Consider the following 118,689-nt stretch of genomic DNA (forward strand, 5'->3'; position numbering starts at 1 on the left):
CCTCGTGAGAGCTGTTTTTTTAAAAACTTTATATTGCATTTTTAAATTTGAACATGCATTTTCATTGCACAACACAAATTATTTATTTCACATTGTAATACCAGGTGTAAATGGCATTTTCTAGCGACGTGCATCAGCCCCGATCAGGCAGCTGTAGTTTAACTATGAGCTATGACCGTGCACATGTGCAAAAATCCCAAACCAAGACGTGTGATTGTAACTCCTCTCTGCAGCAGCAGCAGCTCAACGCCACCGTCGCCTTGCGCCACCAGTGAACACGCCGCCCGTCCATCCACCCCGCTATCCCTCGGCCTTAACTCCTCTCAGCCTCAGGCTCCTCATCCGGGACGTCCAGCTGCTGAGCCAGAGCAACACGACTGTTTGTTTCTCCCTTTACATTTCAGACAAACATTGCAAAAGCCAGATCTGTGGCATTTCTTCTTCTTTTTTTTTTTTTCTTTTTTTTAAAGAAACAAACAAAAATCAAAACGCATGCATAGAGTAATTCTGGGCTCCATGACTTTTTTTTTTTTTTTTTTTTTTTTAAACAATAACTTGTTTTCTATCATTTTTACGGTGCCTAAGTTATGACGATGCAATTTTTCCGAATGTTTTTACTTTTGAAAAGAAGTGGCTTGTAAAAAAAAAACAAACAAAAAAAACAAAAAACTTTGTAGATTTGTGTTTTGTATTTTCTTCCCTTTGGTATCTGTAGCTTGTATAGTGTGCTAGGCATTTTCCATTATTAAACCATTTATTCCTTACAAGTCTTTGTCTTTTATTTGTTCATTAATTAATTTATTTTTGGATCGAAGTAAAGCTGCCTTAACAAAAAGAGGAAGAACACGCAGTTTCTGTTTTCGTCTTGTGCATATGTGTGTATTTGTGGCCTATATACCGTACTATAACACTATTAAGATTTCTGACCTCCAAAAAAAAAAAAATTCCACTACGCAAAAAAGTTAACGGAGCTGGATTCATGTATGTATTGGTTTATTTTTAGCAGTTTTCATCAAAAGAGATGCGTCGAGCGTCTTTCTCAAGAGTTTAGAGGAACTTCTGTAAAAGGAGGATGGCAGTGTGGTAGGCGTGTGGTTTCACAGCTTCAAAACGGACAGAGAGCCTTCGACTTCCTGTTCGCTGCTGCTCACAGAGCTTGCCTCGGGGGGTTGGTTTTTGTTTTTTTTAGTTGTTGTTTTTTTTTTTTGACACTTCGCTGACAGACGAGCAAACAAGGCGAGATCAAACCCATCCGGTAAGATTTAGACAATTGCCATTTCTCTGAAGTCCAGTGGTGGGATTTGTTTTTAAGATGAATGCAGGTGAGTTGCGGGTTGGATGGGTGGGTGTTTGATTGAGGGGGAAGTGTTAACATTTCTGTTTTTCCGTAGTCAAAGGTTGATCTCGTGTGTTTCGTTTGTTCACAAGCCGGTGGAGACATGAACATATGCTACATCCTAGACGGGATTCTCATCCTGTACGGCATCGTACTCACCGTCCTCTACTGCAGACTGAGGGTAAGACCAACAGGACACGACAACACTGTGATGTTAAATGGATTTACTGCATGTTACTCTATATTTTGGCTTGAAAACAACATAGAAACTGTTCACGCAGCTTAAAAACATACAGAGAACCTAATCTCTCTCTTTCTCTCTCTCTCTCTCTCTACATATATATATATATGCGTATACAGATAAGGATAAGTTTTACTTCCAAACTGCCACCTGCCAGTTTTAGTTGATAGATTTTCACATCCTCTTAAACATTTCATCCCTTTTTAGCTCTTTTAAAGTGTCATTCACTCCGTAAATATTCCATGTGTCTAAACTACGTGATTTATGTTGACAGATGACCTCCAGCAAATCTTCCAGTCGCTCTGAGGTAACAATTAAACTTGCACACGCTGTTAATCTTTATAATCGTGGAGAAAATCCAAGAATTTAACTTTATTTTTTTTATTAATATATGTACAAACTTTGGCTTCTTAACTTTGGCTGAGCTCCACGTTGTCATTTCCCGTAAGCTCGAGCTGACCACCAACCCACATTATTTATACACTGTACACAGTCACAGTTTCCACTGGCCTTTCTTCACGACAAGACAATTGTGTCAGATCCCACTTCCTGCTAATTGTTGCTGTGCCTGCACACGGGCTTCTCAATAATTTCTAAACCTTAGAGGGAAATAAGAGGGCACCCAGATGTCATCAGAGGAGGGTGTAATTGTTTCACATGGCGTTTCATTAAGAGGTGACGGTGGCTGCCGTTGGAGTCCTCCTAATAATCTCTTTTTTTTCCACCTCAACAGAAGCAAGCGGCCGAGGGAGGAATCTATGCGGTGAGGCTTCTCGTTCTAATGCTAACTAAAAAGACATTTAAAATGGCACATGGGGGGAAAAGTGACACCTTACCACACAGCAGATGGCAAAGAATGTGGTTTGGTTCTTATTAAACTCATCTAGCTGGCTGTCACAAGAAAAAACAAAACAAAACAAAAAAAAATCACACTTGAGACCTAGAACAGGAAACCATCTCAGCATCGTTTTGTTTCTTAAAAGCGGATTTTGACGTTTCACACCAGCTGTTGTCACATCTCTGTGTCCTGCAGGGTCTGACCGCGCGCAGCAACGACACCTACGAGACCCTCAAAATGGATAAAAAGCCCATCATCTGATAGGACGGGAGCCGCCGCGGGGAGGACGGCGAACACAGAAAAGCACGCCGCTGTACCTACTGAAGCTTTATACTGTAAATTACACTGTGCTGTCTTAGAGCCCCGTGCACGCCGTCTCTTTGTATTCACCGTTTATTTGTAAGAACTGCTTCGTCCGTTCTATAACTCTGTGTCGCCGCGTAGATAAAATGCTGTAAATTAACTTAACACTCTGCTAATAAAGGCCGTCGGTGAGACTTCAGCATGCAGACTCTTCTGTGTTTCACACTTTAGTCTGGTTAGTGAGAAAACAGAAGTGCGGTCTTTTGTTTCTGTTCTTGGCTTCCCCTTTTTTTAAATCCTGAACCTTAAATTAAGAACCAGACCCTAAACAATAGAGCAAATGAGTCTACTTAGTGTAGGTGGACTGGGAAAGGTATGTGGGCTACTGCGCAACAGTCTTATGAAGGAGAGGTTGAAGATGTGAGGGGTTTGACAGCAGCTCTGAGAGTCCGTGAGTTCTGGATTTGACGATTCTTGTGTTTCTCTTTCCATAAGGCAGCGTGGTCAACAGTCTATATCCAAGGAGGGTGGTTGTGATCCTTTTAAATGTGACCGGCTTTCTTTTGGAGCCGGTCAGTGTAGATGTCTCTGAGGGTAGGGGGGTGTAGTGGTGAGGTGGTGGTCTGCAGGTTCTTCCTGTTCTCCTCTGTGCAGCTGCTGAACCACACAATGCAGCATTAGCTTATTTTGATCTTCTGTAATCGTTTGTTCTGTGAAGGGTCATTGGGCGACGTCTCCAGTCTATCTCAGGGCTAGCCCAGAGAGACAGAGAGACACACTCACATCTACGGCCAATTTACCTAACCCGCATGTCTTTGGACGGTGGGAAGAAGTACCTGGAGACAACCAACGCAGATACAGGGAGATCATGGAAAGTCCACACAGAAAGGCCTCAGTTGGCCGGTGGATTCAAACCCAGAACCTTCTTGCTGTGAAGCATCAATGCTAACTTCTAGGACATTTAAAATCAAAGCTATTCTATGCCCATTTGAAAGAAACAACTGCTTTATTTATTGTCAGTATTGTGTATTGCACTTTAATATCGTGTAGGCTCTGAAACTATCCTATAAATGCGGTAATTATCGTATATCTGACAACACTGGGCTGGATAAGAAAAAAAAAAAAGAAACTCCCCGTCGGGGAATCGAACCCCGGTCTTCCGCGTGACAGGCGGAGATACTGTCCACTATACTAACGAGGAGAGATGAAGACCGTGAACGCATCACATGTCTGACTGTTTTCACATTGATTTTCACTTTTGTTTTTGTTTTTCGACTTTAAAACTAGAGGGTAATCACTTTATTCAGCTTACAATAAATGATCACTTCATATTTGATTGTGTTGATCCAAGTCAGGCAGTGATTTTAAGGATTTTTAAACTACCCCATGGGCCCCAGGCATCCAAAAACACTATTTCAAAACGGTTCAAGCCAATTTTGTTGCGTTTTACAAACATGGGATTTTAGAAATGTTCCTGAAATTTGAGTCTCATTCATTTTTGGAGGAAATTCTAGTTCAACCATTTCCAAGCAAAGAGAAGTAATGTGGCTCATATATTTAAATATTTTAAAAATACATTTGTGAACTGACCTTTTGTTCTCAAAGTTTGAGGTAAAATAATAATAATAATAATAAGAAGAAAAAACAATTAAAAATTGATATTTGACAGTTATATCTCCACAAATCTGAAAATAAACACAACCAGTGAGCAGAGGTTTGTAATTGCATCAGAGGGCAACCACATCCCTTTCACAGTAAAAACTCTGCGTCTCAACCGCCTGTTTACGCAGAAACATAACTGGAAATGTGTTCAAAACAGATTCCAGTACACAGCACGCTCTGGCTGTGTACTGTTAGCCCTCAGGCCCTTCAGCTAACTCACCTGGGAGTCACCTGGGAACTGTTGCAACATACCTGTCTTATCTTGACTAACAAAAGAAGCTGTTGAAAGTTGCATTTAGGAGACTCCTCATTCATGTTTTTGGGGTTTATAACACAAGCGGTTCCCACAGCTTTCCTGTAATGTCACTTTGGGAGAGGTGACTGTCTCCTCCCAGCAAGGAAACGTGTGATTTATTTATTTTTTATCTATTTACAGTGTATGCGCGTGTGTGTTTGGTACCAGGATGAAGCTGTCTGTTGCTGTTTGGGGTTTTATAGCTGTAGGCCGTCAGGTCAACAGATGAGACAACAGGAAACATTTCTGTGACAAAAAAAAAGAAACCCATTAGAATAACGTCGATTGAAATCAAGTTGCGTTCAATTCCTCCTGGTAAATTGAACATCATGAATATGAGAATTGCAGCAGAAATTTAAAGCTATAGCTGAAATTGCAGAAGGACCTTTTTAGAGGGAAAGCTATAAAGCTATATACCTTTAGGTTGACTTCACTGACTTTTCTTGCTTGAAGACGCACACAACTCAGAAAGCATGACCTCTGTATGCAGTATATTCACATATTTATACGTACATATCACACGTATACAGCATAGTTTTATATATTTAAGTCAATCACTATTTAATACGCATGCAGTTGTGAAATAAATAAAGATTTGTGTCACTTTTAAGCTTTTTTTTAAAAGGGTTTGATATTGTTAAAGAGATTGGCTGTTGAGTGTAAATGCCATAAAGTTTAGGTGACTGATTAACAGATTCTTATGTGAGCCGAGGAGAAAGCTGCAGCGTTGAAGGGAGACTCTGATTATCGTATCAAGTAAAGGCCGAATATCTTTGGAGTTCAGGTTCCCCAATGCTTTTCTTTGGCCTATTGATATTATTACAAGCCGGATACTTTAGGGCTGGACCAAACAACACATTTGGGGACTGCTCTAAGAAACTGTGATAGACATTTTTCACAAATTTCTATAGTTTAGACAAATAAATGAGATTATTTCCATCCCTAAACATGTTTTGATTTAAATTCAAACTACCTTACTGATCCCAGGGAGGGTAAAACACATCCAGTAAGTTACATGTCAACATCACAGGTTGCAGGCAGCCTACAGAGGTCATTAATAGACAGCAAGTTTAAAAAATAATAACAAAACCCACAATTGCTGGACACACACAGCTAAGTGTATTTTTATTTCATTTTCCGACGCAATATCGTTTAATCGTGCTCAATTCCCACACGTTTCTGCTTCACCTGAACGCAGCATCCAGAGATATGGGCGTGGTCGCTCCTTTAAGTGGGCGGGGCAGGTTCTAGACAGGTGTAGCTAACCTGTAGTTCAGGCGCCTCCTCTCAGAGTGCGTGATAAGCGCTGTTTGAACACACTTTGCTGTTTTTTTGTTCTACCATGAATCAGCTCAGTTGTAACTCACAGCGTCTCCGTTTATGTGTTTACCTTCACACGGGAGGAAGTCAGCGCAGCCTTTCACTCAATTAATCGACTTCTAGTGTTATAAATAATCACTTGTGAGCTGGGGAGGATTCAGGATTCAAGAACAAGCACCTGTTGCGCCTTCTTTACCTGCTGCGGACGTTTTTGCGTTGACTGCTGCGATCAGAACCTCGCATCGATGATGATGAAAGCTTGACATATTCAAGAGTGTTTTAAGAGGAGAGGACAAACCTGGTTTTTGAAACTTTTATTTCTGGACTAGACATGGATTCAACAGGGCTGAGGGCAGAAGTTCTGGCACTGCTTGTCCTAATTGGTGAGTTTTCAGTTACAATCATTTGCACAACAACTAGCACTGTGTGAGTGTTTGATACAAAAGCCAGTCTGTAAGGTGCTTTTAGGATCCTGTCATTCTCTTTTTGGGGACTTTAATTTGATTCATGGTCAAGAGAGAAACACCTCCAGCTTTGTGGCTCCATAAGGTATTCCACTGTGGATTTAGAGGTGCGTTCAGGATCATTATCTTTGAAGCCCGAGCTTATCTAAACACTTTGAGGTGTGTGCTTTCACACTTTGCACGTATTTAATTGAACCCATTCTTCCTCCTACTAGATAAAAATTTCCCAAGCACCTGGCTGCAACCCAAGACCAAATCATGACCGATCAACCTCTGTTCTGCACCATTTTTTTCCCCCCCTTAAGCAAACTTCATCGCTGCCAAAAGTTATTTTTTAAGCTCTTCTGTCCACACGCTGTATGCAAACGTCTGGCACAGAGATTTGCGGTGAGGACGCATGAGAGGTTCTCTTCAGGAGGCTGTCTCGCCACTTCATCCAAGTGGACTGAACTGAAGAAGCAGCTCGGATGCGTGGTGGAGCGAGCGCCTTTAAAAAACAGAAGTCCATTGTTTCAGCTTTGTTTTAGATAAACCACGACCTGGATGACTCAGGCTCTTCTTCTCTTCTCCTTCTTCTTCTTCTTCTACTGTACGATTGAACAGATCACCACTGCAGAGTCTGCTAAATCTTTTCCTGAAGGTCTCTTCAGATCCAAACTTGGATTTTGCTTTTGCCTTTCTTGCAACTCAAAAACTTTCCTAGACCTCAGCCGCCACCATACATCTTACCTGCAATTACTTAATCAGCGACTACCTGAAAACCTCCTCACAGGCTCCTCCTGCTTTTTGGACACTAGACGTTTTAGCCCAGGTTTCACTGCTTAGAGGAGACAATGACATGATGACTGATGGGGACAGAGTCTGTAGAGTCTTTATAAAGCTTTGAAATCTGCATCACTGGCTATGAACGGGACGTCGGCCTAACGCGATAATCCAGGTCTTGTGTAAAGTTATTAAAGAGCTTTTGTGGAACATTTGCAGGATTTGATGATCCTTTCCACAAAAATTTCCCCAAACGAATAGGCTAATCTTGGTTAGAATGCTTTACGTTCGACTTTAAGCCCGACGGAGATCAGTTTATCGTCGACTTACTGAACCGCTCACAGTTTAGTTTGACTAAATTTACCTTTGACCTTTGCACAGTGATGGATTTCAATGGTTTGTCCACAGGGACTGCAGATGTGTGAAAGTAGCCCCCTGCACAGGACACATCATCCAATTTTGTCATTATTCTGGAGGGTGTGTTTAAATAAACGACGCTTTTTAAGGTGGCGTTGAAGAAAATCTAAATGCTTAAGCTTTCCCCTGTTAGGCCTCAACCAGAAAGACGTATTTTTTCAGATTTTCTTCTGACGTTGGCTGTTTTCTGTCAGACTTAAAGGATAATTATGTGCCCCAATAGCTCCCTTGGTTGAACCATGAACTGAGGCTGTTGTCCAGGTTTGATTCCAGCCTGCACCTTCAGGATAAATAAATAAATATAGATAGATAGATAGATAGGTAATCTATCAAATAAAGGCACAGAAATGCAAAAAAGGGGAATAGTTTCACCTCTTCTGCTGTCTAAAAGTCTCAAGGCAGAACAGAAGGAAGACATTTCAGGTTGAACTGGTGACATCTTTCAAACACACTCAATCTGTGACAAGCTGTTGCAAGTAGACATAGTTTTATCAGGGATTACAAGCCAAAAAAAAAACTGTTTGGGACAGTTGTGTGTATATTTCTTTCGGGGAGGGCCCCTCATGTATCAACACCCTCTTCGTAGAGAAATGGTTTCCCTAGTTTGGTGTTGAGGGACTCAACTGGCCCGCACTGACCTCGGCTCATTCGAACACATTCGGTGACGAAGCTGGAAGCTCTTATCACCCGACGCCAGGAATCTCGCTAAGCGTCTGAATGCGATCAAATCCCCCGCAGGCTTTTGCGAAATCTGGCGTAAAAGCCCCAAAAGCAGAAGGAAAGGGAGACTTTAGCAAGACATACAGGGGTGTGGGTTTAGCTGTCCACATACTTTTGCACTCCTGTTGTGCATAGGCCCCTGCAGGCGTGGAGACAGATGCGGCAGAACAGAATGTGGCCCGGTCACATATTTTTTTTTATTAACCTGTAGTCGGTGTGATTCAGAAGTCTTGGCCCGGCCTTGCGTCTTCCTGTTTTTATGACTAATTCTGGCGTCTGCTTTTCTTTCCTCATTGAGCTGCGATTAAAGTCCACAACAAATCTGGAAGCGTGCTTCAATTAAAAGGACAGATGGACACGCTGGACTATTATTCTGTCCGCACAGCCGCAGGGCGATAAAGTTCCTGTCATCCAGAGTGAACAGGAAAAGCTTGTACAGCAGCCTTTTGACGCTCGAGTGTTTGTCTAAAGAGAGAGTGTGTGTTTAACTCTTTCTTTCTGTCTGCTTGGTGTTTGTCGCTCTCGACTCTTGCTCTCACCTCTGTCTTCGTTTCCACTTGCCCTTCCTCTAAATTTACTTTTACCCAGACTCTACCCTCGTCTCTCGCTTCCTCCGTCTGCCTTTCACTTGGCTCAACCACACTGAAGCCCTTTGTTGCTCTAATTTAATCGCCCCGTGTGAATAGCCTCGCTCGGCCTCCTTTCTGTGTCACCCTTTTGTCGCCGCGTCCTTGCCCCGGCGCACGATTTGTGGGAGTCCCGTATCGGCCCTCTTTGCAATCATTGATCAAGCTCGTGAATCAGTAACCGCACAAGAAGAAAAAAACTTGTTCACCCCAGAAATCAAAGGGCAAATGTTTGGCTTTTCCTGTTTGAGTTGTTGATGCGCCGCTCTCTCACGCCCATTTCTGTTTGTGTGTCCCACGATTAGACTTTAAACCGGGTGTGATAAGAGTCTCTGTCACAGATACAGAGCCTTTCAGAAGCTTTCAGAGTCAAACACATCCCTCATATGAGTCTGCACAATCAGCGGCGGCCATTTTTTTGTAATTGTGCTCATAAAAATATTGAGTTGCAATAAAGATTAGTCTATTAAATGTCTATTTTCTTGCCGCAAAGGGGCTAATATTCAGTAAAGTTCAACTCCTTTACACTTAAAGTACAGAGTTCATTCATTAAATCCATATCTTGCATCTCATAAAGAAAACAAATATCAGATTGCGGAGATTTATTCTTCCATAAAACAAAACAAGAAATCGATTGAAGATACAGATTCAATCAAGCGTGAAACTTAGCGATGCAGACGGATGACGAAACAGTATTTAGAGCATGTAACTATGTCACAATGACACCACAATGCACAAATGTTCCTAAAAGTAACCGGCCTCGTAAATGGCTTGTTTGTTTCTGCTGACGAAGACAATAGAATCACTGATATCAAATAAGCAAGAAGCAACCTTTCAGCCGCTGTATCACCGTCTGGTCACAAACAGTTTGAAGAAAGTCTTAACGCGCATAAAGGCGCCATTGTTCACGCTTTAGGCGCCCTCGCCTGTCGCCAACGTGAGGAGCCCGTATTTAAACCTGCCCTTCCTTTCTTTTATGAGGCCTGCACGCTTTCTCTGCGTCGGCACGGCAGCAGGCGAGCAGGTCTGCTTGAACGTCTGGTTCAAGTTTGAAACGCTGCACATCTGTACGCACAAGGTGAACGCTGAGGTGTGCTTTGCTCGAGGGCGCTTCATGCCGAGGGGGAAAGCGCTGCTCATTCACTTTACCCAGGCGCATATTTCGTCCTATCACTCCTAGGATGTTTGTCTAGATACAAATGTGTACCTCCTTCCTGATGTATTGTACACTGATCAGCCACAACATTATGACCACCTTCCAGGTCTCCCTTGTGCCTCCAAAACAGTTGTGACTCATCAGAGAATGGACATGGGCCTTCTGAGGGTGTCCTGTGGTGTCTGGCGTTTGGGTCCTATGGGTTGAGGGGAGGGGCCTCTGTGGATCATCCCACAGATCAGTTTGGGATCTAGCGAATTTGGAGGCCAGGTCAACACCTTGTGTGTGCTTTTCTAAAGCGTTGTTCCTAAAGTGTTTTTGTGTGTGTGCCTGTGTCAGGCTGCATCCTGCTGGGGATGGCTGCTGCCATCAAGGAGTGTCATTGCTATGGGGTGGGGGTGCCTGGTCTGGTCTAGGTGGGTGGTACATGTCTAAGTAACAAATCCACACCAATGAATGCCAGGTCCAAACGTTTCCCAGCAGAACACTGAATTGTCACAAGATGGTCAATGTTATTCACTTCTCCTGTCAGTGGTCGTAATGTTGTGGCTGATCGGTGTATATCATAGTTCGACATTCATTCATTCATTTTCTATACCCGGTTATTCCTGTTAAGGGTCGCGGGGGTCTGCTGGAACCTATCCCAGCTGTCATTGAGAGGCAGGGGTACACCCTGGACAGGTCGCCAGTCCATCGCAGGGCTAACACAGAGACAGACAACCTGACACCTACGGCCAATTTAGAATCACCAATTAACCTAATTGGATGGTGGGAGGAAGCCGGAGTACCCGGAGAGAACCCACGCAGACACAGGGAGAACATGCAAACTCCACACAGAAAGGCCAGCCAGCCCATGGATTCGAACCGGTGACCTTCTTGCTGTGAGGCATCAGTGCTAACCACCTCGCCACTGTGCCGCCCCATAGTTCGACAACTAACTTTTTTTTTTAACATTTTTAATTTCATTCATTCATCTTCGCGGGGTCTGCTGGAGCCTATCCCAAATGTCATTGGGTGAGAGGCAGGGTACACCCTGGACAGGACAGACAACCATTCACACTCACACCTACGGCCAATTTAGAATCACCTATGAACCTAATGAGCATGTCTTTGGACGGTGGTAGGAGAGAATCTGAATTTACTGTAATTTAAACTGAGAAAAGTAGCAAATCTTTACATTTGAGAAGCTGAAAAAGCTAAACTTTTGTTACTGTTGCTACCAAGGCTAGCATCGTGACACCAGGTTCTCTGAGGGTTTGTCTGACATCTTGGTCGAGACTGAAATACCTCCACACCTATAGGGATTATACTGCTATAAACAGCTGACTGACTTTTGCACTATACATGGCAAATACCACGCAACAAAGCTTTATCTCAAGATTGTTCTGCTCATCTGGCCAGCAGCCAAATAAATCCTAAAACCTCTCAAATTCACATGCTTTTACTTGGTGGTTATTCCTACTATAAATCTTTCTCCAATAGATGCTTCCTCTCTCCTTGATGATGAAACCCTCTCTCCTCTCTCTTTTCCTCTCCCCTCTTCAGCGGCGTCGGTGCAGGGTAACTTCGTGGAGCCTCTCGAGCCCTCCACCGAGCTCCGCTCCCGCACGGAGATCCAGACCAGGCTCCCCTGCCACTACCAGCCGGAGAAGGGCGAGTCGTTGGTGCAGGTCACCTGGCACAAGGAGCTCCCGGACGGCAGCAAGGACCAGATCATCACGGCCCACTTCACGGATGGCCACACAGGTACAACAGAGAGGGTGTTCTTAGGAAGACAAACTGGTTTGTGGAGAATAAACACTTAACTGGAAGGAGGAAATATTCGTAATCAGCTCCATCTGCTAAGCGTTACAGACAAGTGTTTGGTTTTTATTGCAGTCTCTGAACACGGCAGATTAGACGAAGCTATTTTTATTTGTTTCTTGTTTATTGTGCAGTGAGGAAGGATGGCTTCCTGTACAAAACCCGTAAGCCTAGATTGCAGTTGAAGTTCATAAAAGCATAATTAAGAACGTGCAGTAATTACATACAAGGCGATCAAACTGCTTGTTTGCTGGTGTGCTTGTCTGCAGCAGATAGTGAGTGATTTACTCTGCAGCGGGATTTAAAATGAGATCACGGCAGGAGTCTGTGGTTTTGTAGCAGGATAATTTGTCTACAGGGTGCGGCCTAGACGTCGCTGAGTATTGTCTTGCCATTTATTTTCCTTTCTCAGAGTGAGTTTGACTGAATTTGAGCCTCATAAAGACTTTTTTTTTTTTTGGTTTCGTTTTGTCAGAGTTTGGACGTTACTCTGGCCGGATGAAGTTCGAGAGCAGCAACCCCACGCAGAACTCCGCCCTGCTCATCCTCAGCACGGAGGAGTCGGACGAGGGCAAGTACACCTGCCACATCACCACCTTCCCCAGTGGAAACTTTGAGAGACGGATCGCTCTCACCGTCTGGGGTAAGAGTTTTTTTTGGTCTCCCACACTTCCGTAAACCCATCACAGCTGCTGGAGTGATGTCAAAACCATAGAAAAGCAGAACAGGGGGATTCAGAAGGTTTACCACGAACTGCATGTGAAAAACACAAGTGTTAAATGACACCAAAAACTCACCAAATACCTGAACACGTTGCCCGTGCCACAAATAGCTCCTCTTCTGTGGTGAATGCGGGTTGGTGATGCAGAACTTTGATAAAAGCTCACCTGTCAAAACTTTGGAAACCTGGTCCGGTGCCCAGCCGAGCTGCAGATGGTGTTATATAACAGAAGATAAACGGGTGTGAATCAGAGGATTTGATTCAGTGCCCGATAAGTTGTTCGTATCACGTATTTGCGTCGAGGAACTTTGCGCTTTCTCTCCTCTAACACTTCGAGCGCTCCTCGGGAAGAGTGACAGATGGAGGCTGCAGACACTGGGCGAGTAAAGTGCAAATACGCTGTGAGAAAATGTGCATTAGAGACGATATCGAGCAACTTTACGTGCAGGCCAAGTATGTGAAGAATTCCCAGGTGTGTGGAAAAAGAAAACTTCTTCCTTTGCTTTCTTTATCTCAAAATCTCACGTATTTCCTGTGGGTTTTTTCCCCATTGTTTGAAAAGCTCTTGCTGTGGAACTACAGTATGAACCCAGTGGTTAGAGAGGCAGCTTTGGTTCACTGGTTTGATCCTCTCTAAGTCCACGGGTGGACACGGTTTGACAAATCAACAGCTCATTGTGCAGCTTGCATGGCGGCCCACTGCTCCCAGTGTGCTCCTCGTCAATAAAGCTGGTTTGATTTAAAATAGTCAGATACTTCATGAAATAAAAGCACAGACAAATCTGCACCAAGCTGAAACGTGAAGACGCCGTCTCTGAAACCCTAACCCTGAAACTCTTCTTTGGACTTGCTCCTTTTACCGCTTCCTGATGGGATCACACTGGGACAGCTGTGGCAGCCGTGGGATCCTCCCTGGAGTAAATCCTGGGGTGATGCTATCGCTTCTGAACAGCTTTCTGGTTTTGGTTGCCAATCGGCGTCGTTGTCGTTGTAGTCACACGTCTCAACACGCCACAGATCAGAAGAACCAGCAGGAATTATTGTACATGCGCCACTAAGCTGCAAACCTCTAGCACTGAGTTCACCTTTAAACGTTCAGAAATGAAATGCTGGCTTGCATGTGTAGCGATCCGTACAGGAGGATAATTATTAATAACTGTAAACTCCCCAGACTGGGCCATGTAGGTTTGTAATAAATCACTGAAATATGAAGAAGCTGTTTCTACTTAAAATCACATTTAGTCTTTACTGAAAGTTCTGGGAACTTCCGCCTCGTCTTTTAAAGGGGAATTACCGTTTTTTTTTACAACCTGGACCTTATTTCTGGCATAAAATACGATCGTTTACTCACCCATATAACTTTGGTGTCATTTGGAGTCGTTCGGACGATATTTAGATCCGCATATATTCATATAGTGGGAGTGACTGGGGCACCGAAACGCAGCCTCTAAATAACGCATTATCTGCCGCGAAACACGAAATTCATTTCACCAATATTTTGTTATGATACGCTAGTGCTATTCCCCGTTGAGCCCGGAGTTTCACTGCAGATAATGTGTTATTTAGAGGCTGCGTTTCGGTGCCCCATTCACTCCCACTATATGGATATACGCGGATCTAAATATCGTCCGAACGACTCCAAATGACACCAAAGTTATATGGGTGAGTAAACGATCATATTTTATGCCAGAAATAAGGTCCAGGTTGTAAAAAAAGTAGTAGTAGTTCCCCTTTAAGAAGCGCTGGCTGCAAATAAAATGTAATTTTAGTGGTTGAATGCGACCGAACTCGCAGGTTTTCTCTGGATTGGAGTGGCAGGGTTGTTAGGAGGTGCCTTCAATAGATTTATTAGTTTTATTATGTATATTAGAGTAGTATCCTCAAACGTGAAGGGAACATCTACACGTCATCTGCAACAAAGGGGTTCCTTCCACACAAAGAAGAGTAAACTCACTCATACCAGAGAGAGAGAGATCTCTTGTGTGCACTTCTCGTTTGGTCAGTCCAGATTTCTTTTCTGGAACCATTCTTCAAATCTGAGTTTCTGTCCTGATAGAAACCAACATCGCCACGCCGTGTTGTCAGGTTTTTTCTGTTTACAAAGTAGGTTTTGTCTGTACCCTTTGCTTTGTCCCTTTAATCCAAAATATTTGTTGTTGCTAATGCTAACCACGTGTTTAGTTAGTTGTTCGTAGTCCAAACAGCGGCGAAAAGGTTTGTCATGTCTCGGGTATGAATCACATTCATGTCGAACCAGTTGCAGACGGATAATGACAAAGAGATGTGTGAAAATACAACAGGTGACTTTTGCCAACATTGTTTTGTAAGACGGTGCTCTTGCACAACGAAGATGAACTTGATTAACTGTTTACTTAGAAATGCACGACATCCGTGTCCCGTTCTCGTGGAGTGCTGACACAAAATGAAAATGGCTTCACGGATCTAATTACACCTTAGTCACTTGACAGTCATGACAGATTTTGCATTGTCTCCACATTTATACATTTATAAATTTATCCAAATCGTCTCAAGACTCATTGCAGAACCCAGAGCCTGATTTTTGGTTTTATCCGGATGGGAACAGGAATATCTGGATCAAAATCATGGCAACATTTTACTAAACCCAAAAATGTCACTTTGCTGTTGGCAATAGATGATAAATGATCATAAATCATTTTTCATGTGGATTTCTAATGTGCTCTTTCTGTCCTACTTGGTTTAAAAAACCTTAAATGGTAGTCAGTTAGAAGAAAAGTGAAGTGATAAATCGTGGTCTGGGAACTTGGCGACAGATTTTGTGGCCCTAACACTAACCTAACGTATTCTTCCCTAACCTAACCCTGACCCTTCACCTAACCACCCATCCCCCTAGGGGGGTATGGGATCAGTCCCCTCTCCTTAACCCTTAACCCCTAACCCTGACCCTCCCCCAACCCTAGACCTAACCCCCTAACCCAGATCCTAACCCCTAACCCTGAGAGCCAAAGGTATTTCCCGATGAAGTTGGAGTGGGTACACTGGATGGCTTTTGTTGGTTGACCCTTCTTGAGGGTCCCTAAATTAAATATATAAAAATGTATTTTGATTATTTCATGTGAAGGAAGGAGGAGCATCTCACACTGTCTGGTTTTAATTTATAAAAGAGATAACCTGCGCCTGTGCACTTAGTAACTTTCTCTTAACGAGTAAGATTACTGCCTTGTCCCCTAACCTAACCCTTTACCTAACCCTTTCCAGGTAATGGCCCCAATTCTCTCCTGTGAAAACCATGATCCCAATAGTTCATGTTGTATGTGTGGGTTTGTAAAGTCCAGTTTTGGCACCATTTGTCTAAAACCAAGAATGTAAACCAGCTGGAGGAGACTAGAAGAGACATTGATGAGCTGTAGCTAAAAAAAAAAAAAAGACTCAAACAAACACGTGAGACCAATAAGACATTTGAATACAAAACTCTCCTTCTTCTTCCTCTCCGTTTTAGTTTTACCCATCTCCATCCTGGACCCGGTCGTCCTCACGGAGGGCCAGCCGTTTGGCGTGGCCGCCTCCTGCCGGGCCGTGGGTCGCCCGATCCCCACCGTCTCCTGGGACACCGAGCTGCCGGGCAAGTCCCAGGACCGCACCAGCGAGGCCGGCGCCGTGTCCAGCCACTACTCTCTCCACCCGCTGCGCAGCATGAACGGGAAAAAGCTGGACTGCCTGGTGTCCCATCCCCTCCTGGAGCAGCCCCTCCGGCTCTCCCACCGCCTGGAGGTGCAGTGTGAGTACCCAATCAGAGAATCGGAGCAGCAGTGGCGTTTTATGGATAAGTTAATATTTTATTGAAAGTGGAGGTGGTGTAACCGGTAGTAATGATTTCTGGTTGAGTGAAACGTAACTATCCACCAACAAAGAAGCATGTGTCCTGATACCAAACTACATACTAAAGTCTATGTGTGCTGTTTTATAGTTGGTATATAAGAAATCAATATAGTCATTCATTCATCTTCTGTAGCTGCTTGTCCTCTGGAGGGTCATGGGGCGGGGGCTGTAGCCTATCCCAGCTGTCATAGGGCAAGAGGCGGGGGTACACCCTGGACTCACGCTCACACCTACGGCCAATAAACCTAACAAGCATGTCTTTGGATGGTGGGAGGAAGCTGGAGTACCCGGAGAGAACCCACAGGGAGAACATGCAAACTCCACACAGAAAGGCCCCAATCGGCCGATGGATTCGAACCCAGAACCTTCTTGCCGTGAGGCATCAGTGCTAACCACCACACCTTAGACATTTTGTGCTAATAAAAAAAAAACAACACTTAGCAGATGGTGTGAACTGTCATCGCTCAGAAGCTCTGTAATTATGTCGTCAATAAAACTAGAAGAAAGAGAAAGTGAAATGTTTTTTGAAAGACTAAGTGCCTCCATGAGCTGTGTCGCCACCATCCACTTTGTTTTAATGTTGTTTTTTTTTTCCCTCTGTGTCAGCAACAGCTGTTGACAGAGGCGTGTTTTTTTTTTGTCTTGTTTTGTTTTTGTTTTGAGTTGTCCGTTTGGCCGAAGACGCCTCGAGTGAATTTCTTCAAATTTGTCACCTGGGCTCATTAGAGTTTAGCGGTCAGAGGTCACCTGACCTGTACGTTTTTTTTGATTAGTAGTAATTAGCATGCTAACACAGACGTCAAAGGTGACATTGTAATGTGTTGTCCAGACTTATCATCTGAGTCTAGACAGACATGGACGTGACTCTAGTTTGCATCAGTGTTAAGCTCCGTTGTTTTCATCAAATAAATCTTTTTATAGAGCAAACTGTTTGCATACGTACTGGTATCCAAGATAATTTACCAGTAGCTATGCAAACCCTTCACAGAAATAGTAAATCATGTAGGACCGGGGACGCAGCTTGTTTTCTGCGTCTTAATTTAAAGTATAGTTCCCTGACATAATAACTTATATAACTTAATTAGTTTTTACATCAGATGCTGCAGCAGTTCTGGTCAACCCCCAAAAACATATAATAAAAGAAAATCACACCTGTCATTTTAATTAATTAACGTTCCGTTTCCTCCCACATCTCATCTAAATGTTCAACACTCAATTCCCGTGACCATTTTATTTAGCCGGGGCAGTTTTCTACTGTCGTAGTATATAAATAGAAGAGAGGCGCAATTAATAACAATGACGATCAATCTGTTATTTTTATTTAATTTTTTTATTTCTTCTCTTAGGTGTGAGAATGTGATTTTGTTCAGCTGGTGTTTAAATCCACAGCTTTGAACACCAACACCTCCACCATTGTTAACGGCGGTGGCCGCACCCAAGTTTTTACTGCGAAGGTGTCAAAATGTCGCCAGTAAAGCTGAAAGGGAACGTTCAGGTCAAAAGACGAGAGCATACCAGGGACAAAAATGTTTTAGACAGTCATGGACCAGATAATCTAGATGTAGTTTGGGCTTAAATTACCAAACCCAGATAACTTCATTGTATACTACTATATATACTACTATTTTTGTCATTAGTATTAAATAGATTCGGGCGGCACAGTGGCGTGGGGGTTAGCACTAATGCCTCAAAGCAAGAAGGTTCCGGGTTCTAATCCAGGCCGACTGGGGAGTGGAGTTTGCATGTTCTCCCTGTGTCTCTCCAGGTACTCCAGCTTCCTCCCACCGTCCAAAGACATGCTCCTTGGGTTCATTGTTGATTCTAAATTGGTTCTGAGTGTGAATGGTTGTCTGTCTCTCTGTGTTAGCCCTGAGATAGACTGGAGACCTGTCCAGGGTGTACCCCAACTCTCGCCCAATGACAGCTGGGATAGGCTCCAGCCGCCCCGTGACCCTTCACAGGAACAAGCGGTTACAGAAGATGAATGAATGAATGAATTCACGCACCTCTCTGTTTTTTGGCAGCGCAATGTTGAGCAACGGTCAAACTGCGGCTGTTTTTTGTTTTATATTCTTAGCAGCTCCGCTCTGTTGCCTTAACACGTGCACCAACGGTTACAATTAGCCAACCGGTTTAAATCATGCACGTTGTTTTATAGTTGGTATGGGATTCAAAACCTCCTTAATTGGTTTGTACTATAACAAGAACAGGTGTTTTCTTAAGTTACGCCTTGGGTTTTTGGACAATTACCATCAACCCTCTATGAGGCGAGGAACCATATTTGGTGACTTGAGGCCACATTTTAAATGGCATCCTGTTGCCTCTCAGTGAGGTTGAGAATCATGTGGTTTTCATCCAGCCAATCAGAGAAGATCAAGGAAACATTCCCAGGTAAATGTGGTCTGCAAGGTTCCACCTCTGCATGAACGCTGATCATAACTGCTTTATTAGGTACCATAGAAGAAGGAGTGTCCTAATGTTGCCTAATGTGACAATGTGGATGTTGACAAGTGCCTGAATCAGCACTTATGCACGAAAATGAAAAATGTAGAAGTCTTCTTGTGCCCTACAATAACACTCTAGGGTTGAACTGCAGACTTCTCCAGTATTCCACTGAACGCCCCATAAAGAGTTAATACTCAACCCAAAACGTTGGCCCAAAAAATCTGCCCTCCGAGCTGTCTGTCTCCGAAAATAAATGGCCACGGCAGTAAACACGGGACGACATTTGCAGGTCACGTCCCACGCTAGCAAAAGTTTATGACTAATGCTCTGCCCTTGACTAGTGTCCCAAAGTTCACCTCTGTCTGCGCTGCACAATCGGCCTTTGTCTCACGCAGAGGACGCTTCACGGGCTGCTGCTGAACGGTGTGAACTCGTGGCTTGTAACCTGACGTGTGCACGTAACTTTTGATTTCGCTTTGAAAACTTCGGGGGAGGACGAGTGTGTGAATCAGATATGTCCTGGTAACAGATACTGACGCAGTGCTTTTTTTTTTTTTTTTTTTTTTTAAGCAGAAGAAGAAGAGATTGACATAAGGCGATAGCTCTGATATTCAAACTCTGCCAGCAACATGCAAAACCTGTAACTCAGAGATCCCATGTGACTGTAAATGTGTCGCTGGCATAATATACTGCACGGATACTGCCAAATCAAGTTGCTATTAGATTGCTTTTAAGTAATTAATATGCATTTTCTAAACCACAGTTGTCCGATAATTCATTTGGCAGCCTGTTAATGTTAAATTTGGTGCATGGTAACATGCTTAGGACTTCCCTTGACACTTCATAGCCGAGTAAACTTGATATTTGAATGAATTAAGGCAGTTTAAATGTGCATCTCAGCTGATAAACTCCTCTCTTTTCTCCACCATTCAGTGCATGCTTGTAATACTCTGTGCTGCTGCATGCTTAAATCTGCTGTTTCTGTGTCAGACCCCCCAGATGCCACCATCTCCACGCCTTCAGGAAAATGGCACGTGGGTCTGGAGAAAGCCGAGCTGGTGTGCGAGGTCGGAGGATACCCCAAACCTCAAAACGTCACGTGGACATGGTACGGCTATCACCCTCCCTGCTGCTCATCTACACTTCAACCTGCTCCCAGTCATTCAGCCACCTTGTAGTACACCACTGCACGACTTGAATTGCTCTTTACACGACGCAGGAATGTGACTCAAAACAGAGATAAGCCACCTGCGAGCAACAAAGAAGCGTGTTTTTAGAAGCGTGTAAAAATGGGGCGTCTTTCTCTGCCTTATTCTCCCGGCTTGAATGAAAGCTGCGGTGTCGCGTTGCGAAATTTGAAGTTGGAAAAACTTCAGGGAGAGGGGAAAGGGGGGGGGGGGGGACGTTTTCACACGAGGGAGAGAGGGAGGGAGGGAGGGAGCGAGCAGCGCGAGGAAGAGCAGGAGACGCACGCTAAGCGCTTAATCACAGTGCCGCGCTTTAAATATCAGTCTAATGCCTGGTAAAACACAGGGTCTGCGCTTTAATTAGAGACGCAGCACCAGCCATTACGGCCCCGACTGTATACACAATGCTGCGCAGTGCTGAGTGGAAGGTATCTGAGCCATGAGGTAATCTCAAAATATTAAAATGACTCCGGGTCGAACGGATGTTTCAGTGCATCCAGACCCAGAGACGTCTGATTATTATTATTTTTGATTTTTTTTTTTAGATGAGGGTTGAGAAGATCCATGTGGCACCTTCAAATCTCACATGTTAAAAAAAAAAAAAATGAAAAACTGGAAGCAGCCTCTGCATTAAAGCTAATAACAAACCTTATATTATTACAGTTTTGTGCAGGACTGCGCAGACAGGCCTCCATAAAACCACAACGTCTCCACTTTATTCATTGGTTTTCCATTTATTTCCATTCTTTTTATTATTATTTTGACATTTTTAGACTTAATGTCTTATTATTGTCGTCCTACTTCCTGCCCCGCTATGCTAAGCTGCTGGTTGCAGCTTCATGTGAATGCACACAGACACGGGTGATATCAATCTTTGTAAACCTCTCAGCAGGAAGACAAATGGTGTGTTTCCCAGAACTATACCTGGAAAATCTTCCACTTTACGACGAGGATATATTTCTAAATCGATGCACATCTTATGTAGATAAATCTGAACAGAGCAGCCCTACAAGGAGACATGCTCCTCCTCTTATCCCCACAGCTTTTGACCCACAAATGTGATCTTATTGGGATATTAACCCCAGATATGTGTCCAGTAGATGTGTTGTTTGGCGGGGAGTCAAGTGCAAGACGTAATGCAATCACACATTTATTAATTTGCGACCTTAACTTTTGCCATACAAGCTGTTTCCCCTTGTCTGCAGACTTTACGCTAAGCTACGCCAACCGGCTTCGTGTTTATGGCCAGGTTTGATAGTGGTAACAGTCTTGTAAATTAATTCGGAGCAAGAAAGAAAATGAATTAGGGTTATTATAACTCGTTAAAGGGTAAAGTTGCGCCATTCACTCCAAGACAGTAAGCTCTCCACCTCAGCAGTGAGTCTACAGGGCAGATAAGAATCGTTTTTTGGCTGCTGGAGGTTTATTACACGCCTTATCTGTATCATTTTCACCCATCTCCTCTGTGTCAGATGCAATCTCCACCTGTGGCTCGACTATAAAAGGCCGGTCAGACAAGCTGTAGGCGGGGTTCGGAGACGGGAAACGTGAGCCGGGTCTAGTTTTGGGGGGGGGGTAAAGCTTTGGTTAAATAGCTGCTGCTGCTGCTGCGGCACAGTGAAACCAGGGGCAACATGACCCCTCTCAGCGGACCTGATCAGAAACCGGCTCTCCATTATGTGGCCTGCGCCGTCTTTAGCTGCACAGCGTGGGACTCGGTTACGGGCCTTAAACCTGCTATTTGTTTGCTCTATTCAGATCAATGGGCACAGGCCGTAAACCCAGCGGGTTTTGGTTCAGGTGCATGCAAACTGGTGGTTACACACTGTGGTGAACCTGATCCCCGGGTGCGTTCATTAAGCCGGATCGCTTCCCTCGTTGCAAACCAGTCACTTAAAAACAGAGCTCATTAGATTCATTTGTGGCTTTTGCAGCTTTGGATGAACACCTTAAGCTGGAATGCAGATTTGCACCTTTAATTATTTTTTTTTTTTTTTACCAAAAATGAGTCATGCAAGCGATGAGTCATGGGTTTCTGTGTGTTTAACCTCTGAGTGACGTCTTCAAAACAGGACTTTTCTTTTTTTGATTCCTCTGCAGGAGAGGAGGAGCTCTACCTGACGGGGTGTCTGCGGTCAAAGAGAAGCTGACTTTTGCACGTGCCGTCCGCTTGAATGACAGCGGGGTCTATGAGTGTTTGGTCAAGAACAATGTGGGGAAAGGAAAAGCGGAGTATGTCTTGTCGATTGGAGGTGAGTTCAAGGCACCTTAGCTTTGTTAGGAATCTGCCGCCCCCTTGTGACTCAAAGAGGAGACTGTAACGCAACCGAGCTGTGGTGTGAATGTGTTTTTATGAGAGGGATTCAACGAATACGATCTGTCTTCCAGAGAGTTCTGATCGCCAACACGACGACGTTGCTGACAACAAGCAGCTGATCATCATCTGCGCCTCAGCCGGAGCTTTGGTCCTGCTCCTCGTCGTCGTCGTCCTGCTGGTCAACCGCCACCATCGACACAGGAACAAAAAGCTCGAGATGGAGCTCTCAGTAAAAACGTGAGCTGAGCCGTCGGTTTTATTAAAAGCTCCCGGCGGCTGTGGCTTGAGCTGGATTGTGAACACGCATGACATAATTTCTGAAAGTTTCCAGACACGCCATTGTTCCCTAAATCCTCATAATGTGCCGTCTTTATTTATTCTGTGTTTTTTTTTTTTCCCCCAGGGAGGAAATTAACAGCCTTTCCAGACAAGCCTCCTTTAGAAGATTCAACTCTCTCAGCACAGACCTCAGAGTGCAGGTACAAACACAGACAGACAGACACACACGCAACAATAACCTGCAAGCATGAGAGACGTCGACACGCCCGGCCCCGGTCAGGTGGAGCCCGCCGGTGATTACAGGGCTGCCGTGGAGTCAAAAAAAATAATATGCAGCGTTCACACAGACGTGTCGTTAATAGCTCACTCTGTGGGTGATACGTTTTTATTTATCTGTTGTGCTCATCTTCAATTATTTTCCTTTTGCTTTCTCTGTTCCTCCCAGGGCGAAGATTACGCCCTGAACAGAGTAGACAGCCGAATGAAACACAGCCTCGTGTCTCTGGTGAGTTTCTCGCTGAAAAATTTCAGAAGAGTTCAGTCTGAAGAGTGCTCTGACTCTAGCAAGCCTAGACACGGATCAGGCATAACATTATGACCACTGAAAGGAGAAGTGAATAATATTGACCATCTTGTGACGATTCAATGTTCTGCTGGGAAACTTTTGGACCTGGCATTCATTCATGTGGATGTTACTTAGACATGTAGCACCCACCTAGACCAGACCAGGCACCCCCACCCCATAGCAATGACATTCCTTGATGGCAGCAGCCATCCCAGCAGGATGTAGCCTGACACAGACACACACACAAAAAGACTTTAGGAACAACTAAAAAAAACATGAAGAACAGCACAAAGTGTTGACCTGGCCTCCAAATTCACCAGATCCCAAACTGATCAAGTATCTGTGGGATGATCCACAGAGGCCCCTCTCCTCAAAGGCCCAGACACCACAGGACACCTTCAGAAGGCCCACATCCATTCTCTGATGAGTTACAACTGTTTTGGAGGCACAAGGGAGACCTACACTATATTAGGAAGGTGGTCATAATGTTATGACTGATGATCGGTGTATTTGATTCAGGTTAGCAAGCACTTAGATGGACAAAAGGACAAAGCGATTGTTTAGCCAAACCTAAAAACAAATCCATGCAGAGAGAAAGTGCAACTAAACGCTAAAGAAAAGTTTAAAAAGTGTTGAGTTCAGCCTCAACTAAACTAAACTATGAAGTTGCATTTATGTAAGTGTTTGTGTTTGAGGAGGTTGAACAAAAAACATAGGGCAGCTTAAGGGTTGTGACACAGTTTTCTGACGCCTTAGTGATTCAAAAAAGATAAATATTCGATCATTAAAATAATAATAATAGTTATTGCAACCAGTATCAAATTTAATGGCTCAGAAGAAAGATAAATAAATCCCATGACATTTTTATTTTTGTGAGTGGACACATTAGTCCCTTTAAAATAACAACGACATTTTTCAGGTTAATATCAAAACCCAAACTAAACAGAATTACTTCATGCTACATTCCATGAAGTTGTTGATAGAAAGAAAGGGATCAGTCGGTAACCAGCGGCTAACGTGAGCGCCACCTATCCATCCCGCCTGCAGGGTCGTCCCATCTACAAGGGCAGCCACTCCACTCTGGGTGGGATGTGGGGGCCGCAAGGTGGGGTGGAGCTGGACGAGCTGGGGCGTCCCGTGGTCTGGACGGAGGGCAGGGAGAGCCTGAGGAGAGCCGAGCTGGAGGGAGAGCAGGAGGAGCGCAGGAAGAGGGTCGAGTCGTTCGTGAAGAGCAGCAACATGTCGCTGGTATGTGTCACCGTCTGAGGGATTATCGGCTGAAACGGGTTCAGGTTCTTTTTTTTTGTGACTCGTCCTCGGGGTGTTTTCACTGCCGAGTTTGATTTGTCACCGGCTGTCAAGGAGACGGATAAAGGCAGTACAAACAAAAGACAACTGGATAGACAAACATAGTGACAATTATTTTTTGATCTAATTTTTAATAGTAAAATAAAATAGTTTTTGGGGCTCATATATAAAAGATCCTAGGAGGTTTGTCCTATATTTGGACACTGATACACTTTTCGTTAACTTAGCTATTTAATTACACTGATCTGCCGTAACATTATGACCACCTTCCTAATATCGTGTAGGTCTCCAAAACAGTTGTGACTCATCAGAGAATGGACATGGGCCTTCTGAGGGTGTCCTGTGGTGTCTGGCAACAGGATGTTGTTAGTGGGGGGGCCTTTGAGGGGAGGGTCCTCTGTGGATCATCCCATAGATACTTGATCAGTTCAGGATCTAGTGAATTTGGAGGCCAGGTCAACACCTTGTGCTGTTCTTCATGTTTTTTTTAGTTGTTCGTAAAAAAGTTTTTGAGTCTGCACCCTGCTGGGGATGGCTGCTGCCATCAAGGAGTGTCATTGCTATGGGGTGGGGGTGTCTGGTCTGGTCTAGGTGGGTGCTACATGTCTAAGTAACATCCACATGAATGAATGCCAGGTCCAAAAGTTTCCCGGCAGAACACTGAATTGTCACAAGATGGCCAATGTTATTCACTTCTCCTTTCAGTGGTCATAATGTTGTGGCTGATCAGTCTAAGTTATATGTAGTTTTCTAACAAATACTTAAAATGCAGATCTTTAATTTGCATTTATTCACATCCAAACTGGAGGGAGGGTGTAGGAATCATCCTATAAAGAGTTTCGGACATGATTGACCAATAGAAAAAGATGTTTTATCAGGGGTGAAATATTTGTTCATCAATTAAAAGGTTGTTTCTAAATGAGGTATTATCATCTGCCAAACCCCTAGTGTGGTCAAATGAGCTCTCAATGAACAACAAATAAACATCTATCTATGAGAAGAACGCTCTCTGGGAGGTAGAGACATCACCATCCATGTCATAATATTCCTAAAGCAGAGAGCAAATACAGAGGGTTCAACCCATTCATTAACCTCACCAACACAAAAGGCCAGATTAGACCTAGATTAGATTAGACCAGACCAGTTCTGGGACAGCATTCTTTAGGCAGACGAAACTCAGATCACCCTGGACCAGAATGACGGGAAGAAAACGCGTATCGAGAAAGGCCTCATCAAACGGCTCATGACCCGAATCATAAAACAACATCTAGAAAATGTCCTGTTTGGTTGCAAAATCTTGATACTAGAGATTATGTACAAAGGTGAGGGATGTAAAACTTCCGTCTTGAACGCTTGTGGAGCTCAGTTTCTATCACAGGTCAAATGAGGTCTTTTTTTATTGTTATAGGAGGAGAAACAGTAGTGTGTTCTTTATGCTGTTTCTACCAGGACTCAGGTCTTCCTTCATCTCTGGTTCCCCTGAAGGCCCAGCAGGAGGACGGCACCGGACCCCGAGAGCCAGACCTCAGGGAGGGGGCCCCCCCGTGCGAAGTGGACTGGGCCCCGGGTCAGTCCGAAACAGACGGACTCCAAGACGACGAAGACAGCGGCTCGTACCAGATCTCCGAAGCACTCAACAATCACTTTTACTACAGTAACGGGGTCCTCCGGCCCAGGCCACACTCCAACGCCATCCTGCTCAGCCCCAGGGGGCAGGTGATCTAGACCACGGCCTTCGAGGTCACCTTAGTCTTTTGTAATTGGTTTGTTTTGAACACGTTGTGTAGGTAACCGTCCTCCGAAATCTTGATAATGTTTTGCCTCGTATTTGTAAGATTTTGCCTCTTTATAATAATCTAATAGCTGGACCGTTTTTAATTTTATTTTTTTTTATTTTGAGGACGTTTTATGCCTTCTTGCCGACAGTAGTTTGAGAGTAGAAGAATGTCCTGCAACCAGGCAGGAACCAGAGACCCTGTGGTTCACGACAAGGCCACCACGTCACTGAAGAGCCACACATGGAAGATTTAAATGACAGAAAGTTGTTGCCTTTCATTAAAGATGTAAGGACTGTTTACTCTATTGGGTGCCAAAGCCAAACGTGCATCCCTTCGCTCCTGGTGATTTACAACCGATTGCACTGTCTCAACACAAAACGTCCCTCTCTGTCGTTTACATCGAGAAGAAAAAAAAAAAAAAAAAAAGAAGAAGAACAAGGACAAAAATAATTCTTGCAGCTCGGACGCACACGTGGATGAGAAGATAGTATATTTGTGTATACTATATATATAGAGAGAGAACTATAGAGCTGCTGTATGTTTATTATTGTGTCGCCAACGGCTACCAAAAGGTCAAAAAAAAAAAAAGGCTCTCGGGCGCGGCCCACGGGTTGAAAAGCACCCAACGTGGTTCCGCGACCAGGTTTACGTCATTAACCTTCGTGAGTGGACGAACTGTAAATACCTTCTGTATAAAAGCACTGTGGGGTGATGTTATTATTATTATTTTTTTTTTTTTCTATGAAACTGAAGAAGTGTAAATGTTAAAAGTGTTTATTCAAAAAAAAGTAAAGCATGTGGAAAGTTGGAAACAGTCGTCGTTCTTTATTGTAACCCGGGACAATGAAGCTCGTAGGGGAGGATGAATGGTTTTCTCTTGACCTCTGACCATCAACACACACTTTATCCCTCTAACAACTGAAATAACTGAAACTGTGACTTCACTCCATGACGGGGTGATATGTTCAGATGACCTCTGTGTTAAAAAGGAATAGTTTGGTGTTTTGGGAAGCGGGTCGATTTGCTTTCTGGTCGAGGGTTAGATGAGAAACTCAACCGCTGCCGTGTCTGGATGCTAATTATGAAGCTACAAAGCTTATTATAAATACATTTTAGAATGTATTTAGGGTTTTTACTTGGGTTTTACATTCTGGACAATTGCTTGGCCTGATCCAGCCAAGAAACAGCCCAACGCGTGACACTTATATTAAACCGGCTTGTCGTTTTAACCGTTTTTCTACAGATTAAACAAGCTAGGCGTAACTCAATAGCACGCTTGAGGGCAGATTTTCTTTTGAAGTCGAGTCTGTATGCTAAGCTAAACGAGACTTGTACCCATGTTCTCGTCTCACCGTGCAAGAAACAACATTTCCCAAACTTTCAAACTATTCCTTTGAGATTCTGCTCTTCTCTCAGCGTAACCAGGTTCAGATGTCAGGCGGAGGCGGAGGCGTGAAACCTTTGTAAGAACTTTGGGCCCCGGTGGCTTTGGAGGACGTCGCTCGAGATTATTAACGTCTGAAAGCTCTTAACTTTGCTGACCCGCGCACATCCGAGGCTGATGCAGCGATGCGAGACGCGTCGGTGTATCATTACCTCCCCCCCCCCCAAAACACGACCTCCTACAATCATCTCACAGTTTACATTACTGAGATGTCAACCACAGCTGTGCGTTTTGTCGCGCACGCAGTATGACGGGAGACGCAAATCTGTTAAAAAGTGCTCCTCTTTCTATTAGGAAAAAGATTTTTTAGATGCAGATCTTTGCTGCAACAGTTGCTCGGTTTTCAGATTAACTGAAAGTTAATTATGGCTGAGAAAATTGAGATGGATAGGGTGGGGTGGCTTTCCAGTCTTTTCAGATCCTCACATGAAATCACTCAAATGTTAAAGACAAACATGTCCTTATGTGTAACCTGAAAAATAAAATCATTCATACATTTTCCATTGGCTGTACGTCCCTAAATGTTTTAGCTCTTTTTTAAAAAAAAGTATCTCAGTTCTTAGAAACCAAGCTACGTCAACGTTATAGGTAATTAAAAAAAAGAGTGCACGGTAAAATCAGTTAGCTACATGGTTCTTCAGTTATATCAAAGTACAAAAAGAATCTGTTAGTTCGTCTAGACGTAAATGCTACGGGGCACGAGGGTCGGCGGGACTAAACTGCGTTCTGGGCAACCGCTTCTTTGTGAGTTCGTTGATGGGTGCGGAGGTTACTCCTCTGAGAAAAGCACTTGCCGCACGTGTCGCACGTGTACGGCTTCTCCCCCGTGTGAATCCGCTGGTGAATCTCCAGGTGGCTGATGCGGTCGAAGCTTTTGCCGCAGAACGGGCAGATGTACCACTTCTCCTTGATGCGCCGGCTCGCTATAGTCTTGTGCAGCTCCGGGTCGTTCAGAAGGAAGAACCTGCTGTCGGGGTTAAAGGCCGATATGTTTTTAGTCTGCTGCTGTTTCTCTGAAAGGAACCTAATGGACATGCCTCTCTCCGGGTGAGTTAATGCTTCGATAGGTTGACTTGGCTGAGAGTGGCCGAAAGTCAAAGGAGTCCTTGATTTACTCGACGCGCCTTGCCCCGTCCCGTCGTCCCTCAGAAACCTGTCCGAATACGCCACCTCTGCTGAATTATCAAAAATATCCAAGGCGTTTTGAATGAGCAGGATATCTCCGGAGTCCAGATTTTGCGACAGCTGCTTTGGCTCGAGGAAGCAGTCGGAGTCGTGCGTGGCGTCGCCGTCTCCCACGGACGCAGACAACCACTGCTGGGCCTCCTGCTCTTGCTCCACGACCTCGGCCGCCTGGTCCATCTCGTGGCGAGCCGCCCCGTCGGGATCCGGGTCGTCGATCTGCTCCACGATCTGCACGTCGTCGTCGTCGTCTTCCAGCTTGACTATCAAGTCCTCGTCTTCCATGTCCTCGCTCTCGCAGCGGTCGGACTTGAGCTGCTCGCCCTGTTTGTCCTCTGTCGGGGCGGGCGGTGGCGATCGGTGGTTGGCCGAGGCGTCCGTCCTGTCCCTGGCGCTCTGATCCGGAGCCGGCGTCTGGACTGGATCTGCTGCAGGCCCTGAAATGAGAATAAAAGGAGTTTTTAATTTTTAAACGTCTGTAATTTACCACTGCAGCTACGCAACTGGATGTTACACCTGCTATAATGGTTAAATGACAGGGAACACTATTTGCATTTGAGTTAAGAGTCAAACATTTAAAGATTATTATAGATTATTTAAATGAACACACAATAAAGCTGTTCTAAGCGGACAAAACGTGCCTCAGCTTCTTCTATAAGGGCATTTTATGTATATTATAATTTCACATCTGCTCATACAGCCGACCCTGACTTGTGGACGGCTACATGAGATAAAGTTTTAATAATAAACACAGATTACAGACCATTTATTCGAATGTATACACAGATTAGACTTTCAAATTCAGCTCCAGTGATAAATTAATAGATTATTTTGCTAGTTGAATGATCAATTTAGTCATTTAGTAAAATATAAGGGGGGAAAAATGCCATTTCTACCCTTTAATATATATTTTATTGTAGGTTTTAAGCATTTCTATCTATGACGCGTGCAACAGACTAAATATTTCTGAGTTTATGACAGTCTTAATGAAGCAAAACATCAAGATAATCTCCAGATTAATCAACACATTCAGCTATTAAATCAACAGCTGAATGTATTAGTTAAAACATTCAACGCCTCCTGTTGACATCTAAAGGCAGAGGCTGCAATTTAAAGGGACAATAAACATGCAAATTACAATAACATCAATTAAAAAGCACTTTAAAGTGAGTTATAAACAAACTGATGAGTATAAGTGTCTCGTGGACCATAAATAAATGTTACACAGGTCATCCATTGTTCCTCCAGGGGTTGTTCTTACCATCACCTGCGGGCGGCAGCATCTTATTCTGCTGCTCTCTCTTGGAAAAACATGAGGACTTATTCGGGGACTGAGACAGGACCGTCAACCGCTCGCTCTCCATCGACATCAACTTTCTGTTCAGCGCCTCGATCTCGCCCTCCCTGCGGCGGAGCTCCACCTGGACGAGGGCGAAGCCGTCCTCCCACAGTTTGCTGATTTCCACCACGGCCGCCTGAGTTAGCATCTCCATGATCGAGGTTAACTTGCTCTGGAAAGCCACCGCGTTGGCCATGTTGCCCTCCCACCCCCGCCACGGGTCAGCTCCTGCGTCTCTGTCTCTGTCTCCCGTGTCTGTGGCGACGTGGCAGGCGTTGAGCGGACTTTGGACGCGGGGACGGGTCTCACAACGGCCGCGATTTCGCCGCCCGAAGTTTACATTACAGTAGCCGTTTGAGAGGTGAAAAACATGGAAGTGTAATGCAATAGTAACCGGAAACGGCGGTGGTCACGTGACGGGGGTGTACGGCAATGCGGATAGGACAAAACTTGTCGGTAAAACTCGAAATTCATAAAATGGCAGTTAGTTTATGGTCATTTTTATTAAAAGCAGCTTTCATTTTTAATCTTATATATATTATAAATACATAAAAACATATATTATCCGTATCCTATTATTTTATTTTATGTTATTTTATTTTATTTTATTTTATTTTATTTTATTTTATTTTATTTTATTTTATTTTATGTAAAGTGGCAGTTAGTTTATGGTCATTTTTTTTAAAAGCAGCTTTCATTTTTAATCTTATATATATTATAAATACATAAAAACATATATTATCCGTATCCTATTATTTTATTTTATGTTATGTTATGTTATGTTATGTTATGTTATGTTATTTTATTTTATTTTATTTTATTTTATTTTATGTATATAAAATGGCACTTAATTTATGGTCATTTTTATTAAAAGCAGCTTTCATTTTTAATATTATATATATTCACTTATTCACTTATCTTATGATCTTGTTAATATTGTGTATACTTATTTTATTTTTATTGTTGATTTTAGCTTTTGTTATATTTATGTATGGTTGAATGCCTGTACATTGCTGCTGCAACAGAGAAATTTCCCAGTTTGGGATTAATAAAGAAACTATCTATCTATCTATCTATCTATCTATTGTCAATACATAAAAACATATATTATCCGTATCCTATTATTTTATGTTATGTTATGTTATGTTATGTTATGTTATGTTATGTTATGTTATTTGTGCATACTGTGTCCAACATCACCAAAACAAATTCCTCGTAATAAAGTATTTTCTGATTCTGATTAACTTGTGTGTACATTATGTATTCCAGTAAATGCAGCTTTTCAAAAATTTGCACAATTAATGTGATTTTGTAGTTGCATGCAATTGTATGCAAATATACTGCAAACTCTGCTCTTTTTGGTCTGCCCTCCAAATGTCTCCATAAACTTTAACTGGTCCTGCACCTGAAGTCCCTCCATGGACCCCGTCACCGCACTTCTCAAGCAGCTCCACTGCCTTCCAATAAAATCCCGTACTGAATGCAACATCCTGCTACCTTCAATAATGCCCCTCGCAACCGAGCTCCGTCATATCTGTCTCTCAGATCCTCATCGTCTTCTCATCTTAGCTAACAAATTTAAGGAAGATAAAAAGTAACCAGCAACAGTTTTAATAATGATTTACAACCTCTATAATTAATGTGAATATGTCTTTGACACATGTTATGGTAAAGTGATTATATTTGTGTTTTGGATCATTGATGAACATTTTCTTTAATATTGTTTTCTCACATGTGTTGTACAAATAATTTATTCATCAAGAAACTAGTCACACAATAACCTGATGACTGTAAAAAAAAATAGTCTCGTGAATCAATGTCATTTGAGCACTGACGATGACTAAAAATACACAAGTGAAATTGGCTGGGCCTCACCCAGTTATGCTGATATTTGACATGCCATGCTCAACACTCAGATCCTCTTTGTTTTCTTGATAGCACACTCACACATGGAAGGAGTGGCGGAGATATGTTTTCAGGCTATACCCCGATTCAAAACACCTATTCAAACTTGGCCGTGCTGTAAATAAACAGTGACCTTTCCCCACAAAGTTATCACAAAACCAAACTGAGGTGTGACATGTTCAATCAAACCTGTAACAGGTGTTTTAGCAGAATCTGCAGCACTGCCTACTTTTGTCCACTAGATGGTACTGTATTTCCACACGAGTGCAAACAAACTGGGTTTATTGAAAAATGTCTCATTGCATTTAAATAATTCCCAAAGAGAACAATTTGTTAAAGTCACCCCAGTAAAATAAGTAAATAAATAAAAAGGAACAAACTTTCAGACTGTTAACTGTCAAAGAGCTTAATTATGACACAATTAAAAAAAACACAATAGATTTATACTCTGGTGACTCACTGTAGCATGTAAAAATAGACTATTTTGCAGAACAAAAATTATGCTTTCTGAACTAATAAAAGATATAGCCGGATGTCGAAAGCTATGACTAATTGTCTGATTATTGAAAATTGCCTTCAGTGTTTGCTTCAGTTTTTTATTTATTTGGTTTAGATGCTGTTTTCATATATTTTTAGACTGCACACGTAAAATAAAATAATAATAAAATAAAATAATAAACTTTTGCTGGCCAGTATGGATAATATCTCTATTAATGTTTATATTTTTTTTAGTACGGCTAAACGTCTTTAATTTTAATTTAATTTTAATTCACAGCAAAGTAATGATTAAAATGTTGTTTTAAATGTGAACTTTATTTTGTTAAATTTCACAAAAAAAAAAACAGTTGGCCATAACGGCTGACACGCGCACTCGCACAAATGCGCATGCTCATTGGTGGATTAACATGTCAATCAAACGTGGGCGGGGCCAGTGGGGGAGTTACTTGGATGCGAGGGGAGAGACGACGGAGCTGTCAAACGGCAACAATCGTCTGAAATATTACCCCGGGCGGTGCAAAAAAATATATAAAAAACAGCGCACTTTGCTCTTTTGTGAAAACAGGAGCGACAGGAGCGGAGTATGAGTGCGGTATGAGGATTCGGCTTCTGGGAATTCGGACTTTTTTTAGTCGTCGCGACGTGAAACTTCTTGTTTTGTGTACGGTCCCAGGCTAATGTCTGTTAGCTCTCCCAGCTCGGCTCAAGTTTGTTGACAAACTAGCCCGTCCGAGCTAGCCCTCGCTGTCGGCTTTGCTGCCTCGGCGCTGGCTCGTCCCCTTTTTTTCAAGAAATGCTACGCGTTAGCGGCATGGAACTAACCGCGGACTGCTATTGTAAACACCTCCGCGGAACACTCACAGGTGAGCCCGTTAAACTTTCATCTGGAGGAAATGCTAGCACTGTTGCTTCTTCTGTGGTTTGTTTACATTCTCTCCGCAGCGTCCAGAGCTCATTCTCAACAAATGAGGCATGCGGATCCAGCTGTTGTGTTTTTTTTTTTTTTATCTATCTCTAATTTATGTGACTTGTTATATCGGGCTCTTTTGGCACCGTGCTTTACTATCTGTGGCATGCAGGTAATGGCGTGTTTCTTCTACGGTGCTGCCCCACGGACTTTTTCATTACTCTCTAAACCATCGAAGAATGACAGGTATGCGCCGGCTCACATATCGTGGCAGGTCGCCACACAGTAGATTGAGATTAGATCAGAGGCTGATACTCATTTTGTGTTGAACGTGACCTTGTTTTGAACCTTGACAATGCTCCTTTAGTGATCTGGGCTCCAAAGCTTACAAAAGAAAAGCATACCACATTACTAAACTGCTAAAAAATAGTTTATCTTGTTCATTGCCATTACTTGTCACTACAGATAAGCGGTGAGCTTTTAATATATGATTAAAAATACTGAGAAAGGGTTTGTGTTGTGTTCCTTCCTTGATGATTCACGATGTCCAGAACATGCACACATGAGTAAATGATTGCCTCTTGGACGACATTCACATACGCCCATCTAATACCTCCAGCTCTTCAGAGAGCACTCAAACCCTTGCTCCAGCCTGTCATTATAACATCACTTAGGTTTTGATTCATTGCTGACGTTTTCTATTAGTCTGTAATCCACAGGGGCGCAGCTGGATAGTGTTCAGGTCCCCGAACTACGTTTAAAACATCTGGCCTGAGGGCTTCTTTGGGGATGCCCCATCTGTTTTGGAGGAGTAGCAGCAGCAGCAGGCCACATTTTACAGACCAAAAAAAATTCCACCCTTTTCCATGCGTAGACCCTTTAGTGTGGTGTTTTAAGTGCATGTTCCTTGGATGTGTAGGCAACAGGGTATAGTTTGGAAACAAATATAGTAATGCACGCTGGTGGCAAACGTTGTAGAGGGTTATCAGACTGCTGAAAATAACAGGTCTGTGTTGTACGCTCACATTTTTGTTTTAAAGTTGCGCCAGTCTGCTGTGGTTGTCAGGGTTGTTTCGACGCTTTGTACATATAATGGATGATTCTGCATCATGTGTGTTTTTATGGTCACGTATGTTCTGTCCAGAAACAACAGACTGAAAAACAGCTTCTACTGTTCAAGCTGTTAAATCCCTCACACCTTCATCCTCTCTTTCATACTGTCGTGCAACAGCCCCCCCATACCTATTCAAGAATCATTAATTATTATTATTATTATTTCTCATTCTGTTATTTTTGCATTACTGTTTTACAACGCTGCTATCAATGTCACTTTAATTCACCACCACTGTTAACTAATTACATTCATCTGTGCGCTACTGTGTGCTTTTACCTGTATGTATTGTAGATTATCTTGTGTGTTGCTGCTATAGCTTTTATTTAATTGCTGCCGACCCAGGGAGCTGCTAAACTGTATTTAATTGTTTTTTTTACGAGACAATGGCTTTAAAAACTTCTTTTTCTTATTCTTTTTCAAGTTCACATCACAAGTAGGTGTGGAAATTCACTGTCGTTGTCAGCATCTTCCTTTACGCTTGAAAAAAAACATGGTTTTTAACCACTTAAAGTATCTTAGGCCACTGATCTGGTTTTGGTCGGTCAGTAAGCGTCCCTATTTGTTTTTTTATGCTGCCTCCTGCACACTTGGCACTAGTCAGACCCCTGCTGGGAACTTTTCAGGCAACTTTGCATCTTAAATTTGCGGCTGAGCCCGTCCACCGGTGAGGGAAATCGCGAAAACGGAGTGAAGAAAGCGAGCAAACGCGTCTGATGTCCAGAAGGAACGTTCCAGTGACAAATATTTTACACAGCAACATGAAAGCCTAGCGTAAAGAAACTGAAGACCCAGATTATCAACGTGATTCTGGGGAAGCCTGCTCTGTTTGTAGTAGATCCATTGTCCTGGCTGTTCTGGTTTCCTTTCTACGATGACGAATACAAACTTCTGCCACCTCCTGGTATGGCGGAGTTATTTCCTCTCAAACACATACAAAATCTGCTGTTTTGGGCTACTTTGTTGTTGCTGACTGGAGTTTTTGTGATGTGCTCAAGTGCAGCTTTTTTCACACAGACTCAGGCGGCAGAGGGCTACCACATGTTTGGTGTTGGTCTGATGTGTTGGCCTTCAGGCTTTTTTAGTATCATTTGCATGAGCGAGGTGTTAGTAAGTATGGGAAGTTTGTGTTCAGCTTGCTTTGAGCACCGAGGTCAGTATCAATGCAGAAGTTGTTCTCTCATGCTGGCTGGCTGTTATGAATCAAGGGTGAATTTATATCTTACTTGCTGACCTGTTGTCGCCTACTCCGATACTACACTGGTGAAATGTGTGTCTCTGCTCTTGCTCTTGCTCCTGAATGGAAACCCTGCCAAAACTCGACAGAAAAAACCTCAGGCCTGGCACTTGTGGCTTTGTTTTTTTTTTGTTTTTTTGGCACGGGTGCTTTTATTTTGGCCGTGCCGTTTGAACGAGGCAGAAAATGAGGTGTCATTGAGGGGGAAAAAAAAGGAAAGCGAAGGATGAGAAGCCTTTTAAGGATGTGGCTCAGACAGAATGATCTCATAAAGTCGTCCAGTAGGTTGTGGCAGTAGCTCTCTCCGCGTCTAGTGTCACTGCTGTTTTTAGGATGTGATATTACGAGACCTCGTCAAAGGCTCAGGAGTCTGAAAGACCTATTTCATGCATTAATTTTAAATGTGCACCTGCCTTAACCTTCGCCGCTGCTCCTCCCAGTTCACAGGGAACGTTTCGGCTGAGCAATTTACATTCTGCCCTGTGCATACACACACACACACACATTGTACATTTATGATAACAACTGGCAAATACGACTGCACTGAATCACCACTGCTTTGTGTGTGGACAGAAAGTAAGAGAGCACACACACTGAAGAATATAGGGTCGTGTGGACTTTTACTACGATATGCTCTGCTTTCCCTGGAAACAAGCACCTGGATGAATACTTTAACCCTGAGCTGTAATTAGTGTTTGTTTGAATTCTGCTATTACATCTGGGAAGCAGCTGCAATTGAATTTCCACGGTAGTTCAACTCTGTTTGCGCAGCTCAAGTGGAAATGCTTGTCACAGTTTTATATAGCTCTAGGTGAGCCACAGTCCAAACCTCACAGATGTCAAATTTACATACCTTGATAACACCTTGAATGATTAATTAATTATCAAAACAGAATCTTCAGTTAATTTGCTTATCAGCTAATATAAACGATTGTTAACCACTGAATTATTCAAACTTCTTGTTCGTCATTAATCGACAGACGTCACGTTGCGGAAATGTTTGGCCTTATTGCCCCCAACAAATCTTCCTTCAGTGTTGTTTATTATTTAATACGTAATGCACTCATACATGTTCAGAAGTGGTTCTTCTGTTTAACTCATCGGGAAATGAGTAAAAAGGCAAACTCGGTAATCTAAGTTGACGGTTAAAAATACACCGTCAACATCACAGAGCGACCTGTAATTAGGGATCAGTAGTGACGGTTGCCTAGTTACCCCAAGCGACCAGACTTGACCACTGTAAATCCTTTTTGTGTTTGTTTGCGTTGTTGCCTTTCGTCATCAACCGCTGTTTTCCGTGTTTGTAGATTCTTCTGTTTGCAAGTGGGTGGTTTCAAATGGATTTACTCAGCTGGGAAAAAAAAAACAATATTTATGGAGTTGTGAAATATTGACAAAAGTGTTCTAGTGTATTTGTGTAGAAGTCCTAGTAATCTCCTGGTATATGTAGTTTTACGCTATAAACTTATGTCACGATGTAGTTTTCTGAGGGTTAATAGATGAGTCATTGTTTCGGTTGTGCTTACTACATGCTTTTCAGCTGGACACGAGGATTTTAAGAGCTTTTTAAGAGCTCTGCGTGAGGTCGTTATTCGGCACTCGGCTCTGCGCTTAATCAAAGGCCGGCTTTATCGATCGTTCGACGGCCCAAGACTTATCTGAGGAGTAATTAGAAAAACAAACAAACTGCAGTTAATGCGTTCGTTTTCCCCAAATCTCTTCAAAAAGAAACTAAACTGATGTTTTGATTTACTTATGATTTACTCAAGACTTTGGCAGAAGGACTGTTTTGGAAGAAACATTTATAGCCACACTTGACATGTTTTATCAGCCCGAAGAAATCTCCTTCTGATTTCAAGTATTTTCTTTTTTTAAAGATATGAAAGCCACATTGTTTACAAGTATAAAAAGACCTTTTTTTTTTGCCACAGACTTCCTTTCCTGTTCCCCCTTTTGTACCCTGCTGACTTTGTTTTGGATGGCAGAAAGGTTCAGGACCTGAGCTATTCCTTGGCTAATCTCCCATAATTGGACAATCGGCCCCTATTACGGCCATTACATCTGAGCCTGTTGAGCAATAGTGGCTTGTCTCATCAATCCCAGCCTACAGTAGCTATTAAATACCTTTTCGAGAAAGAATAACACGGCACTATATTCCCATGTGTAGGTCCGTGTGGAAGAACAATGGCGCCCGCTTTGACTTAACCCATCATCATCATGTAAACTCAACAAAAGCCCCGGTAACTAATTCTCTGTTTGCTTTTTTCCAGGTCTCCATGAACTCACCATACCACTGTCAATCATGTGAAGACCTTCTCATCTTGACGGACTCCCCACTTACACGCAGTCAGGACCTGGATTAGTGGGAAGCCTCTTGAATGCAGCCAGGGTTCGTTACCGGGGACGCCCTAAACAAACAACGTTTAAAAACTGAAGTCTTATGCGTTTGACGTACTTTCTCCCGCAACACAAACGGAGTAGATACTGTGCTGCCGCGAAACCCTCGGCGCCGTTAAAACAATCTAGTCCTCTTGTCATGTGGGTACGTTACAGAAAAAGGCCCATATTACCCTCACTGGTATCACCGCTTCTCACATCACCATGGACCGGAATAAACGCAACTCCATCGCTGGGTTCCCCACGCGACCTGAACGCCTCAGCGAGGACAAAGATGGTGGCGGAGGGGTAGGAGTCGGCGAGACTGGGATGGGCCCGACTTCGCAGGTCAGTCACGTATACACATAAGTACACAGTCTTACACCGAGCCATAACATTATGACCACCTTCCTAATATTGTGTAGGTCTCCCTTGTGCCTCCAAAACAGTTGTAACTCATCAGAGAATGGACATGGTCCTTCTGAGGGTGTCCTGTTCTGTGGATCGTTCAAGTATTAAAGTATTAAGTAGTATCCAAGTATTAATCAATTCATTTTTTTAAAATGTCAAACCAGTATAGGGCTCTGATCAGGATTAAGTTATGATTTGTGGTCCAGGATATATAATATATGTGTCTTTGGCTTTTCCATTCAAAATACAACGTTAATAAACAAATTATATTTTACTTATACCCAGTAAATGGCTGATTGTATGTACTCACATTCTGAGTAGGGCTTTAATCTGTTGGTAAGCACTGAGAAAATCATTTTATACTAGTCCAGATCAGTATTTTTTTATTCTTCCAGTCTAGTCCTTGTCTTATCTCGTGTGTCTCTAATCTCTTTACAGCCCCCACAATTATGTCGTAGACGTTGTGCTACAGCATGCGCATCAGATAAAAACTTCCATCTGGCCATATTTTCACCAGTCTTATCCTGTCTTCTCCAGGTGGGCAGGGTGTGGCCGTCGTCCTACAGAGCCCTCATCAGTGCCTTCTCCTGTCTCACACGCCTTGATGACTTCAGCTGCGAGTGGATTGGCTCTGGGTTCTTCTCTGATGTCTTCAAGGTGGGTGGAGATCAGATGTGGCTGCTGTTCTTTGCTGCGGTATTTTCTGATATGCTCTTCGTGCTTCGCTCCGTTATCCGTCAAGGGTGGTTTTTAATATGTAAGACAATGTCTCGGATGCTGAGTGGCCCTGTGGATTGATTTCTTTCCCCTCGTCCATGATGATTAGTAATGTTGATTAGTCCTGGATTGAAAGAATCGATCATCATTTAAAACATCCGATTTTCATATGACTACTCTCATGAGACTGTGCAACAGGATTAGTCACTATTTGAGAAAGATCCAAAACATGACAGAAGCTAAAAGGACCGCCAGGCCTGAGAGCTGATACGTGGCAGCATTTTGGGAGAAGAGCTGTATAAAAGCAAAACCACATGGCAGTATGTACTAACTAGAGATAAGATATTACAGAAGTGCCACAAATGTCAGAAACCAGTGGCAACATTCATCCTGTGAACCTTGCTTTCACATCAAAACAAAATCGTTTGGAAACTGAAATATCTCCACATGAATCAATATGGGATTTAATGGAATCAAATCAGGACCTTGTGATACTCAGTCGCTAGTGTTGGTGTCCTTTGGTGCAAAAGTTTAGAGTGTCACAGAAAGAAAAGGGAACTTGTCGTACAGTGATCGTCCATTTTATTTGATCATGTCATGTTGATCTGGTTACTGGGTCAAAGACTGATTGTGGGCTGTCTTCGCTTACTAGTATTGCTGAGACATTTTTAGGTCAAGTTAGACTGCCGTGCCTTCAAAGACATCATTTAAATGCAGGGTTGTTAACCCCCTCCACCTCCACCTCCACCTCCAGGCATGTGAATGGAAGTCACACAAGCATGTTCGGCGTTATTAAGTTGATCTTTTTGCTTAAAGCCTCATCAGGAGAAAAAATGTAGTTTTACTGATGTCTTTTTATCCATTTTATTATCAAGACAGTGGAAAACCTTGGCACAACTGAGTTTAGATAAGCCGTGTGGAAGGACTGATATTCTAGGAAAGGATAGAGCTGTACATCTGTGGAATCAATATTTTTGGCCGAACAGCATTTGCATTTGTTGTTTTGGTCTGACCTCCGTGAAAGAACAGACGGTTCTTCTCTGGGCATTCCCTGAGAGCGTTGGCACGTTACTTGCAAGTGCGCGTTCGTGCAAGACTTAAGTTCTTATTTTAAAAAGTGTTAACACGCTGAATCAAGTTGAGAAGTACGGAGGGAAGAGTTGTGACCTGTTATACACGTCTGATTAAGCATTAATAATCAGGCTTAATTTCAGTTCACATTATTCAAGTCATCTATTTTTATTACAGTTTAGAGAGCTTCTATGTCAAAGCTGGTGTTGTGCAACAGTACATATGTGTAGCAGGAGCTCTGTAATAGATTGCTAAAGTGGATTGACACCTGGTTTTCATTGTGTCTTGGGGGTGAGTGATTGATGACACTGTTGAGGGTGTGTGACAGCGACTGAGTGATGTGCGTGTGGTTTAAGGATCGCCCAAGCTGGTCTGAAAGATTGGTTTTGGAGGACATAATGACCTATTTAGATTTAGAATATGATTAGCTATATTACGCCTATACTGGCTCCTTTGTTTATTGCAACCCATTGTGATGGTCTGGACGTGTCAGCTGTCAGAAACAACCCATTGTGAGCTATGTAAATACAACTGGATCATATTCAACATACGGCGCTGCAAATGAGTAATGGAGCGGCACAAATAAACAGTAGCTAACAGTTTCAATTAATTCATTTTAAATAAATTTATAGCCGTTATTATAGACACAGAGAGAAACGTTGGTCACTACGGCCTCTATGCTGCAGTTAGAAATGCAGTGTTTTGTTGGTGCTGGAGCTGAAGAGAAGATGAGAAATCCTTTCCTAATATAACTAGTGTATGTAATGCCAAAACATTAGGTACAGTTCTGCGCTAAAACCTCCTTCATGACTGTTATAAGGCTCAGTTCATGTTGAAACTGTGTGAGAAAGGTGTTGATTCAGCTGGGCGATCGTTTCGGAGGATGTAGTTTGTGGTGCACACTAATTAGAAACATGTACAACACAATATTATTCAATAGTGCTACAAACCACTAGCCTGGTCGTTACCATCCTACGTTCATCCGACTTCGGTCTGGCACGGAGTCTGGCCCGATTGCACTTCCGCGGTTCGCGTGTAACCGCGCCAATCAGCGAACAGTTGAGTGATGACGCGGAACTCGCACTGCCGAGTTGCTTGTTAGTCCAGCGGAGCTTGTAGTTCAACAGCATAGCAACAACGGCGACGGAGGAAGAGACGCCAGAAGCCATCCGCGAAGTTGTCTCAACTCTCGAGAGCATCACGGAATTAAAACCAGAACAAGAGGCTTGTCTTGTCAGTTTTACAAATGGCACGGACGTCGTAGCTCTCCTTCCAACTGGCTTTGGGAAAAGTTTGATTTATTTAACTGGAAGCGGAAGTGGTAAGCGTAAGAGCCTGAACTCCGGCGCACAATATACGTCATTACCAAACGTTGCTGATTGGTTAAGGGAACTCCAATGATTTTAAACCTCAAAATAAGCATCTGCCCATTACGGAGACAGATTCCTATTACATTGGGCCAGACTAACGTTGCCAGACCGAAATCAAATTTCGGGCGGAAACGTAGGATGGTAACGACCTGGCTAACAAACCACAGCCTCCAAAATGCAAATGCTCTCTCTGTTATTTTAAACAAGCGGTGAATACCAAAATACCTTTCATGAAGCCAAGATTTAATGCAGGACTGTTGTATTAGAATGCGTTTTTTTTTCTACTAGCGTACCTAATAAACTGGCAAGTGAGTGTATACACGCAATGAAAAGGGAAACAATTGATTATTTGGACATTTACCTCCTGTCTTGGTTTTCATTTGGGCTCAGACAGATTGTAAACGTCCACTCTCCAACTGTGATGCTAATACCCAGTCATTTAATGAAGGAGCCACCTCAGTCTCATGGGGAATTCCTGTCAATGCTGTTTTTCCCTTTGTGAGAAAAGAATGTGCAGGTAAAGAAAGAGAAGGGGGGGCCGGGTGACGATGTACAGAGAGATGGGGAACGAAAAAGTGGTAAAATTAATGGTCGTGGAAGAGGAGGAGGAGGAAGAGGAGGGAAAGCTTCTGATGGCGGAGTGGTGTGGTGGGAATTCTCTTGAAGGGGATGAAAAATAGGGGTTGAGAGGAGGTTTTATGTGTTTACTTCAGTACAAAGGGAAGCATGGACACAGGGCTGCGGAGGAGATGAAGGCGTTTTGGAGAAGAGGCTGATTTAGAGATCAGTTGGCGCTTGGGTTGAGGGGGGAGGAGGAGGAGGCGAAAATGGGGTAAGGCTTTGGAGTAGAAATACACTGCGGTTATGTTTTCCATCGGAGAGGAGAGCAACGCAAGAGAAGAGAGAGGTGAAAGGTGGGGGAGACACACACACCGGGATGAGATGGGAGATAAAGATACGACTACTACTGTAGGGGTCGATTGGGATTGGGCACGACGGGTTTGTTTGAGGCCGCACCGTTGAGGAGAAAGAGGGGGGATAAATGCAGATGGGGGGATGTGAAGAGTGAGGAATGGGGGGTCGGAGGAGGATAGGCGGATGTGGGGGAGGAGGCCTCCAGAGGAGTGGCCATCTGTTGTTGCTGCTGTCCTGCGGTGGAGACTGTCGGCTCTTATAGCCAGGCCCCCTCCTTTGAACTTGGAACAGAGAGATTTTTGTTTCTGAATGTGTGAGAGCGAGAGAGGAGTAGATGCAGACTCCACAAGCTATATATCGCGTTTCTATATGTGCTGTAGATAATTTTGTGCCTCATACAGATGTCTCCATATATGAAACTATAGTATAATTGTGCATATAATGTATATATAAAGGTGTATATTTCACCGACTTCCATATGTAATCCATATTGACTTTGTCCCAGCTGTCAGTTCCCCTTCCTTTGTTACAAAATGACATGAAACGGCCCTCTTTCCTAGTGAACATGACAGACAGTCTGTTTGGTATTGTACTCTAATGTTGATATAAGTTTTCAGGATTTTATCTCGCCTGAACTTGCTGTCTCTTCCGGTAGAGCTGTTTTTGTCGGTGCTATTTTTTATCATACGTGTTATCCACAAGCAAGCATCTCAGTAGCATCACTGAAACCTTTCATTTCGTTTCATTCAACGTCTGGTGTGGTTTAAAATGGTCACGGTGTTGATCGTCAGTAGCACAAATAAGAGCCTAGTTCTGTTTGGCTTTTAACACCGATTAGCCACAACGTTATCGACAGGAGAAGTAAATAACATTCACCGTCTCGTGACAAATTCAGTGTTCTGCTGGGAAACTTTCGGACCTGGCATTCGTGTGGCCACCCACCTAGACCAGACCAGACCAGGCACCCCCCGTCATCATATAGCAGTGACAGTCCTTGATGGAAGCAGGAACAACTTTAGGAACAACTCAAAAAAACATGAAGAACAGCACAAGGTGTTGACCTGGCCTCCAAATTCACTAGATCCCAAACTGATCAAGTATCTGTGGGATGATCCACAGAGGAGGACCCTCCCCTCAATCCGCAGGACTCAAAGGCCCCCCCACTAACAGCATTCTGTTGCTAGACACCACTAGCCTGGTCGTTACCATCCTACGTACTTCCACCCAAAATTTGATTTCTGGCACGTTAGTCTGGCCCAATGTAACAGGAATCTGTCTCCGTAATGGGCGGATGCTTATTTTGAGGTTTAAAATCATTGGAGTTCCCTTAACCAATCAGCAACGTTTGGTAATGACGTATATTGTGCGCCGGAGTTCAGGCTCTTACGCTCACCACTTCCGCTTCCAGTTAAATAAATCAAACTTTTCCCAAAGCCAGTTGGAAGGAGAGCTACGACGTCCTTGCCATTTATAAAATTGACAAGACAAGCCTCTTGTTCTGGTTTTAATTCCGTGATGCTCTCGAGAGTTGAGACAACTTCGCGGATGGCTTCTAGCGTCTCTTCCTCCGTCGCCATTGTTGCTATGCTGTTGAACTACAAGCTCCGCTGGACTACAAGCAACTCGGCAGTGCGAGTTCCGCGTCATCACTCAACTGTTCGCTGATTGGCGCGGTTACACGCGAACCGCGGAAGTGCGATTTGGCCAGACTCCGTGCGAGACCGAAATCTAATTTTGGGCGGAAACGTAGGATGGTGACGACCAGGCTAAGACACCACAGGACACTCTCAGAAGGACCATGTCCATTCTCAGATGAGTCACAACCGTTTTGGAGGGACACTTACATAATATTAGGAAGGTGGTCATAATCTTATGCCTCATCTCTGCACGTATGACATAGCTGAAAGACTTCCTGTAGCTAACTGGAGTTCATGATGATATGGCGTCTTTATTTCTGAAGATCAACTGAGCATTATAATCTGTGTGTCGTTCTAAATTTGTCCCTGCAGTCAGGAAATGAGTTAGCAGGTGTAGGTAGCTCGATGCTAAATGTGTCTGCAGCAGCTCGGTTATTCGTCGTGTTGCCTCCTGTGGTTTTCAGGTTGATATTTCCTATTTGCATGCGTGCATGAGCGTATTCAAGAGAACTCTTATTCTTGGTAATTACTGTAGCTCGCTGCGCTGTGGCCTCTCTGACAGCAGCGGTGTGGAGACCTATGGTCACTCTATTATTCTAACTACCGTGAGATTATCGAGGCAGTGAATAAGACATGCAGCGCGCACCTCCTGTCTTTGATGGTAACAAAAAAAAAAGTCATTTGTATTTGCCTCATTAGAGAGATTAAATGTGCTTAGTGCTGCTTTAGAGGGGTTTTCACCTTCTGAAAGGGACACAGATATATTTGGAATAGTGTCAGCCTAACTTTAATCCAAAATAAGACGTGTTAATTTTAAATTAACCCCTGAATACAAAGCTGCTTCGTGGTCAGAATAAAATGGTATCCAGTAGCATCATTACACAGAGACAGGAGGGTCAACAAATATAATAAAAGTGAGGTACAATGCATAAAAATGATATATATACGGTAATAAATGTATAATAATATGTAAATTAAACACGTCTGTTTGAACTTTGTGTGTATTGATACAGTTTCTTTGTACAGAGAACTGGAATTTGCTGTAACCAAGCAATGGTAACCAAGAAGTAGAATAAGAAGAAGTAATAAACAAGATTACTTATCGTATATTATGTGCGTATTGTTTTAAGCTTCACCAGGAAGCATTTCAGAGCTGTCATAATGTTCTGACCTGCAGCCAACTCTAATGGGATACATTGATTGATAGATGGATGGATGGGATGGTGATACTATAAATATCTACCAGAGAGATGGAAACTAAAATCCCAATGCACTCGGACGCAGAATTGATCGTGTGCTGAATTGACAGTCGATTTTCGCCGTGGCTGGTCAGCCGTCACTGACTGACCTCATTTCACTTCTCTTTTATGTGCTGCCGACATTTTTCTGCTTCCTCTGTTTTTCTTGCTGCACAAGTCAGAGAAGTTATAATAACAGAAGATGTTTGTTCCTTAATAACCCAAGAAAATGCTTACGCTTCGGAGTGAAGTTAATGTAGTCCAGAAGATATCGAGCTCGAGGAAGCGTTTGTTTGTTCTCCACTGTGTTTCCAACTTTAAACACACGTCCGTTGAACTGTTTTACAGGTGCGTCACCGAGCCTCGGACCAGGTCATGGCTCTGAAGATGAACAAGCTCAGCAGCAACAGAGCGAACATGTTGAGAGAGGTCCAACTAATGAACCGGCTCTGTCATCCAAACATACTCAGGTTGGTGACTCAAAAACGCACTTATACAGTCAGACTTATGTAATGTGTTCATTTAATCTAAATGTTTGCTGTTCAGGGAAATGTCACTGGAAACCACCTTGAAAACCAAATTACAAAACGAATCAAGCAGAATAACGTGATTATTCCCCCTCCTTTGTTGTCCTAGGCGATTATTGCATTATGACGTAACGTCAGCTAATTTCTGAAAACTGTTAATCCCTGGTGTAAGAGACTGGTGACTAATAGAGATTTTAACATTTAAGATCTGACGTCACCTAAATGTAATTTCCACAAATGTCTCACAAGAGTAATTTCCACTAATTTAAATATTCTTTCTCTTGTACCGTCTGCCTCCCCCCTTTCACTCCCTCTTCTCTCTCTCTCTCTCTCTCTTGCTCATGAGTTTTGTGGTTGTGACCTGTTTCCTTTGGGGTTGTCTAGAAACTGTGTCAAACACAGAGCCTATTAACAATGGATTTTCTAAACTGTCAGCTCCTGTTAGAGTTGTACCACATGCCCGGAAGGCGAAAAGCGACGAGGACCCCTTTTTGTCGGAAGGGAAAATCCAAAGGCTATGAGCAATTATGTAAAAAAAAAAAAAAAGACAAGCTGGACAAGTGTTGGTGGGACAAAATAAGCAAAGCACGATACGATGTAAGCCCAGGACAGGACACTATATTTATGTCTGTGTTGGGTTTTCTATAAATGAGCTAAACAGTCACAATAACCCACCCACCCCCTGCACGGTGACCTGACAGGACTGAGGAGCAGCTTCAGTGACAGACTGCTTCACCCTCGATGTGTGAAGGAAAGATACAGAAGGTCTTTCCTTCCTGCTGCTGTTAGGCTCCACAACGAGCACTCCTAATATGTGCAATATATCTATTATTATGTATCTATTATTATATCTTTTCTGCATGCTGTTGCAAACTGCAATTTCCCCATTGTGGGACGAATAAAGGTTTTTCTCATCATATCTTAAAGTGGAGGCGGAGCTAAATGTAGTATAAATTCCCCAAAGCACAGGAAGTTGAAGCTGTCAAAGCCTAAATTTTTTTTATAATGACATCTAGATCGATCTAGAATCAAGAAACTGAAGATGAATTGACGATCAGCATGATTCAGGATAGGCCAGCTCTCTTGTGCGCCCGTGTTCGAGTGCAACTTTTTAGCCCTGGAGGATTGTTGAGAGAAACCAGATGAGAAAGTTTTGAAAGTTTTGACTGTTACGTAACCTCTTGCTTCTAACATTAGATACCACAATAGTAGGGTTTGAACTTATAATCACATAACAGGGAAATGGACGCGGCCATCTGGCATCTAATTGATAGACAAGAACAGCGCGCAGAGCCAATCAGACCATATATAGAATTGTTGTTCTTCTTTAAAAAAAAAAATGCACAGGAGATCAGGAGCCGGCGTAACTGTGACAAGTGATGGATGAAAATGTATTTTATTATTGGGTTTGAGGTCTATGTGTAGACACAGTTATTATCAGGAGGAAGGGTAAACTTGGTACAGGAAGACTGGGTTATTTCCAGAGCAGAAGGTACTGTATTTTTTGGCAAAGGGCTGCGTCCTGCCCCGTATTTTAATGAAGCACCAAACACTATAAAAACGGACACTATGAAATCAGTCTGAACTTGCACGGCTCCCAGAATCACCCTCGAGTTTGTCTTTTTGAAGAAAACCTGCATCAAACTTTAACTTTAACTCCTCCAGTGATTCTTTTGACTCTGAAGATACACCAGATACCAGCAGACTCCAGGAACCTAGATCACGTGTTGAAGTAAAGAGGTGCAGGCTATTACCTGGCCCAGCTCTGCGCCTCACATTTTTCTTCGACAAGATCTGAGGCGACGTCGCATTTCACCTCCGTCGCTTGAGTTGGTTTGGTTCATCTGAGCCTTTAGCTTTAAACCCAGTCCAGACAGTGTTGTCCATGATGTCTGTTGATATCAGCGACATTCAAAATGCAAAGTGTATGGAAAGTCTCTCAATTCTTGTTGGGAACCGCTGTATAAAACTAGTAGGCCTCTTTAAAAGCAGGCAGATCTAGACTACAATGCTGCACACAAGCTGAGCTAACTTCCTTATTATCCTAAATAAACCTCGATTTAGCCGCCACTTACAAATTATAAATGTCCTGTTGAATAATTTTGCCAAAGCTCCTCACTTTGCAGTTCATTTATTAAAGTTCTTACTGCTTTTTACAACAGGATAATCAAACGTCGGCGCGCGAAATAAAACTTTAAAGCCATGAAAATTCAAATCCGTGCCGTTTAAATTAGATCGACTGCGATCACTCAGAATAGGCTCCTTGTTATTTTGTCGTAAACACATTCTGATGTGAGCGAGCTTCTGGGTGGGAGAGCGTGTGTTTATGAACATGCACATACATGCATATATGTCCCGTGCGTAGACCCACACACACACACGCACATACACACATTTCCACACATCTTTTACAATGCCATCTTTGTTGAGCATGCCTAGTAGTGGATTGTGTGTTTCTGTGTGTTAACCAGCAGACACTGAGGGGGTCATTGTTTGCCAAAGACCCACAAAGTTGACCTTTTTCATTGCCTCCAGAATTATGAGGCTCTCAGAGCAGCTTGTGAACAAAGTTGGTTCATATGGTGCTCCGCAAACACACATCGTTTCTCTTGGAGTTGGAGGAGCGCATGGGTCGAAGATATTACCCAAACTCTCTGGCTCAACGACGAGACGTAAAACGTTTTTCACCTTTACTTAAAAACTGGTCCTTGCCTGAGGGTTTTGTTTCGCAATATTGCATCCAGTTCGTGGAACATTTTGTCTGTGGTTATTAGGAGAAATTGATAGGGAAGGCAGAGGGAGAAATGGGAGGAATGCAGGTGAAGCAACTGAGCTGTTATTATCCTCCCGTTAACAGACAGTCTCACGGTGTAATCACCTGTCTGGTCTTGCTCGCTGGAATTTTAATCTGTCCCTTAACTATTCTCCCTGCTTTCTCTCTTTACTTAGCAGAAAAATAGCAGAAAAAGTGTTTTGTTTTGATATTTTAACATCGTCTTATTGTCGTTATAAAGGACACGACATGTGTTTGAAAGAGGAAAACCTGAAAAGCTGTATGTGTTGGGTTTTCTCTCCATGTTTCAGCCTCAGTCATCTAATGAATTCAAATCAGATGTCCTCCTCTCTGAGTTTAAATATTGGCATTGCAAGTATTCATCAATACAGAAACTTCTTTGTTTTCATAGGTTCAAGGGAGTGTGCGTTCACGAAGGCCAGCTTCACGCCTTGACGGAGGTAAGAAACACAAACAAACACACAAACACACCATTATACACTCGCGCTTCTGCACAAACTAATGACACGTCGGATCAAAGTGTCTCTGCTGATGAAAGGCGTCTCGTGCGTCCATGTGAGCGTATTTTTGCTGCTATTTTCAGCAGGTGAACATCACGTCACCCGAGAGCACCAAACAGCAGCAGCGCACAAGCCTGTAATTGTGGGAAAACCAAAAGAACTGCATGTCCTTTAGTACGCACAACACTTGGCTGTGTGCTCGTGATTAGGAGAGAGCGAGTGGAGAATTTGATACAGGCAGCTAATAAAAAAAAATGTTAGGACATACACCATTACGGATACGGTGAGCAAGCCCTATATTTAACCTGTGTGTGTGTGAGAAGAGAGACTAAGATGGACAAAGTTAGGGAGATATAACGTAGTAGCTATGATAATCATTTATTAGTCAGAGGAAAATGCTTGATAAGCTGTTGATTCATTAATCTATTTAATAAAAACTGCGAATTGTACAGAAGGTCAGGCCTAACTTGCTTGATCTGAAAAGGTACATTTAGCCTTAAAAACCTAATTTCATTTTGAATTAAGCAGTCCTAAGTATTGGATTATACAAATGGAAATCTTACTTAAATAAAGGAAAATGAGCCCGCTTAAGGGTGTGAGCTTTGCTTTGAGTTTGTCGAAATTAGATGAACACACGTTACATAAATGACGCACATAGAGGGTGATTGAAACTAGAGCCAGTCAGCGACCTCTCAACCCCTGGACACGGCTCTCCGTTAGTTTCATCGGGTCGGCTCGTAACTGGATGACTGACTCCCCCCGGCTCTCTGCCTCGTTTTACCCACAGTTCCCACTGTTTTATGAATGAAACAGCATGTGTGGGAAACGTAAAAGCGTGGATAACCCATCAGCATCAAAAGAGAAAGGAAGTAAGACTGTATCTGTAGAGCTGCCTTAACTGATTAATGGTTTCTTTATGTTTTTGTACGCTATGTACGGGGCTCAGCTTTTTTTTTTAGGATACAAGAACAAAAGTTTGGGAACCGCTGCTTCAAGCTACCAGTTTTGGATGCTGGATATTTTTCATTTTTTCCCACACCCAAAAGATAACCCAGTTATAAATAGAGAAATGATCTTACAAATCCTAATGCTGCTTAATGCACTAATTCAAGGATGAAAACAGGACTTGTATTCACATATTATCTGCACAAAAACATTTAAACCTTTGAATTAAGATGCATCTCTGTGGTATGAGTCCCTTTTAAATTCACATGCAGGTTAATGTACTGTATATATGGTTCATCCCACTCTAAATAAAGCACACACTCTTAAAGATGCTCCAAGTCTCAAACATATGGTCTCTGTTACACTGTGCTTGTTTGTTGCCTTGACGAAGACACACCCCAGCATCTTAATAAACCACATTTACACTCACACACACACACCTGGTCTTATACTGTCGTTGCAAAGTGAATCAGCACATTTTAAAAACAACATCTATCAGTATACATACAGTACATACACACTGTGGTGGGTCTTGTTTTCCTGCGGCAGCGTAAACAGATCCTGTTGTGTCGTGTTAGGAGCAAACTGAATGCCCTGGCCCTGCTTTCAGGCTCACGGTGTTTCGTTACTTGACCCCCACTATGAGGTCACGCTCGGAGGAAGCGGAGAATGAAGTTACGGCGTGCCCCCCCCCCCCCACAACCTAGAAACTCACTGACTCGCGCTCGGACACGATTACGTCCACGGCGCTGGAAAAGTGATGAGTTATTATGTGCTGTAGGTAAACAGTAAACTGAACCTGTAACTTTTTGGAAGTGATGTTGGGGATAAGAACAGCTGACGTCAACGAGAGTTTTAATGTCAGATTCTGCGGTGCCTGCTTACACCGATCAGCCACAACATTAAAACCACTGTTCTGCTGGGAAACCTTTGGACCTGGCATTGGTGTGGATGTTACTTAGACATGTAGCACCCACCTAGACCAGACCAGGCACCCCCACCCCATAGCAATGACACTCCTTGATGGCAGCAGCCATCCCCAGCAGGATGCAGCCTGACGCAGACACACACACAAAAACACTTTAGGAACAACCCAATGAAACGTGAAGAACAGCTCAAGGTGTTGACCTGGCCTCAAAATTGTTTACTAAATTGGCAAAGGTACATTCCCGTACTTTAATATACGATGAAACATGTTAATATCCATCTTTAATAGTCAATTTACGTGTTTACATGAGAATCATCCTTTGGAAACTCTGGTAGATGTAGAACAATGTGGAGCACGAAGCCTGGGCATCAATTTAATGCACCTTATAGGAAATGCTACTTCAATCATAATCTGAGCAAATGGTAAGTCATGACCCATGGCATCATTATACCGCCGTTTGAAGCTGCTCCCAGAGGAAAACAAGGACTCTTTGTTTGAGTCTTTCCGTGGTCCTTAACCCGAAACACAGGCAGCGCAGCAGAGCGTTTCCCTCAACAAGTTGTGACCAGACGTATGTTTCTTATTTCCTCAGCTCTCCACATTACACACGGTCATGTTGAGGTACTTATGCAGCCCGAACATGTTGAGTGATTACTGTGGTGTATCAGTAACTCCACAAATAGGATAATGCAAATTCCAGGGAAAAAAAAAATACCATGTCCGAATAAGAGGCTTTTCTCGAATAGGACTTTACTTATTTTTAATTGACACAGCAGGTGCACTCTTCTGCAAAACCATGCGATTTGCATTTTGGACCAGGCGGGTTTTTGTGCTCGCTGATCGTAACTAGATGAGATGATAAAGAGGAGAACTTGGATTAGTCTGAGTTTTAATTGTCTCCAGTGGAGTTTTCTCCTGTCGTATTTGTGTCTCACCCCCTAAACCCCCAACCGGGCAGACAACAGATGTTGAACTCTGTGGCTACTGAGGAATTTGCTGGACAAATACTGTAATCCTCTCATGTCTTGAATTGGCGAGGGTATATATGTGTGTGTGTGTGTGTGTGTGAGGGAACATTTTAGGGTAAAAGACTGCAGGAAGCTCGCTATTTAGAGTGCAGGCATTTGAATGTCATACACTTAGACTGAGGCTGTTGGCATTTAACGACAATACGACTTTGTTCCACTGTCAATCACTGCGTAAAATAAACATTCGTCGGTAGGTGTGGGGATTATTAATGTGGATCGGGATGCTTTAACACATGATGTAGTACATACACTGATCAGGCATAACATTATGACCATCTTTCAAATATTGTGTAGGTCTCCCTTGTGCCTCCAAAACAGTTGTAATGACAACATCTTGCATGGAAACAAAGTCTTTGTCAGACTATAACATACAAAAATAAAACTTTTAATTGGGCGGCACAGTGACGAGGTGGTTAGCACTGATGCCTCACAGCGAGAAGGTCCCGAGTTTGAATCCATGGGCCGACTGGGCCTTTCTGTGTGGCGTTTGCATGTTCTCCCCGTGTCTGCATGGGTTCTCTCCAGGTACTCCGGCTTCCTCCCACCATCCAAAGACACGCTCCTTAGGTTAACTGATTCTAAATTGGCCGTAGGTGTGAATGTGAGTGTGAATGGTTGTCTGTCTCTCTGTGTTAGCCCTGTGATAGACTGGCGACCTGTCCAGGGTGTACCCCGCCTCTCGCCCCAATGACAGCTGGGATAGGCTCCAGCAGACCCTGTGACCCTTAACAGGAATAAGTGGTTACAGAAAATGGATGAATGAATGAACTTTTAATTGTAGTGTTTAGCTTTCACTTCCTGCCCTAATTCTTGATTAAGAAATTAATGTGCAGATATCACAAATAATTTTGGGTTGGAGGTCCAATTTCTTGCTATGTTACTCTCTGCTGCTTAAACAATTGAAAATCATGTCATCTTCATCCAGCTAGGAGTTTTTCTGCAAAGTTAGATAGTGAAGGTTTTTGTAAGCAACGTAGAAACTTGACATGCCACCTCCTTAATCTTATATCCAGTGTCTGCAGAAATATTGATTAATGACCAATAACTATGCTCTTCAAAGAAGTAAAAAATAATAAAACATGTTCGCCGGCAAAAGAGAAATTATCCTTTTCAAATGGACATTTGTGTTTAAAGGCATCATTCTATATGTGACATGTTCACATTGACTCAAACTTGTTATCCACAGCAGGTTTTGCATTTTATAGCTCCTCACTGTCTTGAATGGTACCAAACAAAAAAAGTCTTCTGTGAGTTCTGCAAGTGATTGAAAACAACAAATCCTGTTACCATCTTTTCATGTCGGCGTAATCCGCTGGAAGCTGAACCCTCACACACTTACCATGCAATTCTCCAGAGAGATTGTGTGACTATGGTTTTAGTTGGAAAAACCAATGCAGCTGAGGGGAAATCATGTTTGTTTATTGTGGCGAGGCAGCTCTGGGTTTTACATCGTAATAACAGGTGAAGATTAGTTGAAAATTGGTATTAATCCGACCCCAATCCCACGTTATTAAAGTGCGTGAAGACCGTCAAGACTGCCTCCTTTCATTATCAGCCCCCTTTGTTCCAATCCCTTTCCTGTCAGTCGCACCATTAACCACAGCTAAACCCGACCATCCCTTTATCCCAATCTCTAGTTAACTACGGTTGTTCGTGATATGTGACATGGGATTAGTGTGTCGCATGTGTTTGCATGCAAGCAACCAAGGTCAAGCATGTTCTTGTGGATCAAAGCTGACACAGTGAAGAGTCCCGGACACTTTTAAAACCCACTGAGCTGGTTTGCCCTCTTGGCTGCCCCGCTCTCTTCAGCCTGCACGACGGCCAAGCGGTACACATTCATGTATCAGGAAACTAGCAGCTCTGTCGGGCAGCTGAACAGGCTGCAGGCCAGAATTTGTGCAGCCAGTTGGTCGATACATGAGCTAACCCACCAGGCAGGCAGGCAGGCAGGCAGGCGGGCCGTCTGTAGTCGAAGCGAGCAAACTAATCAGTAATCCAGCTCGTCAGATAAGCATTTGGTTTGAGTTAGCCAGTATCTCTATGTAGCTTCAACATCTCTGTATATTTTAATGTCACACTGTTGTTAAGTGATACATACACCAGATGATTAATGAATTCTAAAGCCAGCTATTCAGCCTGTTGTTTTTCTGTAGCCGGTAATGAGGGTGTTATGTTGCCATGATTGGAGTATCCCCACTAACTGAGTCTGATCTAACGTTACTGAACGTCATCTGATCTCTTTGGCTCCCTATCGCAGTGACTTACGCAGCCAAACAGGAACATTATGCTTTTCAGAGCACATACAGAGAACATTAAATGTTTGACAAATACGTCCTCTGCGAATTTGAGTAATCCATATTGCATAGGGTCTGTCTAATTATGTTTAAATGTGTATTTAGCACCTTATGCATTTGGAATTAAAACATTTATTTAACAAGCACTCTTTTCTTTAAGATTCATGTGATTCTTTTTTCTTGCACGTCAATCTGGTGTAAGGTGTTCAGAAGGCATTAACCTGTGTCTGTGTTTTCTTTTTCTGCAGTACATCAACGGTGGAAACCTGGAGCAGCTTCTAGACAGCAACAAACACTTGAGCTGGCCCACCAGGGTGAAGCTGGCCAGTGAGATCGCCAGCGGTCTGGCGTACTTGCACTCCAAAGGCATATTCCACCGGGACCTCACCTCCAAGGTTAGCAAGAGAGGCTAATTGGCCATTAGGAGGAGAGAGAGAGAGAGAGAGAGAGAGAGAGAGAAAAAAACAACAACACGCTGCTATAAGTAGATCTGTTCAGGTCTGCTTTTGGCACCAGCAAAACATCAACACAGACAGCTCATCATTTTGTTTGGACATCCTCAGAATGGAAAAACGAAGTAATTTGTTTTTAGACTCGCGTATCTTTAAGTATGTTTATTATAAGTTGTTTGTGTAGAGAAGCGGTAGAGCGTGTGATTCATACGAGCGCAGAAAATACTGCTACGACTTTTGCTATCTTTGTCTAGTAGTTTATATTAAAACACTGCGCTTTTTATTGCTAACCTCTCTGTAAAGGAACACTGTCGCTGTCAGATGTGACATTTTGTAACCAGCAGCTTCTAGTTTTCCAACTTGACCGGGAGCCATGTTGGCACCGTGAGGGAACAGGGACAGGACTGCAGCTCCCTGCTGTAAAATCCACATTTATGTCCATTCGTCTGCAGAAGACTAAACAAGCTCACAGAGAAATTTAAATAAAGCGATCGACTTCGACTGGAAGAGATGCGAAGTAAACTCGCTTTTTTTTAGACTGACTCCGAGGGTCAACTGATAGCCTTGCTTGTCATATTTCCTCAAAGTTTATTCACTTGTGACTCCTACCTCCGTCTGGACAGTCAATAAACACAGCATATATATGTTGTATCCAGCATTTTACAGAGTAACGTGTCGGTATACCGACAGTTCAGGAACAGCGAGAGAGTAGTTGTGCGCTGCATTCATGTATCATGTTAGACTGACATGTATAAATAAACTGTGAGCACGCTGAACATAACATTCAGATCACTCGAGTAGCTGTGACACTGTTATGTTACACAGGGCTGTGCACGCATTGACAGCGGTGCACGTCCTGTTTTTGTGATATTAATGAGGTTTATAGCTAATGGAAGAGGAAGAGTCCAAACGTGTGAAGCATAATCTAACGTACAGTTCTCTACTAGTGAATTATAGTTCGGAGATCTAGTTAGGAAGCTTTGACTGATATTGGTAAGCCACAAAAGTCAAAAGTCCCTTTTTAGGCCCTTTAGCGTTGCAACGTCCTCAAAGCAAACTTCTGTTTTCTGTGTTCACAGAACTGCCTGATCAAGTGTGATGACAACGGCTACTCAGCAGTGGTGGGAGACTTTGGCCTGGCGGAAAAGATCCCCACCAATCTGTAAGGAGTCTTCACGGAGCACTGCTCTGCAGAAAAACACTCACGACTTTATCACTTGAACATTTCCGTTCCTCTTGCAGCATTACACTTCAAATTAACACTGCATCTAATGTGTGTTGTAATAACTGGTGGCAGCGTTGAAATCACTGATAATTATCACCCGACACTAACTTGAAAGATCTTTGTTGCCTCTTTTTGCTCAGTTTTTAGTTGCACATTTACAGACGAGAGTCAAGTTATGTTATTTTTATCCCCTAAAAACCAAAGATGAGAGTTGTCTGCTTGATGTGCAAATAGCAAGTTTTCTATTAATATTTTGGCATAAAAATAATAATTGTAGCTTATGTTCATGTTTTATCTGCCCCCTAGTGGCCAAAAATAAATTACTGCAACTTTAAAGCTTAATCGAATTTCATCAGTAAAACATATTGGCCCCTTTTAATGCAGTAAAACACAATTACTTGAGGATATAATGAACCAGAAAGAAAATCTGTAAGGTCACAAGATTCCTTTTCTTGCAGTGATCATATTCTTGTTTTCTTCACTTCACTTAACCACAGTGTTTTTGTACCATTCTGGTTTTGCTGTTAACAGCAAACTTGCTTAAAAGTATTCCTCCTCCTCCTCCTCCTCCTCTTCCTCCTCATTCCAGACACAGGGTTATTTATTAACACGTAGTGTGTGGGTCAGGCTCTAACATTAACAGCCGCCTCTACAGTCCACATTCTCCGCTTTAGTGTTTTGATAACGGGAGGATATTATCAGCGCAGGGTTTTCCTTTTTTTAAAATTCTACGCTAGCATAAACAATGAGCGGGCTTGTTTTGTTTTTTTTCCTCATCTAAAATCTCTTGAGTTGATAAAAAATAGAAAGAAAAAAAAGCAGCCACTCCTATCATTATTTTTTACGGAGCGAGAAAGTGCCGTTTGCCAGGAAATCTGGTCCAGACCTTGCCAAATTTAAATCTAAATGGAGAGAAAGATACTCAACAGAAAGGATTAGAGAGTTAAGATTAATTATATACACCATTAGAACTCTTTTAAAAGCTGATTTAATCACAAAAGCACTTCTATTTATACACGCAGCATGAAAACTAGAGCAGTCCAGTTAGTTTTCTCTAGTCTAGCAGGTTGTTCATAACGTCACAAAGCAAAAGAAAATGGCTTTTTTTTTTTTTTAGTGAAAGCCAACAAAGACCTCTTAGCTAGCAGGCAATAGAAAATCTAACCTTGAGGTTTTACTGAACGGGGTCAGGTCAGGCTTTTTTTTTTTTCCTGCCGGTGCACTGGGTCAGAGGAGGATTACCTCCAACTGACATATTACCAGCTTGTCATATTTCCTTCATTTAAACGCACTGAGTAAAAATATATTTGCACAAATGAAACAGAAAGACAAGTCTCTGTCTGGAACGGGACTTCTTGATTGCATGTTGCTTACAACCACTCTGTCTGTATGTTGCGTTTAGTGCCGAAGTAGAGAAGCTTTCAGTGGTCGGTTCTCCTTTCTGGATGGCTCCGGAGGTGCTGAGAGACGAATCCTACAATGAAAAGGTAATAGCTGTAACCTCTGGTCTTTATGGCAAGTTGTGCTATTATTTAAGTGGATCGAGTGGAAAAGGGAAACTTAAATTAGTCTGTAGATTAGTTTTAAACCAAGACAAGAGGGTTAAGGTTGGGAACTTTAGAACTATTGCCAATGAAGGACCAGCTGACACAAACGTTCTGTGTCTGCATGAAATTAAATAACTCTTCGTCCCAGCAGGGGGCAGTAGTCTGTATTTGTAATTCAAACAATGAAAACTGAAAGATGCTAAAAGACTAGCCTGCGAACCGTCGTGCAGAGCCGGCCTCTCTTGAATCATACAGATCAGTTTGGTCTACGGTTCATTCATTCTAGATCACAGGTGTCAAACATACGGCCTGCGGGCCAAAAGCGGCCCGCTACAGGGTCTAATCTGGCTCACAGTGTGAATTTGCAAAGTTACATAGAAGACTGCAGTTTTTCAATGAAAATAACTGTTAGCCCTAAGTTGTCCACTGTTTTAGTAAGAGAAGTGGACAGAACACAACACAGACACCCAGGACTAAACAACAGACAGCAAAGTGCCCAAACTTCACTTATTTTACTTAAGAAATTTCCTTTTTTAAAGGCTAGTTTATCAACTGTAAACATTCTCCGAATTTACTTGTTCTTTTTCGCACTAAAACAAATGGAAAACATCAGGAGCTGTCGTTACTTACAGGTTATTATCTTACTGGTCCGGCCCGCTTGAGATCAAATTGGGACTGTATGTGGCCCTCGAACTAAAATGAGTTTGACGCCCCTGTTCTAGATGATCGTGCTGTTGTGAAGATATTTGTGTGTTTGACTGTTCAGATGAGATCAAATGTGAAATGACAAAAGCCTTCTGTGTGTGCGCCTTAAAGTTTTGTTTATTTATGTTCCCGTACACTGGTTTGCTAAGCGAAACGATCAGATTGAATCGGCCGAAAAGCCGCCGACAAGGGACCGACTAGTGGCAGTGGGACAGGACAGTCCTCCCTTGGGAAGAGCTTATAAAGAGAGATTCATCATTCATCTTTTGCATCTATTAGTAATTAGATTATTAGAGATTTGGCATTATATGAAAGGTAACAGAATGTGAAGGAGTCCACTAACAAATAATTTATCTGCGTGCTTGTTTTTCGTTTGTTTTCTCAGGCCGACGTGTTCTCCTACGGGATAATCCTGTGTGAAATCATCGCGAGGATCCAGGCCGACCCCGATTTCCTTCCTCGCACAGAGGTGACTCCTCGTCTCCCTCTCACCTCCGTTTCCACTCTCGCCCTCCTCCTCCTCCTCGTAATATCCAACTCTCGTGTTTGAAGTGTACACACGGCCTGATCCTGTTGATATTTCATAATTCTCTCCCCTGTGTTTACACTGTGAAATGTCCGTGACTCACACTGAGCTGGAAAGGAATGTTATAATATTTCTCAACCCGGTCTGGCAAAAAATAGATCTGAACATTAAATATTTACCGTATCACTTTATCTACTGTACTCTCAGAGCGCTCAGAGCGTAAGGCAAATATTTATCGATTCGTGTGCGAATTAATGGCTCGTATATCCTACGCGCAAACTTAACAAAGTGAACCAATTAAGTTTTATTTGCAGCCGTTTCTGCACCTTGCAGAATCCTTAATATGAAATGGCTCTCACGCTGTCCTGTTAGGAAGGATCATCATTTGAATCCCAGTGTGGATTGTGCCTTTAAGCCAGGCTTAGAAGTGAATCCAAGTTCCCAAATAAAGTTTCTGGTTATTAGTCCATGAGCAGAGGAGAACTTGGCAGTCAGCAGGACCATGTCACAGAGATTAGTTTGACACGAGGCCGGCTTTGGCAGACGATTTACAGTATGTCAAACATCTGATAAAGCTTTGTCGGCCTCCATCTTCATCCCCAACTGTTAGGATACAGATTTCCTGTTTATGTTTCACGTATCAAGTATCAGTTCTCTTTGTCTCTCCGCCTCGTCCTCCCGAGCAGAACTTCGGCCTCGACTATCACACCTTCCAGCACATGGTTGGAGACTGTCCGCCGGACTTCCTCCAGGTGGCCTTCAACTGCTGCAATGTGAGTCCGGCACCCTGTTGTCCAATCAGTCTATCAATGCAGATTTATTTATTTTTACACATAATAAACTGTGAAAACTCTAGACCCACAGAAGTTTCATGTATGTTCTTGGGAGTTTCTTCAGTTTTATTCTTAATTTCTTAAGTAACTTTTATTCCCTTTGTTCAGCGATAAATGAGCAATCAGATTAGATGAATAATCAGATTTGGCTTACTGTCCGGGGGGTGCTCTATTCTCTGAAAGCTGGATCAGTTACTTGTCAGATTCAGCTTTTCTCAGCACACGTTCATTTGTTTTTAATAACGAAAATGGATCAAACCAAATAAATTATGCCCTTGAGATGAGATTTTGCCATTTTCGTTTTGCTCACATCATCACAGGACTGGAAATCTGACTTTTCTTCCCCCCTCTTACATTAATTACAACCGCAGAAGAAGAGGGTATTAAAGATTTTGGAGCACCCCGCTGATTGATCCCATATTGTCTCCTTCCATCCCTTCTCATCCCTGTCTGTCGTCTCCCTTTTATCATCCTCGTCTCTGTTATCTCTCTCCGAAAATCTTATTTTAATGTCTCTCTCTGGACTTCCTTGCCAGCTGCGTGGCCTCATCTTTAAGCTGCACTTTTGTCCTCGATCACTAGATTAAATGTGATTTTAACTTCTTTCTTTTTATTTTTCCTCTCATTTTCCTTTTCCATTAAAGAGCCTCTGTTTCATCAGTTCATCACAGTTCGAGGATAAAAGTAGCCTCAGTTGAAGTTGCTTATGTTTTCTAATATAAACCCACATTTTTTCTTAAGTGTCTTTGTTTTATTCCCCCACTGATCATACTTTTGTACCGCTGTTTGCCAAGAAACTCAACATTTCCAAAGTATGCTACCAATAAAGGTTATAAAGCAAACCTTTTCCACATTTCCATTCATCTTAAACATGTAAACTACAATAAAAAGACTATAAAACAAGCTATAATATATACAGTATAAGTAAACAGCCAGTTAATAAAGTCATATTTCTCTTGTTTAAATGTCACATGTAGCTCGTTTTTAAATGGGAACAGAGCTTGTTGGTTAATAATCTAATGTGACATCCTGCTCTGTGTGTCTCTCCATCCCTCCCAGATGGATCCTAAGCTCCGTCCATCCTTCCCGGACATCGTGAGGCACCTGGAGGAGATTCTCGCCCGCCTTAAAGTCGAGGAGATGGAGCACGAGTGCGTCCCGCTCGGCGGTGACAACGACAAGAAAACCATAAGCAAAGGTAGCAGCACTGCACCCTCACTGGAAGCGTCTAAAGGTTTACAGTCAATAAAAGTCACATCCCTTTGTTTACAAGAAGATGCTTGTAAATTCCTGGGAGGGCACGTGGTAGGAGGGGTAGCTGTAATCCACGCGAGGCACCAGAAATGGATTTTATGACCTCCCACACCCCCCGTTTACCTCTACGCGCAGACTCCGCTTGACCTCTTTTATTCTCAGCCGGTAGTCAATATTTTACTCGTCATCTAGTCGGTGTCAGGCCTAATGGAAACATCTCACCTCTCCTAACACTCACGTCACTTCCTTTTTTTTATATCACACCATGCTTTGTCCACTCAGTTGCAAGGCTTCTGCTTACGCTGTCCTCACACAGACATGCAACCAGGTTTACTCAGACCACGTGAGCAGAATCCCTTCTCTTACTAAAATATCTCTTTTTTCCCAAGTTATTCAAGGGACTTTTTTTTTTTTTAGCAAAGCAAATTTGAATATGTTGTTAACATTTATCCCTCGGGTGTCTGACCCCGAATCCTGCGTTTGCTGCTAAAATAACGTGAAGAGGAAAATTGGTCTGGGATCAACGTTCCTATTTTGAGACACTCGATCCATGCAGGCCCGGGTTTCACTTCTAATTTGGTCCAGCGCGGAGCCGCCTGCCTGTCTGACCATCGTGGAGTCGGGGAGGCAGTAATGTGTTTGCTCAGAAAAACCAAACAGCTCCATCTCCCTCATAACACACGCACAGGACGTCACAGGATGCAGCTGTAGTTTTTTTTTCCCCTTAACAATTGACAAATGCAGTTTCTGTTTTGGTTGTAAACTTTGACTAAGCTAAACCGTCTGAGCCCGTCGACGTAAGAATCATCTCCCCCCCCTCCTCTATCGCCCTCTCTCCCCTGATAACATCAGCATTTCCTGAGACCAGGATCACCCTCATAGTAGGAAATATTTCTGTTGCATAACAAGAATTTCTTTTCCAAAGTGGCTTTTTTTTTTGGCCCTCATGAGTAAAATGAGTAATGCCTTGAGATATGTACCGGAAAAAACAAAATGCGGGGTCGCTCGGAACAACTGTGAGATTTGAGAGGAGCATAAAATAACTTGTTTGCTTGGTTAGTTTTGTTTGATGCATCTGCTGCTTGGAAATATATAGATTTTTTTGTGAATGCTTATTTTTTTAAGCATTTATAATTGATTATTTTGTTTGTAGACCATGTGCACTATTGCTTTGCAGTCCTGAACGTTCAAAGGTCTTATTATACATTTTTATTTTAAGTATTTTTCCTGCTGCCATGAATTAAACGTGATGTTTTTCAACCCGTAGAAAAGTCATATAGTTCCTGAGAAAGCAGCTGAGTTTGAAGCAGGCTGTGTCGCCACCTAGTGGTTAAATTAAAATCCTGCTTAACCTTCAGCTTGACTTAAAACATAAATATGAATAAATATGAGTTGTAAACTTCATGTAAGGTCTCGTTTTGTTCCTTAAAGGTGAGAAGATCCAGGGCTTCAAGCGTTTAAATCCCCTCGGTTTCCAGAACGACAAAATCCCCCCCAAGTCGCCCCGACCCAGACGAAACATCTGGCTCAGCCGCAGCCAGTCGGACATCTTCTCCTGCAAGCCGGGGAGAAAAGTCAACGTCCAGGACCCATACTACGACCCCCCCACCGCCCAGAGAGCCTCCAAAGCCCGCAAGATCAACCCCTTCACGGCTCGAGAGGACCTGTGCGGGGGCAAGATCAAGTTTTTCGACGTGCCCAGCAAGTCCGTCTTCTCGCTGGTGTTCGACCTGCACTCGCCTCCGGGGAGCGCGTTCAGCAACCAGCCGCCTGCTGGTCCGGGACCCCTGCAGGAGGCTTATTACTGGCAGCAGCTGCCGGGAAGGCAGTGTCACTCCTTACCCGTGTCCCCACAACTGCCCCGCTCTGAGATCTTCCAACTCGCCGCCGCCGCCGTCAACTCCAACAACAACGGCTCAGTCACCTGTAACTCCAGTCAGCTGTCCACGACTCTTCCAGGTGAGCTCAGTGAATGTTTGGAAAGGATGAGCTTTACATTTCTCTTTACACCTTTAGAGAATGTAGCTTCTGGTTACGTCCCAAATGGGGAGACGGTGTGAGTTCACATTCTGCAGGTGCAGGATTTTTTATCTTCTGGTTATTTCCCTTTTTATTCCTCTCAGCTACCAACTCCCGGTTTGACGCCGGCCTGATGGGAAACGACGCCCGACAGAAGGCCCTCCTGGGCGGCTGGGCGAAGAAATACGTTGTGGTCGAGATCCCGCCTTACTGCAGGCAGAGAGGAGGGGAGGACGGCGCAGAGGCCGAGGGGACGAAGGAGGGAAACATGGAGGATGACTTTGGGGAGGGCTGGTCTCCGATGGTCCCCAGCAGCGACAGAGACAGCGGAGAGGGGATGGACTGCTCCAGCAGCCTGGAGACAGAGGAGGGGCTAGAAAGGCTGGCAGACACGTGCCCAATGTAGACCTCCGTCAAACAAAGCCACAGGGAGGTGGAGGTAAAAATGTAGTTTTGGACTGGAGAGGAGAGAGGAGGAGGACTCTGACTCCTCGATGTCAGGACACGGAGGCGAATAGTTTTAACAAGAAGATCAATAGACTGGACACATTTCAAAGGTAGTGGAAAAAGAAAAAAGCACTTGATTTTTTTTTTTTTTAAAGAATCTTTCAAGTGAATGTATCACACGTCGAATAAATAGAGCACACGTGATTTAGTTTTTTAAAAAGCTACCATCCAGGTGTCTCCAGATAGCACAAAAAAAAGCTTCGGTCAAGACAGTGGACACTGCAGAGAGATTATTTTTCTGAAAAAAGGTTGTTTATATTTAATAATGTGAGATGTAGATTATTTTTCCTCTTTTTTTTTTTTGCATCTTGTCTGTGATGAGCGGTGTTGAAGATCCCTTGTGTTGATGTGTGTGTTTGGGTGTGTGTGTGTGTGTTTTAAAAAAGAAAAATCTAAAATGTGTTTTGATACGTCCGTGTTCTTTGTGAGACAAATCCTTATACTAAATCAAAAAAATGATAATAATAATAATCCTCACACATTAGTGATTAACCAGACTGATATTCAGATGAGAACCGTACGAGGTCTCATTAATCTCAAGTATCCTAGCAACCTCAAACTACTCCAGTGAATTCACCTGCAGCGTTAGTGAAGAGGAGTTTGTGCAGTTCATTTAAAAAAAAAAAAAAACAGGACCTGGATGTTTTTAAAAGTATCTCACTAGTGCTTTTAACATCTTCTGTCCCACTACTTTACAAGTACACATAGAGACAAACGTCTAAAGGCCACTTTAGACGTCAACTCTCATGTTTCTTCATGTTTCAGAACAACTTTTCCAAATCAGTTCCCTCTAATGACACGGAAAGGGGATAAAACTGTAGAGAGACCAAATAACATTTTCCCTTTTACATATAAAAAGTCAAATTCATTTACACATTCTCTAGTCTCCAGGTCCTTGCTCTGGTCCGGTATTATCAATAGTCTATGGTGGCTGATGTTAACTGTATAGAAACTAGGGGCCTTATTGTTAATGTTTAATTATACGTAAACTAGAGAAAGATGCTGCAATGGTGTCTTGAACCAGTGTTATAAAAACAAAGTGAATACTACGTACAGATTTTTGCGTAACAGCCGTTGTAGCACGTTGGTGCTGAGATAATTTCAGTCGGTCCAGTTGTCAAGCATTCGCTCTAAGTTGCCCCGCCAGATTTAACTGAAGCTTAAATATACACCAATCAGCCACAACATTAAAACCACCGACAGGAGAAGCGAATAACATTGACCATCTTGTGACAATTCAGTGTTCTGCTGGGAAACTTTTGGACCTTAGACATGTAGCACCCATCTAGACCAGACCAGGCACCCCCACCCCATAGCAACGACACTCCTTGATGGCAGCAGACATCCCAGAAACTGATCAAGTATCTGTGGGATGATCCACAGAGGCCCCTTTCCCTCAAAGGCCCCCCCACTAATAACTGTGTTACCAGACACCACAGGACACCCTCAGAAGGCCCATGTCCATTCTCTGATGAGTCACAACTGTTTTGGAGGCACAAGGGAGACCTACACAATATTAGGAAGGTGGTCATAATGTTATGCCTGATTGGTGTATATCCTCTTCTATTATAAGACAACTCTTCAGTTGCCTGAAATTAAATTATTGCAGTTATCTTTAGTTTTAGAAAGTCTTAACGTGACACGGTTTGGTTCAGTCTTTGCATCGTTCATTCAGGACGCCTGGCGTTGACGTTTCTGCTCTGAGACGATTAGACTCGTTCATTTCCACCAATTATCAGTATTTAAAATGTAACTGGAGTAGGTTTATGTGATAAAATTCAAACGACTTTAAACACCTCCGCGTGTTGTAGCTGCTAACATTTGGTTGCGTTGTATATCTCGAAAGTCTCGCGACGTTTCGCGCGCAACACTCCCGAGACAGATTTAGTGCAAGAATTCGTTTCGTTCGTCGTCGTTCGTCGATAACTTCAAGCGTTTATCAGAAACAGTTCTGATGTGTTCGTACAAACGGAATTAAATTAAGACTCGTGTTGGTGAACATCGGCCACGTTTGCCTCGGCGCCAGCACTTCCTCTCTACGTGGCTTTTGTTACATTCTGCCGATCACTTCAATAGGAACTAAAATGTGTTTGTAAGGTGATATATGTGTACATACATACATACATGCATACATACAGTCCTCTCTTATCACTACTTTTCTATGCAACTTTTATCACAATTTTACAGGAATCTAATTTGATATTTATGACAAACATTTAATGTCTTACCTTTGTATATATGTGTAAAACAAAAACCTTGTGTTGTTTTTTCTGATTGAATAACAAAGCTTCCCCAGATTTTCTTGGTGTTTCTCTCTTTTTATTTATTTTTTTCCTCATCACCTGAACCTCAGATTTAGCAGCTTCAAACTTTAGAAAGTCGTATTTATTTTAAGATAAGAGTGACTTTTGCTTTCAGATTTGATTTTAAAGTCACGGGAAGGAAGTAAATGGAAATAATAAGGAGGGCTTCTATGGGTCAGTTATAAATAAATTGAGTATATCTCAGCAACTACAGGATTTATTTGTACATTTTTTTGGTGTCATACACTGTCTGGCCAAAAAAAAAAAGTCGCCACACTCTAATATTTCACTGGACCGCCTTTAGCTTTGATTACAGCACTCACTCACTGTGGCGTAGATTTATTTCCATCCAGTGTTGCGTTAACTTTTCACCAAGATCTTGTATTGATGATGGGAGAGTCTGACCACTGCACAAAGCCTTCTCCAGCACATCCCAAAGATTCTCAATAAGGTCTGGACTCTGTGGTGGCCAATCCATGTGTGAAAATGATGTCTCATGCTCCCTGAACCACTCTTTCACAATCTGAGCCCCATGAATCCTGACATTGTCATCTTGGAATATGATCCATTGATGGAATAACCTGGTCATTCAGTATATTCAGGTAGTCAGCTGACCTCATTCTTTGGGCAACATAATGTTGCTGAACCTAGACCTGAGCAACTGCAGCAACCCCAGATCATAGCACTGCCCCCACAGGCTTGTACAGTAGACACTAGGCATGATGGGTACATCACTTCATCTGCCTCTCTTCTTACCCTGATGCCATGGTTCCCCACTATCCTTCCAGTTTTTAATAATACGTTGGACAGTTCTTAACCCAGTTTTAGTAGTTTCTTCAATCTCCTTAGATGTTTTCTGCCAATGATCTGACCCTTCTCAAACAGACTAACATCTTTCCCACGACCACAGGATGTGTCTTTCAACATGGTTGTTTAAGAAACGAGAAGCTACTCGTTGCATCAGTTGGGGTTAAATAACTTGTTGTCACCCGTGCAGTAATTACCCAATAGGAGGCTCGTACCTATTTGCTTAGTTAAATCCAGGTGGTGACTTTTTTTTATTTTTAGCCAGGCAGTGTTTCTTCTGATTTTAATGCAGATGTGTGAGAATCAGTACATTCTGGGTTAGAGGAAAAGGAAGAAAAAAAGCAACAAGGCATAAATTTCAGATTTAATTTCTGCCTTACAAAACTGTAAACTTTTAGAGCCTAAAAACCTCTAGGAAACTATATCACCGTTACCTGCACCAAGACTGAAGCTAATGAAGTGAAGCATCAGCTAAATATTGTGAGCATTTAGCCTTAAATTAGGCTTCTGCAGGATCCTCTGTAGTCGTATTTTCTCATCCCAAAGGTCTGTGCGGTTCAGGCTCTGCAGAAACTTACACAGACGTTAGCATTAAATGACACAAACTCAACAAACAAAGGGACGAATGTTTTCGTGGCTGCGTTTGTTTCCTTTCCCAGCAGGTTGCCTTGTGCCGTCCTCCTTCCCTGATCACGTGACCGTATGTTTGGTAAGTCCTGACATATTCATTCATCTTCTATACCCGTTTAGTCCTGTTAAGGGTCACGGGGGTCTGCTGGAGCCTATCCCAGCTGTCATCGGGCGAGAGGCGGGGGTACACCCTGGACAGGTCTCCAGTCCATCGCAGGGCAGTCCTGACATATTTTTTACTGATTTAAACTTTTTGTCACGACAATAAAACATTTTAAAAGTGTAACTGCGAAAACATTTTTCACATAAGCTGAGAAGCCCGCAGCGAACTGAGCGGGAATCCGTGGAGTTAATCAGAGATAGAAGTCAAACGTGGCACAAACTAGCTTATCTAACACTTTTTTTCATAAATAAATAAAAGTATTTTATCAAAAATATCGCCTAGCTCTATATAAAGAATGTAACGGACTATATAAAACACTTAGTGCACTGTCTTCTGATGGGACTTGAGGCTGGAGCGCTGGGTGAAGCACTTCCCGCACACCGAGCACTCGAAGGGTTTCTCCCCGCTGTGCACCACGGCGTGCCTGATGAGGTTGCACTGCTTGGTGAAGCTCCGGCCGCACTGCATGCAGCTGAACGGCTTCTCGCCCGTGTGGCTCCTCAGGTGCTCCTTGAGCTGGCTGAACCTCACGAAGCCTTTGCTGCAGTACGTGCAGCTGAACCTCTTCTCGCCGAGGCCCGGCCTCCAGGGCGTCCTCATCCTCCTCGCCAGGCCGAAGCCGCGGTTCGGATCCTCGCCGGGGCTCCTCGTGCGGGGCGCCGCATCTCTGCGCTGATGCTGCGGCTGCTGAGGAGTCGAGCTCGAGTCCGTGGGGTTGATCCGAGCTAAAGCGCCGTGCCCTTCGTCTGGTTGCGGCCTCTTGGAGCCAAAGGTCCTGGCTCGCCTTTTCGCCCTCGCCGCGCTCACCGCCACAGATTTGCCCAGCGGGTGACCTCTGGACACCACATCCTCTACATGTAATCCGGTCTGAGGCGCAAACACGGTGGCAATGTGCTCAAACTGCTGCCCAGCGTACGGGACGCTCAGATCGCCGGCGTCGTCTCCGCACAGACTGGTCGACCACAGCTGGTCCTCGGTCACAGACGTGCGGGGTGAATCAGGCGGAGCTGCGTTCTCATCGGGCTCTTCCTCTTTCTCACGTTTCACTGTGAGTCGCGTCTCGTTTTGGTCTTTGTTTACTTCCTCGTCTGGGAAAGCGTCGAAGCCGTCTGCCGGAGAAACCAGAGAGTCGGAGTCGGCTGGGTTCTCATCCGCAAAGCCGTCAATCTGGGCCGGCTGTGAGGCTTTGAAACACGACAGCTGCTCCGCTCCAGAGACTAAAGGAAGCACAGGAAGTCTACTTCAGTTTGGAGTCTGATCAGACTCTTGGCAAATTAAACACCTTCGTCCTTTTACATGACCAGAAATCAAGGCACAAAACATTTATTCATTTCAATAGATGGATGATTTAGGTTTTCGGTCTTTGAATGTCAGCTGTACTTAAATGTTAGGTTAAACACTCCTTTACATTCAGGGCCTGTTCAGACTTTGCATTAAGATCCGATGTGGGTGATCCAATCTCGTAAAAGACAGATGTGAACACCACCAGGACGTATTAAGTATTTGAGGGATCTGATCTCTGACCACATTTGGAGATGATCTGGGTCACATTTATCCACAAAATTCCTTCAAAGGTCATGACACATGCACATAAACCGGGCTGTTCTCGTCTCTGGAGCAGCGGTAGAGATCCATTAGAGACAGACTGCACCCTACACATCGTGAAATTGGGATCAGATCTAGCCATCTGGCTGGAGACGCATCTTAACGCCAGGTGCGAACACACGCACCTAAAGCTGGTCACTTGTGATCGGGTCGCCCAGATCGGATCTTAATGCAAACGTCTACACGTGTTTGAAAGGTCGTAAGTTGTGTCAAGGTGAAGTAAACCTCCTGCACGCTGCGTTTGATTCACTCATGCAAATGGAGAAAACCGACTTCTAAAATGTACGTGTGTGTGTGGGTGTGTTTGCACTCACTCAGCTTGTCCTCCGGGTCGACCCTCCACCTGTCCTCGTCTGCACACTCCACCTTGACCTGCACGTCTTCAGCTTCGTTCTCAGGTTCCACGTCTGTGCACTGCAACGACCGGTAAGACGGTAAAGTCCAACAAGTACACACACAAGCCTGACTATAGATGTGGTAATTAATATGGAAATAAATCTACAGAAAGGTTCAAATGTGGTTTATACTACAGTTATATACTGAAGCTTTTATACTTTTGAACGTCAGCCATAACATTATGATCAGCTGCCTAATATGATGTAGTTCCCCCCTTTTGCCTCCAAAACAGCACTGACTCGTCGAGCTATGGCCTCCGCTAGACCTCTGAAGGTGTGCTGCGGTATCAGGCACCAAGACGTTGCGAGTCCTGCGAGTTGCGAGGTGATGCCTCCATGGATCGGACTTGTTTGCCCAGATGCTCGACCGGACCGAGACTGAGATTGAGCCATGTCAACACCTTGGACTTGTTTTTGTGTTGTTGGATCATTTTTACTTTAAGGAGCATTATCCTGCTGAAAGAATCACCTTGTGCAGTTTTCCTGCTTCTAATGTCAACTTTCAGGACAAAATGCTGCCTAACATGTCCCACCCACTGACACACGCACAGCCAACGAGATGTCATTGGTCATAATGTTATGCCAGATGAGTGCATACTGTCGATTAACATTTAATTCTACTGTCTGCACATCGACGTCAATTTTAAACTGAATTTATTTGGGTTTTGGGCTGATGGTTGAACATAAAAAGCCCTTTGCAGACATAAAGTTAGTCGATGACGTCTCTTCTGCAGAGAGTGTTGTTGTTAAAGTCACACTGCAGCAAAAGTAATAAAGAAATAAGATTAGCAGTCATGCAGGTCATGGAAATCCAAAAATCAAAGGCAGCTGGGCTTGTTTAGGATATTTTACCACTCGTCCATTGTATGTTTTGAGTGTGCATCAGCCCGGATGTTCCTAATAAAAGCCTAAACTCCTAGAAAACTACTTCAGATGCCTTTGTTTTAGTTTTATGGGTGTTATTTATTCTTCATACCTGCTGGGATTGACTGTGAGTCTCTGCCTCCACCTGCGTGTCCCACCCTGAGCTCTGACGGTTCAAAACCACTTTGACTAAAGGAGAACATCTCTCCACACCTGGAGCGTTTAACCCTGAGGAGGAACACAGGAGACATTTAAACACAGATAACTTGAACCCAGGGAGTGAAATGCCTCACCCCTTCTCCCCACCTTTCCTCCTGGCTCTCATCCTGCTCCTCCTCAGCTCTGCCTCCATCACCTCGCACTTCCTCTTCAGCAGCTCGATGTCCCGCCGGCTCCGGCTCACCTCCAGCCGCAGCACCGCGCAGCTGTCATCCACTCGCCGGTTTATCTCCGTCACAGCTGCCTTGGCCAGGACCTCCATGACGGACAGCAGCTGGCTCTGGAAGCTGCAGTTCTCCATCTTGGACCGGTTTCGGCTCCTTTTTTTTTGTAAATTATGAAAACAAATAAATGTTTTCTACTGTAGGCGCCTCTGTGTGATTTGTGTCTCAGTTTCTGATTAAATGTATTCAAATATGGTCAGAGAATCGCGTTCGCCCCGGTCGCAGACTGGGAAGTGTGCTGATATAGCTACTGCTTCCGCGGACGCAGACAGAGGGAGAGGCTCGTTTGTTTTTAACACCCGTGGAGTTCGTAGGGACGGATTCGCTCCAAGTCTGTTAATAATAACAAAATTTAACGTGATTCCTTTTTTAAAAAGGAAATTAAACAAAATGTAACGCGAGTGGACGTTTATTCAATCTTTAAGGGTTATTTCGCGTTATTTCCGCCCCTATGGGAAGCACTGACAAACGAAACGAGGTCACCATAGCAACACCGCTTTCAAGCAGCTGGGGAGTGACGTTACGCCATTACCGTAAACATCAGAATACATGCGCACTGTGACCCCAGCTGCCGTTAATCAGGTGACTACATTTAAAAAATAAAATAAAAATTTAATAAGTTTAGCTGCATTTACAAATCTTAGTACCGTGTTTTTTAATTTAATTCAGATAACTTTCTTATGATGGCATATTTTTATAACTATGCATTCGTATTCTACCATATTAGCGTCGACTAACGTGTCGTAAAAGATGAGCACCTGGATCTGCTTCTAATTACATTATAATGTGTTATTAGCCACCTATTAGCTGATAATACACAGTTTATAAACTCTAAACAAGGGGACTAAACAGTAAACATGAAAATAATCGATTACATTCCAAGTTGTGTCGTTATTTTTGTCATTAGCAATCACTTGAAATAGTTTTCAGTTTAAAAAACAACAAAACAAACAGGTGTGGTGGTTAGCACTGATGCCTCACAGCAAGAAGGTTCCAGGTTCGAATCCAGAAGTCCAACTGGGGCCTTTCTGGAGTTTGCATGTTCTCCCTGTGTCTGTGTGGGTTCTCTCCAGGTACTCCAGCTTCCTCCCACCGTCCAAAGACATGCTGGTTAGGTTCATTGGTGAATTAAAACCTAAATTGGCCATAGGTTTGAGTGTCAATGGTTGTCTGTCTCTCTGTGTTTGCCCTGCGATAGACTGGAGACCTGTCCAGGGTGTTTCCCCCGCCTCTTGTCCACTGAAAGCTGGGATAGGCTTCAGCCACCCCGGGACCCTTCACAGGACAAGCGGTAACAGAAGATGAATGAATGGAAACCTGGGTCCTGGTATTTATGTGGCTGTTGTTCCTCAGCTAAGCAACACATAGGCTACCCTTGTGAAGAACTGATGCATCAAACAAGACCACCTTTTTTCCACTGATCTGTGGTCCAGTTCTGATACCCACGTGTCCATTGTAGAAACTCTCTAAAGTGGACAGGGTCAGCATGGACACCCTGACTGGTCTGCGGCTACACAGCCCCATTAAAAAACTAACTGTGATCCACTGTATGTTCTGTTTCCTTTCTATCAGAACCAGCAAGGCCTCAGTGAGCCTTGGCCGCCTATGACCTTGTGGCCACTTCACCTACCTCTTTTACTTCCTGGGTCCACTTTTGATAGATACTGATCACCACAGTCTGTGAACAGGTCAGTCCCTCAACTCCTTCCACTTGTCCATTTTTTTTTTTTATTTGCTTTCAACATCAACTTTGAGGACGTCACGTTCACTTCCTGCCACATATATCCTACACACGTGACAATGAGATAATCAGAGTCATTGACTTGACCGATGATTATTATTTAATTTTACGATTAAACACTCGGTCATGATGTCATGGCCGGTCGGTGCGTGTGAACATCATTACTATCAGAAGCCATTTTCAGATTAGATAAGATCAGATGAGATAAGATAAGATACGTAAGCGTCACAGCAGAACAAGTTGAAAATTCAGGAAGTTAAGCAACCGAAGCCCACACATGCAAATAATCAGATGAAAGTAAACAGCGAGCAGAGAATCACCTTTTACTGCAATGCAATGCATTTTAACTCCAGTATGAGCTCAGAAACTCTTTTTATAGCATATAAAACACTGTCATTATCACACATTATCACACTACTGTACACGTAGGATGTTCACGGCTCATAATAATAAACAATACGTGGTGATAATAAGCCTTTTTTGTCTTTCTTAGCAGTGGACCCACTTTGTGAAACTCTCCACGGTGCAGTCATGGCCTCTGTGGTACTTGTGTTGCTTGCTGTCTCTTCCCGTGATTGTGGTGTGGCACTTGTGTGTGTCACTTTTGCACTTGTCTTTGGTGGTATGTGCTCAAGTTTCTGTATGAGGAGTCTTAAATATGCTTTGTGGCATTGGCGAGCGCTCATGCCGACACTTTGTGGAAACTGTTTTCGTGACACCGTGCCTTGGTGGCACTTCGGCTCGCAGCGTAACTCTGATGTGAAATACTGAAAAGGAAGCAGGGGCCGGATCACTTTTGTCCTGTAGGCACGTACAGCTACTACTTCTTCCTATTAGATGAGTAAATCACGTAGAGCCGAGGCTGCACGGAGGCAAACAGAGCACATAAAGGGAAATAGATGAACTGTACAGATACAATGAACTGATTTCCCTAGTCAGTCAGCAGAGGCGGAGAAACGCAAGGGCCCGCATACAGAGAGAAAGCGCAAGAGAAGGAGAGACACTCAGGAAGTTAACAGGGGAAGTTTAGTGGTTTCTTGCGTCATCGTTTTATGCTGCTACTTGTGTGCCGATGCAGAGTGAAGGTAGGAACACTGTTTTTTTCCCCCAACTTGTTTGTTACCTAAAGTTTCTAAACTCTTTCCTAAAAGTGGACGGATAGGAAGGGGATGGTGGACAAAGGGAGCGAGAGGTGACAGGTGTCAGGGAGATGCAGAGGGTCGGGGAGGCGGTTTTGAACGTCTGTCTGTGTTCGAGCTTTAACGGTGCTCGACTTCCGCTGCAGTGAGAACGGGGCCGCGATGGCCGTGACATGTGGGCAGGGAAAAGCAGACAGGGCCCGTAATTGACCCAAGTCACGGGGGCCGGAGCCGAGGCCGGACGGCGAGGTGGGCCCGCCGGCTCGGGGAAACGTTATAGTGTGACTGGAGAGAAACATACATAAGCACTGAATAGGAGAAGTTCGGAGTCAAGGGTGTGGCCTTTCATTCGAAAAAGAAATTGAGTGCATCGAGGGGGGGGGAAGTGGAGAGCCACATATGCACGTTGAGGATTGAGTGCAATTTGTTTGATTTTAGGGGAGATTGTTGTCTGCAACTTGAAGCTGCTGTTCGCACAAAGAAACCTTTGTTATTTCTGCTTTTGCAGGGCGGAAGGTAAACCAAAGTATGTCCTAACACTGCAGCTTTTACATATCAGCTCCAATGCAGCGCAGCTTACAGAGGAAACAACCTGCACCCAACAACATGCACTGAAGCAGAGGAAGCAGAATCATCATCATCAATAGCAGCAGCAGCAGTGGCAGCAGCAGTGGCAGGGTCAAATCTGTGAAATGTGCAGCGCCTCCACAAAGTCAGTGGCACATTAACCCGAGTTGGATCAACACATCCAGCGGAGACAGTCAGCGAGCCGGACTGTCACAAGCAGAGCAGCACAGGACCCGGTCTGAATGTGAGGTGGAAACAGGAAGACATGCGAAGGAATCGAAGAAAAGGAGCGAACAAAGAGAAGGTGTTTGGATGTGATCTGCTGGAGCACCTGACCGCTACCTCTCAGGAAAGTAAGTGAAACGAAATACGCCCGACTTTGATTTTGGGCTTCCTTCCACCTGCAGACATGACAGCACGCTCTAGACGCCGGCCTGCAGAGGAAATGAATTGTTGTCTATGGGGGCATCTAACCTCAGCAGAGAACTCATTTATATTTCTTTAGAAATTGCTTAATCTCTCAGTTTGCAGTGATGCTTCTCAGACAGATATGAAATCAGGAAAAGGTCCATTTTAAAGCTCCATTTTCAGTTACTTCTATACTAACAGTCAAACCACACAGGTCATGTTATAACGTGACCCTCATGAGACTGTACAGTTATTTGATTAGCTTCAGAGGGTCCATGTGCCGTAGTTTATCAAGCAATCGTAATCGTATTGACGTAACAGCTAAATGTTAACAGGGTGCGAGGGTCTGGTAAGGTGGCAGGGCTAGGGTAGAGGACAGAAGGGTAAGTAACGAGTGCAGGAGAGAGAAGATGAGAATGGAGGACGAGGAAACGTGAGGTGAAATGGGGGAGGAAGACATGTCCCCCCCCAACAATGACTATGCCAACAGGCTGACCATAAGCAAGTAGATAGCAAATAGCATCGTATTTTCTAATTAGCACAAAGTACAGCTGAGGATGATGGGAATGGGATTATATTTGTTTCTGGTTAAGTTTCAGTATCAAATCAACTTAAATTTTGAGCTGGTCATGAAAAATGGACATCACCGGAGTCAGATTGATCAAATTCATCCCGTAACATGAATTTGTGTTTAAATCCATCCCATAGTTGTTGAGATGTTTCTTGTTCTTTTACTTTAAAATGCATCTTACTTATTTTTTTATATATATTTTGTATTACTTTCATTCTATTGTATTTGCTCTGTTAACTAGCAACTGTCACTTTATGGGAGCAACAGCAACAAAACAATTTCCTTGAGGGATTAATAAAGTATTCTGATTCTGATTAACTTAATCCAACAATTGGACCTTAATGTTAGCACCTGTCTATAAGAATCATGATAGTCGTTGCAAATCTTCACGGTAATCCGCCAAAGTGTTGATATTTACATAAGTATTCCCCCGTTCTGCCTATATATATTAAATCTGCAAAATGCATTAAACAGTTTATTCCTTGTTGAATGTCAAAATGACAAAAATCTGCACAAAAAAAAACAGAGAAATACCTTCATGCTGTTATTTGTTTGCTCTTTTTTATTCTACACGAACACTGTAACCTCTTGAGCGCAAATGATCCTGCACAAGTTTAATGAAAATAATAAAAATAATAAAAATAAGTCCTCCGATGGACTGGCGACCTGTCCAGGGTGTACCCCCGCCTCTCGCCCGATGAAAGCTGGGATAGGCTCCAGCAGACCCCCGCGACCCTTAACAGGAATAAGCGGGTACAGAAGATGAATGAATGAATGAATGAATAAAAATAAGTTTGTTTGGGATCATTTATAACACAATATGACCCAGAAAGACAAACTCTATAACAACCAAATAAGTAATTTGATGTTAAATTAAGGTTGTTGCATATTATCATTATTATTATACTCATCCCACAGTTCCTCCGGTGTTGCGAATCTGCAGTGAGTTTGTTGAGCATAATGGGATCGTGGATGGAATCTACAGGTTGTCCGGAGTCTCATCCAACATCCAGAAGCTGAGGTGAGTCGTTTGAATCCGCGAATGTCCAATGTGCTCCTCGACAAAGTTTCATTCCGGTTTGTGCGCTATGTTTATGTAAATCTGAACTGAACCCGTGTTTGCTTGCCTGAAACCAGGGGTGAGTTTGAGAGCGACGGCGCTCCGGACCTGAACAAGGATGTGTACCTGCAGGACATCCACTGCGTCAGCTCTCTGTGCAAGGCTTATTTCAGAGAGCTGCCCAACCCTCTGCTCACATACCAGCTGTATGACAAGTTTGCTGTGAGTCAGACATGTTTCACACGTTTCCTTCCTCTTGCATCTGCAAGATCACAGATCACATCCTAGTAGCTCCAGATCTCACATTGAACCCAGGCAGTGCATATAAGACGGCTCACTTTTTTTTTTTTTGAAAACATGAAAAGATAAACATGATATAATGTCGTAGCTTAAACTGAAGTAAGGAAAGCAGTGATGACATGTGTGTTCTTACAGGAGGCTGTGGCCATCCAGCTGGAGGAGGAGAGGCTGGTAAAGATTGCAGATGTGCTGAAAGAACTGCCAGCGCCACATTTCAGGTACAGTCTGCTTCTGTTCCTACATAAAAAGTAGGTGTGTTTAGTTCAGTGAAGACATTTACAGTCGTTATTACACAATCCAGTGTCTGCCCTGATACGTTATCTCCAGCATTTTACAACAAAATTAATCAGTTTTGAGCCATTTGAAGAGTTCATGCTCTTACAAAGACTGCCAGGGTTCCTCTTTGTTAATGAGGTTATGTTATTATACACTGATCAGCCACATCATTATGACCACTGACAGGAGAAGTAAATAACATTGACCATCTTGTGACAATTCAGTGATCTGTTGGGAAACTTTTGGACCTGGCATTCATTGGTGTGGATGTTACTTAGACATGTAGCAACCACCTAGACCAGACCAGCCATCCCCAGCATGATGCAGCCTGACACAGACATACACACACACACACACAAACGCATTAGGAACAACTAAAAAAAAAAAAAAAAATCATGATGCAGAAGGACAAGGTGTTGACCTGGCCTCCAAATTCACTAGATCCCAAACTGATCGAGTATCTGTGGGATGATCCACAGAGGCCCCTCCCCTCAACCCATAGGACCCAAAGGCCCCCAACTAAAAACATTCTGTTGCCAGACACCGCAGGACACCCTCAGAAGGCCCATGTCCATTCTCTGATGAGTCACAACTGTTTTGGAGGCACAAGGGAGACCTACACAATATTAGGAAGGTGGTCCTAATGTTATGCCTGATCGGTGTAAATTTGATGAAAACCAAGAGTTCCCCCAACATTTATCGCGAGGAAACATTGTTCATGACTTCGGTTCCTACCCATCCTCATACCACGATAGCGGGCTTGGAGCACTGGGTGAACGCTGACAACATTTTCTTGTCAAGAAGTGGTGACGCATCTGGGGTGGGAAATATACAAGGGTTACCAAGACAACCCGAGCCTATAGGTAGCTGGATGTGTAATAAAAAAGTTAGTAATTTTAAATTTGATGACATGTTTTTTTTTTTCTGCAGGACTCTGGAGTACCTGATGCGTCATCTCGTCAGAATGGCCTCATATTCCTCAGAAACCAACATGCACGCCAGGAACCTGGCCATCGTCTGGGCCCCCAATCTGCTCCGGTGAGCTAATATCAGTGATACAGTTTTTATATGTGCGCTTGTCCTTTGAGCAAGACACTGAAGCTTTACCAGCTTTGACTCTGCAGGAAATTTTTTTATATGAAATGTTCAGAGATATAGACAACCATTAAGCTCATTCATCCGTCCTTTCATTTATTCACTCATCCATTCTTCCTTCCTCTTTTTTTAACATGCATCACATTTTGTCCCTAAAAATAAACCAATCAATCAATCATTGTGTGCTTTAAGGTCGAAGGACATCGAGGCGTCTGGATTCAACGGTACAGCGGCCTTCATGGAGGTCAGGGTCCAGTCCATCGTGGTAGAGTTCATCCTCACACACGTCCCTCAGCTGTTTCCCGAACCAGGTCAGAACACACCGAGTCTTAACCCTCAAACAGCCTTGTAAAGACAAATGTCCTCACTCTGATGGTGCAAAGTGAGGAGATTTTGGCCGGTCCTCACTTCTTTACTAAAATGTCCTCACTTTTTTACAAAAATGTCCTCACTTCTTTACAAAAATGTCCTCACTTTGCACAAATGTCCTCACTCTGATGGTGCGAAGTGAGGAGATTTTGGCCGGTCCTCACTTCTTTACAAAAATGTCCTCACTTTGCAAAAATGTCCTCACTTTGATGGTGTGAAGAGAGGACATATTGGCCGGTCCTCACTTCTTTACAAAAATGTCCTCACTTTGCAAAAATGTCCTCACTTTGATGGTGCGAAGTGAGGACATATTGGCCGGTCCTCACTTCTTTACAAAAATGTCCTCACTTTGCACAAATGTCCGCACTCTGATGGTGCGAAGTGAGGACATTTTGGCCGGTCCTCACTTCTTTACAAAAATGTCCTCACTTTGCATAAATGTCCTCACTTTGATGGCCCTCAGAAAGATAGCTGTACAAGAGCACACACAAACACACACCTGCCTCATCTCTTTCTCCTGCTTTAATCAGGTGTATCAAATGAGAGAAGGAAGTCCCTCCCCTCCCCGACGGCGATGTGCGCTCCAGACGAAGGTTTTTTCAAGTCCGTTCCAATGCAGTCCGTCGCCAACTTCGGGAACATCAGCCCAGGGGACGGTCCTCTTGCAATAAGACCCTACCACGCTATCATTGAAGGCACAGACAAGTGAGTAGACCGTCCGTTTGACATGGTATCTGTATTTTAGAAAACAGGTTTTGGATATAACCCATGTCTCTGTTAATCTCTCCCTCACTTCAGGAGGAAAGGATCTCTCAAAGGCAGGAAGTGGATGTCCATCTTTAACATCGGAGTACGGTTCCAGGACACAAAGAGAAGGCACAAACACTCAACTAAAGGTATAGTCATGGAAATTAGTTGTGGTATTTGGTCCTACTCAGGTCACCTTCTCCTTTTCCATCAAAAATATTTGCCTCATCACTTTTCTGTCATTATTAATGTCGTCACATTTCATAAAATAACATATTTACTGTATAACTGATGCAAGAAGAAAGATTATTCATTTTCTTCTGTCCGAGTAGGGAGCTGATGTTCTGTCACAACCTGATGACTTGGAAATGAAACTAAATCAATCAAAATCGAACATTTCATTGAAAGTCAAATTGTTACATTCTGTTTTATGCAGTTTTAAAAATGTCTGCATGATCAGCTTTCACAGATTCACAGATTCTTCTTTTTGTTTTTATTCCAGAGAAGGAAAAAGTTTCTTTGAGACCAGCGAGGAGCATGGACTCCCTCAGCAACCCATATCCACATGAAGGTGCATCTTCTCAAACATTTCTCAACATATTTCATGAATTAAATGAAGATTATAAAGGCTGCAGACTTAAATAAAATCTAATTCACCCTATTTACTCTACTTAAAAATGAACGAACGGCTGAATGAATAATGTTCAGTGTTGGCGTTTGGAGAAATCTGCTTGTGAAACTTGTTAAATTACATTTTTGTGAAGCTAAAATCAATGACCTATCTTCTGTAGTTTTCATTGAGTCTTTTCTGTAAGTGTAGTTCTAGGAAAACTCAGGAAAACCGAATGTCTCTGGGACAGAAATATTAAAATCAGCGCATGCTTTAATTTGGATGGAACACTTTTTTTGTCCCTGCACTCATTTTTCTGTCACGTTTCAGTTGCCAGGCGCCACGGCCAGCGCCCTCCTTCCACCAACATGTCTGCCGCCGTCACCCCCTCCCCTCAACCTAGCTCGGACGCCGCACCATCGACCGGTGGCAGCAGTGAATATGCTGTGACCTACCGCAGGGGAACAGGCTTAGTGAGCGGGGGGACTCAGGGCACCTACACAGCTCTTGACCCAGAAGGTTTAGGGGTAGCGGGCAATGAAACTGTCCAGTCCAGATCCCCAGGACTCACCACCAAAGTGGGCCGAAGAGCAGCCATGCACATCACGGGGCCCACCTTGGTTACTGTGCCACTACACATCACCTCTAACCTGGCGTTCGGCGTGCTACAAGGGGGCGGAGGCGACAGGGTCATCCACCGGGGCAGAGACAAGGATGCAGGGGACAGGGTGGAAAGTAAAGAGGGAGGAGAGAAGCCTGCGAAGAGGGAAAAAAGAGGAATGGAATGGAAGGTGGAAGAAGACAAAAAGGCTGACGAGGAGGAGAAACGTCACAGAGAGAAGAACAGGGAAGGGGTCGTGGACGTGGAGGTGAATACGGTGGCAGTGTTAGGTGTTGGTGAGGAAGAAGGGGGAGGAGCTGGGGATGAGGAGAGAAGAGATTGTAGAAAGAAGCAGGAGGAGGTGACAGGAGGTCAGAGTGTGTCCAGAGAGCAACGAGACAAAAGCGTCAGTGCAGATGAAGAAACTGAAGAACGTGCTGCAGATGGCAACCAAGATGTTGACAGTGTATACATGGGTAAGTATGTTTACATGTATTTTTTTTAACTATGATCGCCTTGAGTGTGCTTGCCAAGCCTGCAGCTGATTATTAATGATTATTTTGAGCCGCAAGCTGATTGGATAGACCCATTTTTGGTCCAAGCACAAACCACTTGTTGGTCCTCTGGTAGTCACACTGCTCCATAGCAATCATTTTTATATATAAAAATACAAGAATTTCATGTGGCAGCCTCATAGACTGTATAAAGAAGCCAAAAGTGAAGCCAAAGCAAGTAGAGCTCCCCCTGGTGGCTGGCTGCAGTATAGGTCATAAGATCCACCTCCTCCATGTTAGTGGATGGGACTTGGGCCGAACTAAAACACAAAAATACACGTCAAGTAACATTTCTTCAAGGATGGTTTCTGTCATTGTAGGTAGTTAATATAATGTTGATGCATGTTCAAGAGTCAATCTTTTGGATAAGTTTAGTTTTAGTTAGTTATTTGACGCTATAGAATCAGGATGTGGCATAATGGTGACTACCAGTTGCCATGCCAACCACTCCATAAAGCAGTCCTGCGGGACCGTGGGAGTTGTAGAAATTTTCTTAAAAATAAATACCGTGTATTATCCAACATTTTCTTGCAACTGGTGGAGGTAGAGCAGAGCGGCAAGGCAGCTCTTTGTCTATATTTATAGTTTTATATACAGTCTATGGTCAGCCTACAATGAAATATGGTTGAATCTGGTGGAATATAGTAACAAATGTCATACTTTTCTTCAAAATTAAATGCTGACATTACAGAATACATAGTTTCATACTGTAACGGCAGTGAGATTAAAAAAAATAAGTTTTAATGGAAGTCAATGGGGCATTTTTTGCCACAAAGGTGTCCAGAGGAAGTATCTGTTACTACATAAAAATACCAACGAGGTAAAATCAGTCTTGTTGTTAATCTTTGACAAATCAAGACTGTAATCATTACAGAAGCCACATTCCTCTACTCTTTTTTATTTGGAAAATAATTATTTTTTTTGAGTATTTTTTTCTTTATTATAACAACTAATAATTTTAAATATTTTAGATAATTAAACTTCCATTGACAGGGTTAAAATCCAGGAAATTATTAAATGTTTGGTCATTTTGAACAAGATTTTTAAGAGAAAAATGTTAAATATGTGATGTGTGAAAAATGCACACGATTTATTACGTTTTAATAGCAGATTTATTTATTTTTTTTGTCTCAAAGGTATCCAGAGGGTAGTGAATTTTTGAGGAGGGCACAAGGGTTAATAACTTTGGTGCCTTAACAAACACTGAATGACTTGCCAATGACTTTAACACTCACATTTTATGTCTCGACAACTACGATGAATTTTAACAATGAAGCTTTGAGTTTTCGTCTGGTTACGGCACATCAGAATTTCCCTTTGACGAATACTTTTGGATTCAAGTAACAATTACTGAATAGTAATTTGTTAATAGTAAAATAACATCAACCCAACTCTTCTTTCTAGCTCTTATTTTTCAGTCTTCACACATGCATTTATTTTGAACATGAGCAACACTATTTGTACAATTACTGCCTCTCACTTCCCTCTGTGACAGCAGGCGCTTTGCCACATTTCATCATTTTCTTCTCCAGATCTAGTTGTAGGAAAAGCATTGTTTTTCAAGACTTCACCTCACAGAGCCACCAGCAATGCAGTAGATGTTCTTAAAGAATGACTCAAACTATTAATAGTCTATTGTGTGACAAACTACTTAGACATTCATTTCGCACGATCACAGTGAGGACATTTGTGCAAAGTGACAACATATTTTTGTGAAGAAGTGAGGATCAGCCAAAATGTCCTCACTTGGCACCATTAGAGTGAGGACATTTGTCTTTACAAGTCATCCAGTGATTCAATAATCACTGGATACGAATGCAAATACCTCAATATTCTAAACTTTCTCCAGTTGTTAATCCTTTCAAAGCCATTCTTTTTATTTTCCCCTTTCTTTTCACTTATTTTCTGCAGCGTTCTTGCATCGTGGGCTCATTCTGTTGCATGTTCAGTGCTTTAAATGAACACCACTCACATCAGCTCATCTCTAAACTCGCGGCTTATAATTCGTTCACAGATATGAAAGGGACAGATGATCCTCAGCCTGCGGAGACTGAGCATATCGAGGACGACGTGTTGGAAACCTTTGACATCCTCAACTCAACAGAGGTGGAGAATGTGGAGGAGGAACACGAGCTGTCTGGCTACGTTCAAGATAACTTTGAATTCCTGGACCAAATGGACTGCAGCGCCATGGACCACATGGACTGCAGTGTACCCTATCAGGTGTGTGTTTGAGATGAGGTTTGAAGAAGTGGGGATAAGAGGTAGTAGGTTTGCAAAAAGAGAACAGCCACTTCTTGTTTGAATTTTCAGAGAAACACTTGAGGGATTTATTCGGAAGCTCCTTTTCACTTCCCGTCTCTTTACCTTCCAGGTGAACGAGTTCTCCGTTGAGCCTCCTTGTCACTCAGACGAGGAGTACGAAATCATGGAGCAGTCTCAGTCTTCCCATCATCCCGGGGAGTTCCAGGCACACTCTCTGCCACGTTCTGAAACACGCAGCCAGAGTCAGAGCGAGTTAAAGCCACACCGACCGCTCAGCAGCGACTCAAACCGACACACTAAATCCCTCAGCTTGCCTTACATGACCTCACCTATCCTCGTGCCGGAGGAGATGTCTTCTGAAGAGGAGGACACGGGGGACGAGTGTGAAGAGCACGTATACAGCAGCGAGGAAGACGAGAGCATGTTTGTTAAAAGCCTTCCGCCGGATTTCTTTCTGAGCGGTCTGCACGGGTTCGAAACGGACACTGACACGCAAGACACTCCCACTCCCGACAGAGCTCCCGTGATGATTCGCTTCCAGAGCTCAGCGGAAAGAGAAGGCCGGGATCTGAACCCTGAAACTACCGCGTGTGAAGAAACAACCGATGAAGTGAAGGACAAAGAAGATAGGGATGGACTCGAAGAAAGTGAGAGAACAAGGAAGGAGGAGGATGTTCAGCAGCTGGAAAACGATATGGAAAGGTGAGAACTGATTCTTAATGGTGATTTTATAGCATTGCCTCAGTTGTCAAGCGAGTGAATTTCTGTCTGAGGCTGTAGCTGCAATGGAATACATATTTAAAGGTGCTTTGACCCTTAGCATTTAGGATTTTTCAGTTCTTTGTTTAAGTATTACAGTCTGAAGCGTTACTGTTTTAGTTCAGCTTTCTCACCCACTCTCATGTGTGCAGAGACAGATGATGTCAGTGAACGTAGTAAAAGAAAAGAAAAAAAGAAAGTCAGATAATTCTCACAGGCGCCGACTGGAGGCTAAACCACAACTAAAAGGGGAGAGAATATTATTTTATCAGGTGGCCAAATTAATCATAACCTCTGTGTTACCCTGTTTGATTTAGTCCAGGTTTAAAAGTAAGATTACGCAACATTTTTTTAAAAAAAATGCAAATTTAAAGATAGTCCACTTCATAAGAAATTCAACACATCTGCACTGGTTTCAGTACAAATATATTGTCCTGCTACGCTCGGCTTGTTCTTGTGTGAGCAGATAAACTGTAAGTTTCATACTATAAACAAATTAATTGTTCAATTGTAACGTTACTTGCAGAGCTTATTCTCGCTTTAAGGCAATTTTAGAGTGCTGTGGGACCTAAACACAAGGACCTACGCACGTAGCCTATGCCGGTGCGAGCCATTTATACTTGTGCGCTCGTCAGTCTGTCTCGCTCTGCAACAACACCACCCAGACACTGCGTAGTTGCATTTCAGGGGAGGTGCACGTCAGCTACGGTGATAGACTCTGTGTAGGTGTCTGTGTTAACACCTTAGCCTCTGCGTCAACTTAACGCAGAAGCGTAAACTGCAGGTTAAAGTTCATTTCATGCGCCCTCTAGTGGAAATGTCAAAACGTACAACTTTACAGCTTAAAACTTGTCATTAGAACAGAAAATGAAAATACATTCTCTGTATTATCTTCCCCAGTTGATTATCTACATTAACATAATTATTTCTGATTCTGATTTTACAAGTCTCCTGAAATGTTAAGTCTAAACAAGTGACTAAGGTATTATCTGGTTACATTTCCAGAACAGAAATCTGAGCCTTTGTTTATCTATTTTTTTCCAGAAAAGTGTTTTTCACACCTTTTTTCCATGATAGATAGATAGATAGATACACACAAAGTATTAAATCGGGAAGATTTGGTGTATTCAAGTGCTTCTAAAATAAAGATTTCATTCTAAAAATATGAGGAAAAACATTTAATTTTGAGAAAAGGAAATTTGAAGATATGCATTGTCATATTTTGCTCTTTTTGGTAAAACATTTAACTGACCGATATCACTAGATGCTTACTATCATTAAAACAACTACTTGAAATTTTAGTTTTAAATATGATAATTCTGTATTATTTAATAAGCATGAATCTGCAAAGGTTTCAACAACCCAACCAAAAGAAGAGTGAAAGCAGAATGAAGTGAAGAGTCCTGTTTAATTCTCACACTTACACAAGAAAAGACTATGTTGTATGTTAAATTTGTCTTCATGCCATCTAACGCTTTCAAATTTGTCATTTGTCCGCAGCAAAGCAACAGAAGAACCCATGAAAGACGCTCATGAAAGTGAAAACGCTCTCACTTCAGACGTATCCACTTTCTGCTGCGCGGAGCTTCCAGCTCTGAGCCTCGAGAACGACGAAGAATCAAACACTGTGGAGGAGACAGAGCTCGCACAGGAGGAGGAGGACGAAGGATTTCTTCAGTGTGATGGTCCACCTCCTCATGAAGCCTTTCCATTAGAGGACTCTTCTGTAATGTCGACAGAACATCCTAGAAGCTGTGGGGAGACAATAGAGCATGACGGCGGGGTGGTGGAAGAGGACGGCAAAACACCCCGAGAGGAAGAGGACTTGTGCCAACAAGTTGTTCCGGAAATTAAAGAAAGCGACGACAGCGTCAAGGAGGATGAGAGCGCAAGTGGTCCTGAAAACATCTGGGATGAATTCGAAGAACTCATATGTGAAATGATAGAGGACAAGGAGCAGTCTGAGAGGGAAGGTGATGCAGGGCGGGCAGATGCGATGAAGGATGGAGAAAAGGAAGAAGCACGGATAGCAGAGGTTTCCGCAGAGAAGGAAGTCGATATCAAGGCTGAAGCTAGAATAGAGGGAGAGGAGGAAACGTCGCAGGGAAACGAAGGAGAGTTTAGACACCCAGAGGTGAAACAAGAGTTTGAGGAAGATGAGGACTTAGAAAAAGCAGCTCAAGAGAAACATGCTTTCGGTGAAGAAGCACAACACCGTGACAGAGGAGAAGTGAAACAGCCAGAAAAAGAGAACAACAGAAAGGAGAGCGTTGACGAGCCATGCAGGACACCGGCAAGCGCAGATAAACAACCAAAGGAGGTCAGGCATGATGCGAAGGAATTGAAAGAGAGCAGGGAGCCTGAGAAAAGTGATATCAGCTTAGGAAGTGTTGACAGGAAGCTGGTCGTCTCCAAACATCCGAAGGTTTACCAAGTGAAAGCGGTGCCGGTCGTGCCCCCGAAGCCGCAGCACTGCAAGATAACCGCCCTGACCCTCCGGCACCAGCAGCAGCAACGAGAGAGGAGAGACGCCGAGGCGGGAAGAGACGCCGACGCGGGAAGAGACAACGCGGCGAAAGTCCCGGCAGAGCAGGACAGGGCGGAACAGGCGAGGGACGGAGACGACGAGAGCCACGAGAGGAAGCCGACGCTCAGGGGAGGAGAGAGGGAGAGGAGGAGGGACGGGGCCGAAGGCGCCTCGAGCAGAAACAGCCCCCTCAGCATGTGCTTCGATGAGGCCGTCGCCATAGCAACCATGAGGCGAGAAAAAGAGAGAATACGAGAGGGAGAGGGCGAGGCAGAGGGACTGGGGAAGTGAAGTGCAGGGGAAGGAGGTTTGTCTGTACAGTATACTGATCTGAAGTCATCTTTCTGTACAAACTATTTTTCTACATGTAGCATAAAAGGCTATATTTTCTTAAATTGATTGAGGAGTTTATTTCAATACAAATTGTAACAACAGTATTCCCAGTAAATAATGCAAGTGAACATAATGTTGCGCACAGACTTCATGTGCTGTTAGGAAACTCATAGTTTTTATTTTAGGTATTTTTTGGGGAAGAATGTTCTTTTTTCCCTTTATAAGACAGAAAACTGTAGAGAAATGACAGGAATGTAAAGGAAAGTTGTAGTTAATATGCAACTTGGGTTGACTTAGTCTGGGGATATTCATCTGCGTGATCTGCATCTTAAATCCCCAGCATGACAGGATACCTCGGAAGTTAGTAGATGAAAAAAAAAATAAATAAAAAAAAAAATGCAATTATGCTGCCTGATGGTCATTAAATAAAACTGAAACTGATAGTGAACAGTGAGGTGGAAGTGCTGCTCCAATATCTTGGATGAACTGCCTTTTTAAATATGTTTATTTAAACTTACGCAGCTTCCATCGCTGAGGTCTGCAAAATAAAATCCATTTCGGTCCGTAAAGTAGCAAGATTAGCCTTAAATATGGAGCTCCACCACACCCACTGTTTGCACTAGCCATGTTATTATAGAAGATTTTTTAACTTTACGATGTATGTATCTTTTAAAGTGTAATAGGTGAAAAATATGTGAATAAACATATGTTGTCTTGATGGTGTCTATTATTGTTATTATTATTATTATTACTTGTTTTTCACTCAACTTACGTCTTTATGTTCATTTATTTAAAGTTTACTGGAACAAGTCACACACAAAGCCTAAAGTAATGCAATAAGGCTAAAACACTCCTTCATTATTAAAACTGAATCCGTACGTGTATTAATAAATACATAAAACTTAATATTCCAGTGAAAATAATAATAAAATAAAAGAATATTCACGGATTCTTTGTATTGCTCTGTCTTTATAGATATTTTCTAGTTAAATAAAACCTAAAGCACGATTATTAGGGGTTTTACGGTCGCAGCCCTTACGTCACATCCGCCTTTTATTTTTCCCGGAAGTAAACCAAAACAAAACACCTGTGAAGGTGCTTCCCTTCCATGCAGGACCACCAGCTGTCTGGTAAAGGGTGGGACATTAGCTTTTATTTTTATTTTATTTATTTATTTTACTCGGCGGGATGTCTTTCCCCTCCTCTTTCGGCGCGCAGGTCGCAGCCATCTTGGACGTGTTAGCGAAAGCCGCGGTGGCAGAGATTACGAAGCTGGTGGAGGACGGGGGTGTTGTCCTGCGCCTGGAGATGCGTCGGAGGGAGAGTGAGATTCAGGAGCTCAGGAGGAGTTTGAAGCTGACGGAGGCTGAACTGTGCAAAGCTCGGGAAGCTGCGACGGGCCGAACCACAGAGGAGCAAACAGGTAAGCAACGTCTGGCTGTGGACAGAGCTGTCAATGCGAGCTTCAGTTAAAAAATCTGAAATTGAGAGTTGGCCTACTTTTACACAATGTTTCGTGCGTAAAATAATATAATTAACACCCAGATCAACTTATTATTGAATTCTGTTAAATTCGGCTTAGTTCTGCACTGTTCATTTTTACATGCAAACCCATTAGAGCTGCTTTTCTCATTTATCAGATACTAAATAACTGACTGCCACACTGAGGTTAAAATAATAATAATAATAAAAAATGTTCTAAAACACAACAATTTTATTATTAAAGGGGACCTGTTATGATCATTTTCAGGTCTAAATTTTTACTCAGGGGCTCAACTAGAACAGTATTATGTGATTGACATTTAATAAAAATCCTTATTTCTCTGACCCAGAATATGAGAGGGGATTGCACAATTATCCACAGCAACCAAGATTACAGCAGGATGACTCCACGTGATAAATAATATGTATCTGCTTATTTTGTGACATAGTCATGGGTGTATGTATGCTGACGTACATGAAAAGCTTGTTAAAGTACGTAAGAAAACTGTTTTACAAATACCTTTCGCAATAAATGAATCAATTTCTTAGTAAAGCGTTTAAAAAAAATAGGAACAATGGCTTGGTTTGGCAGAACAAAAGGAAACAGCTGTACACTTGGCTGGTGCATAAGACAAAGAAAGGCTGCAAATAAACCAAGAAAACTGGAACTAGGCAACGTCTGGGAAATAATTGGCAGTTAATTTTCAACATATCAACTGATTTTGAGTAAAATTGTATTGAAAGGAGACATTTTATTGTTTTAAACTGAAGTAAGCGTGAACTGAGCTCATGAGAAATTGATAATCTGTGGTTTTAAAGAAGTAACATCATGTTCACATAAATACTGTTGATTCTGTACTCTCCTTGCTAACAGCTGTCTTCATGCTTTGTAAACTGGGATTCAACTCCATGCGCTCGTTCTGTTGTCTTTCCTTTTCTTTAGTTGCAGACAAAAACGCCGATCAGGAAACGAGCGCAGCTCATCTTGGACCAAAAGCTGCTGATTCCCTGTGCGAGCCTCAAAGTGGAACAGACGAGAGCCGTAACGCCAGGCTGGCCGTGAAACACGAGCCGGTAGAAGAACCCGCCTCAACAGAAACAACGGACGACGCAGACGTTTGCTCCGAGGCAGGAGGGCGACATGACTCGATGTGGCCTCCTCGCCCTTGTGGCATGTTGGAGAAAAGCTCTGGTGCAATGCAGCAGCATGTACAGATTTTAACCTCGCAAGCTGAGCAATTTTCTGCTCACGGTAAATCAGAAGACTCGGTCAATTCATTATCAAGAGCAGCAGCAGAAGAAGCTGCAGACGATTGCTTAAGTGTGCCTGTAAAAGTAGAGGTGGGGGATCTCCCTATGTGCATGGGAGATACCACTTCAGAGTCTGTTCATAATGAGCAGTTTAGACATGTTTTACATCCTGTGGTTAGTCAGGATGAGTGTCTGCAGTCTGCTTCACAACAAGCCGGACCATCACTAGTTATTTGTAATGTGCAGAGATCCGCAGCAGGCCTGTTAGCATCGAACGCTCAAGACCACACCCACAGCAGAAACAGCTTAAGAGCAAAAAGGCTGATTAATGTGTGGAGAACAAATCAGAAAATCTTCATCTGCTCCGTGTGCAACAGGGGTTTCCCCCGCTTATCTCAGCTGGAGGAGCACAAGGCCGCACACCAGCCCTCCAAACCCTTCCGGTGCCTCGAATGCGGGAAGTCTTTCACGCAGAAGACCCGGCTGAAAACGCACCAGAGCGTGCACACGGGAGAGAGGCCGTTCAGCTGCAAGATCTGCGGCAAGATGTTTTCCCGGCAGGACAACTGCCTGAGGCACGAGCGCTTCCACAGCGGCCTGAAGCCGTACAGCTGCAGGCAGTGCGGGAAAAGCTTCACCGTGCAGGGAAACCTCAGAATACATCAGGAGATTCACCTGCAAGGGAGGTAGGACTCCTCGGGTGTAGGAGCTCTCAGTGATGCAGACTTTGAACATTTGCACAAACCTGCAGTAATTTGACAGTTTGTTGAATGCAACCGGAAAGTGTCTTGAATTTTATCAAATGTATATGTTTTCAATGATCTATTCTTTATCGCGTCTCACTGAAATCATAGTTTGGTATGTGTTATTGTTAATTTACAGGGTTCTTTTCCTGAAATATTACAAAATAAACTGATACCCCATCAATGTGAGAAACATCACTTGACTGTTTGAGAGGTTTTTGTGCCTAAACGAGGATTTCATCATTAGTCGTGACTAAGTCCAGAGCATTAATGTTAAAATCCATACAGCAGTTCATTTGCAGTCTCTCGAATGCACATTCAAACTGTGTGTCACTATGGCATCATGTTAAAGGCTCTAAGACAGGGGTGTCAAACTCATTTTAATTCAGGGGCCACATACAGCCCAGTTTGACGTCAAGGGGGCGAGACCAGTAACACGATTTACGTATTTACCTATAAATAACGACAAGTGTACAAATGTTTCCCTTTGTTTTAGTGCAAAGAAGAACATTATGAAAATGTTTACATTTGATGACTGGACATTTCTTAATTTCTGTTTAGTGCTGGGTCTCAGTGTTGTGTTATGTCCACAACTCTTACTAAATCTGTGTGAACCCCAGGAATAGCAATTACTTTTATTGGAAAAATTGCAGTTAATGTCTTCAATGTCATTTTTTCAATTCGCAAAGTCATACCGCGGGCCAGATTAGACCCTCTGGCGGGCCGGTTTTGGCCCCCGGGCCTTATGTTTGGCACATATGCTCTAAGACAAAAAAATAAAAAAAAAATAAAAAAATGGGAATCACTGGTTAAAAATCTCTGACACATGAGAAATGACAAGTTTATACACCGATAAGGTTGTGCTGGACTGCGTTATATTTTTTTATTTATTTATTGCAGAATATTTAGTATTTTTCTCTTGATTTTATTTTATAGGGTGTTTGGAATATTCCTTGCAGGTTTTAATCGGTGCAATGAGTGTAGGTTGTTGTTTTTGAGGCTTCAGAGTGAAGGCTAATCCGGGAGCAATACGCGGTTGCGCGCCTTTTCCGGTCATTACGGTATTTATGTCATCACTTCCGCAAAACAAGAACTTGTGGTTTCTGTCTTTGTACCAATTAGCTGCTGCTAGCTGGAAGCGGCGCTGATTAAAAAAACTGAAACGCTGCTGTCTGCGTACAGCCAGCAGCTCCGTCAGCTCGCCGCTGAACTCTCTTTTTAAAGTTTACCCCTTTTTTCCTGCGCCTCTTGTGTCGCTGTGGGATAATGTTGAGCGGCGGATCTCTGCGCGCACAGATCGCCTCCGTTATTGAAGCTCTATCCAAAGCGGCCGTGGCAGAGATCTCCAAAGTTGTGGAGGATGGCATGGTGGTGCTGCGGCTGGAGATGTGTCAGCGGGAGAACGAGATCAAGAAGCTGAAGGGCGACGTCGAGGTGCTGCACGTCGAGCTGAGGGCGGCGCAGCAGGCGGTGACCCTGCGACCCGACCTGCGGCGGAGAGACGGTGAGCTTGGACCCGAACCACCGTGTCAGCCTGGTACTGGTCCACCAGGGCAGGGATCTGGTCTTGGGTCACAGAATCACGGGAAGCTGCGCTGATGCAGGACTTTTTTATGCACAAATCATGCACAACTTAAAAGACATACTTAGGAAAAACATGTGTTGCCAGGTTGTGGGTCTCTAATGTCCTATCTTGGCTACAAAATCCAAATTTAAACCTCAATTTTATACTTACACCTGTAGACTTTTTATGCTTCAAACATTTATTATCCTCTACAAACGTATTCAACAGCTGGTTTTACAAATATACTCAGGTTTAATACAGTTATCTATCTTACTTTTCTATGTGAATATGGTTTTTATTCCAGCAGATGTCAGAGTTTCCACAATTAAAATATGATATGAAGGCTAATAGCAGCTTATCTTAATGCACATTTGGCAAAAAAAGTCTTTCATTTTGCCACAAATGCACCACAAAGCTCAGGTCAAGGTACCAAGATACGGGGCTGCTACAAGGAGAGAATAGTTTGAAATGCCCTTATTCCTGAAGATGCCTTTTTTCTTTACAGGTGATCATTTACAAGAGTGGTTGTGCGTTTTATTCCCCCCTGAATGAATGAGACAAACCTTTAATGTGTCCCAGGACAAATGAGTTCCAATTTGGTCAGGGATCGGATCTCTCAAATGCGACCTCGGTGTGTTTGCACCTGTTTCACGCCGGCCACTTGTGATCCGATTCCCCACGTTAATGCAAGGTCTGAGCAGGTCTTGTGTGTTTCAGTCTTGCTCTGTAATTCATTACGGAGACCACCAACAAAGGGCTGCAGCAGGACTTGTGCACCAGATTTAGTTTGCACAATTTACCCGAGTCAGCAAACTGTCTCTGTATCTTGTCTTTGGGGTGTTAGCATCTAACCAGAAGTGCAAAGAAGGAATTATTTACATGAACTGCAGGTATCTACAAAAATGACAGTACTATGGCTAGGTGGTGGTTAATCTTACAGTATGTATACAGTTGTGTTATGTACAGATATTTGCAGAATATGAATAGCATGTGCATGGTTGACAGTGGGATCAGAGTCTAAATAGATCATATATTCATTAATACACAGGATTAGATGTTACAATCCCTTGTGCCAAGATCCCAGGCAAAACACATTTAGAGGCCCTGTCCAACTGAGAAACCCTAACAAACCTACAGTCATGTGATATGACGATTAACTACAATCTACATGAACTGAGTAAATGCTGCTGGCTTGTAGGCCCACAGAGCAGCAGAGGATAAATTCAAACCTTGTGAAATATAAGCTAACCAAACGCTGCTGGCTTGTATGGCCCGCTCAGCAGCTAACCAAACAAAGCAATATATGTACAATGAACGCTGTTATTGGTTTGTCTCAGTCACTTCACATGTTGGGATCATGGGGGCGACGTCATCATTTCTTCCTGCTGACACATGCATCAACTTTAATTCATTCACAAATTGTGAATTCAACGTGTAATTTTTTTTGTCCACAGACAGTCAGAGCGCAGCTGGCGATGGGAACTTGCACGCTGACGACGCCGGCAACAACCCGGCTTTACCTGAAGTGCAGGTGAAATGTGAACCTGTGGGAGGAGGAGCTGTGCAGGCCACAAGACAACCTGGCAAAAAAGAAGAAGAAAGTGGACAGTGGAGATCAGCTACACACAACGAGACGACACACAACCACTCGGATTGTTTAAATTTGGGCCAGAACTCTTTGTCGTGCGTTCCCGACTCGTCCTTGCACAGCGGACTGGCCGTGTCTTGCGGTGGCTCCGGCGGCTTTCAGCAGAATGTGTTCAGCCGTGGGCTGCAGGGTTACCTCCAGCATCGCAACTCGTACAACGCGGTGCGGAGGAGGACGGCGGCGGCGAAGAGGTTGATGTCGAAGAAAGGCTTTATCTGTCCGTACTGCGGCAAAGCTTTCGAGCGCACCGGGCACCTCGAGAGGCACAAACGGATTCACACCGGCGAGAAACCGTATCGCTGCGAGATTTGTGAGAGGCGGTTCAATCAGAAGTGCAGCCTGAAGGAGCACTTGAAGGTTCACAGAAGAAGTAAGTAAAATACTTTCTCGTCCAAGGTAGGTTTGGATCTTTGAGACGGATGGAAAAAACACCTCTAGAGTTGCCTTTGAGCAAAACAAAAGTAAAGGTTTCTCCTGGTATGGGGTACAAAATGACCCACGTAGTGAGGCAGTAATGGTGAACAATCTTCACTGCTTGAAAACATGAGACACCTGAACTGGTATGTGGGGTTATATGAGGGGAGCTAGGACTTCTTCTTAGGGTTAGGTTGGTGACGCGTGTTTTCTTGGTCTCCATCTGTGCCTGTGGAAAACACAAGGTCATGATGCATGTCACAAACATTTCTTCTTTCCCATGAACGGCCTACACTGTTCCAACAGCCATTCAGCGTTCAAATACACCAATCAGGCATAACATTATGACAGGAGAAGTGAAAAACATTGACCATCTTGTGACAGTTCTGGGAAACTTTCGGACTTGGCATTGGTGTGGATGTTACTTAGGCATGTAGCACCCACCTAGACCAGACCAGACACCCCCACCCCATAGCAATGACACTCCTCTTTAGGAACAACTCAAAAAAACGTGAAGAACAGCACATGGTGTTGACCTGGCTTCCAAATTCACTAGATCTCAAACTGATCAAGTATCTGTGGGATGATCCACAGAGTTCCCTCCCCTCAAAGGCCCCCACTAACAACATCCTGTTGCCAGACACCACAGGACACCCTCAGAAGGCCCATATCCATTCTCTGATGAGGCACAATTGTTTTGGAGGCACAAGGGAGACCTACACAATATTAGGGAGGTGGTCATAATGTTATGTCTGATCTGTGTATATGTATACACAATTTAGCTTTCGTCACAGAAATACTGGCTTAGTGTTTACTTGGCAGTTTTCAAGTCACAACTAGATTAGATGTAGCCGGGGATTCACAATTTGGATTTCTTTATGGGGTGTTTTTCACATGATTTAGTGGAAAAAAACCTCTGCACACACTTGGATAGGCCTACAACCAATCAGAGCTGTTTTGTGTGTAAACAAATTGAGACTGCTCGACGTTCAGGTGACATCTATGACTACGACGTTGTTACTCTTCTGTCCATCGCTGCGATAAGTCAGCTCAAAAGATTTGAACGACCCAACGGATCTTTGTTGGAGCGCAATCACTTCCAAACAGAGCGGTTCCAGATTAAGTTTTCGCCACAAAAAATGTGTGGGTGGGGAAGTTTGTCTGGCTTCCAGGATAGATTAAATGTAAATCCTTGTATTGCTGCAAAAGAGTCTGTGCACTCTTGCAGTATTCTCTATATAAATGTCTTTTGAATATGTAGCCGTCTGGCTTCAGCTGGACAGGATTAGGTAGGTTCACAGATTCATGAGGGATCAAACTTGGGACACTTGTGGCCCTGGGCTCTCTGCCAACATTCAGACTTAATATTTAACTGAATGACTGAACCATCAAGGGCTTCCCAGAACATTGGAATCGAATTAATAATAGTCTAGATGTTTGACTTTGGACGGAAAATGGACAAATGGTACATTTATCTCTTAATTTGAAGGTTCATATGTCTGACACACTGGTAGCTAATTGCATTTCTTTTGTGTGTTATTTCTGTCCTCTCTCATGGCGCCTTGGTTCAATTCACAGTTGGAAGTCTGGCTGGGACATTCCTCGCTGTCGCAGCAAGCGGAGGAAAAACTATGTGGTTTAGCCAGGACTACAGTAAAAGGGGGGGTTGGTGACTTTAACGTGACAGCTGGGTTCATCTAGCTGGCTTGTAAGAAGACCGACCTTTTCCCTGCTTCCCAGGGATAGACTCTGAACTGTTTTTGTGTGAGATCCATTGGATGTTAATCACTGAGGTCAAATCTCAGGGTAAAATCATGGGGTATTCACATTTTGTGAAGGTAGATGCTCAATGTAACAATAAGCTCCCATGAATACACAATAAAATGCACCTTTATGGGACTTCCTTCAGAAAGTATTTAGCTATGACCACAATTTATCTATCTGTGCCTCCAGGAGTTTCTAGTTTCTTCAGGGTTGCATCAAAGAAGACATCTTTAAAGGATTCACTTTCTGATGCTTGTGTTTCTGCTTTAACAGATATTCAGTCCCAACTTGTTCAGATCCAAGTGAATGAACAGAACCAGGTCCCTCAGCTGAATCCACGCGTTGATGCGCAACGCCCTGAGGAAGACGTCAAGGTGAAGGCTGAAGATGGCCTCCCTAAGAGTGAGGACATCCTGCAGGTACCTGTAGCGGTAAAATCTGAGCCTGCAGAGGAGAATATAGCACAACAGCTGCTTCACGGGGGAAACGAGCAGACGAGGGAAGGAGGAGACAACCAACAGTGGATGACCAGAATAAAAAACAACCCAGAGTTGAGCAGTACAGAATTCCTCAGCGGCTCAGGGCAGAACTTGACCTCCTTCCCCGGGACAGCTCAGATACACCCATCACCAGCCGAAGCTTCTTGTAGCACCTTCTCCTTCCCAGGTGAACCATATGGAGAACTCAAAAACAGCTTGATGTCACAAACACCCTATGGCTCGTCAAGTGAAGCAGGCTTACACGGCGCGGGGGAGGGTTCGATGAGTTTCGCCCGACAAATCAAACCCAAGAAACGCTTTGTCTGCTCGTACTGTGGCAAGGTGTTCGAGCGGGCTGGACACCTCGAAAGACATCTACGAATTCACACCGGAGAGAAGCCGTACGGCTGCCAGGTCTGCGGGAGGTGCTTCAATCAGAAGAGTAGCCTCAAGGGTCACATGAGGACGCACAGAGATGGTAAGAGACGAGCGCTTCAAGTAATGCTTTAGTGTTAAAATAATCTAATATTAGCTATGAAGAAATAAAAAAAAAAAAACATCACATGCTCAAAACTAAGAGATGACTCAATACGTGTTAGATAAGCACTGCAGGAAAAAACAGGGACATTCACACTTACGTAACTGGAACCACTGAATGAAGTTTACACCTTAAAATAGGTTTCTTTATCAGATAAGATTACATTAAAGTTGCCATGAAACAAGTAGTGTACATATTTCCGTTTTTATTACTATTGGCCTGAGCAGGCAACGTCTGTACATCAACGTCTGCTGATGAAGAAGAGACGCCGGGGGAGGGGAGGACATAACATTTTGAGAAAGCTTTTCAATGGGGAAAAAAATTGTACACTCCCTTAAGTGCAGGATGAGTCATCGGCATTTTTTAGATAAATTTCCAGGGAATGACAAACTGTAAATACCTTTAAGTATACCCTCAGAATTCCTCTTTTTGTCAATGTTTAGGCAGGATCTGGCGTATACTGTAGGTACAGAATAGAGTATGTGCTGATTAGCCACAACATTATGACCACCTTCCTAATATTGTGTAGGTCTCCCTTGTGCCTTCAAGTCACTCATCAGAGAATGGACATGGACCTTCTGAGGGTGTCCTGTGGTGTCTGGCAACAGAATGTTGTTATTGGGGGGGCCTTTGGGTCCTATGGGTTGAGGTGAGGGGCCTCTGTGGATCGTCCCACAGATACTTGATCAGTTTGGGATCTAGTGAATTTGGAGGCCAGGTCAACACCTTGTGCTGTTCTTGTTTTTTTTTTTTTTTTCCTAAAGCAAGCCATCAAGGAGTGTCATTGCTATGGGGTTGGGGTACCTGGTCTGGTCTAGGTGGGTGCTACATGGCTAAGTAACATCCACATTTTTTTGTTTTTTTATTATCATTAAGGTGAGAAGACAGATGTGCTCGAGCCACATAACCTGACCTTTACAATTGCTGAGAGTCATGCGTTGGAGAACATGGTGGAACCCAAGAACCAACTGGCAGCGTTAGAGGAACCGGTCCCGGGCCACATCTACAGTGAGACGGATAACAAGGAAACAGTAGTGGTAAGGCTGGAGCCAAATGGGGAGGATTTTCAGACTCTAAGTCAGGTTGGAAGTGGTAGTAGCACAGGAGCAGCGGAACAATGTCAGCTGTGGACAACTGCAGTGCATACAGGTAGTGAAGCTTCCGAACAACCCGTTTGTGTACTATTACAAGATGTCAAGTATCACCTGAGCCCCGCTGCCGGAGCAGCCGGTGAACTGCAGGGATACCCGACACCAATCAAACATCTGCCTCTTCTAGACGGCGAAAAGGAAGACATATTGCACAACCATCAGTATTCAGTCGAGTGCAGAGGAGTGCAACCAAGAAGCTCGGAGATAACTTTAAAACTTGAGCCACAGGATCAACATATCAAACACGAGGTTGTTGTCGTGAATGATTACAGCGCAGTGAGCGACGGGCCCCACGAGGGAGGTGTCTTTGAGTTTAATATAACCGCCTCGGGCAACCACGAGGACATCTGCGGGGATGCCTCTGGGGGAAACAGTTTTATATGCTCGAGTTGTGGGCAGAGCTTTGAGAGTTTCAACCTTTTCCAGATGCACCAGTGTGAAAAAATCACAGAGCAGCAGTCCTTCAGCTGCAAGATATGCGGTGAGACTTTTAATCACATAAGCATCCTGAAACTGCACCTTAACCTGCACGTAGAAAAAAAAGACCTTTAATTTACATGACAAAGAAAAACACAGTAGCAGTAACAGAAGCGCACAAGACAGTTTTTTTTTTTTCTAGATATCCAAATGGATATGGGATGTGTTCCAAAACTTACAAACGCCTAAGATTAAAGAATGAGAAGTATTAGTTTTTGATTAATAGTTTCTAAATGACTGATATGTCTAGTTTCTTTTACATTTCTTGGCACAAAATGGCACCTGCTACTGTAACCGACTGCATTTGTCATTGGACGAAAAGGAAAGCACAGTACAGTGAACATAATTTCTCTTTACTTTCTGTGGGTTGGCCTTAACAGGACTTTTAAGTGACTCTAATGATAGCTTAATTACTTTAAGACAAAGCTGATTTTCTGGTCTATTGCATAGACTGTATGTTAAAGATGTATGACTGCACAGTAGTAAAGCCAAAGGAAGTACAGCTCCCCCTGGTGGCTGGCTGCAGTATAGGTCACAAGCTCCACCCCCTCCATGTTAGTGGATGGGACTTGGGCCAAATGAAAACACTAAAATACATGTCAAATAATAATTTTTCCAGGGATAGATTCTGTCATTTCAGGTAGTTCGTTTAATACCGTTGCATGTTCAAGCGTCAAATGTTCTGATAAATTCCGTTAGTTTGTTATTTGACACCATGATGACTACCAGTTGTCATGTCAGCTTCTCTACAAAGTGGTCCCGTTGGACCGTGAATGTAAGAAAGAATAAATAAACAAATAAGTACAGTGTATAATCCAACATTTCTTTGTAACTGGTAGAGAAGAGTATTAATTAAACGAAAAAAACGGGAGCGAGTCTGGCGAAAGTGTGGGCGGGTCATCGATAACGTGGCTCCACTCTCGCGCAGACTCTGGCTCCAAAGTCGCAAGATGGCGCCGCCTGTATCTCCAGGAGAATAGCGTCAGTTTGTCCAATTCCTTATATACAGTCTAGGGTCTATCGTCAGAGCTGTTCAGATTTATTTAAATGGCTGTTTTAAGAATGGTAATGACCAAATAACATGGGTAATGCTATATCCAAGGTACTTGATGACATGTTTTTTATTTTTACAGTGCGTATTGTCAGAAAACTTAACTTAGTTAATGCCAAATGTACTGTATTTTATTAATTACAGATTATACATTATTATTTTTTTTGTCCAGCGAATCAATCTCAACTATTACCTCAATCAGAATGACACTGTTCTGTTTCTCTCGTTGCTGAATTTGAAACACTTTTTGAGTCTTAATTTGTGTTGACATTGAAACTAAACCGTAATAGATCAACATGCTCAGTATCATTACAAAATGGTTTTACGCTTTTATTTTGTGCGAGTGGGGTTTGATGGACGAATAATCACAATATCCTCAGTGGCAAAACAATATTTGAATTTGGCTGAAATGGTTCAAATTTCATTAAATGAAAAGTCAGAAGTTTAGAGCTTTATGCAACTTTTTCTTTTTAGTTCAGTTGCATTTAACATAAAATAACTAAACAGGATATACATTTAAATTATAATGTGGACTGTTTTTCCATTAGAGAGGGGATGCACGGAGATTTCTTGGAGTTTATATTTGTTGCAGAAGTTGCTGGAAACAAATGTTAAAATTATGTGTAGACATGAAAACTGATGGACAACAGTGTCCTCACTTTAAGTCAAACTGAATAAACTCTACTCTCATACAACAATGGGCAATGACATATGCAACATATGCATGATCACTGCGTCCAAATCTTCATGTAAATACAGCTTGAAATACACAAACTTGACAACTCACTAGGTACTAAACTGTTCCAGCTTTATTTTAAACAAAAGCTGAATACCGTTTCCTTCATGAAGCTGAGATTTAGTGCAAGACTGTTATATTGGGATACATTTGTTTGCCTGACAAGAATTAACTAACAAGTGAGTTTGTATTTTGATATTTTTTGTACAATAATTGGTCAGTTAGATGTTTCAAAAGGCCAAAAAACACCAAACGTATGCTGTGTTTTTTGGGTTAAGTCGAGTTGTCAGATTTATCACACCTCCCCACCTCATTTGCCAAAAACTGCACTGTTTATGTAGAAAATATGTAGGAGACACTATAAGTCCATGCTGAAGGATATCTAATAAACATGTGCATTATTCATAACTAAAGGAACAAGAAATACCTCAGTGATACACAAGATTAAGGTTAGTTTCTCTTTGCTTATGCTGCTAGCTTCTGGCTGATATTTATTTTGTGGGATGTATTTTTTTTATGAAGTATAAGCTGTGTTTGTGACAAGAGCAGTTGGATACAACAAATTGCACAGATAGAGTCAAGGATTTTGCATGAACAACTATATAATGAAGAGGTATTCGTCTGGTTGAGTAAATGTGTCCTTAAGGAATAGTGCTGTTTTTAATTAATTGTTTGCAGGAGGCAGCTGGACGTCAAGAGGCCATTAAACTAACCCCAGAGAGATCACCCATGGTATAGTGTGAGTGCCTCTATCTTCCACATGGGAGTGAAATCCCCAACTTAACACTACAGTGTTATTGCCTTTCAAACTGTGCCACAGATTAAAGTCTGGTGTTTGTTTTTTTGTATTCCGTCATTTGTGGAGATTTCAGTATAGTTTAATCCAGAGATTTATTACACCAGATCACCCATTTATACCCAAAACAATTATTGTGTGATTCACGGTTATGATGTGATATTTACAATGACTGTTTATTTGTACAGGAGGTTAGAGTATGTTCGAAAAGATGAATGTATTGAAGACAAAATCTGATTTTCCCTCTTTTGCAATTTTCAATAAATGAAAAACTACGTTTGTAGAACTGTGGAGTCTTGTCGCTGTGTTTTTTGAAATATTGCTCTGTTTAAGTGAATGATTCTTTAATCTTAAATCTTTCTTGCGCTGCTTGTTTCCCCATTTTGTTAACTTCTTTCACCTTGCCTCCTTTTCTTCTAGGGTTTCCACATATTTGGATAATGTGTAAAATCTGAGAGCAGCAGAGGACCCAGTATGTAACCATGAGGAATCCCTGAATATTATTAAAGTGCTAGGGGCACAATGCACAGTTGGGATTTTTAGAAAAAACGGTTTATTAAACCACTAAAATACTTGGTGGCTAGTTTATTAGAGACTGTTTTAATCAAGGCTTTAATTTATAGGATAAGAGGCTTCATGCAGTGCAGACAAGAGTGAATCTTGTTATGAATCTTGGCCTGCCAGACGGCAGCTCCGTCAATATTTACAAACCTGTCGCTGTGTTTTTTTGAAATACTGCTCTGTGTAAGTAAATGATTCTTTAATCTTAAATCTTTCTTGCGCTGCTTCTTCCCCATTTTGTTAACTTCTTTCACCTTGCCTCCTTTTCTTCTAGGGTTTCCACATATTTGGATAACGTGTAAAATCTGAGAGCAGCAGAGGACCCAGTATGGAACCATGAGGAATCCCCGAATATTGTTAAAATGCTAGGGACACAATGCACAGTTGGGATTTTAAGAATAGCGGTTTATTAAACCACTAAAATACTTGATGGCTAGTTTATTAGAGACTGTTTTAATCAAGGCTTTAATTTATAGGATAAGAGGCTTCATGCAGTGCAGACAAGAGTGAATCTTGTTATGAATCTTGGCCTGCCAGACAGCAGCTCCGTCAATATTTACAAACCTGTCGCTGTGTTTTTTTGAAATACTGCTCTGTGTAAGTAAATGATTCTTTAATCTTAAATCTTTCTTGCGCTGCTTCTTCCCCATTTTGTTAACTTCTTTCACCTTGCCTCCTTTTCTTCTAGGGTTTCCACATATTTGGATAACGTGTAAAATCTGAGAGCAGCAGAGGACCCAGTATGGAACCATGAGGAATCCCCGAATATTATTAAAGTGCTAGTGGCACAGTGCACAGACAATGAATCTTGTTATGAGTCTTGGCCTGCCAGACAGCAGCTCCGTCAATATTTACAAACCTGTACGTGTTTGACAAATAATACAAATAATAAAGGTAAGTCTCTTGTAGTTTTACTTGGAATACATGTGTGTGATGATAAACACAGGCCATCGTCTCAAGCTTAGTTTAGGTTGCTCGTTGTTGACCGATATTTCGCTGCGTTTCTATTAGTGTATTTACGGTAGCGTCTTCCGCCACACGGAAGAAAGGCTCCAGCTAGCTCGAAAAACACAGGGATGTAACAATTTTCTACTGCGTCGGGGTTTTCCGTATTTTTTAGACCGTTGCGTGCACGTACCTTTTTTATTTATACTCGTTTCCGTGCATATTGCTTTGTAGTATTTAACATGGCGACGTGCATTCCCTTCCAAACACAGTTATCCTCAATAATGGAGGTGCTGGTGAAGGCAGCGGTGGCAGAGATATCCAAACTAGTCGATGACAAATGTGCGTTTTTGCATCTTGAAATATCCCGCAAGCAGAGCGAGAATGAGATGCTGAAAAGGAAGCTGATGGTGATGGAGAACAAGAATGCACAGCTGCAGCGCGGATTCGGTGAGATGCTCATCTCCCTCATCTGTGTTCACATTGACGACATAATTAATGTATTAATGCATCTTTACGTAGAAGTGACACCACATTGTACAAAACGGCAGAATTAGTAAAAATAAAACAGCACTGTTGGAGTAGTGTACCTCTTGCATATACTAGTTTGCATGCCTAATAATGCATTTTGAGGCATCTCTCTTTAAAAATATCCAATTGCACTTTTGTGTTGCTTTTGAAAACTTAAGTTCCCCTTTTCTGCGTTTTAGAAAACTACATGGACCGAGGAACTGATCCCACAGGAGATATTAAGGTCTGTGTCCTTTTGTTTTCAATTTTAAAAATGTGGGTTTATGTTTGCAGTATTAAATATCCCAAGAATAAAGACTGGAAAACGTGGGACACTGCCAGGGGCCCCAGCCAGCAGTGGTCCCTAAAGCCTCTATGTGGGTAAACGGGGTAATATTTGAATATAAAGACACATAGAAAACACATATGACCTCACTTTGATGTTTCTTTCAGCTCAACAGAGAGTTTTAGTGTCTTTCAGCTGATTGTTTTGGTCTCACTGATTAGCACGTAACCAGCCCTTAACCCAACAATAGACGAAGTTTTAGTGTCTTTCAGCTGATTGTTTTGGTGTCGTTGCTAAAAAAAAAAACAATTGTACACAACCAACCCAGAAACACAGTGACTAGCTTTAATTGTTCTACGACATTTTATGGCTCAGTATAACCTCTACTTGCAGTTACTTCCAATTGTTTGAATGCTTTATTGTCTTTTAGCTAATTGTTTTGGTCTCAGTGATTAGCACGTAACCTGCCCTTAACCCAACAATAGACAAAGTTTTAGTGTCTTTCAGCTGATTGTTTTGATTTCACTGCAAAAAACAACAACAACTGTACACAAGTGACCCAGAGGAACGTAGCTGACGGAATAAACGACAACCTTAAAACTGACTATTCATGACAATTCATGTATCAATGTCACTTCCCTCTGCAGCGTCTTCCATGCTATAGAAAGTTTTAGTGTCTTTCAGCTAATTGTTTTGGTTCTGTTGATTAAATTAAAACCTTACAGACCTTGTCCAGAACCCTCAGCCGACTATATAAACAAATGAACAGCTATTGACCCAGACGTGACAAACCACATATTACCTCTCCCTGCAGAGAGTTTTAGTGTCTTTCAGCTAATTGTTTTGATTTTATTGATTAGGAAACTAACTGTACAAAGCCTGGCCTGGACGCACAAGTTACAAAATAAGATAATCAACTAGAGGATCCTCATATCACGTCACTCTGCTGTTTCTTTCAGCTTTACAGAGAGTTTTAGTGTCTTTCAGCTAATTGTTTTGGTTTCATTGTTAAAAAACCGTACCAACTGTACACAACCAACCCACAAACACACTGACTAGCTTTAATCATTCTGTGACGTTTCATGGATCAATATTGCCTCCACCTGCAGCTGCTTTCAACTGTGGGAAGTTTTATTGTCTTTTAGCTAATTGTTTTGGTTTTACTGATAAGCAAACAAACTGGACGTGACCTGAGCTTAACCAGATAACGGACAAACTTTAATCATCTTTATTAAACTTATTTGCCTGACCATCAGCAGTTAACTTCACCCTGCAGCGTCTTTCAGCGCTATAGAACGTTTTAGTGTCTTCTAGCTAATTGTTTTGGTTTAACCTGCCCTCAACCCCACAACAGACAGATAAAATAGGCGACTGGCTGTTTAACCAAACATAGAAAATCCACATCTCATTACTCTATAGTTTCTTTCAGCTTTACAGAGAGTTTTTAGTGTCTGTCAGTTGATTGTTTTGGTTTTGTTGAAAGCAACTATACACAACTGACTCGGAAGGAAACAGCAGAATCAATTACTAGCTTTAATTAGTTTGTGACAATTCATAGATCACAGATCACCTCTTTCTACGGTCTCTTTGTATGAAAAGTTTTAGTGTCTTTCAGCTAATTGTTTTGGTTTTATTGATTAAAACAGAACAGTACACGCCTTGTAGAGAACCCAGCAACTGATTTCATCAAATAAACGACTAGGTGTTCAACCAGATACCGCAGATATAGATGTTAGGCAGTAGATGAGCTCAAAGGATTGTCAATCAAACTGTGTGTCTGCTCAACATATAAGAAACTGTTTGCCACCACCATCTCCAAATCAACATTATATATTAACAGTGTGTTATGGTAGTTTCCAATTTTTGTGCTGCCCACAAATGCCCAAATAAATCAATGAATGTCTCCTCTCGTTAACAGTTTCCTGAGATTGAAGATGCCTCCGTTTCCTTCACAATTAAAGAAGAGAGTCCAGATGAGGCGCTATGGATCAGTGAGTCTGTTGGACCGATCAGTGAGTTGAAGAACTGGATATTGAGCAGAAATTAAACTATAAAAAATATATTTCATTCTGCATACCCCCTCCTGAAGTCTCCTAACACCTGTTACGTACTTACAGGTTCTGCTGTACCATACCCCAACGCTCCAGAGAACCAGCAGTTTGAAGAGGACCACCAGTTAACCCATTCAGAGGTTGCCAGGCAGAAACCTCCGGACTTCGGTGACTCGTATAACTCTGGTCAGCAGGGAGTCGACATCGGTGGTCTTCAGTTCACCGTCAAGACAGAGAAGGAGGAGGACCGACTGGCATTCAGACAGGATGGATGCCAGCACAACGTGGGGAAGCAGTCTCAAATCGCTGCTGACTTCTCCATGGATGAAAGGGAGAATCAGCTCTGGTCGTCCATAATTGAAGGTAATGACATTGACGCCGGTTTCCCTGACTTCTCTAGTGTAGTAGAGGAGTACTCCAACACGTTCCCAGACCATTCAGATGCAAATGAGGTTTCCAACATTAGTAAGACGGCTAGTGTTCAGCAGTCGCCCTCTCAGAGACTGTGCAACGGGATTTACAACAGTGAGTATCAGAAGGACGTTCCGCAGTCGTCCGGTTTTCAGCCCAGACCACAGGCTGCCCTGTCGCAGCAAGACAAGCACAAGGAACAAATTTACCCGCAGAGAAACACCTCGAACGCTGCTCATCTGAGGCAGCCAGGCGAAGACCCCGAGAGGGAGACGGCAACTGGCGACAGACAAGCCGCAACTCACCCGCACAACGCTTTCCCGCCGAGCAGCTTCCACGCCCACGCCCTCCACAAGCCCCTCTCCGGCGTGGCCCGGGGCTACGGCTGCTCGCAGTGCGGGAAGACGTTCAACCGCCTGCACCAGTTCAAGCTGCACCAGCAGAGCCACAAGAGAAAGCGAGCGTTCTGGTGCACGGTGTGCGGCAAGAGCTTCCAGTGTTCGTCCCACCTCAGCATCCACCACCGGACGCACACGGGAGAGAAACCGTACGGCTGCGGGCAGTGCGGGAAGAGGTTCACGCAGCAGAGCAGCCTGAGGGTCCACCAGCGAACGCACAGCGGGGAACGGCCGTACAGCTGCTCGCAGTGCGGGAAAACCTTCATCCTGATGCACCATTTGAAACGGCACAGAATCATTCACACGTACAGCTGAGAGGAGACGAGTGAGGCTCAGGTGAAAGGACTTCGAATGACACTTTGACACCAAATGAAAACGCTGCAACTTTTTTTTTTTCCTGGGTTTTTCAACCTTGTGGGGCATCTGCTGACAAACTTTGTATATTGATGCATATTTTACTATGCAAAAGACCATCTGGATGGATTTTAAAAAGTTTGCTTCTTTTTTTTTTTGAGATTATGAAAATGTGAAACTGAACTGCACCCTCATTCACACAAGTCGGCATTTGTGAGACACTTCCGAAGCTAGAAATCCAAAAAAATAGAAAAAACTTATAAAATATGGAGTCATCAAATGAAAATCTTCCAGCATTCCCCTTAAGGTTACTCGTGAACTCTTTGTTTTTAGCTTGTTGTGTAGAAATGAGCCTTACTTCATCTCAGTAATGACATTTTTTAGAAGCACAAGATTCACATTTTTCCCCATTTGCTCTCCGTTTATCCGTGACGAGTGGAACTTCAGTTTGAATCCATTGACTATTACCTCTCAGGTTCATGTTTAAATGTCAACGTTGGTAAAAAAAAAAACAACAACCCCAAAACAAAACAAAAAAAACGCCTGGCTATTTGCTCCATTTTTCCATGAAAGTTCACCCCAGAATCTTTTGCTCTTGTTTATATATTAAAAAAAAAAAATAATGTTTCAAACCCAACCTGCTGAAGTTTTTTCCTGTTGTGATTCTCACATGAAACATGTTCACTCTCAAATTCAGAGAGACACTAGATGAGGTATGTGTCATTCTGAGACGTGTCTCTGCTTTTGGACATCGCACACCAAACTTTCTGTTCCTTAAACTGCGTCTCAAGGTGACCGCTTGGCTGAGTTCGTCACCATTCGCTGTTCTTTATATAAACCCAAATACAAAATTAATTTTCAGTTCAAAATTAAGAACTTACAACTGAAACTTTTAAAGAAGTATGTTGCTTTTATTTATCTTGTTAACTGTTCAGTCTAATAAATGTCTTGAAACTAATAACTTAAAACAGAAGAGATCTTGTAAATACTTGGTATTTCGCCTTAGATTTATAACAGTTAATTTACCACTACTCAAGTTATGTCTTCACGTAACTTGAGTAGTGGTCCAGTACAGTAAGTGTCACCAGATGGCAGTGTAACTCATCCTTTTAAATTGTGACATACAGAAAGGGAACTGTGCCGCCACAGTGCTACTGCTGCCTGAACAGGAAGAGGGTGTTTGCACCTTTAAGTTCCTATTTATTACAGGAAATTGTCGTAACCACAGGCATATAAATTTCAACCGTTAGGCAGCCCTTCCCATTAAAACAGCTTGTCACATGTCACAGCGTTGACGGGAGTAAAACATTTTGCCGTTTTCATTCGCCTCGGTATTCGAGAAATGAGATAACACCGTGATAAGACTGTAGCAGGCCTGAAATCAGTGTGACAGCTCAACACTGAATCATGTAGTTTTTATTATTAGCCATGTGTGTTATCGACCTGTGTTTTTTTTTTTTTTTTTTTAAATAAGTGATAACAGACTTGCACTATGGTCAAGTCAATATTTCGGTCCATGCCAACTTTATATAAATACACACCGAACAGGCATAACATTATGACCATCTTCCTAATATTGTGTAGGTTTCCCTTGTGCTTCCAAAACATCAGAGAATGGACATGGGCCTTCTGAGGGTGTCCTGTGGTGTCTGGCAACAGGATGTTGTTAGTGGGGGGCCGTTGAGTCCTATGGGTTGAGGGGAGGGGCCTCTGTGGATCATCCCACAGATACTTGGCCAGTTTCTATTGAATTTGGAGGCCACGTCAACACCTTGTGCTGTTTTCATGTTTTTTTTTTAGTTGTTCCTAAAGCGTTTTTGTGTGTGTGCCTGTGTCAGGCTGCATCCTGCTCGGGATGGCTGCTGCCATCAAGGAGTGTCATTGCAATGGGGTGGGTGTGTCTGGTCTGGTCTAGGTGGGTGCTACATGTCTAAGTAACATCCACATGAATAAATGCCAGGTCCAAAAGTTTCTCAGCAGAACGTTGAATTGTCACAAGACGGTCAATGTTTCTTACTGTCGGTGGTCATAATGTTGTGGCTGATCAGTGTATATACAGGTGTCTCAAAATACCAGCAAATGGAAACGGCATTTCCCTCAGCTTCACACTGTACATTGCGTTTCGTGGTGATCAGCACGCTAACATAATAAACTACAATTACTTGCAGGGTAAACATACGTTGTATTATGAGCATGATAGCATTAGCGTGTAGTACACTGAGCTGCTGGCAGGACTGTAGACTGTACAAGTGTTGTCTAAAAGGTGTCTGAATTGTTGGCAAGAGCACAAGTCCGTGCAGCCAGAACACTGGGATACATTCATTTCCAAAAGCAAAGTGTTGCCGATTATCTCTTGGAGGTTTTCTTTTCTGCAATATTAACACGCTCAACTGGGTTTGCAAAGATTTAGCAGGTTGTAAAGTACAGTGTAAACACTGCTCAGGAACAGTGTGTCCAGGTGGAAGGCAAAATGCTTCCTTTTTTCTTTGGCATTATCTTTCTAGGTTGTAAATTTAATTGAAAGAGCATCCGTCATAGTTGACGGATGTACTGTAATGTTTTTTGTTTGCATAGTTTTTCTGCACACATGCATTTAAAGTGGCAAAAGAAGCTGAAAGCTTTAAATGAATGATGTTGCTGTTCTTTTATTCATTTAAAACAAACAAAATGCAACTGGTGGCAGTCAGTTAAAAAAAAAAAAAAATAATGATTTACAACCCTTTTCATGTATCCGTATGGCTCATACACTTCATACACTATTTTGCCAAAAGTATTCACTCATCTGCCTTTACACACATATGAATTTAAGTGACATCCCATTCTTAATCCATAGGATTTAACATAGCGTCGCCCCACCCTTTGCGGCTATAACAGCTTCAACTCTTCTGTGAAGGCTTTCCGCAAGGTTTAGGAGTGTGTTTATGGGAATTATTGACCATTCTTCCAGAATTCTTCCATTTGTGAGGTCAGACACTGATGTTGGACCAGAAGGCCTGGCTCACAGTCTTCACTCTAATTCATCCCAAAGGTGTTCTATCGGATTGAGGTCAGGACTCTGTCCAGGCCAGTCAAGTTCTTCCACACCAAACTCACTCATCCATGTCTTTACTGTATGGACCTTGCTTTGTGCACTGGTGCTCAGTCATGTTGGAACAGGAAGGGGCCATCCCCAAACTGTTCCCACAAAGTTGGGAGCATGGACTTGTCCAAAACCTCTTGGTATGCTGAAGCATTCAGAGTTCCTTTCACTGGAACTAAGGGGCCAAGCCCAGCTCCTGAACAAACAACAACCCCACACCATAAACCTCCCTCCACCAAACTTCACACTTGGCACAGTGCAGTCAGACAGGTACCGTTCTCCTAGCAACCGCCAAACCCAGATTCATCCATCAAATTGTCAGATGGAGAAACGTGATTTGTCACTCCAGAGAACGTGTCTCCACTGCTCTAGAGTCCAGTGGCGCCGTGCTTTACACCACCGCATCCGACGCTTTACATTGCACTTGGTGATGTATGGCTTGGATGCAGCTGCTCACCATGGAAACCCATTCCATGAAGCTCTCTACACTGTTCTTGAGCTAATCTGAAGGTCACATGAAGTTTGGAGGTCTGTAGTGATTGACTCTGCAGAAAGTTGGTGACCTCTGTGCACTATGAGCTTCAACACCCGCAGACCCAGCTCTGTCATTTTATGTGGCCTGCCACTTCATGGCTGAGTTGCTGTCGTTCCCAATCGCTTCCACTTTGTTATAACACCACTGACAGTTGACTGTGGAATATTTAGTAGTGAGGATATTTCACAACTGGACTTGTTGCACAGGTGTCATCCTATCACAGTACCACGCTGGAATTCACTGAGCTCCTGAGAGCGACCCATTCTTTCAAAAATGTTTATAAGCAGTCTGCATGCCTAGGTGATTGATTTTATACACCTGTGTGCCAATAAAATACAGGACACAATCTTAAATTATGGTTTTAGATTTACTTTGAGGAGAAATGATGAATGAAACCGCTCAAACAAGCAACCGCTAGAACCTGTCATCACATGTTCAACATGCACCACAAACTGAATACTTACACCACAAACAAACTAATTCCCTTAAGTACAGCTACAAAGATTTATGTGTCTGTCTTCAGTCATAAATCTAACCTGATGTAAATAACCTCCTGATAGTTTTATTCTCATTCACCGGTGTAGCACGGCCTTGCTTCAGCATCCATACGTTGCAGTAAATTCTGTGCACACCTGGGCCTCTTCTTTTTGCCTCGGGCAGACCGATAGACAGACGGACAGCTCGTAACATTCCCACAGCCTTGTATGGCCGTAAACAGTGGTCCCTGAGCGTCATGGAAAATGTTTTTTTTTTTTTCTTTTTCCTGCGAGTAGGAGGAGGAAAGGGACAAGTGACAAGGAATATTTTGGTAAGAAAGCGGGAACAGGCAGAGCGGAGACGGAGTATGCATGAGAGAGTGTGGGAGAAGCTGATAGTGTTAAGAAAGGAGGATAAACACCGCCGATAAGATGGAAAAAAATAATGATCGTGATGTGCTTTTTCTCAGAGAAGCAACTGTGGGCACCATCTGGATCTGTTAATGTTTGTTGGCCCTTCTTACCCTGGGAATCTAACGCTGAATTAATCTCTATAAACCGATGCATGCACAGGAATCTGCACAAGAGCTTTCCTGCTTCTGTTTTTTTTTTTTTGTTTGGTATTGACTGATCCCTGCATGCACGTCCAACTGTCTGGAGCGAAAGAAGCAGAACATCCTGTTACATTCAAGCAAAAAGCTAAACCCTCCTGTTCATGTTCCTTTCTCAGGAACAGCTATGATGATGTTCCTGGGTCAGTTTGACCCGAGGCATGTTTTATCATCTAAGAGAAACCAAATAATCACAATAAACATCTCATCATTAACTCCATCGTTAAGCATTTCAATCCATATTAAGTGCAGTGGTGGTGCAATACGAATAATTCACAATTTTTTTCATAAATAAATGCATATTAAAAGTTTTTTAATGACCATTGGAAAGACCTACGTATAAAATACAATAGTTTTATTAGACATAGATTATTTTTTAAATTTTATTTTGCATTTTTCAAATTTTTCTTTTTATGGGGTGAGGCTGATAAACATGAGAACACCTGTCTTTATTACGTTTTCTGCAGAAAGTTTAGCCTGACGCGTGTTTGGGGCACGAGGACCACTGTATTTCACCATTTTTATTTTATATTTTAGGTGTCAATGTCTTGCTTGGAGGATTACGAATAGCAGTTTCCTTATTTGGTTGATAATCAAAATGTTTAGATTCAGATTTGCCCTCCCGATGGTCTTCATCTTCAGGCACATCCTCCTCTATTTCACTGTCATGGTCAAAAATGAGTTCCAGAGCCTCCATTGCTGTCACCAGTCAGACTGTAAACGATGCATGAAACAAGAAGCTTTGGCCTGGATGTCAACCTGCAGGTCATCCTCCTGTGACTCAAAAGCGACCATCCCCTAAGTTATGTATAACTTTAAGCCTTAATTTCATTTAATTGGGTGACTTATATAAAGAAATTCACCTGTACACAGTGAAACATGTTTTTATTCCAGGCTGTAGACATGATTGTTTCTACCATAAAGTTGGGAATTTTAACATACACCGTTCAGGCATAACATCGTGACCACCTTCCTAATATTGTGTAGGTCTCCCTTGTTGTCTCCAAAACAGTTGTGACTCATCAGAGAATGGACATGGGCCTTCTGAGGGTGTCCTGTGGTGTCTGGCAACAGGATGTTGTTAGTGGGGGCCTTTGAGGGGAGGGGGCCTCTGTGGATCATCCCACAGATACTTGATCAGTTTTGGATCTAGTGAATTTGGAGGCCAGGTCAACACGTTGTGCTGTTCTTCATGTTTTATTTTGAGTTGTTCCTAAAAGGAGTGTCATTGCTATGGGGTGGTGGTGCCTGGTCTGGTCTAGGTGGGTGCTACATGTCTAAGTAACATCCACACCAATGAATGAATGTCAGGTCCAAAAGCTCCTGAACGTTTCCCAGCAGAACATTGAATTGTCACAAGATGTGCTTCTCCCTTCAGTGGTTTTAATGTTGTGGCTGATCGGTGTAGATGTCAGTAAGGATTGACTCGCTTTTGGAGCCGGCCTCACGTAGTCATAGGAGGAAGTGCATGGTTCGGTGTTTCGTGTTTGCTTTGTTCTTCAACCTTGTAGTCTCCTAAAAGGGGCCAGTAGTGAAACCGACGTAGATACTGGAAGTCTGTCTCTGCTGCAGCCTCCCACCGTGTCCAGTTTCACCTTTGTTCTCTGGCGGTTTCAATTTGAAGCTAAAACCGTAAGGGAACGTTTGCACATGAAAAATGAGATCGCAGGATGTCAGTTATGAATCTGTGAATCCCCCCGAGCTCACGTCACGACGGATTAATACCAGTATCTCGTAAGATCAGTAGTTGGGCTGTGACTAAAGTGGGGAAACATGCCGCACATCCGGGAAATGAGCAAAGACTGATCCAAAAGACAGTTTGTTTTCAAGCTGAATAATTTATTGCAAAAGTTGATCCACTGTTTGTGCAGTTTTTTGTTTTTTTTTAGTAGGGTACCTCTAAAAGTACAGACTGACAAACGCCCGGTCCAGTCGGTTCGTTAGTACAGTGATGAGACATGGCAAGACATTTTGATCAAGCCTACAGACTTTGGTAACTGTCCCACGCAGGACATCGTCCCTTTTTTGCTCCATCAAACAATATAATAACAAATAACAACACAACTTAAATACATTTCTCATAAATATCTTAATAATATTTTACACCTCGTCTACAAAACAACACATTTCCACCTTGGCCACTGTCTGATGAAGACACGCAGAGTTGGTCCTCTTCTTTAGACATATCTGTATTCGGATTGGTTGTGAGTTGATATTGGTGATTGTGAAAGAACTGAAACGGTGAATATTTCAGTAATTAAGTTAGAAATAATGATACGATGCTGTTTCGCTAAAACGCTAGAGAGCTGGAATCAGTGCAGGAGATCGCAGCAGGAATTTGTCACAGAAAAGTCTCTGTACAGCTTAAGAATGTAAATGTGGATGTTAGAGGAACGTGTGAAAACGTGGACCAGCTTCCAGGATCATAAGACTAGACTTAAGGTAACAGTAAAGTAACAGTCAATAAAAATATTTTGCTTTTTTTGCCAATAAACCATAGCCGAAACGACTTTCTAGCGCTGGATCGAGCAAGTTCAAGCTAGTGGCGTTCAGAAGGAGTTGTTGTTGTTGTTCCCCAGCCGGGACACCATGGTGGACACCAGCTTCGCCAGCTGATCGGCCCTCTGCCTGCCCGTCTCCAGGACTTCCTCGTGGTTGGCCTTCTCCTGGCTGTCGTAGTCCATCACGGCGCGGTTGCTGATCAGAGACAGGGCGAAGCAACGCATCCCGGTGTGGCGGGCGACGATCACCTCGTGTACGGTGCTCATCCCTGTGTGGAAAAGGTGCGTTAGACGGTGAACGTAACTCAGAACTCGGCACACTGTTATTCAAATGTTTGTTTTAGGGTTAGGACTAGTCAGTGTTTGAGAACTGTTTGGCTCAAACCCTATTGTTTGTTTGCCTGATATAAACTTTGCCAACGGCTCAACTTCTGTAACCTGTATCTGACTGGAAGGTGTTTGGGTTGATTGACAAGACTGCCCCAAAAAGCAGCCATTTCCACATGGTTATTCTACTGTATGTATTAGAAAAGACCATGATGTATACACCAATTAGGCATAACATTATGACCACCTTCCCAATATTGTGTAGGTCTCCTGTTCCATGGGCCTTCTGAGAGTGTCCTGTGTTGTCTGGAAACACAATGTTGTTAGTGGGGGCCTTTGAGGGGAGGGGCCTCTGTGGATCATCCCACAGATACTTGATCAGTTTGGGATCTAGTGAATTTGGAGGCCAGGTCAACACCTTGTGCTGTTCTTCATGATTTTTTGAGTTGTTCCTAAAGTGTTTTTGAGGCTGCATCCTACTGGGGATGGCTGGTGCCATCAAGGAGTGTCATTGCTATGGGGTGGGGGTGCATTGGTCAACCGATCTTGCTTATACTCCATTCTTTGCTTCCAGTTCTGATGGACCTTGAGATGCATTAGTTGTCTGTTAGGCAACAGGGTGAATTCATTTATTTTGAAAGCATTTCCCTCAGCAGTGGGGTTACACAAGAAGAGCTTTGAAAGTTGCTTAAAGGTGATGTTTTTGTGTTGTACTTCCTCCCACATGAATGTCAACAGGATTGCTTTAGACATTCTGTGTCTACTTCTCTTTAGGCTCTTGTAGTTCTACATTTCTGACAATGAGATGGTGCACAATGAGTTTAAAGGACATTTTTCTCTAATTTCAATTTCCTCCCAAAACTGTTTCCCCATCTAGTTCTGACGTCTTGGCGGTTCATTAAATCGCTGAAGGTCCTCGTTTAGGAGCACAAAAAAACTCACCCACGGCGTCGGCGCCTAGCCTGTGCAGCATGCGACACTCGGCGATGGTTTCAAACGAGGGACCTCCGAGGACGCAGTACACTCCCTCCCTCAGGAAGTCGCCGTAGCCCAGCTCTTCTGCCACGTCGTGCGCCAGCTGCCGCAGCTCGCGGTCGTAGGCGTCAGACATGCAGGGGAAGCGGACGCCAAACCTGAAGGGAGGAGGAAAAACACTGAAGCTCTGCGAATGCTGGGAGAATGTGCTGAATAATGACATTCCCCAAAATGACTCAGGTAACACTACAAAGTTTCATGGTGGAGGGAAAACTTGGAAAAGCTGAGTCATTTGCATTTTGACAATGGACAGTGTAGACTTCACGCAATTTAAGGACTCGGTTTCTAGGCACATGTATTATTTATCATTTTGCAATCTTAATACCTTCGTAAGATGTGTTCGAACTTACAGTCACATAAAAGTAGCAACCACAAAGTTATGCAAGATAATATTTTCCCTAACCACATATGAAGAATCACTGGAAAATAAAATGTAGCAGTCACACAATGGGGAAAACAAACACTTGTGCCATTGTTATCTGCCTCAATCCGTCCCTTTCTTCCGCCTACCTGTCATCGTTGGGTCCAGCCAGCGGGCTGATTCCGGCAAAGCCCGGCATGTTGATGTGGTCCTTGAGGACCATGACGTCCCCAACTTTGTAGTCCTGGTTGAGGCCTCCGGCTGCGTTGGTCAGGATCATCGTCTCCACGCCCATCAGCTTGAAGACGCGCATGGGCAAAGTGATCTGGTATTCACAAGGTAAATGTAAATATTTATTAATGTCGAGCACTATTAGGGCTGTGTTTGTGCAAAATACATTTAGTGCATGCCAGGGGCTCAAAGCTCAAGTGAAACAGAAGCTAAGGAGAGAGTAAAGAGTAAAAGGCACAAAATGACGATGCCCACAAGCCAACGCAGAGGGAAGCGTATCTGAATTTTGTGGCTGAGAAATCGTCAAGAGGCTTTAGAAATCTGATGTACGTTTGAAACACTCAACAGCTGTGTGTCCACAATCTCTGGGACAGTAGTTTTCATGAAAATGAACCAACCAACAAAAACTGCGTGCAGATAGATAATGTCTCTGAACAGAAAAGTTGCAGCTGAGGTTTTCAAATGTAACAGTTCAATGCTTGCTTACACCAATCAGGCAAAACATTATGACAGGAGAATTGCATAACATTGACCATCTTGTGACAATTCAGTGTTCCCCCTCCCCATAGCAATGACACTCCTTGATGGCAGCAGCCATCCCCAGCAGGATGCAGCCTGACACAGGAACACACACAAAAACGCTTTAGGAACAACTAAAAAAAAACAAAACACGAAGAACAGCACAAGGTGTTGACCTGGCCTCCAAATTCACTAGATCCCAAACTGATCAAGTATCTGTGGGATGATCCACAGAGGTCCCTCCCCTCAAAGCCCCCCCCCCCACTAACAACATCCTGTTGCCAGACACCACAGGACACCCTCAGAAGGCCCATGTCCATTCTCTGATGAGTCACAACTGTTTTGGAGGGACAAGGGAGACCTACACAATATTAGGAAGGTGGTCATAATGTTATGCATGATCAGTGTACATGCACCCTTATTATACTGGGGAGTTGGACGATATGTTAGATGCAAATATCTCAAAATGTGTCCATGTAAAGCTAATCTACAGCCATGGCTTTGTACCACTGACATTAAGGCTTTGCTTTATAATCTACTGTATATATATATATGCGTGTGTGTGTGTATTTTTTTAATTAGGTTTCAAACTAGTGTAGACGACGAGGTTTTTAAAGTCTTAGAGTTACTGTGCTGCTTACATGAACACGGTCTGTCGCTTACAGATTATTCTGGTTGATGACAACACTTGTGGTGTTCAGACAGGCAGAAGTGCGTGTGCTGATGCCCTTGCCCCCTGCCTCTGGTTTCCTGTTGCTCTCTGATTTGACTCATCTCAGACTGCCCGAGATGTTCTTACTAGAAATGTGTCTTGTCTTTCGTTTATGTTACAATCCAAAAAATGTTGTGTCTGGAACGTTTCAAGACGTGTCTCAGAACTACAACCAAAGGAGACAATGTACCTGCACGGATTCTGTGCACACCTGAAAGTTTTGTTCTCAAAGAGTTGTCCAGGACAGTAAAACTTGTTCCCAGGTTAGACATGCAGTCTGTGTTAGCCTTTAATTATAGTGACTGGTTTAACTGCTTCTCACCTTCTGGATGGGGTAGCCCTCGTACAGGTGGAACCTGCCCTGCATGCAAACACAAGGCTTCCCTTTGAGCGTTCCGAACACCAGCCGGCCAGCATGACCATGCACTGCAACACACATTGTTAGGACTTAGACTTAGATAAACTTTATTGATCCACAAGGGAAATTGCTTGGTCACAGAAGCTTAGTTGTACATAAAAAACACACTCTTGAGAACCTCAGATAAAAAGAAAAGATTAAATTAAATAAAATAGAAATAAAAAATAAGTAGAATAAAATCTAGTAAAACACACGGTGGATTTAATCAGGGCCCACAAACATGCACAAATGCATTTTTTTAACAGCTGTGTTTTATTCGAATAGCTGCAGGCTGTGCATACCTGTGCTCTTGGGGAAGTTGGGAATGTCACTGTATTTGAAAACCTGCGGGTCTTTGATCATCCCAGCCAGTCCCCCCATGCCTGAACCGCACACGATTCCCACAGTCGGGCGGACCTGTGTGTTGGACAGGAGCCAGTCGGCCGTGGTCTGGCACTCCTCATAGCTGACACTGAGAAAGTGAAGAAGAAAAGACAGAAAATCTGTGAATGTACTCACAAATGCACTCCAGGAGTCATTTAAAATGTATGAGGACACCTAGTTGAAGTCGTTGGCCTGCCGAGGTGCAGCTTGTTGTGTGCATGACACTTAATAATGAGTCACCGTAGGTACTGTGAGACATAAACATGTTGTCGGCCATTTCTACAGTCTTACCTGTTGCTTTATACGACACTAGAGGGAAAATGATCTCAAGGCTTTTTGCAGTAATGTTAGTTAACTCTTAACTAGAACTTTTTACCTGGGGCCCTGATAGACTCTACAATCACCTCTGCTGATGAGGTTGGTGGTTTGTTTTTCAGGACATGCATGCACAGTCACGCTGCCTTAAGTTGCCAAGAAATGACCAGAAACATCTGATTTAGTGGGCCGACTGTGGGAGGCGTGGGCTTCCTGTACTGTCGCTGAGCTGAATGTCCTTCCTGGCCTCCAGTAATATTTACATGAACACACGAGTGCGCTCACACAAACACGAGTTACATATCCCCGCTGAGGCTTTTGTGTCTTTATTCTGCAAACAATGTGTTCAGGAGAGTTGACATGACACCAAGGAGGGAATTCTCACGTTGTCACAGAGTGTCCATTTTGTCTCTAAGCTTGACCAACAACATATCCAACCTGCGTCCTTTATACTCAGTAACCTCAGCGACAAATTGTTTAGAGCACAAACATTAATTATTAGTTAGTTCTTAGACCCTAACCCTAACCACAGTAACCCTAACCCTAACCCTCATAAAACAAGTACTTATTAACTAAACTAACTTAAAACATTAACATGTTACAGGAGTCAAACCCCTC

General features: G+C 43.0%; 10 protein-coding genes across 15 annotated transcripts in view; 7 read left to right on the forward strand and 3 right to left on the reverse strand.

The window, feature by feature from the left end:
- Positions 1-1,151: 1,151 nt before the first annotated feature.
- fcer1gl (Fc receptor, IgE, high affinity I, gamma polypeptide like) lies at positions 1,152-2,917 on the forward strand. Of its 2 annotated transcripts, none has more exons than XM_084545728.1 (5): positions 1,152-1,322; positions 1,392-1,517; positions 1,852-1,884; positions 2,311-2,340; positions 2,611-2,917. In XM_084545728.1, exons 1-5 carry the CDS (start codon positions 1,317-1,319, stop codon positions 2,674-2,676), a joined length of 261 nt encoding a protein of 86 aa, XP_084401854.1. In that variant the 5' UTR covers positions 1,152-1,316; the 3' UTR covers positions 2,677-2,917. The 2 variants fall into 2 exon arrangements, with proteins under 2 accessions (XP_084401854.1, XP_084401855.1); XM_084545729.1 differs by having other exon boundaries at positions 1,429-1,517.
- A 3,047-nt stretch (positions 2,918-5,964) lies between these two features.
- Positions 5,965-27,213, forward strand: nectin4b (nectin cell adhesion molecule 4b). Of its 4 annotated transcripts, none has more exons than XM_084545892.1 (11): positions 5,965-6,378; positions 11,686-11,886; positions 12,419-12,586; positions 16,143-16,421; positions 19,958-20,075; positions 22,255-22,406; positions 22,543-22,708; positions 22,875-22,950; positions 23,196-23,255; positions 24,363-24,563; positions 26,073-27,213. In XM_084545892.1, exons 1-11 carry the CDS (start codon positions 6,327-6,329, stop codon positions 26,346-26,348), a joined length of 1,749 nt encoding a protein of 582 aa, XP_084402018.1. In that variant the 5' UTR covers positions 5,965-6,326; the 3' UTR covers positions 26,349-27,213. The 4 variants fall into 4 exon arrangements, with proteins under 4 accessions (XP_084402018.1, XP_084402019.1, XP_084402020.1 ...); XM_084545893.1 differs by having other exon boundaries at positions 26,109-27,213; XM_084545894.1 differs by lacking the exon at positions 24,363-24,563.
- Positions 26,940-30,707, reverse strand: LOC311489003 (uncharacterized protein). Its single transcript, XM_084545896.1, has 2 exons — positions 30,289-30,707; positions 26,940-29,464 (listed from the first exon to the last, which is right to left on the reverse strand). The coding sequence occupies exons 1-2, from the start codon at positions 30,560-30,562 to the stop codon at positions 28,560-28,562; spliced, it is 1,179 nt and encodes a 392-aa protein (XP_084402022.1). The 5' UTR covers positions 30,563-30,707; the 3' UTR covers positions 26,940-28,559.
- A 2,534-nt stretch (positions 30,708-33,241) lies between these two features.
- tesk2 (testis associated actin remodelling kinase 2) lies at positions 33,242-66,383 on the forward strand. The gene is made up of 13 exons (XM_084546685.1): positions 33,242-33,632; positions 38,295-38,748; positions 39,349-39,468; positions 46,108-46,229; positions 49,472-49,520; positions 55,027-55,173; positions 56,310-56,392; positions 57,858-57,942; positions 59,093-59,176; positions 59,920-60,006; positions 61,126-61,264; positions 62,752-63,279; positions 63,444-66,383. Exons 2-13 carry the CDS (start codon positions 38,626-38,628, stop codon positions 63,743-63,745), a joined length of 1,869 nt encoding a protein of 622 aa, XP_084402811.1. The 5' UTR covers positions 33,242-33,632; positions 38,295-38,625; the 3' UTR covers positions 63,746-66,383.
- A 940-nt stretch (positions 66,384-67,323) lies between these two features.
- LOC311489413 (uncharacterized protein) lies at positions 67,324-71,384 on the reverse strand. The gene is made up of 4 exons (XM_084546484.1): positions 70,920-71,384; positions 70,726-70,841; positions 69,669-69,768; positions 67,324-68,966 (listed from the first exon to the last, which is right to left on the reverse strand). The coding sequence occupies exons 1-4, from the start codon at positions 71,131-71,133 to the stop codon at positions 68,068-68,070; spliced, it is 1,329 nt and encodes a 442-aa protein (XP_084402610.1). The 5' UTR covers positions 71,134-71,384; the 3' UTR covers positions 67,324-68,067.
- A 2,357-nt stretch (positions 71,385-73,741) lies between these two features.
- On the forward strand, positions 73,742-87,662 carry LOC311489508 (uncharacterized protein). Its single transcript, XM_084546622.1, is given in 15 exon segments — positions 73,742-73,882; positions 74,445-74,856; positions 76,401-76,503; positions 76,620-76,764; positions 76,978-77,060; positions 78,049-78,156; positions 78,406-78,524; positions 79,113-79,287; positions 79,381-79,478; positions 79,832-79,900; positions 80,270-81,016; positions 83,109-83,317; positions 83,469-84,061; positions 85,619-86,890; positions 86,892-87,662. Coding segments are annotated over 14 exon segments (3,897 nt in total). The 5' UTR covers positions 73,742-73,882; positions 74,445-74,768; the 3' UTR covers positions 86,980-87,662.
- Positions 87,663-87,961: 299 nt separating this feature from the next.
- Positions 87,962-90,774, forward strand: LOC311489044 (uncharacterized protein). The gene is made up of 2 exons (XM_084545943.1): positions 87,962-88,401; positions 89,404-90,774. The coding sequence occupies exons 1-2, from the start codon at positions 88,167-88,169 to the stop codon at positions 90,399-90,401; spliced, it is 1,233 nt and encodes a 410-aa protein (XP_084402069.1). The 5' UTR covers positions 87,962-88,166; the 3' UTR covers positions 90,402-90,774.
- Positions 90,775-91,399: 625 nt separating this feature from the next.
- Positions 91,400-99,586, forward strand: LOC311489557 (uncharacterized protein). The gene is made up of 4 exons (XM_084546686.1): positions 91,400-91,958; positions 93,473-94,036; positions 96,118-96,801; positions 97,738-99,586. Exons 1-4 carry the CDS (start codon positions 91,721-91,723, stop codon positions 98,562-98,564), a joined length of 2,313 nt encoding a protein of 770 aa, XP_084402812.1. The 5' UTR covers positions 91,400-91,720; the 3' UTR covers positions 98,565-99,586.
- A 2,515-nt stretch (positions 99,587-102,101) lies between these two features.
- Positions 102,102-107,122, forward strand: LOC311489646 (uncharacterized protein). Of its 2 annotated transcripts, none has more exons than XM_084546821.1 (4): positions 102,102-103,028; positions 103,289-103,332; positions 105,293-105,386; positions 105,492-107,122. In XM_084546821.1, the coding sequence occupies exons 1-4, from the start codon at positions 102,821-102,823 to the stop codon at positions 106,547-106,549; spliced, it is 1,404 nt and encodes a 467-aa protein (XP_084402947.1). In that variant the 5' UTR covers positions 102,102-102,820; the 3' UTR covers positions 106,550-107,122. The 2 variants fall into 2 exon arrangements, with proteins under 2 accessions (XP_084402947.1, XP_084402948.1); XM_084546822.1 differs by having other exon boundaries at positions 105,293-105,365.
- Positions 107,123-112,591: 5,469 nt separating this feature from the next.
- The window catches only part of LOC311489140 (purine nucleoside phosphorylase-like), an 8,037-nt gene continuing 1,939 nt past the window's right edge, over positions 112,592-118,689 (reverse strand). The window contains exons 2-6 of the mRNA XM_084546087.1: positions 117,675-117,844; positions 117,298-117,401; positions 115,663-115,838; positions 115,060-115,250; positions 112,592-114,059 (exon numbers count right to left, since the gene is read on the reverse strand). Of these exons, the coding sequence (XP_084402213.1) occupies positions 113,839-114,059; positions 115,060-115,250; positions 115,663-115,838; positions 117,298-117,401; positions 117,675-117,844 (862 nt within the window). The 3' untranslated portion in view covers positions 112,592-113,838. The remainder of the gene's footprint in view (positions 114,060-115,059; positions 115,251-115,662; positions 115,839-117,297; positions 117,402-117,674; positions 117,845-118,689) is intronic.

This window comes from Chelon labrosus (genome assembly GCF_963514085.1).
Source record: "Chelon labrosus genome assembly, chromosome: 6".
NCBI lineage: Eukaryota > Metazoa > Chordata > Actinopteri > Mugiliformes > Mugilidae > Chelon > Chelon labrosus.

Coding starts and splice junctions, on each gene's coding strand:
- LOC311489557 (XM_084546686.1), top strand. CDS start 91,721: ATGTTGAGCGGCGGATCTCTGCGCGCACAGATCGCCTCCGTTATTGAA. Junction 94,037..96,117: donor CTTGAAGGTTCACAGAAGAA/GTAAGTAAAATA, acceptor CTGCTTTAACAG/ATATTCAGTCCCAACTTGTT. Junction 96,802..97,737: donor CATGAGGACGCACAGAGATG/GTAAGAGACGAG, acceptor ATTATCATTAAG/GTGAGAAGACAGATGTGCTC.
- nectin4b (XM_084545892.1), top strand. CDS start 6,327: ATGGATTCAACAGGGCTGAGGGCAGAAGTTCTGGCACTGCTTGTCCTA. Junction 20,076..22,254: donor CAAAACGTCACGTGGACATG/GTACGGCTATCA, acceptor ATTCCTCTGCAG/GAGAGGAGGAGCTCTACCTG. Junction 22,407..22,542: donor GTATGTCTTGTCGATTGGAG/GTGAGTTCAAGG, acceptor TCTGTCTTCCAG/AGAGTTCTGATCGCCAACAC.
- LOC311489044 (XM_084545943.1), top strand. CDS start 88,167: ATGTCTTTCCCCTCCTCTTTCGGCGCGCAGGTCGCAGCCATCTTGGAC. Junction 88,402..89,403: donor AACCACAGAGGAGCAAACAG/GTAAGCAACGTC, acceptor CCTTTTCTTTAG/TTGCAGACAAAAACGCCGAT.
- LOC311489646 (XM_084546821.1), top strand. CDS start 102,821: ATGGCGACGTGCATTCCCTTCCAAACACAGTTATCCTCAATAATGGAG. Junction 103,333..105,292: donor ATCCCACAGGAGATATTAAG/GTCTGTGTCCTT, acceptor TCTCGTTAACAG/TTTCCTGAGATTGAAGATGC. Junction 105,387..105,491: donor TGAGTCTGTTGGACCGATCA/GTGAGTTGAAGA, acceptor ACGTACTTACAG/GTTCTGCTGTACCATACCCC.
- LOC311489003 (XM_084545896.1), bottom strand. CDS start 30,562: ATGGCCAACGCGGTGGCTTTCCAGAGCAAGTTAACCTCGATCATGGAG. Junction 29,465..30,288: donor GCTGCCGCCCGCAGGTGATG/GTAAGAACAACC, acceptor TTCTCATTTCAG/GGCCTGCAGCAGATCCAGTC.
- LOC311489413 (XM_084546484.1), bottom strand. CDS start 71,133: ATGGAGAACTGCAGCTTCCAGAGCCAGCTGCTGTCCGTCATGGAGGTC. Junction 70,842..70,919: donor GATGAGAGCCAGGAGGAAAG/GTGGGGAGAAGG, acceptor GTTCCTCCTCAG/GGTTAAACGCTCCAGGTGTG. Junction 68,967..69,668: donor CGACCCGGAGGACAAGCTGA/GTGAGTGCAAAC, acceptor TGCTTCCTTTAG/TCTCTGGAGCGGAGCAGCTG.
- tesk2 (XM_084546685.1), top strand. CDS start 38,626: ATGGACCGGAATAAACGCAACTCCATCGCTGGGTTCCCCACGCGACCT. Junction 49,521..55,026: donor AGCTTCACGCCTTGACGGAG/GTAAGAAACACA, acceptor CTTTTTCTGCAG/TACATCAACGGTGGAAACCT. Junction 63,280..63,443: donor GCTGTCCACGACTCTTCCAG/GTGAGCTCAGTG, acceptor TATTCCTCTCAG/CTACCAACTCCCGGTTTGAC.
- fcer1gl (XM_084545728.1), top strand. Junction 1,518..1,851: donor TCCTCTACTGCAGACTGAGG/GTAAGACCAACA, acceptor TTATGTTGACAG/ATGACCTCCAGCAAATCTTC. Junction 2,341..2,610: donor CCGAGGGAGGAATCTATGCG/GTGAGGCTTCTC, acceptor TGTGTCCTGCAG/GGTCTGACCGCGCGCAGCAA.